The sequence below is a fragment of the Crocodylus siamensis genome, chromosome 4 (assembly GCF_052110815.1).
Source record: "Crocodylus siamensis isolate JL-2025a chromosome 4, ASM5211081v1, whole genome shotgun sequence".
NCBI classification, from domain to species: domain Eukaryota; kingdom Metazoa; phylum Chordata; order Crocodylia; family Crocodylidae; genus Crocodylus; species Crocodylus siamensis.
This window is the reverse complement of record NC_143398.1, coordinates 182,646,455-182,768,350: the sequence shown is the minus strand read 5'-3', so window position 1 is coordinate 182,768,350 and position 121,896 is coordinate 182,646,455. Positions and strand designations below refer to the sequence as shown.

The window sequence follows — 121,896 nt, the reverse complement described above, 5'->3', positions numbered from 1 at the left end:
TGGTTGGGGCTGCTCTGTTTATGGCCTTAGGATGGGGAGCATGAGGGCACGCGGGGCCTCTGCACATCTCTGAATAGACACGGCCACAAAATGCATTTTAAAAACTCTTATATGGAACGTGCATACATGAAGGAGATCCACACACAGATATTAAGAAAAAGGAGGGAGGAATTGCCAGCCATCAAAATAATTTAGTTTAAATTTTTTCTCCCATTCTGACAGATATTTAGTACAATTCATGTCATGATGGCAACTACCAGGAAGAAGGAAGTAAAAATCTTGATTACATCCTTCCTATAAAAGGCCAAGCAGAAACTGGGGAGATTTGCTCTACATAGCAGGTGATGAAGTAACCTGCTACTTACAAAAGCTTCTGCATATCTGGATTTAGTTAGTTTATAAGGGGCAAATCTACCCTGCCTTCTCCTTGACTTCAGACTAATGTGGCTAGTTAACTCTCTAAAGAGATCCCTGCTTTCCAGCCCAAAAAGAAGCGAGGCCTTGGGTTTGGGGTGGGGAAGTCCAAGGCTTGCTAGTAGGAGCTGGCAGAAAAACAGAGAAAGCTGGCTGGGTTTACACAAGTATGAGGGAGAGATGTCTAAAGTCTCCCTTTGCTTCTTGATAGGTTTCACCCTACTGCTAAGTGCTCTTAGTAGCTGCAAGATGAACAAACAAGCAAGTACAAGACAACATTAAGCAGGTGTCAAAGTACCTGTCTTTAATAGTATAATAAAATGTCTGGAATAAACCACACCATATAGCCAATGTAATGTAAAAAGGCATGTTATACATATTTATTATCAAATTTTACATTCCACTATAAAACAAATATTTAAGTGCAAAAAGCAGATGAACAAAAAACCCTTGTATCTGTAGATCCCAAAGTCTGCACAAATATCCTGTGCAACTAGACAGGATTCAGATCTCAAACCTTTGCTCAGCATACAGAAGTATGCCGTTTTCATTACAGTTGACTTTCTTCTAACATCCCATTTTACCATCTCTGTGTATTAATATCATACAGGTTTGTAAGAGGTTTACACCAAAGAAGTTCAGCTAGGAAGACTTAATAGCCCTCAGTTAAATGTGTACTTTACCAAAGTATGTGTAAAAACATGAATAAGGCCGACACTGCAGGAACCCCATTCACTTGCACCTTCTGAGGGTCTTCCATAATAAAAGCAATGGCTAACTTCCTTTTGCTACCTGTACCTCCAATTTTTGTTCCACCCTGCAGTTTGTGGCTATAGGGCCACTCTCAAATGTAATTATTACTTGCTGTCTAAGACACCCTGAATTTATCATCAATACCCTTTTACTGAAGCTTAGCTTTCTCAATCCTGCAAATGCATAGTCCCTGCTGGGATGCAGACAAATTGATCATTTTTTCTGAAACACCAGCAACTAAATATGCCATCATCATCAAGAAAGCCATTCTCTAAAAGCTGCCTTCCCAGATTTGGCACAAGCCTTTGCTACATCCTCCAAGTTTAATTTTCCCTGACACTGAAAATTAGACAAAACAGATACGAGTATCCATGATGTAAATTTGCAAGATAAAGCTTCAACAGTATTGCACCAAAGCTTTGACTCAATGGATAATAACAAATCCCACATTTCTGTACATGCTCTGCTTTCATTGTCTTCCTGCTTTAGGCAGGTATTTCATGACAAACTGTTCTACAAACACTTTATTAGACATCTCCATACCATGGATTAGACCAGACCAGATTATACTTTTTTTTTGGCTGAAATACCCTGACACTCAAATCAAAACAACTTTTAAAAAGGCTTCACTCCATTTGGACAAACATGTGTTTAAATTATTGTGCTTTTAAATTAACTCTGACAGAAATGTGGTCTGTGAAAGTCTAAGTTAGCTGACTTGCTTTTTCTGCTGATAATAAGCATATGTAGCAAACATCTGTAGCAATTCTAAGCAAATCTGCTTAGAAATACACATATTAATTCTAAATTATTGAATACATTTAAAAAGCTACTTGCAGTTTACAGTTATTTCTATAATAAATGTACATAAACTGGACATTAACTTGGGACACTACGGTCTTCTCTGAATATACAAGACTGTCTGACTTGTCTACTACTTCATCACTGTTTCCCTACATATCTGCAGTTCACTAGACACTTGGTTCCTCAGACAGCAAATAAAACACCCCCTTTCCATTTATCTTGCTTACCAAGGCAAAGCCTGGCACGAGTCTCGGGCACTACAAACCTTGGGGGTGGCAGGGTGGAACCAAGCGAAGACAACAAACCTGAACTGGGAACACTTGTCACTTATACCAGAATTAACCCGTATAAAGCATTTTAAATAAGTTCCTTCATGTAATATCTTTTTAAAGTAGTACAGGATTTTGCTTAGTGCAAAAAGGCAACTACCAACGCTACTGAATGCTCTTGGGCATGGCACCTTAGGATCCATGCATAAGCCTGAAGTATTTGAGATTTTTTATATATATGTTGATACTATATCCAGAAGCATCACTAACATACAGAAAGGGCTGGATAAGTAGGAAAGGATACTTCATGAAATAAGACAAAACAACTTCACAGTAATTTTCTGTCCTCTGCTATTTAAAGCTCCTATGTTCATCCTGGCAGTGGCCAGAACTCAGATTAGGATAGGTGTGCCCTTGACAGTTATACCTGCTTTCCCCAATATATTCCCCAAAGGTGTCAGCTTGGAGCCTGACCACCCTTACTAAGCAAAACTGTTACAACATGGTTATGGCCAAAACTAATCATGGTGTGGGCTGGCCAATGTGAATGAGACTAAAATGTATTAAAATCCATACCAGAAACTGTTCCAGTGCAGGTAAAGACCATCCAGCCGAAACAGTTTGAAACCCTGGTTTGATCTTTCAGTGTGGTGTGAACCTTCATAGTATGCATGCTGGTCTAATCCATCACAAACGACACTTGAGCAACTTGAGTCCATTTTGGTTGTTTGGATGAGTTGCAGAGAGATGGGGCTTAAAACCACAACAACAGCAGTTCTCTCCAGATACCATTAGGTTACAAATGAACTGTTCTATGACACAGAGACTAAAGCCTTGCTTGCACCAGGTTTACCAGCAACGGTCCATTCCCTTGATCAGCCTGGGGAGGATATCAGCATGTCACTACTTTATAAACCATAAAATAGTTCAGTGGCTGGCAACCTATGGGTATAGACTGGAGTTGGCCTGCCAAGTGATCTCATCTGGCTTGCAGCTAGCAGGGGGAATCTGGAGCTGGCAAGGGAAGCAGGTGCACAGACTGGGCGCATGGGAGCATAGGAGAAATGGTGGCTGGGTCGAGAACACAGGTACCTGGGTTGGGAACACAGCGAGGGTGGGTGGGGAGCTGGCAAAGGGAGTGGGCAGTAAAGGGGGAGCACGGAATAGGAACATGCAGCTAGCAAGGGCCAAGGGAGCTGGGCAGGCAGATGGCAGGGGAAGGTGGACTGCCCTAATATGGCTTGCTGCTCCTGCAAGGTTGCCAACTTCTGGAATAGATCATTCAAATATGCCTAGAACCTCAGCAAAGAATCAAATTCTTATGCTTAGTTACAGCTAGAATTTTCCCCAAACCTAACACAATAAGGGTTGAAGTGTCCCATCAACTGACATACAAAGGACAGAACTAAATTTTACAATGCACAAAGCGTCTCTTACTAGTTTCATTGAGAAACAGGTTTGGAAGTGTTCTCCAAAGGAGATACAGATCACCTTCTAATAAAAGTAGCAACCAAAAGCACTAGTTTCTAATCTTACTTTCTGCTTTAGTGCCAGTCTTGAATATCTGTTTTTGTACTACATCGTTAGAGAACAGTTTTCCTGGATTGTTTTTTCAATGAAATTTGTTTAAGAGAATCCTACCTAGACTCAGAGAAGTGGACTTAAATGTGAAATGCATTATGTATATATATGCCTTTTAGAAAATGTTCTCTCAAAATGTAGAGAATATCCATATTTCAAGAGAAGAATCAGTCATAGAACTGCTCTTATCTTCTGTTATGTTCCCTGTTTGATCGAAGTACAAGTAATACCTGAATCAAGCACCTAGGTTTTACTACCTTTTGTAATATAAAAGTGTGCCTGAGATTTTTTTGTGCAAATAAAAGTTCTCATTAAAAATATACATAGTATACTTTGGAAAATTTTCCTAGCTTGACATAAAAGTTTTTCCTGTAATATGCAGTCTCCTGATTCAGTCTTCCTGACTGCACTTCCTTCAGTGTGCTTTTAACAGCCTTAAGAAAGTTTGAAAAGAAACTATTCTCTTAATATGCCACTAGCACCATTGGACTTATCCAAAAATAAAAATCCTGACCCCAATTTCTGTTTTCAAATGGAAATAGTGTTTTCTATACAGAATTAAGTTTCTGAATTGGAAACGAGCCCTCCCCCAGAAAAAAAGAAGTTGTTCTGTACTTGTTACTCACTAGGAAGAGGGATTTGCACCTATTATTTTTGTCTAGCACAAGACAACTATAGCGCTAAAAGAAACAACAGCATCTAAATGGCCCATTATGACCACTACAAATTGCTAAAGTAATCCCATTAATATGGAAAAATGAAAAAAAACATTACAATACATTATGTCCTCAGACACCAGCTTAAAGGTACAAATAGCAATAAATGCCTGTTTCTGTTTTTTCCTTTTGTTCAAACTACTAAGATGCATGAAGGACCTCAAGGCTTGGCTTTGGTTTTCTTTCCTTTGCTCTCTTTCCAATACTTTCTTCTTCAAATCTTTGTGTGTGTGCACACCTCTTCCTCAGCTCCTCTACTTTCCCCTCTCTTGCACCTTTCAACATGCACGTGCCTTCTGCAGCTGCTACATATCAATCCGTGCCTATATCAGATATGTATCCTTTATGCATTGTCTTTCCTGATAAAAGTCTGTCACTTTTGGGTAAATCCGTCTTCCTTCAAGATGCCCATTTTTGATGAGGATGTGAAAGCTGGAGCTGCAAGGGCCCCAATCATGACTGGAAGACTCTGATTCCTTCTCAGTCCACCCATTAAGTTGCTACCTGCACTTAAGAAGACAGCAGAGTCTTGCTTTCTCAGGCCAACTTCAGGCCCTTCATTTTTTCCATTGCCCCCTGCTTCAGGGGGTTTAACTGCTCTGACAATACCCAACCTCTTCAACCTTTCCACCAGGTTCATCTTCAGTTGGCCTACGTCAGGAGAGTTATGGGATGGCTTCAGGGCATACATCTCCTGCAAGAATGTTTCAGCTGGTCGAGATGCTAGGAAATTTTCAGAGAGATGTGCTCGAGACTCAAATGGCAAGGGGGAAAGATGAGAAGAATGAGAAGGAGAATTTGGTGGAGTGGAAGGAATGGGAAGGGTTTGTGGGGGCTGTAGCAGAGACAGTTTTTCTGAGATGGGATTATCATGAGCCTTGGCAGAAATGCCTTGTTCTTGCAGGAGTTTAGCCAGACTGCTAGTGCTGCTGAAGGTGGTAGTAGAGTCTCTCCTCTTGGTGAGAAATTCTCCAATACTCAGTCTGTAAGACATGGCTGGGGAGCTGACCATTGTGTTGATAGTACTGCTGCCACTATTTCCAAGTGACAATGGTATGTACGTGGAACTGAAACAGACACACACACGGAGTATCGTTATTATTGCACTTTCCTCTGGCATCTTTCACATAACACAGAGAAAAACAATTAAAAAAAATAAACAAAGCATGTATTCAGTGCAACTATAATAATGGCATCACTTAAGACATTCAGAAATATAAATCAAACAAAATCCAAAACACTGGAGAACCAAAACTGAGAAAAAAATTATGCAATGGTTTAAAAAGGTAGCAAACTGACATATCAATAGGTAAGTTTTACATCAACATATCAAATCCTAAAGGACCCAATATAAACCAACTTTGGGAGTTCTTAGAGTCCAGCACTTTTTTTTTACGTGTATTTAAAAAAAAAAAAAATCTACCTCAATGCTTCAGAAAACATCACCAGATTGTAATTTGGAAGGTGGTGCAGTTTTCTGGAATACCAATTTATTGGGTGGAATAAGCAGAAAGTTTCAGACCAGACCCAGACTTTTTGTAGAAGAACTTGGTGAATTCACATAGGGTTTACTACATCAGATTAGAAAAGACACCAGCACCTTAAAATAGTATTTAATTTACAAGAATATCAGGCAACCAAATCTATGATCCAGCAGGCAGGCCATCTCTATCAAGTTGTAAATAATACTAAATGCCAAAGGTGGCCATCTTTCACAATATACCCAGAAGTATAAAGTGTGATCATCTCCCTGTATTAGACCAAATATTTACACAGGTAGCCAGAAGACCGTAACTAGGTTTTATTTAAAAAGTGAATCAAAATGTTTTACTAAGTTCACCACAACAGTGAATTCCATAATTTATATTTCCATTTAGCCATCCAAATTTGGTAATATCAAAACCACCTTTGTTCATTTTATGAGACAGTTATGGAAATCAAAAGGTCAACTGTCAGTGTCCTTCACTCTTACAATTACTGGGAAATTCTGGTACCCTTATTTTTCCCTAGACCTTTCCATATCTGAAGTTCATTTCCACATAGTAATGGTTTGATTCATACCTGGGGGTAACCTGAGTGATGTCAGAGGGGTGAAGGATCCTACATGTAGTGAAGGTGAAGGTGGAGTTAGTAGAGGAGAGACACTTCCCTGGGTTTGAGGCTGCAATGTAGAAAAAGTCATATCAAATGAAGGCAGAAAAAGAAAGGGAAAAAAAATTTAAGGCAAGATACCATTAGTATTGGATTTGTTTTTCAATTTAAAAGGGAAGTCCCCCAAGGACAAACACGTTCAATTTAAAAGTTACTCATGTTGGTTAATTTAAAGAAGGTTCTGATCCCTTCCTTTGGAGGTTTTCATTACAAGATGACTTGAAATTAGGACTACTCAGTATTTAGTGGCTCCTGCTTTAACTTGCTTCAATTTGCTCTCAGTAGGTCCTGGACATAGGCAGTATTACACAGCGTTGTGTGTACAAGACTGAGTGTGGAACCTGGGCACACTCCCAATTCTGACAAAGCCTCCTACAGCATCACAATACAAATGATTGAGTCTCAGTTTTAGGTGTCAAACTGAGATAGAAATATGAATACGCCTCAGGTGTGGCAAGAACTAATCATTGTTTGTAAGGTGCTTGGAAGATGGAAACAATAGAAATAATTACATTAGTCATTCTGAAGGGTGCTTGAGTTAACATTTTCTAACTGCTGTCCTCTGAGACTTCAAGGAAAAACAGATTTGAGAGGTAATCTCTATGAACAAAATACATTATAACATAAAATTGAGCCCTGCAAAGTAATTTATAGGATCAGAGAACCAGAATTTTTAAATTAAAAAAAATGTATTTCTCAATGCTCCAAAAGACATAGAAATTACTGACTTCTAGCAGAAAAAGGAGAGCTTCCATATAACAAGTTTTAAATTTTTGAATAAAACACTTCAATTAAAAATAATATATATGTATATGTGTGTACACACACACACACACACACACACACACACACACACACACACACACACACACACACACTTCTAAAAAATATAATACAGGGAGGGGTTGTCAACTGGGGGTACGTGTACTCCTGGGGGTAACTGGAAAGGCTCTAAGGGGTAGGTGTGGGTGGGCAAGGACAGAGTGCTGCTGCCTCCCAGAAGCAGGGGCAGAGAGAGGGCAGTGGCACCTTTCTGCAGGCTGCACAGGCACCACCCAGCTAGCCAGATGGCGGGGGGGGGAGGGAAGCTTGCATGGGGCAGCCACCACTACCTACCACCCTGTGCTGTTGCTGCTCCGCATGTAGCCACCGCTACCTCCTGCTCCACATCCAGCTGCCAGGAGTGCACTTATTGAAAAAGGTTGAAAACCCCTGATATAATATATAACACTTTATAATATGGATATTTTCTTTGGAAGAAGACAATTGGTCAAGAAATAGTTTTTTGGTCTCATCCAACAAAAGATTTCCAGCAGCACAGTGCTACCTAGCAGTACAGACTGGAAAGGCAAGTACCATCTCCTGATTTAACAGTATTATAAATGCAGTTCTTAGAGGATCCTTGGAAGCCGCCCTCTCCAAATACAACCTGGCTTACCTCTACTGAGCCAATAAAATCTGAAGAAATTACTAAAAAAAAGACCATAACAAGAAAGCAACAAAAGTGGTGTGATAACTCCAGCAAGAGATCAAAGGAAAGATATCATAATATTATCTATTATTCTTACCAGTGAGTGGTACTGTTGCTGAAGTAATAGATGGCAGAAAGATCCCTGGCACTGGCTTTGGCACTGGACATGTCCTTTCCTTCAAAAAGGATTGTTGCACTTGAAAAGTTATACCTCCTTCTTCTTCTTCCTGATCATCCTCTTCCAAGTCAGAGATGTGGTAGACAACATCCTCAGGCAGTAGAGTGAAGCCTTTTGTGACAACACCTGGCCGTGGGTCAAGGATGGTGCCCAAGTTGGGTTGAGCAAGTTGCTGCCAGTGAAACAAGGTCTGAGATCCTAATGAGTCAAAAAAACCCCAAACAAACCAGTCTGAAGCAGTCTCTTATCACTATGCCATAAAGAGTATTTGAAATATACTGCCAAAACTACCTGGCCAACTACTGCTGCTATCATGAAATACAAGGGGAATTAGGTGGATAAAAGAATTAAAACAGGAAATATCAAATACTAGAACAAACCTGCCATTGCACTTGGGTCGTCTGAGCTAGTTAGGTGGAAACCTTTTAGCAGGTGTCTGCCTTAAGGAAAAAAACTTATTCTCCAAGTGCTTCTGATTCTGCAGTGCAAAAAGTCAACACCCAGATGCAAAAACATCAATGTGCAGAGAAACTCTGATTTAATTGTTAAATGCAGCCATTTCTCTACAAGTCCAGCTCTGTGAACATCATCATTTGCTGGAGACCGAATGTAAATCATTCTCTTACCTTCAAGAGGTTTCACGATTTGTAGTTTCTCTGGCACAAACATACGGAAGCTGCTACAGCTCCCAGAAAAGTCCATGAGTTCTGAGTTTGTCCCCAGGGAAAGGGAACTCTCTGTTGGTGTGCTGCAACCGCTACTCTCTTCTTTCTGGTTAACCAGTGAACGCATCTTGCGCTGCCATTCCTCCTCAAAGAACTGCTTTTCACTCAGGTAGTTCTGCCGACGAAGGGAGAGTCTATGCAGAGCTGTAGTTAAATCATTATCTGCTGTGGTTCCAGGCTGGCCCAGTTTTGAGGTATCCCTGTGGGGAACATGAAATTAGGCAAGGGAATTAAGACAAATGTGCTCATTACTAAAGGACAGTATTCCCCTTCCGTATAACAGAGGTACTGGTTAGATTTAAATTTTGGAGTCAGAATGATAATTCCAATGTGTGTGTTAGCACAGATAATCTAAAATTATATCATCCTTTTCCTTACTAAAATTATATCATCCTTTTCCTTACTTCGCGATTTCCTCTGAACTGCTCCTTCTGGCCAGCTGTACCTTGCTCTCTGACTGACGTAAGCCAGATTGAAAGGGCTTTGCTGTCATAACAACGCTTGAACGATTAGATCCTGGGATCGGTAGTGGGGCAGGAAAGGAGAAAGAGCGACCACGTGTGACATTAGCAACTTTGACAGTATCAAATACCCGCTTTTGCTGAACCCTGAAAGATAGAAAATACACATGCGTAACAATTTTTACATCTACACAACACTGAACTGACCAATCACCAATACTATTACTTTCTAAAGCAATTTTGGGAAGGTTACAACACTCAGTTTTAGGCAACAGTTTATTAAAAGACTTATGTGAATGTGGTAGATGAGGGTCAGCAACCTTTCAGCAACAGCAGGCTGAATTAACAAAACTTGGTTCTAAGTTGGGCCACCACCTATTGCTGCCAAGTTCCCACACTAATACCATCTCAGCTTGGTGCACTGGATAAACTTTTCTGTAACCCGTATTTGTGGACCACAATTTACAAAAGCTGCTGACCCTTGTAGTAGGAGCCTCCCATAGAGATGCAAATACCAGAAAGGCAGTAGAACCTGCCTGTAGCTGAAGAGATTATTAGGAGGGATGTACTCCTGTCAAAGACTGCAATTTCCACCTTGTATGAACTTGAAGGAATGATAGATTGTGATATTTGTATCACCCTGGAACCTCCAAGATCAAGAACATTTTAAGAGCTTAAACCTATAGTCCCTACATATGGAAACAGGCCTCCAAGGTATTGAAAACTGGTATTCATCTTTCAGCTCTAGTTTCCCCTCTGTACAATATAGAGTAAGGATGAAACCAAGTACAATATAGAAGCTATTTTATAAGCCTTCAAAAGTTAAATATAAAAAAATATTCTTTCAGTGAACTTTTTAATGCTCCCATAAAACTCCATAGTAAAGCTACGTATTTTACCTCTATGAAAATATACAGAATTGTTTAAAAGTGTCCAATGCTTGAAGGTTATTTTCTATTAGTGATATTGACTTTTTGTTCAAGGAGGACTATCCAGGTTTATCCTCTCCTAACAAACTCTTGCACCCCATTTACAGACTTACAACACCTGGTATTGGCACATGTACATCCTGTTTTGTTCCATGTGAAGCAGAATGCTCAACTTACTTTTGTTTAGAAAGGGCAGATTCTTCATCCACATTCAGCTCCTTACGCATTGTCCCCTCAATCTCTGCTGCAAGAGATTCCTGAAGAGGAGAGGAAAGAAAGAAGGGGTTAAGGGGAGGGACAGCCAAAAGGGTTCTGAGCAATTTTGGAACTAAACATACTTTAAAAAAAGCTCTATTATCATCCATACATTACTAACTGATATTAGTACAAGATATACACTGTATAGCTGTAACAGCAAACCTGCATAGTAAAATTCAGGTTATCAGCTAAAAATGATTGTATTGGGGTAACCCACTGGTTCCATTAACAACAACACTGATGGTGTAACTGTTAAGTGTTGTGACTGTTTGTGGGAAGGGTTTACTGGTGTAGCAATATCCCTGCAAGAGAATAAACCCTTAAATCAACATTAGGCTCAGGGTTTTTTCACTGCTACTTCACTACAGAATAAATATTGCTGTTAAAAATGGCAGCATTTTCCCATACATCATCTTGTGTGGAATTACTGTGATCAGCCATTTCCTGAGAGCAACCATATAAAAGTACATTCCCCCAGGTTTCACTGGAACTTCTCAGTATAGCACGCTAGCAATTTTAATCACTGGAAAATAGCTAGATGCAGAGAAGTCCGGTTCATAAAATACTTGTTAAAAAATTAAAATCCTGTAAAGAATTATCATGGCATCATAATCAGTCTGGTATAAAACTTAGCTAAATTTATGCAGAGAGATGGTAAGGGAGTGAGGAAAGAAAAGGTTGTATCAATGCACGTGAAACCAAATCAGCAACGGGAACGTAGGAGACAAAGAAGGACATTTTAAAAGCCATTATACAGTGAATGAATGACTCGCGATGTGTATATGCTAAAGATAATTTCAGATTTTAGAAGAGCTGAAAAGTCATTAGATTGAATTAATCCTTTTGCCACCTAAAGGATAGTTTCTCTTGCAGTTCTAATAACAAAAATATGCAATTGTGGTTTGGTCCTTGTAGTTTCATATTACCAAGAACTGTTGTTACAGCCTTATGCCGCATCAGTATGACTACACAATGCAAGAAGAAACCCCTGGATTATTACCACAGGAAATGTTCCGCATGAGTGGGGTCGGCAAAGAGAAGCAGAGCTGGCTTTACTGCGCAGATACTTTACTTCTTCTTGCGATTCATGCAACATCCCCAGACACTCCGCATTCCGATCTTGTAACTCATGCAACTTTAACAGGAAACAAAAGTTATCAATATATCCAACAACACCTTACAGTCAAGAGAAGCAAGGCCATTATTACAATGACAACCCGCATTTACCCATCAGAAATCTATATAATTAAGAATTATTGCAACCCAGTATTTTTTCACACAAAGTAGAATACAGAAACAAGTGATCTGCAACCCTGTCAAGGTACTTTAGGAATACTGACATGTATGTGATAACTACATGAGTGTGACATCAGAACGATTGGACTGAGTTATTAAAAAATAATCTGTTCTCTTGCCTTCATTTGGCTCTGTCCACACTAGGATCTAACAACACAAACCCCCTTTTCTCTCTTCATTTCTTTTTTTCTCTCCCCCTATTTTAAAAAATAAATAAGTCTCCAATACCTCTGCTGTAAGCTGCCTCTGGGCATCTTTAGAAGCTTGCAGGTGAAGCTTCAGTTCTTCTTTTTCAATTACATGCTAAAGCAGAAGGGAAAAAAAAAGAAAAAACCCAAGGGTGTTCATATTTTCTCTTTTCCTTCTAGTGAGCGAGTTGAGTTTCATCTGAAATAACCATCCTCTTAAAGCTGTAACGTCTATCCTGTTACCCTGTCCATACTGTATGTACACACCTCTTTGAGTTTATGTTGAAGATCAACAATCTGAGACAAAAGGGATGAGATCTCTTCCTGGTAGCGAACCAACTCCTCACTCTTTTCCGATAACTCCTCTGTCATTCTAGCAATATGAACATTTGTTTCTCCTAAAACACAGAACAATAAGTCTTCAGAATGCCACATTCCTAGAAACACCAAAAACAGAAATTCCCCAGCAAAAAAAAGTGAACATATAAGCTTCAAAGGGAAAGTAATTCTGACAGAACCAACTCAGGCCTTAGATCAAGCACAGGATAGGACACTTGTGAAAACTTAAGAAACTTAAATATGCTGGATGACCCCTTACACCCAGTGCTGACATCCCACTGGTACATTGGTACCTAACAGTTCTGCAGGGATCACCATATCTACAATAAGTTGTTAGTTTTTTCTAAATGACATAACTACTCACGCAAGTCCACTTTGCTGTTTTAATAACTAGAATAAAGCATTAAACAACAATTAAGTAAAAACACTTTGAAAATACATGTTATTAAAATGAATTTTGGTAAATATTACTGGTCTCGACATGCTGAAGGGGAGAAACAGGTGTCCAAGACTCAGTGATACACAATCCCATGTAGCTCAACCACTTATCCAGATATGGATATAAGAGTAGAGGAATCATGAGCCATCTTAAGGCATATAAGACCAAGAAGGGGAAAGATGTACAAGTAGCCCCCATCATAGGGATGATTTTAGTGCATATAAAAGGTTCCTAGCATCAGATTTATGATTCTGTTTTTGGAAAGTTAAGGATGATGTATTAATAGATCTAAGCCATTGGAAATTAGCTTAACGTCTAGAGTTAGGATTCAAAATAATGTGGTAAGAAAGAGTAAAACTACTTCCCCTCCTGAAACACTTTTTCTGTGTCGTCTATATTGATTATAAATTCTTTGGGAATAAAATCATTTTATGAGTCTAAAGTTCCCAGCACGCCTTTGTGAACTATAAAACTAGACAAACAAACAAATACATTCCTCTTACTGGTCGTACAGTGGAAAGGTTATGCAAGACAACTTCCTCTCACTGAAAACTTCAAGGAGGATGCAATAAAGCAAGTAAGCACTCAAACAGGCACTGATCCAGAGTATTGTACTGTTATACAGAATAAAATGCAAATCAACAAGTTTTTATGGTGATTACATGGAATAAAATAAATCTCATAAGATAAGTACTTGTTTGTAGTGCATAGGCAAGGAGGCACGCACCACATCAGTACAAGTAAAAGTTAAAACCCACTAGATTACACAAAACAGCAAAGACATCAAATATGTTCTCTTGTATTCCATGCCCTATGTGCACATCTGTGTAAGGTAGTTATACTTGCAGATAGGTAACCTACAAAGAATAAAGGCATTACTGTTATAGACAGAGATTTTATTGCAGCTGCTGCTGCTTTTAAGTCTACTATGCATTTACGTAATGGGAGCTATGCTTATGGATCCAGGATGTTTAGAATGGGTACCCAAGAGACCATGTACTGATCAACTGAACACTATCAAAAACAGATGTAAAATCCACGATTCAGAATGACAAATGTGACAGTCTCAGACATCACCTTAACAGCTTCTATGAGCATTATTAGGCTTAGCTCTCTTTTTAAGATCACAGATGTCCGACAGGCATTCAGTCCATACTGAATACACACATTTTTATTTTTTGACACAATTCTGTCATGGTGAAGACTGTAGAAATAAATGTCCCCAACTCAAATACCATCCCGAATGGGCCAAAACAGCAAGACTCAAAACATTATTAAATAGCAACTTCTGAAAATAATTTCTAAACTTGAAGACCATAAATATACACATAGATTTATCTATGTGTGAGCATATAAATACATTTTTGTATACTGCTAGATCTCTAGAAGTACTGTAGAAACTGGGGAGAGGTGTTTGCTTCTATTAGGAGATACAACCTGGATACTCACGGAGCTCTTTAACACAGTCGCTGACTAGCTGCTGCTCCTTTTCTTCATATGTAATAGTTTCTGTCTTTAAATGGCAAGCCTTCAAGAAAATTATAGAGATTTAAACTTACAGATCATGCTTGCACCTGAAATAATTTACTATTACAAAGATTATTGCAATTAAAAGTTTTCTACCTTATTTTTCTTGTGCGACTAACATTAGCTGAGTTTGTTTTACTAAAGCCAGGTTTCCTTACCCGTGTGCATCTTGCACACAAAAGTAGAAGAGTGGCTATTTAAAAATAATGGGCAAGTTGTTGTCAAAAGGCACGAACCATGTTAGGGGAATTTAGGAATAAATGCAGCAGTTACAGCTAGGCTACTTGAGAATTAACTACCCATACAAATATTTTTCTAAGAAGGAACCCTTAGTCTGCCAACCGAATGGTAAGTTACCTATACCTACGAAAGCCACATAAGCCTTCAAATGCTCACAAAATAGGCAAGAATATTTCCCTCTGTCCCTCCAATCCTTCATCTGCCTCGTCATTTAGACTGCAAGCTCTCTCGGCCAACAATTTTCTCCTGCTACAGAATTTATACAGCATGGGATCTCCCTTTTCACTTGTGGTATCCTAGGTGCTTTCAGATAAATATAAAATCATCAACCATGACCTCTTTTTACCCAATAACCTTTCATTTGGTGCAATTTGCTGGTAATTGGTGATGACTTAATCAGAAAGGGAACAGCTGGCAAAATAATGCTAAGGGGCAACCAGCATGGGTTCATAGCTGGCAGATCCTGCCTGACTAACCTGGTTTCTTTTTATGACTGGGTCACAAAATGCTTGGATGAAGGAATATAGGTAGACCGTTATTTACTTTGATTTTAAAAGGCCTTTGACATAGTGTCGCACCCAATTCTTATAAATAAACTAAACAGTAGCAATGTGCACCCTGTCCAAGTTCGCAGATGACACCAAACTATGGGGGGAGGTAAACAAACTAGAGGGCAGGGAGCGAACCCCGGCAGACTTGGACAGGCTGGGGAAGTGGCCGGAACAGAATAGGATGCAGTTTCACAAAGCTAAGTGTCACGTGCTGCACCTGGGGAGGAAGAATCCTCAAGGTACCACTCTAAGCAGCACAACTGCAGAAAGGGATCCTGGAGTTGTAATAGACTCCAAAATGAACATGAGTCACCAGTGTGAGGAGGTAATAAGTAAAGCTAACTGCACCCTTTCTTGCATAAGCAGGTGCATCATAAACAGGTCTAGGGAGGTGATACTTCCCCTCTATGCAGCACTGATCAGGCCATAGCTGGACACAGTGAGCCTCAGTTAAAGGGCCCTTCTGTACTGACAGGGCAAGAATTCTTTTTTTTTTTCCTTCCTTTTTATTGTAGATGGGGGCTGGGAAAAAACCCCATTAAGGTTGTCTGACACTCGCTGTGAATTAGTTATTTCATCAAACTTTAGCTACTTAGGTTGCAATTTTCCATGTTGGATGTCTGCCTCTGGTTGAATTTTTTTGGAATAGTTTCTGCCAAAAAATGGTTTAGTGGCTTTAGAAAAAACAGGCTAGAGAAAAATATTATTTTGCTCACTGTGTCCAGCAAAATATTATTTTGCTCATTGTGTCCAGTTTTGGGTGCCACACTTCAGGAGGGATGTAGATAACCTAGAAAGGGTTCATAGGAGGGCTCCCGTCTACTTAAAGGCCTACAGAAAAAACCCTACAAAGACTGATTGAGGGACCTGAATCTCTTCAGCCAAGACAAAAGAAGGCTGAGGGGTTATCTTGTGGCCATCTGCAAACTCATCAGGGGGGCAGCAGGAAATAAGGGATATGATGTTTACCAGGGCACCCATTGGGGTAACTAGAAACAGCCACTATAAACTGAAGGACAGCAAATTTAGACTGGACATCTGGAAAAAATTATTTACAGTGAGGGTTGCCAAAATATGGAATATATTTCCAAGGGAGGTGGTGCTGTCCCCTTCCTTGGAGGTAATTAAGAGGAGATGGGACAAACACCTGGCTGGGGTCATCTGACCCCAGCACTCATTTCTGCCCAGGGCAGGGGCACAGACTATGATCTAACAGGTCTCTTCCAACCCTAAAATCTACGAAATCTATGAAAGTTCAGTGACTGGTTTTAAAAATTTATTCCAGTGAAAAGAACTGCAGATAAACGCACTTTAAATAGCTCTTGACAGTTTGTATGCAATTAAGCCAATCAACCCGTTTTATATGCCTGCTGCTATTTAATACAAACAACGGGAGTCACGTAACAAACCACAATAAAGCCATAACACAACCTCAGTTAAAGGGCCCTTCCATACTGGCAGGGCAAGAATTCTTTTTTTTTTTTTTCCTTCTTTTTATTGTAGATGGGGGCTGGGAAAAAACCCATTAAGGTTGTCTGACACTCACTGTGAGTTAGTTATTTCATCAAACTTTAGCCACTTAGGTTGCAATTTTCCATGTTGGATGTCTGCCTCTGGTTGAATTTTTTTGGAATAATTTCTGCCCAAAAAATGGTTTAGTGGCTTTAGAAAAAACAGGCTGGAGAAAAATATTATTTTGTTCACTAAAAAAATCCTGATCATGTTTTCTTGGAGAAGCTTTGGAGCAGAAAGATCACCACAGAGGCATATCCTATACAAAAGACTTCTAAGAAAATCTGCCCAAATCTGTCCAATTTATAAATCACTGAATAATCTCAGTTTGCATATGCTCTGTACAGATACATAGTGCTTATTTATAATTCCCAGTAGATTCTTGTCCAGGGTGGGAATGCTCCAGCTCAGTATTAAGAAAGACTTTCCTCCAGTTGCAGCTGTGGACTGCTGCAGAACATGCAGGATACTTAAGCGTAAGTGCAGGAAGTGGATCTCTCCAATGTTTTCACCCACAACCTGCTGGATCAGAGTACACAAAGAAAGAAAATACCTGCTACAAGTGGTGAGTGCAAATGGACCATCTTGAGAGGTAAGGGAAGCAGACTGGGATGAAGTTTGGAGGATGGGTGGAGAGGTATTGGGAATGGGAAGTTTGAAAAAGAGGAACTGGAACTAGCTGCTCTCAGATTTGTACCGATGACACTGGGGTCACTGCCTATGAACCTCAGGTCTTGCAGCAGTACACACCCATGAATTATGGGTGCCAGATAAGTTAGAGCAGGGAACAGTCACAATCAGAAAGAAAACACCTCTATAGCTTTGAAGCCTGATGAACCATTTTCCCCACAACCACAGGCTGTTGCTCTTTTCCCATCTAATTTTTATTCAAGAAAACCAGTTGAGGAGGAGGATTGAAAAAAAATGGGAAGGATGTGGCTAAAAAGCGGAAAAAGCTCTGTATTCCAATATACCCACTCTACCTCCAAATTCCAGCTTGCATCACAGCAATATTTTAGTGCCAAAACAGCTGCTGTAACATGCAACTTAAGCCTAACACTGACTGAGGCTTTTTATAGGATCTAAAGTGTTTTTAAATCCAGGGTTTGAGGCAATTTGGTATTTTAGAAGTCATGCTACATACTTCCAAACCTGAGATATGAAAGTTCCATTTCCCTGAGCTACTCAGAATCACTTGGCAAAAAACCAAATGTCTGACACAGACCTTTAAACTGTGAGGCATCTCACAGGAATGAGCAACCCACATAGCAGGTGGGAGAACTTTAAGGAAGTAGGAACGATTTAATTTTGATTCCTCTTTTCAACATTATCTGCATCTATAGATCTATAGATCTTATTTAGCCTATAAAGGTGCATCTCCACCCCGTCTTTCAACATTTTTAATGCCAAGCAATAAGAGCAGTAGAGCTGTACAGCACTAATTACTGTATATATACAAATGAATGGAGTCCCTTACAGTGAGGCACTGTTGATAGTTTTGTAGACAACTCTGGTTGCAGTGCTCTGCAGTCACATATGGCAGAAAAACGCTCAAGCCCATCAGAAGCTTTTGCACTACAGACAGTGATAACTCTCATGATGGAAGGCTATAATGGAGCACACAAAACTGTGTAACGCTTAAATAGGTTAATCATAAATAAAAGTATCTGTACATCTTATTTCCTGTAGCCCTTATATTTTGGTTCCACAAACACCATCATTCATTAAGAGTTTCGTTAAACTCTAGTTCCAGACCTCATAAAAACATACTATTTATATCTACAGATTAGATCTGTGCATTTGATTTGAAACACAAATGGTCTTATTTAAATTCATAGTGCTACTCTGTGCACATGGAGTTTAAAAGATTGGGCTCTTAGCTTATAAACTCCTCATCTAGAGGACAAGCTGATAAGCTGTAACTTTTTAATCATGTTGGCTCATTTGTATCATCAAAAAAGTATACCACAACTTGAATATGGGTTTAGATAATTATGCACCATGCAAATCATAAGGCCTAGGTAATTTTAGGTAGATGACTAACTTATTAAACTTATTTAATATCATATGCCATAAGGACACTGTGGTGCAGTTGGATGAAGCCACTCTACAAGCTGGGTATTATGAACTTTGAAGACAACTATGGACAAAGAGAGAAGTCTGAAGACAGCAGAGCTAGAGTCTACGTCTATAATTAGGTGCAGAGATCACTCATAATCCTATATTTTTACGACATGAAACGAACAGTTTGCTGTATACAGTAGAAGTTATGCATACCTTTGATCGGAGAGCTAGGTTCTCCTCCTCCAGTTCCCTGAGTTTATCCTGCAAAATATCCAGCTGCAAGAGACCATGTGACACACTGAAGGACTCATTGAACCGAAGTGGTGTTGAGCAACTGGAGTCCGTCTCACTTTCCTCAGAAGCAATTGAGACGATACGAAGCAATTCATCTTTCTTTGATAGTTCATGTTGCAACTGGTTAACCTATGTTCAGGAAATGCATTTGTTTACAAAAAGATTCAGGTTCCAAATGCTTCAGTTCAGTTTAAACTGTGGTAACCCCCTGCAAACTGTGCCCAGCATATTTATTTATTTAACACTGGAAGCTCAGATTCTGTTTAGTCTTGAAAACTGACTGCTATAGAACTAGTTAAACTATTTTTAAAGATGTCTGAAACAGACCATGCAAGAGGAGACAATGAAACCCATTTTACAGTAAAATTGAGTACGATTAGTTTTTCTCATTATTGATACTTTGAAAGGCAAACTGCACCTGAAAGGCATTATCTGTCTGTCAGGAAAAGAGGGGTGGAGGGTTCTGCCTTTGAAAAAATGTATTTGATGCAATGTATAAAAGTCAAGGAGAAAAGAAAACAAAAGATGCTCAGATGCTGAAAGTTAAGTGTGCTTTACTTTGCAAATCTAAGTGCTGATGCAAGTACACAAACCCACTTATGGTCTGGCCAGGTGTGAACTCACATTTTATATCAGCATGCTAGTTTACATGTGCAACTGCAAGCATTTAACTGAAAAAAATCTAGATTTGGAATGCACTTGTCATGGAAACAAGAGGGAAACTTTATAGTTGACAGGCTGCCAACATAATTTCATACTTTATTAGTTTCTCTAAAATGGCAACAAAGGTAAAATCAATTTGAACAAAGTAGGGGGAAAAAGGTAACAATGCTGAATAAGAAAAAGAGGTGGATTTGTGCTCAAAACCTAATAAAGTGAGACTCTAGAACAGAACCCAGGCCTCATGTCAGGCTTCTTGTGCAAGGTAAAGCAGATCAGTTCATCTCTGTGGCCATTTCCTCACTTGTAAAATGGTGATAGTGCCTCAAAAGAATCAGAAGCTGAATTCTTTGTTCAAAGTTCAATAAACTCCTTGGATTTATGCATAATAAGGCCAGGACGTTAGATCAGATTATCTGAAATCGTCCCCCTCCTGAAAGCACAATTTTATTCAGAACAACACCAAGCTACCCTCAGGTTCCCTTCACTGACTGCACTATTCAATTCTCATAGATATTCACTGGAATAATGCACCTAATAATTAGAATACATTCAAATGCAAATTTTAATCTATCTTTAGAATAGGTGCAGTTACCTGCCTCTATTGTAATAAAAACCCTTCTGCCTCATCTACTAAAACAGACGTCCCTCATCTTGCCATGTTAAAAAAAGGTCACTCACTTGGTCTAAGGTTTGTCCTAGCTGCTCTTCTAATGCTTCATTCTGTTCTGTCAGGAGATTGTTCCGCTTAAGAAGAGCTTGTCCAATCCGGGCTGCGAGCTCCAGGTCCCGATCCCTCTGCTCACAAAGAGAAGCGTTTTTGTTTTTAAAGACTACATTTAGAATGTAGCCAAATTAAACTTTCTTCAATATATTATCTAGCTCTTGATATCCTGCAATCCATTTTAAACAGTAAACTGTTAAAGCAAATGGTTCTCAACACTTTACTATTTGAGATGTAGATCACAATAGTGGCCCCGTTTCAGCCATTTGGACAGCCCTAAGTCACGGACACAAAGGAAAACTGATTATACGGCTAGACTTCTTATTTTGGGGTAAGTGGCTTGATTGGGGTGGTACAAGTTCTGTTGAAGGACCATTTTGAGAAACTGTATGCAACCTTTTGCAGTGCCGTTTCCACTAGAACAGACTGTTGTACTGCAAAGAAACAGTGGTGCTGGGAGGAGGGGGAAAGATAGGGCAGAGCAGAGGTAGCAGAAAGATGGGAGGCAAATCCTCTGCTTCCTCCCTTTCATCAACTCCCAACAAGGTGTGAAAGATTCTGCTAAAATGTTTTTTCTTCTCAGCTGGTACTGCCTACTAAGTACCCTCTTACAACCCACTTGTGTGTCAGACCCCATTGTCTGGGTAGTGTTATGCTATTTTAAGTGAGATCTAAGAGATACTAGGCATTTACTTTTCTCTCTCACATGCAGACAGCTGAATTAGTTTTTGGTAATTTTTGAAAGAGAAGTTGCATCCATATAGGCTACCACCAGAATACAAACAAACAGAAAAATAAGTGAGGATTACTGTACCTCAGCTAACAGATGTTTAAGCAGGTCAACATCACTGTATGTTTTTGTTATCTGCTCTTCATTGTCTGTGCCCAGAACTGAAAGGGAAAATAAAAATACTTAAAAGATTAATTGTCAGAAAACAAGGCGGCTAGCTTTAAATCTCAAATGGGAGATGGCCAATCCTCTCAAATATTCTTATACTGAATAAAAGCTAGGTCAAGAGGCTACAAATATCTTAGAAAGCACCAGAGGAAGTTATTTGGGGTCTGATTTAGGGAGGTGCCAAGCACCCACAACCTTCACTGAGGTTATCTGGTATTGAAGGTACCAAACCTAAATAAGGAAAGAGTTTCCTCCAGGGATCAAATTTCTGAATGAAACTAAATTATGGCAGATCTGGACTAGAGGGAGGAGAAAGCAGGAGTCTTGAATACCAACACATAGCTGAAATATCTGCAGATACTGCCTCTGAAATGCAATGGAGTTGTGATAGTTGCAAGCAAGAAAGAAAACCCATAAAGCATTAAGACTGAGTATGTTTGCAGGAATTTGCATTATGCCGACATGAAACGAGACAAAAATATCTATTTGCACTTCAAAGTGCCCTAGCACAAACTACTTGTGGTGGTAACTCAAAAGGCATTTGCCCCTTAACATGCTTTTAGTATTTATTATTTTCATAGTTCTTAACAGTACCCAAGAGTAAATACATTGTTAGAATATTTTAAAAAACCCAACAAAGGTTAAGTTGGGAAGAAATCCAACTGACCAGATAGGAATTAATTATGATTAAAGCTTAATAATCAAAACCATGAGGTACCAACCCCTACCATTTCCTGGCTTTTCAAGAAAAAGACAGGAGGGTTTCTCTTCCATCAAATTACCTTGTGAAAATGTGTGAGGTCCAGCTAAAGAGGAGGGGGGAAGTTCGGGAAGAGCTAGGACAAGAAGAAAAGGAAGACAGGAGAAAGTGCACAAGGGAGGAAAAAAATTAGAATATAAGACTGCCAACAGCGTATCTCCATTATCCAATTACTTTAGTGGATGCATGCATACAATGCTTATAATTTAAAGAAAGAAATTTCACAGTACTACAAATGGTCTAGCAACAGATCTTACAAAAAACGAATCAATCATTTTAATACGCTATACATAAACCCAGCTCTCCACACAGTTGACTTAAGTTATTAAGACAGTGCAAGAAGCGTATGATGGAAAACAAGTATTTCCTTGTGCAGTCCAATGCCATTCAGTCTCAATGTTCACTACATGGACATACATTCAGGTGGACTTGGGATTTTTACCCTACTCGCAAATATTAGTAGCCTGATAAAAGAAAAGTTATGGGGAAGACAACATCTCTGTTTTGCGCCAGCCCCATTATTTCCAGACTGTCACACAGTCTATAACACTTTATAGGTGCACACATGCTCCCTTCACTCACCTTGTAGAGTACAAGCTGCAAGCAACTCTTCAATTTGATTAATGTCATTGTTATCTACTGCTCTGTCTTGGTCCGTCATGTGCGGAGTAGTTGTAAAGATGTTTTGCAGTCAAGGATTGCTGACCTACCATTTACTACTGCAGCAGAGTATCCCTGCATCTCACCAAGAAGCACGACTGGGTGCTCCATTCTGTTACAAACATTCTTTCAAGCAACAGTTGCCAAAAGAGGAGGAGGAGCTGAACAGCAATAATCTAAGGACGCTCCCTAGATTAATGTATAACGTGAGACATTATAGCTCTGTTTTGATTCTGGGACACTATCTCAAATACCATCCAGGTCATAATCATTCCCTTATATTTACTTTGCTCTTGGTTAGTGTGCTCTTTGGGTGGAGGTCTAGAAACTACTAATAAATATCTTTAGTCCTGGCACATAAAAAGCAAAAAGATAGATATTTACTGTGAAATAGTACGTTGTACCCAAACACAAAAAGTCAGCCTCTGTTACGCCATTTTCTTTTAGCTACTTGTGAGAAGTAATTTGACTTTCTTGATGGAAATGCATTCCTTACTCTGCTCCTAACTCAAAGTTTTTAAACATTCTCCTACTTGCACATTCAAACCTTTTCAATCAATTACAATAGCAACTTCTCCAGAAAGCTCTTTAACTGGCCTATCATCTCTCAAAAGCAGTCAGTTTTACTACTAGGACTGACAGGAATATAAACAATTGATCGCTCCCATAGTTGCCTGCAATTTTCATGTGCTGGAGCAGACAGTAATAAATCAATGCTGATCCAGGCAGTCAGAGAGCAGTAGTGCTGGACGGGACCTCCACAAGTCATCTAGTCTAAACCCCTGCCTGAGGCAGGATCTTCTCTATCCAAACCATCCCATACAACCAAAATCTAAACTCTATATCAGATTATTTCTCAACCCTGACACAACATAGAACTAATCCCCCAACCTGCCCCAGGTAAACCATGGCAGCCAAAGTCCTGCTTTATAAAAATCCTGTCAATATACATGCAGGAGGTCCCAGGCAGGGGGCCATGCCCCCCACTGAAGGAGGAAGGGAAACCCCCCCCAAGTGTCCATGCCAATCTAAGGATAGGGTAAAATTCCTTTCTGACCTCAAATATGGCAATCAGTCTGACTGAGCAGATGAGCAAGACCCTCTAACCAGGAACCTCTGGCTTTGCTCCTACCAACAGAATCTGCACACCCCAGATTAAGTCCCCAGCCTTAGTTGCAGCCAACACCCAGTGCTTTTGGGGACCTTAAAAACACCCTGACATATTACTAAATTTTTGACCTTCAGCATAACTTCTCACCACAAAAAATCTTCACAAACTTCTGAACATGAATGAAAAAGAATAGATCATGCTCAACATCTTGCAGCATCAAGTCACAAAACCACTGAACAAAACATCAATGAAAAGACCTTGGGGCTGAAGACTAACAATGAAGCCCTCACAATATAACAGCCAAGGAAATTTTGGTGAAGAGACAGTAAGGCAAACCCTTTTCCCCAATAAAAGGGCTAAGGAGCAACACCTCTGACTTTGGAAGCCTTAATATCTGTGGTCAAAAATTTAGTAATATGTCAGGATGTTTTTAAGGTCCCCAAAAGCACTGGGTGTTGGCTGCAACTAAGGCTGGGGACTTAATCTGGGGTGTGCAGATTCTGTTGGTAGGAGCAAAGCCAGAGGTTCCTGGTTAGAGGGTCTTGCTCATCTGCTCAGTCAGACTGATTGCCATATTTGAGGTCAGAAAGGAATTTTACCCTATCCTTAGATTGGCATGGACACTTGGGGGGGTTTCCCTTCCTCCTTCAGTGGGGGGCATGGCCCCCTGCCTGGGACCTCCTGCATGTATATTGACAGGATTTTTAGATTTCCAATGCCAATAAGCGATTTTTTAATCTTAAATCTTTCTTTATAGTATTTGCAACCCAAAACTCTAAGCATTAGAGCCAAAGTGATAGTGGTCAGAGGCTGAGGTGAAACGAATGAATCAGTTTTCATGGTTTAAGCCAGAGGTGCTCAGACCCCAGCCCATGGGCCAAATGTGGCTGGCAGAGTCATAGCATCTGGCCTCCAAGGCTCCTCACAGGTTGGGAAATTTGATGGCAGTGGAGCAGTGGCACTCAATACTGCCACTCCTCCCCCTCTATCAAATTTCCAGGACCCCCTCAGCCAGATCAGGGCCAGACCATTCCCCCCGCGTGGCTAGACTGGAGCTGAGCCACACCCATTTCCCCTTAAATGGCTGGATCAGGGCCTGCCCTGGAAGCCAGACTGGGCCCACCAGCCAGATCCAGCCTGCAGACAGATCTGGCACCGCCATCTGGCCTGCGGGGCAAAAAGACTGAGCACCACTGGTCTATGATGAACAAAAGATGGACCCCTCCCACCAAAACAACAAATCAATCCCCCACCAAAACCCCCCCCACAAATAACCCAAAAACCCCAATTAGCATTATCGGTTAAATTGTTTCCATAAGCTATGAGGTTATCGATAAAACTTCAACAAAAAGTTTCCGTAAACCACTACAACTGTCATCTTGATAGCATCTCCTTATATTGTTTGAGCCAATTCCTTTACAAAGCACTTCGATTTTTATTTAAATAATTTTTTAAAGATAAAAGGCCAGTTATATGTTGCTTTCCTCATCTCTTCCCATTTTTGGAGAGACAGTCATTATTTTAAAGCAAATAGAATCAAACTGTGCAAGTACACTGCACTGCTATACTTTCATTTTGTTATTTGCACACCTATGGAATCATTGTTTCCTTATAGTTGAAGCTTAAATGGCTTCAACTACAATACAGGACATGACTCCACGACTCCTAGAGCATAACTGAAGGGCCTTTAACTAAACATACAGATTCCATGACTGTAAAAGTGAATGATGAATACTTCCACTAAACACAACTATAGTTTTGCTTGCATTGGCAATGTTTTGCAGCTTTCTAAAATCTTTCAATTACCTTATACGTATAAGTTCTTCATTTCAACTTGGGCAAAAACCTCTTCACTGCATGACCAGATACTCACACATGTAACGAAAGGTCTCCTCAGCATGAACTGGAGAGATGGTCTCAGGCACGTGGGTAGGACAGGCTGGGGACTGGATCCAATCTTGGTTCTCATACAGATACAGAGAGTCCACTCGTAGCTTATACTCTGGTAACTGTTCTTCTAGCATGCTCACTAACTCTATTTCACGAACATCCTCACTGGAGCAGGCATCTAAAAGGTAAGCAGATAAAAACCCACAACAGGTTTGTGGAAAATTATTCTATGGTGGAAAAGTTGCACAAGGATAACTTCAATTTGCACTAGCAGCTTGTTATAGTATTTTCACATGCAATCAAGGGGCAGGCTGTCAAAAAACTAATTCAGCAGCAGCATTGGTTATATGAAGGGAAATTTATCAAGTAGAATTCTTGTTTTCACTGGAGAACAAGGGGTGCACAAAGCCACTCTTGTAAAGGACTGTGGACTGCAAGGCAGAATATATGCATGAAAATTCTATATTTGCAACCTCCTTATTCCCAGGGAGGTGGGAGTTCAAGAAGAGTGGTTGCTTCTCAAGGAAGCGATCCTCAATGTACAAGCTAAATCTATTCCAACACGGAAGAAAGGCAGCAAGAAGGTGCAGCAGCCCTCCTGGCTCTCCAGGGACCTAGCGGACGTCCTGTGGCTAAAAAGGAAAGCCTACAAAGGATGGAGGACAGGATTCACCTCCAAGGAGAATTATTCTGCACTGGTCCGGTCCTGCAGGGAGCAAACCAGGAAAGCCAAGGCTACAACTGAACTCCAACTAGCTTCAGGCATCAAGGACAACAAAAAGTCCTTTTTCAGATATGTGGGGAGCCGGAGGAAAAGAAGGGCAACGTTGGACCCCTGCTAAACCAGATGGGGCAACTGACAACTGACGCCCAGGAAAAAGCCAACCTATTAAATAGGTACTTTGCGTCAGTCTTTCATCAGTCCCATGGGACGCCCATGCCTGCTATGGGACAGGGAGATCCAGGTGATGGGGATCCCCTACCCTCCATAAATGCTGACCTTGTGAAGGAACACCTTGAGAAGCTGGATACCTTCAAGTCAGCCGGCCCTGACAATCTGCACCCCAGGGTACTCAAGGAGCTGGCGAGCGTCATAGCCCAGCCCCTGGCACGGGTCTTTGAAAACTCCTGGCGCTCTGGTGTAGTGCCCGAAGACTGGAAGAAGGCCAATGTGGTGCTAATCTTCAAGAAAAGGAGGAGAGTGAATCCGGCTAACTACAGGCCCATTAGCCTGACTTCTATCCTGGGGAAGATCTTAGAAAAGTTTATTAAGGAGGCCATCCTTGAGGGACTGGCCCAGGCTAACATTCTAAGGGATAGCCAGCACAGGTTTGTTGCGGGTAGGTCTTGTTTGACCAATCTCATTTCCTTCTATGACCAGGTGACCTATCACCTGGACAAGGGAGAAGAGATTGATGTCATATATCTTGACTTCAAAAAAGCTTTTGAACTGGTATCCCATGATCACCTCTTGGCCAAACTGCCCAGTTGTGGCCTTGGCTCCACCACGATCCGCTGGCTGGGAAACTGGCTCCGTGGTCGGACCCAGAGGGTTGTAATTGACGGCAGTCACTCATCGTGGTGCCCTGTGACCAGTGGGGTCCCTCAAGGCTCTGTCCTTGGACCCATACTGTTCAACATCTTCATTAACGATGTGGACATTGGAGTCAGGAGTGGACTGGCCAAGTTCGCCGATGACACCAAACTTTGGGGCAAAGCATCCACCCCAGAAGATAGGCGGGTGATCCAGGCTGACCTGGACAAGCTCAGCAAATGGGCAGACGAGAACCTCATGGTGTTTAACACCGAAAAAAGCAAGGTTCTCCACCTTGGGAGGAAAAACCTGCAGCACCCTTATAGGCTCGGCAGTGCTACGTTGGTTAGCACTACAGAAGAAAGAGACTTGGGGGTCATCATTGACCACAAGATGAACATGAGCCTGCAATGCGATGCTGCGGCTAATAAAGCGACCAAAACGCTGGCTTGCATCCATAGATGCTTCTCAAGCAAATCCCGGGACGTCATTCTCCCCTTGTACTTGGCCTTGGTGAGGCCGCAGCTGGAGTACTGCGTCCAGTTTTGGGCTCCGCAATTCAAAAAGGATGTGGAGAAGCTTGAGAGAGTCCAGAGGAGAGCCACGCGCATGATCAGAGGTCAGGAAAACAGATCTTACGATGATAGGCTGAGAGACATGGGACTCTTCAGCCTGGAAAAGCGTAGGCTCAGGGTGATCTGATGGCCACCTATAAGTTTATGAGAGGTGACCACCAGGATCTGGGGGAACATTTGTTCACCAGAGCGCCCCAAGGGAGGACTAGGTTGAACGGTCACAAACTCCTGCAAGACCATTTCAGGCTGGACATAAGGAAGAATTTCTTTACTGTCCGAGCCCCCAAGGTCTGGAACAGTCTGCCAGCGGAGGTGGTTCAAGCGCCTACATTGAACACCTTCAAGAGTAAATTGGATGCTTATCTTGCTGGGATCCTATGACCCCAGCTGACTTCCTGCCCTTTGGGCAGGGGGCTGGACTCGATGATCTCCTGAGGTCCCTTCCAGCCCTGATGTCTATGAAATCTATGAAATCTTTAACTAATCGTACAAGTCTAACTGAATACCGATTCTCCCATAGGTTATGTCCTGAATCCAGCATTCTTAAGGACTCTGTCTTAACACCTTTGAGTATATCATAGACCTCCTAATTTCTGTCCTACATTTTTATCTGTTACAGGTTTTACAAACACAATAAAGCCACAGAGGAGCAGCCTTCTTGTAAGGAAAATCAAGATGAACAGTTTTATCCTGTAGCACCTTTCAACTTAACCACATTTCTTACCTTCCTATTTCTTTTTAATAACTTGCATATTGTGTGACCTTCATATTAAAAGCACCATGTTTGGCGTTCAAATTCTTAAAATACATTTTTATAAAAAGTTTCTATAAAGTTACTTTCCCCAAATGCAATTAATTTTCCAAAATAAAAATGAATATATTTTAGCACAGTAAAATTTGGTTAATTAGTCATTGGGATTATTCATCAAAATTATCTTACTAGTGGGTATATTGACTGCTGTCAATTCCTGCTAGTCTTGTTGATTTATACACAAGACATTTTAGCTAATTTGTCATCTCTTAATGTGTATTTAATCATTTCCAAGTGCAGACACATATTAAACAACTACATTTGATTCCGATTATTCACTGGCTTAAAAGGTACCAATCTATGCTCTCTATGACACCTATCAAAACAGTTGATGTGCCTAGAATAATGAATACTCGTCAGTTTTTCCTGACTCAACAATACAGACAATCATCTGTTCCATTTTGCAGAACTATCTTCTATTTTCACGATGAGTGCATGTAAGAGTGCAAAGCAAAAATTGTTGATTAGTTACTCACCCATAATCATGTAATTTTTCTGTAGCAAGCACTTAATTTTTGCAGTAAGAAACTGTATGCAAATATTTATACATATGATCTCACAAACAAGAGTCCATCATACCTGTATTTGGAATTTTGGTAATATATATATATTTTTTTTTAATCATCACAAGGGTAAAATGCCCTCCTTTATTTTAATATTGCTTGAAAAATGGCATGGGAAAAAAATCTCAAAGGGTTGAGAAGAGATACCTACTGATAATGAGTTACTCATGTAATTAATTAATCACCATCATAAATTCCAATGGAGGGACATATTAACTAGATTTTACTATACTTTATAAACCAACTGTTCCAGATAAATAGAGGTCAAAATTAAAGCCACCGTACTTAAGCCAAGGGATTTAATATAACTTAAAAAATTTAGAATTTATTCATTGGAGAAAACGGTTTTCTCCCCTGTACCGTGCTTCCTTCCCCCTATTGAAGGCTTTGAGGACAAGCTAGTTTGGCTTACTATGTAGAGGATCCAACACTTGTTTGTAGCACAGAACTAGTATTACAAATGAACAACCTTGAGTTAAGAACAGTCTTTAAACTAGCTGCTCTGCAAAGGACTCTGTAGGTTAAGTTCTAGTGAGTGCTACCTTTCCAACTTACCAGTGATGCTCTCTGAATCTCTGTGGTTGAAATTCATTAGGCTTCCAGTCACACTTTAGCTATTCGGAAATGATATTCCATAGTCAAGTCATGCAGTGTCCTCTTTTTTTTTTCCTCCTGCTTTGATTGAATAATAACTTTGGTTTGAAGTCCAAATTAATTTAGAGCCATCAGGTTATCAGAGCATCCACTAATTCAATTTTGTCAACTCACTTCTGCAGACCGGATAATACTTTGGGTCTACTGTTGTCTTGCTTGGCACTTGTACCTATCTACCTATCTATTTCCAAATCCAACTATATTTATCTAACTATCTATCTAATCCATCTATATCTTTCTATTACATTTATAATGCCATGAGATGAGATGAGAACTTGAAGTGGAGGTCTCTCTTCAATCATCTATTATCTAGAAGCCAAAGACACAGAATATGTTAGTTTCGTAGATGTCACTAAGTTTAAACCCTAAAAAGGAACATTCAGTCAATATATTTAGCTTGATCTGTATAACGAGGTATTTCATCCATAAATCATTAGGTTCAGCCCAGAAACTTTACTTAGACAAAAACAATTCAGGTCTCAAACAGTTATTTTGCAATATTACATAAAAAAAATTAGTAAAAGCTGAACCACTCCCTCCTCTACTAAGCAAGCAACTCATTCCCTTTCCACCCGGAAAATATTTAAGGCATCATGGATGTGTTCAATATCACAGGACATTCTCCTTTGCCCTAAAGTTTTATTCAGTGAAAGAGTCCCCGTAAGATCACATACGGAGATTTTAAATGACTTCATAGTATAGGATTTTGGGTCTGCTTTACAAAAAAAAAAAAAATAATAATAATAATAAATGATGACAAGACATGTTGATCTTTATTTCTTCCTGTTATAAAGTCCAATAAAGATCTTGCCCAAACAGAGAAGTTATTTTATCCAAGTCTCACATACTAGGTTACATCTCATTTGCTGCACACATCTGAAATAGAAACGAAGCTTCCATCTGAGATTGGAGTGAATAGCCAGGATGTTTCCAGGAGCACTTTTCCCATCTTTTGGGCAGAACTGAGAGTCTTTAATATAAACTACAAAAGATAGACAATAAATGGCAGATTTTGACTCGAAGAGCCAGGTACAGAGGCCTCCCCAGATAAGCTTTTTAGGCAACTAAACTTCAAGAAAACTTCAGATTGCTGAAGATTAGTTTAAAATATTATTTTAGTGGGAGACCCTGGGGAAAAATCTAACAGTCACAATGAGCACAAATTTCGACTTTCATCCTTTCAAACCTAGAAGAAAATATCAGCATCAAGATAAAGGAGGCCATGCTTCCAGTACTACCATGGAAGTATATCGTAGTGTTTTGCATTCTTGGTTTTTATTTAAAGAAAGAAATCCAGGAATTTTTCAAGGTTACTTTCAAAACAAAAACTGGGATGAAAATCGGCATAAAAGAAAGAGAAGGGAAAAAACTGGTTTAAATCAGGGGAAAACTGGCAGGGAGGAAGGGAGAGAGTAAGGCTGGGACTAGGGAAGGGGTGGGGGGAGCAGCGCGGCACACTCCATCCAGCAAGGAACAAAGCCGTGGAAGTTGTCAGTGGGTGGGGGGCGCAGTTCTTGTTGCTACATGCCCCTCTGGAGGACTCCAGGCTGGGGGACTGTGATGGGCTTTTCCTGGGGGAGGGCACATGCCCCTGGATCTGCGCTAGGGACGAGAGCAGGCTGCCACCTTCCCTGAGCACCAGGCTTTTCCCGGTGCTCGGGGCAGACAGCAGCCTGCTCTCACTGCAGTCTGCTGCCACTGCAGGCTGGGGCTGGCAGCGGGCTCTTCCTAGTGCTAGGGGTGGGTGGCAGCACCAGGAAAAAGGGGGACCTGACCCCAACCCTGGTGCCTCCTGCCATGCCTGGGGTCAGAGCTGGTAGCCCTGTGGCCCTGGGCAGCAGCTCCAACCTTGTGGGCCCGTGCCGAGCATCTGGGTGCAGCCCCCTGCTACTGGGAGTGGGGCCAGGCTCTTCTGCCTGCCCCACCTGGTGGGGCTCAGGGCACGGCTGAAACCAGAGCCACTGGGGTGCAGGTGGGACCCACCCACCCTAGGAGCAATTCCAGTGGCCCACCCTGCCTGGGGTCAGGGCTGGGCACTCCACGCCCCCAGGCAGCAGCTCCAGCCTCCCTCCTCCGGTCACCCCCCAACTTCTGGCCAGAAAACTGTCTCTCAGGTAATCAGCACTGCGGCACTTTTAGCTTACCAGCACCACTCATGCCGGTCAACAGGGATTTGAACTGAAAGGCAGGTATAAAAATCAGTAAGAAAAATGAACAACTTAAAATAAATAAATAAAAATCAGGGGATTTATCAGTGGGGGGGGAACCAAACTGGTAAAAAAAAAAAAAAAAAAAATTGAGAATGCGGAACACTATTCATCTGTATACAACTCCACTTTTTACATGTCCTCTCTCTACAGCATCATTTGCCAGCACAGGCACATACAACTCTTTTATTGTCTCATTACATGTGTGTGCGTGTATGTGTGGGCGTGTGTGCATATATATGTCGCGGGCACAATCGGATGAATGGCCAGGCCGCGTTATAAGTCGGCAGTGTGCTAGGCCTCAACACAAAGGCCTCTGGACGAGTGGTGTCTGCTACCCTCATGTAGCAGAAGACCACCTGCCTTGAAACTGCCTGACAAACAAAAGAACTGGGAGATGGACTCGGAGCTTGCTGCATCCACTCCACGCATCGGCTTGGTATCGCAAGGTAATAATAGCTGGCACGAGTCGAAACAAAACACTGCAGCCCAAAGTCTTAATATGACGCACAACTGGTCACCGGGAACGAATTGCTGAGGGAAAAGACGACTGATTTTCACGAGAAATAAAATGCTACAGCCTAACACTATAAAAGCAGTCGCGGGAAAACCCCTGACGAGGGAAGTTCGGATCGAAACTTCAAACGTCAAAGGGCCCACGGACTGATCACCCACCAGGGCTGCCCCATCCCAAGCGCCATCTCAGGTCAGTTTTTGAGGCCTCTGCAAAGTGACTAGCGTTCCCCAGCCATGAAGCCGCTCCTGTTTGCCTTTGTGGTAAGCATGCAAGCCTAACTGTTAAATAGCCTCTTGAAATCTATGAGCCGTTGACCAGGTCTGGGACTAGAACTAAACTCAGCCGCCCCAAGACTACTCACAGGGTAGTTTTGAACGCAAGGGAGTTTAGTTTGAACCTCGTGACCCAGCGGACCGACCGGAAGAAATCTACGAGCCGTTGACCAGGTCTGAGACTAGGGCCCTGGCCAGCCCACACCAAGACCAAGGGGCCTTGTCCTGAACCTCCTGACCCAACGGACACAATCCCCCGTTGTTAACTATTTGTAATGGTTTTATTTGTTTATATATGTAAGTCATTGAGATTAGTGTGGGAAGTAGTCGTAACAAAATGCACAAAATACTTTGCTTAGTAGAAATAAAAAGTTTGTATAACTCAAGCCACGTCCTTGTCAGTGCCTACCCCACTGGCCCAGCCACGCCTGGGCATCTCCAACCTAGTGCGACAATATATATTTTTATTTTTTTTCTCTTCCATCAAAATTCTGATGAAAAGAGACAAGCCTTCTAATAGCTTCACTGAGTGGGAAAGTTTATGAAGATGACTGGCTTCCAAAACTGTGACCCATCACATACTGACAATGACAAGCCATGAATAATAATTATAAGAACAAACGTGAGAGGCAAGGATTTTCGTGGGTGATATCTTTCATTGGACCATATGTATAGCTAGAAGGGACATAGACAGGCCAAGAACGAACTAATAAAAGAAGTAGCCACAGCTACTGATATACAGAGGCTGTTAACAAGTCTGATTGGAGTTACAAGTCAATGAGAATCATGGCAACACTTTTTTTATGAATGGATTTGTCAAAAGCTGACAAATTTGACAAATCTGAGTTTCCCTTTACAATGATCACACAGTGCATATCATTTGTAAATTGCAGTTATCAGAAGTGTTAGTAGGAGTATAAGCTTCATTGTTGGATTATGTCCCAGAAAAAACACCGCAAGAAGAAACGCACAGAATACTCACTTATATATGCTAGTATAAATCTCCATATGCTCTAGAAAAGCTAGAATACCTCAACAGATATTCTCACAAGCTGGTCTCATCATATTAAGCAGACTTAGTGCTTTGGTTTAAATGCCAAACACACAAGCAGTTGTCACTTCTAGAGCAAACAGGTAAGTGTGTGCGACAGTGACACCCAGAGGAGGTCACTAGGTCTCATTTATCTTAAATAAATGAGCTCTAGCCTTTAAAGCAGTGTTTAGCAACCTTTTTAGACTCAAAGCATCCATTGGAAAAAAACGTTGCTTAATTTTCACTAATTTTTTGACTACAGGGAGAGAAAAAGAGCATTTGTTTTGTTGTATGTGGGTGCTCGATCATGTGGCCTGAAGAAAGCCATTCCCCATTCCAGAAAGCCCTTGCAGCTTCCTGGCCTTCATACAAATGTTAAATTCTGCATTATCCAGAAGGACAGCAGGAAACCCATCAGCAGAGCCCTGAAAATTGTTAAAATAACAATGCCATTGCAGAATAAAGTGCAATTCAATGTACTAAAAACTTAACTTTTTATCATTAACCTCCTGTTTTACAAGTTTTAAAACTGCTCTTATGCTACTGTTTTCAACAGAATGTTTTAAAAGAAGTGTAAATGAGATGTGGGGATTGGATGTTCAAGGCAGATACTCAATACTCATTCTTCTAAAAGCATATATCATTAAGCAGAACTGCTACTTTAATGTATTTATGCAAAAGAGTTACATTTAATTTGTTATAATATTTAATCCAAATCTTGAAAGTAATTGAAAAGTTTAAATTTACCCTTATAAATCAACAAAAATGCAGGTGTGGTGCACCTGCAGGAAAATGCAGCTGTTGGTGCTTCCTATTAAATCAGTTCCTTTGCCTTCACCTTACTCTGTCTAGTAATTAGGGAGAAAAATCAGACAGGATGCTGTTTTTCAAGTACCACCTGGCTTTCTGGAAAACTTATCCTTAAAACAGCTGCTCCAGCAGATCTGGAATAACTATATCTCTTTGTCACACTGGTGAAGAGCTGTTGTAATGCCTGTTATGTACATAATTCTTAACAAAATATTAATCTTATGATTTTTTTTTTTGCACATTGCCCTTCCTGATTAATGTCAGTTTTGTGACATTAGAAGGACTGATTCCCTTTGCACAGATAGGGTTTCTGTCCGTAAGGAAGCCAGTTTCAGGGATGACTAAATCTCACACTTTTTCCTTACACACACACACGGAAAAAGGAAAAATAGTGTTTTATATATATAACACTATTTCCTATATATATAGGAAAACCTTGCTCCAGTAGTAGCATAATGTATTAACAAAAAAGTAAAAGTTGAGGCCTCCATGCTCTTCTTAGATTCCCCCACTTCCAAAATAGGAAAATAAGGAATGTAAAAAATAGGTGAAAACCCCCTAGAATTGCCCATGAAGCCTGAAAGGGGGAAGAGCAGGATACTGTTGCAGCTATCCTCAGGCAGAGAAGGTTTTAAAGCAGGGGTGGACAAAATATGGCCTGTGGGTTGGATCTGGCCTGCAAGGCCATTCTATCCAGCCTGCAGGGCCCCTAAAATTTTTTGAAAATTAATATTTCTCTCTCTTTGGCTCCTGTCAAAAGTGACAGGAACCAGGGGCAGTAGGACCCAGGGAAAGCCCGGTGGGCTCCCGCAACAGCAGGGCCCACACAACCCGGCCCCCCCAGTCGGAGGCCCCAGCAGGGGCTTCTGACATGGGACCATGCGACTGCCCTGGTATAGAAACCTCAGGTAAGCGGGGGAGGAAGGAGCTGGTGCAGAGCATGGGGAAAAGCAGCCCCTCACCAGCCCTGTGACTGGTGCTCCCTGCTGCAGCTGCTCGCAGCCTGCGTGAGGATGTCCCAAGTAGGCACAGGCAGCCTCATGCGGGATGCAAGCGGCTGCAGTGCGGGATGTTGGGCAGGGGGCAGGCAAGGGGCCGCTTTTCCCTGCACTCAGCACCAGCTTGTAACCCACCCCCACTGCCAGCCTGGGCCCCGCGTGGCTCCAGGCTCGCTTGTCAGGGCTGTGCACATTGACAGCAGCTGCGACCTTCCCACTTGCCACACCGGCCAGTGTTGGCTGCTGCTGCCCACCCAGAGCTCACATGCTGAGCAGTCCAGAGGTGGTAGTGGCAAATGCTGTCCAGTGTGGCAAGTGGAGGGGGCTTCAGCTGCTGCCGCCGTGCACAGCCCCAACAGGAGAGCCCAGAGCCGGCATGGGGCCCAGGCTGGCAGCCGGAGCGCATTACAAGCTCGTGCTGAGCACGGGGAAAAGCAGCCCCTCCCCCACCCCGTAGCCAGTGCTTCATGCTGCAGCTGCTTGCAGCCCACTTGGGGCTGCCTGTGTCTGCGCAAAACAAAATGAGGACAGGATGCCCTGCTTGTGCCCCTGTCCCCAAGCCCTGATGCCCCTTGCCCCACACTCAAAGCCCCTGCCCTCCAGCCCAGGATCCATAGCTGTCAGCAGCTAAACAAAACCAGGGCCAGCTGCAAACACTTGCTGCCTCTCTGCCCTGGCCCCCACCTGTGCCGGCTCAGGACAGACCTGTGCAGGCTGTGAGTGGCTGTAGCAAGGAACACTGGCCATGGGGTTGGGCAGGAGTCACTTTTCCCGAGCTCAGCACCAGCTCCTTTCCTGCAGGGGATCGGAGCAGGGTGTCAGGGCTGCATGCTGCCCCCCCACGTGTACCACAGGGCTAGGGGGACACTGGGAGTAAGCAGGTGCACGGGGCCAAACCAGTGTCTCGGGGCCAGTGCCGGTGGTGCCCAGAGCAGGGCAGCAAGAGTACAGGGTCCCAGCTGGCAGGGGCTCTACAGACCCAAGCTAGCTCCCCCTTGCCCTGCTGGTGCAGCCCAGCCCAGCTTCACAGACCCCCATCAGCCTGCACCGTGCTCTGGGCCCCCCTACGCTGGCCCCGAGACATTGGAGCTTGCCAAAACTGGGTAAGCAGCCCTCTGCCCAAAATAACTGCTCGCCCCTGTTCTAAAGAGTGCTAGAAGCTGCAGAAGTGATGGTGCAAAGGAAAGGGCTCATATGGTTGTGGAATAATATTTTTTTTTCTGGGGAGGGAGTTATGGAGATGAAAACATTTGGGGCAGGGACCAAAAATCACCTTAATTTGGGCACGATGACAAACTCTGACACACTGGGGAAATAAATCATAAACAGACCACCCATGGTCAAAAAGTTGGGTACCAACCAGAAGAATCTATCTGCCCAGGGTGCCCGGTATTTAAATAATGTGCATCACCCAAGTGACAAATCCCTGATGAAGTTTATCAGTGGGTCACATGACAAAGGAACCAACCTGTTATAAAAGAAAGATTTTTAGAAAGCCTTGAAGAGCTATTTTCAGGATCTGAAAACAAGCTAAGTGTGTGGGTGCACGGGGGGGTGCTGCGGACATAAGAGGGAAATCCTGGTTACCACAGAGGATTCTACCCAAAACCCCAAAATTGCTCAAAAGCAGCAAAGAACATGAGGCGGAGATAACATATAGATGTTTTATGGTGTTATTAGGACACTATTCATACCAAGGAAAACTTGAAAGTGTGCAGGTCCCATATAACAGCCTGGTACATGTCCAGCTAAACGATTTTACAAAACTGAGAATCAGAAGACACCAGAATCCACTGGAGGACGAACAGTTAGAAGTGAAAAGAGGAAGGGAAAAAGTGTTTGAAGAAATCCAAAGAGGAAATTGAAGGGTTAAGTAGTCCAGTAAGCAGTGGTAAAATGCCATAATTAAAGTAGAAAATAAAGAAATGAGTAGTCTGATAACTTCTGGCATTTGCCAGCCTGTGAGTTTATCATAGCAGCAAAAAACAAAGATACATTTCTCATGCCACATGACAAAAGCTTGATTAATTTCTTCTTCCAAGTCAGCTGAATTACTATTAATAGAAGCTATTTAGAAAAGGCAAAAATTAGTTAGATGCAAGGGATTATAGGAAAGGCTTCGTAAATCTCTACTCCCAGACTGTGTTGGGAGAATTTCATCTAAGCACAACAATGACAGTTGCATCATCTTATTCTGGAAATTTGAAACTCTTTTTCTAATGCATTTCCATTAGTCCATTTTTTAAATTAAACATAAGGAAGCTAAAATGAGCAGTGTCTACAGCTGGGATTCACAAGGGCAAGTCCTCAGCGGTATGCAGGAGAGAAATGAAGGCTGTTGTATGTTGTTTCCTGTTTACCGAGCCATTTTTTTCCCCCCCAAATACATTAATTCATTTGACAACAGCTTCCAATTTGCTGTTGGTCAGCATTAGCCTGTTGTTCACTCAGTTTGCCACATGAAGAGAAAAATCAAACTTCTAAGCACTTGGGAAACATCATCAGGCATAGTACCCTGGTGGCTGGTTACAGGATTCAAGACCAAAAATATAAAAACCTAGAAACAGCGTGAAACTGGGACAATGTGATATTGATTTTCCAAACAGAAGCCAGATAAGCAGAGTTAATAGATCCCAGGAACACCAAATATTTCTACAATGTTAGTAGGTGATCTAAAACAAATGCATTTCTGTGTCACCAAGTCTTTAAAAAGCTATTTATCAGTTATTATTATAGCTACAGTTGTGACTGTTAAACTGGATACCCATGACAGTAGTAATTACCTCTACATTTTTTTAAAATCTAAGTTAATGAAAGGTTTAAAATGCCTCATCTCAAACCAAATGCAGCCATGTGAGTCACTTCCAAAGTGTCCTTGTGAATGATGTTCAGACAGGGAAGGCAGACATTCAAATGCTATTTAACAGGACATAAAGGGGCAAGCAATCAACTGGACACAGCAGAATGGATATTTGGATACTGGACTCTGCTCATCACTGAACATTTAATTACACGCCTAATGTAAAAGCTATTTTCAAGCCTGGTGCTTGACTATGGACATTTAGCTTACTTACTGCTTATAGAAGTTCTTCTCTGAAACTACTTCTTCAAAAGAGAGACCAAGAGACACTGAGCCCACCAATCTGAGGTGTGCTACTTATTAATATTTAACAAGTACCTCCACATAAAATTAGTTACTGAGATAGGGATGGGCTTTTTTCCCCACTGCTGTTGGCCTGAAACAGTACTGGTAAGCTCCAAGCAAACTCTAGCTCCTGACACAAGAAGAACCAGGGACAAAAAAGGACCTCTTCCAAAAATGCTGGTGAACAAGCAACCCAGTGAAGCGAAAAACAGGACATTAGATGCCAAGTAGGTGAAGCTGACTGCTCTTGCATACAACTGATACTTTTTTGGGATTTGGTTAAAAATAATTAAAATTGGGATATTTTTTCACTTAGTACTACTGTTGCTCTCCTCCATCAGCAGTTTAGAATGAAGCTTTCTTTGCGAGTAGCCAAGCCATGTCTGTATTATACTGTTACCCTCCCTGGCATGTTTGTTTACATATACAGCATGCTATTTTTTATTTGCATTTTAATTTTATATATTGCATTCATATGCAAGAATGGAAAGCTCCACAACCTGGCAATCTTCACTAACAGCTTATATGCTGAAGTGCTGAGACCGACCTAACCCCATACTGCTTGATAATTAAGATTAAGCCTGTGAAGTCTTTATGTTTGTAAATGTTCTACAGTATGAGCATAATCACCAGAATACTTTTTACTATGAAAGATGCAAAAACTCAGTCATACAGAACACTTTAATTAAAGGCTAAACTTTTTACTTTTAGAAATAATAAAGCCTAACGCAGGAGTGTCAAACTTATCTAGCCCTGCAAGCCCCGAACAGCCCTGAGATGCTCAGCAGGCTGGATCAGGACTGAGCCCCCCACGGAACTGTTGCAGCGCTGGTCTAACCTGCACATGCAAGCAGCACACGCCACCCCCCTGGGCCAGCACAGAGTGCATTCTGCCGTGATATACGGGCTAGACTAGGTACTGGAGGCTCTGGGTCTGACAGGGCTTTGCATGGATTGTGCATCCCCTGCCAGCTCTGAGCCGAGTGCAACACACATGGTAGGCTCATGCCCACACAGAGCATGAGCCAACCCCACAGCCTATTGTGCATGCGGCCTCTGGAGCCAGTACTACAGGGCTGGAGCACAGATGGAGTCTGTTGGCACTGAAGCAAGGGTAACCAGTAAGGGACAAGGAAAAGGAGACAAGAGGCGAGGGCAGGGGGGAGCAGGCACAAGGGTGGTAAGAGGGTGGGGGTAGAGACAGGGGGAAAGCTGCCTGCTCCCTCCCCCCCCACAACTGCTTTTCCTGCTGAAGTGATGGGGATAAATTTAAGATGATCCTCCAATAATTAGATTGTACATATGGAAAATTATGACAAATGTATCATTTATCTAATTATTAAGTAATCTTAAATTCAGGATCATCTTGGATTTGGGTATATATGATATTAATATGCTTCAAAGTAGCTTATTTTACTCAATGTTTATTACTGCCATGCAGAAACGACTGCAAACAGAAACATAAATTGATGGGGGGCTGTTGTATTTTTGTCAACATCTCTATGGAAATGCTATTTTGTAACTTCTTGGAACAATGCTCATTAGTGAATCACACATCCCTTTCCATAGAGACAGCCATTCTGCTGTGTATTAGTCTCATTCACAAGCCCTCTCTTTATGATGGATGTAACTACTACCTCAGAAGAGGTGGTGTTACACAAGACCTCTAATCACATCAGGCCAAGGCTTTATAAATATACAACAGAAATTTAAAACTAGTTATATGGCATAGCCATGATGGTAAATGGGAAATCAGTACTTCATATACTGGGAGTTATATTTTGAGTTTACCTGAAAAATTTGTTATTACTAGAAAGAATACAGGAAAGAAGTAGCAATACAAGACGCTATAAATATGCCAATAAATGTGAGAACAAAATAAAATAGATTTATGGCCAACTGAATTTCATTACTGATGCATCACTACAGCATCATTTAAAAACAGGTCATAAAACAAAACATAGAAACTTAGGGGCTGAGCACTGAAAGATATTTAAAGGGGCAAGAAACAAGAGATGTGCTAATTATGAAGGACGTTAAATGATGTGGTAAATACAAAATCCTTATTCACTAATTGTTTAACTTAGCATTACCCATCCACCCCAGAACTGTCCCAAAATATAGAGTATTTTTCCAACAAAGAAGCTTCTTGTTTGTTCTGTAATTTTATTCAGATGCCTGAACACATTACAGTAATGCATTTGTAGCTAGATGACATCAGCAACTGGTAGCAACAAGAATGAATGAAACAGATACCACTGAGCACTGCTTCTTGATCCATTTATCATTTTCATTCTGTGCACAGCCCATAATATTAGTAGAGCCTTAATAAAAGGGTTACTAGATGAAATCCTCCCATTTAACCCAAAGCACAGAAAGTCGAAATCTTTATGCATGATTAAAAAAAGAGAGAGATTGCATTTACAATTGGAACTGTAGATGCTGAAAGCATTTATTTCCTTTTCTTCTGTAGAATTCAAAATTAACTCTACAAACAGGGATCAATCCTTACAACATCCCTGCAACAGATGCGTTTAAGAATTATAATCTATCAAATGAGTAGTTTTAACTCAAAAGAAAATTAAGTTCAGTTTAAAAAAGGAATGCCCAAAAGTGCCTTGACAATAGGTTTACAATAGTAAATATGCAAATGTACTGCTACCAAATACGAGCTTTTAACCAGAAAAGTCTTATAGAAGTGCAATGATAGAGATTTTTTGGGACCAATACCAATGGCCAATTTTTAATGAGCCATATCGGCCAATACTGATCCAATTGCTGATACGAGGCCCGGCAGCATAAAGAGTGGTAAGTCTGTTGTGGGGGAAGGGGCAGATTGAGGCCCCATAGAGAGAGAGAGAGAGAGCGCGCGAGCAGGGCAGGGACAGGCGCTGCCCAGCCGGGATGGGGGAGCATGGGACAGAGCTGCAACTCTTCGGGAGGCTCCCGCTGCTGCGCACACCCACGAGGGCATGGAGGCAGGGGTGTGCTGCCCGGATCTGTGTGTGAGGTGGGGGCAGGTTGTTGCTGTGGGTGGTGCCAGGCTGTTCCCAGCTGGGGGGGTCTGGACTGGGCTATGCTTGAGGCAGGCAGCAACAGCACTGCTACAAAGTGGGGAGGCAAATTTTGGGGTGGCTGCAGCCCACCTGTAGTCTCCCTCTTAGCAATACTTTTGACTACGCTGAGTGCAGCCCCGGCCCAGCCCCTCTATCACGAAGAGCCCGGCACCGGCACCGGTCCCAGCCCCAGCCCCAGCAGCATCCCACCCTTACCCCACTTCCCATGCCCTCCTGGGGCATGCACAGCAGCAAGTGCCACCCCTCCTCCCGCATCTCCTAGACGAGCAACTCACGGCACCATTTGGTGCTCCACCCTGGATGTGTAGCACCTGTCCCTGTCCTTGCCCCAGCCCCACTCCCTCCCTCACTGCAGGGGCCTCAATCTGCTCCCCCTCCACACCCCTTCCTTCCCCCACAACAGACTTACCAGCTGGATGCTGCTTTCCATGCCGCCTGTGCTCTGCTGCAGCTGCGTGCATGCAGGCAGCATTTATTAGTGACATTATTGACCACATCAGCCAAAAAAAGCTGATTGCCAATAAAAGTAAAATTGACATTATCAGTACAGATATGATATGGGACCAATGCATCAGTGCACCTCTATGCTCTCATGAAATCATGGTGCCTCTATGCCAGTGGTCTCCAAAGTGGGGTACATGCACCCCAGGGGTGTGCAAGACAATGCATTGGGGTGCAGGAAGAAAATATTAGAACTTCTATTTCTATATATATAAATATACATATATGGGGGGGTGCACGCTCAAAAATTTTTTATTGATAGGGGGTGCGTGCTCAAAAATTTCACTGATAGGGGTGCATGATCAAAAAAGTTTGGAGACCACTGCTCTGTGCAACTGACCAACACGTGTGTCAGGAGAAGCAAACTATGGATCATTTCCCAAGATGCCCTGTAGCACTGCAACGCACCCCACCAGATCCGGCAACACCAACACCAGAGGCAGTGGCCTGTGCAGAATACTGGGAACAGACCACATCGGAACGTTGGACTGGAGACATGACAAAGAAGAGCAGAAAAACAAAACAAAACAAAACAAAACATAAACGAAGATAACTATAGACCCCGTCTACATACAATTCTTTTCATCCTATGATAACGTAATTGTGTGCGCATTGTGCGTGGGGGAACAGGAGAAAGTCATTCACCAACCTGTACCCTGGAACAACTTCTTCCTACCCCATCATTTTATTCAACCCAAACTTCTGCAGAGTCTCAGAGGAACTTCAATTTCAGGCCATTTCTAAAGGGTCCCCTCTACTGCAGTACCTGCTCATCCACTAATGCACAGAGACTTTTGAACAACAAAACATTATGCTGAAGAACTTCTGAAACCAACACTTTTTTTTGGCTACTGTATGCTAAATCATTGAAAGCTTTCAAACACATACATACATTTAAGAAAGCAACTTTTATACCAAATTTCAACTCAAATAATCCAGGAGAAAGCACGCACACATTCAGATAGCCAATTCTACCAAGATATTGCTGAGGAGCTAATGCGACTTCGTAAGGAAAGAAGTGTTGCAAAACCTGGTGCAGCCGGAACCTCTTGGGCACCGGATGTGCAGGCGGCCGCAACAGAAAGGGGTCGGTAGCGTCGGCCCCGGTAGCCGACGCACAACATCCCGGCAGGACGCTCCGGGGAGGGGGCTTCTTCCCCGCGCGCAAGCGACCTTGATGAGGAGCTAAAGGACGCCCCGGGCAGAGGCGGAGGGCGCGAACAGCCCAGCTGCTGGGAGCAACGGCCTCATCTCCAAGCCACGGGTACCCCGGGGGGACCGGAGGGAACTCGCGCGGCCCCTCCCTCTACAGCCCCCGCCCCTGACAGGCACAGCCCCACCCCTCGCAGGCCTCGGCCCGCTCAGCACCACTGGGCTACCGCAGGGGGCGGCGCTGAGGCCGTGAGGGAGGCGGGAGGATGAGGGCCGCTTACCGCTCCGGTCCGGCTCGCTGCCCGCAGCTGGGCGGAAAGAGGCGCGGCGCCGGCTGTTTGCGTCATCAGGTGGCACCAGGAGGGGCGGGGCTCGGGCTCCCTTGCCCGCCCACCCGCCTAGCTATCGCTTCGCGGAGGCTGTCCCTGGCACTGTCCCCTTCACTTCGCTTTCGCCTCGATCCGCCCCGCAGCCTCTGGTGAGATGAGGGGAACTGCTCCTTAGCCCTTGGGACGGGGGCGGCCCCATTGCGACAGGAGGGGGGTGCTTGTAACGCGTCCCGCTCGCGCGTGGGGCGCACGACCCTTGTCGGGCGGAGCGGGGCGGGGTGGCCGTTAACTGCGCCTTCGGGCGTCCAGCATAGTCGGGGGTGTCTGAGCCGTGTCCGGGCCTCTTGCTGTTACCTGAAGGCGGCCCGGAGAGGAGAGGCTTGTGGCTGTCCCAGGCCTCCAGGAGCCGAGGAGCGGCTACAAGCCAGGGCAAGTGCCCACGGGTTCTTGCCCGGCCGCCAGGTGTTGGTGGGGCTCGTTCTGGCCTGAGCTGCGGGAGGGTGTTTTTGGTCCCCAGGGTGCGACAGGCTGGGCTGGGCTGTGTAGGTCAAAACCAGCACCTCTGGTTGCACCTGGGAGCCCTGCAGCTTAGATGGGCCCGGGCTCTTGCTGGGGAGGCGCTGCCGTGGGGGCGGCAAGCCAAGTGCCTGGGGTCTGCATCCAGTGCTGAGCCCTGGGGGAAGTGGGCACTAGTGACTGATCCCTAAGGAGACCAGGTCTCTCAGGGTCTCCTTGTAGCTCTGCCATTGACGAGGTTGTATGCCTTCTTTTAGTCTCTTTGCCCCATATAAAAGGACTCCACTGCTCCTGAAGGAAGAACTAACCTGCGAGGGCTTCAGTGTTCATTTCCTGGAAGAGAAAATAAGGAAAGAAGCCGATTGAGCCCCCAAGGAATTTCCTGTTTCTGCTGCCTCTCTTTACCTCACAGCGTGCCAGTTAAGTTGGTATGAGACACATGCCTGTCGTTCTCCATAGAGCTGCAAACCTTATCCCAGAGGTTTCCCCTGAGGCTGTGGATCTCCAGATTGGCTATGGAGAGAATCACAGCCCTCTGGAGAAATCCTAGCAGGATTGGCTGACTTTCTAATTATATGGGCAGTTACATGCTGGGACCAGGTATCCAGGAAAGTGGTAGACTCACTGTCCCTGGAAGCTTTGAAGCTCCAGTATTGGTCTGGGATGGCCCATACAGAAAGTGTTCTGCCTCGAGCAGAGGATAGGAATAGACAACTTCCTGAGGTGTCCTCCAGCCTTATTTTAATATGATTGCATGATATTCCTCAATTCCCCACCTCATAGACAGGTGCAGCCAATCAGCCCTTTGATCTGTCATGAAACACCCTGGTTCTCTGAAGCCCCCATCTCCATGGAGAAAGCAGCATCTTAAAAACCTCTAGAAGGCAAACTGCACTGGAGGAATGATAAATGCAGCATCAAACACAATAGAGGTCAGAGGAAAAGCTAGTGAGAAAGGGTCAGCAGGGACCCTAACAAGAGCCATTTCAGGCGGGTGGGTCTTTGGGAGCCGCAGCAGAGCAGTCTAGGGTGGATCAGGGGGGAGTTTAATCCATGTACTGTAGATGGCCCCTTGAGCAAACATTGAGGTGGAGGGAAGGAGAGAGATGGGGGGCAGTATCAGGACAGACCTGGCATCTGAGCATAGGTGAGACCAAAGAGGTTGGTATTGGACCAGTGGAGGTGGGTAGGTATATGGGAAAATATACCCCTGTGGGATCCACTCCATCTCTCCTCCCCCTTCTCTGTCCACTCCATCTCCTCCTTCCCCTGCTCTATCCACTTCCTCTCCTCCACTGCCATCTTGATTGTTTTCCTCCATCTCCCAGGCAGCATCCTGCTCTTCCATCTTCATGGCAACTGCCATCGTTATGACACAGCAAGCTTCCAAATGGTCAGGTCAGCTCCAACAGCCCCATTGACAGGTGGCAGGTTTGGTTTTGCCAAGCTTGTGGTACAATTGAGAAGATTCTCCCTTTTCCCACAAATTTTAAGAGACTGTTTGTCAGGGAGGGAATCTGCCTTCCTTGAGCCCCAGCTGGCTCTGGGATTTGGGAGATGACCAAAACATTAAATTTTAGACTGCTGCAAATTGTGACTTGGTCCATGGTAGCGTGTGTTAGCCCCAGCGTTAGGGGAGCAGAGAATTAGATTAGAACTCCCTGTTACTGCCTCCTGTTACAGGCACAGTGCAGTCTACATGGTCCTCATACAAATCAAATCTTTCACCCCCAGTTTGCCCACGTGATTTTCCTGCCATGGCCTGACATTATCAGTGAGTAGGTTCAGTGGTGACATGTAGGGTTACATGGGGGTGCACATGCACCCCCTGAGAGTGTTAGTGCACCCCTTGATGGGTAGCCCCTCATGCAAGTGCTGGCTGGGGAGTAGCTGCCCCAGGTGAAGAATTGCTGGCACTTTTGGTTGGTGTGATAGGCTGTGGGGGACCCCTCCCCCCCCTACTCGATGAGATTAGTCACAGGGACTCGGTTAGCCCTCCCCCTCGGTTGGCAAGATTGGCCATAGGAGGCACATGACCCCCTGAGTCAGGTGGCACCAGTTGCCCATGAGCAAGTCAATGGTAGTGGGGAGGGCAGGGTGAAGGAGCCTTGTTGACAAGGTATAGCACCCCTCAGAGCCCAGATCCTTGTGGTCTCTACAATGTTCTTTAGGGTTTGCTACCTATCCTTACAGGACTCATTCCCATCTATTGTATTCCTTCAGTCTCTGCCCAGGTCCTTCTCTGTACCAGCCATTATCCAAACCTCCCTTTACCCATAATTACAATATAAAAGGATGGCATAATCAAATTCAATGAATAGTTTGTGTCAAAAGAAGTGGAAAGCATTTTGGAAAAGTCCAAATGTTTCATCTTGACACAGTTATGTAAATATTTCCAATTTTGTTTAAAATTCACATTTAGGTAATATGTTATTAAACTGCCAGTCTCACCCCAAACAAAATGTTTCATTTGAACCAAATATGATGCTTTGGGATCCTGGTCACCATACTGAAAAATCAGTTATTTACCCAACTCTAATAGCAGGATCAGTGGTTCTCAACTGGGGAATTATAAGAACTCCGTGAGCCTTGGTGAAACTTTCCTGTACGTCTCACTTTTCAGGAAGCATGCTGAAGTCAAACCAAGAAGAGTTGAACGGGCAAGTTTCACCTGGCTGCAATGATACCAAAGCAGCTTGGAGATAGAGGCTACTGCTGTGGTATGGCAGCAGGGTGAAACTTCCTGTGTGTCTTGGGTTCCAGGAGGAACATCAGAGCTGAATTAAGGAGCAGGGACCAGCTTTGACAGAAACTGGTGATCCTGCTTCCATTGTGTTTATCTAATAACGGTAATGCAAGCAGGAGTGCTTTGTGGTCCAGCCCCTTACATACTTCCTAGGAGCAGGCATGCAGGATAGTTCTACCTGGTGATGCCACTGGCAGCAGCAGCATCTATCTCCAGGCTGCCGTGCCACCTCTTCTGCCAAGTGGAATTTTCCAGGAAGTGCATGTGGACCTGGACTAGCAAGGGCTGCAGCATGAGGGCACTTTTGCCTGCATTAGGGTTGTCACCAGGCTTGTCCCATGCTGTTTTCCTACACATGCCTGGGTCCCTGCCCCCTTTATAGAACAGATGATACTGACTCAGTCCTGAATGAAACCCCAGTTTGCTGACTTGCCCACTTCTGCCCATCTCTTAAGAACCCTGTGGGACTTCTGGAGTCAAATCAGGGAGATAGTTGGCAGGTTAGGTTGGTTTAAGGAGGTGCCCAATACTCATCTCTACTGGCAGTGTGCCAGGGCAAGGGCTGTCTCCCTCTCTGGCTGTAGCTGACTTAACAGACAAGTTTGTTATAAAGAAACAAAGATGATGACCCATTTAGTGAAAATATAAAGAAGAATGAATCTGTGCATTCAGAAACAGATAAATCTGAAACAAGTCAAGTAGGCAACTGTCTATCCTCTGGATCATAGTGTACGCATAAGAGGTCTAGTTAGGTGCCTGATGAGAATGTGCTTATATGGAGTCCTGCAACCATCATACCAAGTCCTTCAATGCGTACGCATAGGCAAGTGTATGGAGGAGTGGAGGCTGCCCAAAACCTACCATCCCCCCTGTAGACCACTGAAACAGAATCCAAAGGCCAGACATTCAGTGCCTTGATTGTAGGTTCTGCCAGAGAGCAACAGATAACTTCCTCTGACTGCCTGATACCTTAGTGAGGGTGTGTTTCTGTCAGGATGATGTCCATTAGCCTTTCTCCAGCCAAGACGTACCCACAAAACAGTGGGTTTTGATACTCCCTATACTTGCCTTACTCTGGAGGTTGCAACACATTGTGGTATTTTATAGGTATTATCCCACCACAAGTAGCCCCACCATGTTGCCACCAGGCCCTCCAGCTGGATGCAGTTTACAGTCATACCCCAGACAAAGTACAAGTTCAAGTAGTGCTTTTAAAAAGAGACTGAAAGTAGATAAGTTGTTTAGTCATAGGATTTACTTGGACCAGAGATGAGCATTATCCCCAACCTGAATGCATCGTGTGCAGTGACAAGTTATTTATGGTAAAAAATTATCTATGATCCCTAGTCAGTTGAAATGCCATTTCTCTATGAAGCATGGACATGTAGAAAATAAGAGCCTGAAGTATTTTAAAAGACTTGTAAAATCTCTAAAAGAACAGACTTCAGACTGTAAAAAGGTAAAACTTTCTGACAAAGCATAAGCGGCTACTTACAGAGGTGCAGAGTTGATTGCTAAACAAAAAAGATCCCACAGTAGGCAAGATACTGATACTTTCTCCTTGGAAAGAAATAGGAAAAAGCATGTTTTGGTAATGACGCTGAAAAAGAAATGGACTAAATTCCACTGTCTAATGATCCTATTGGGAGATGTGTACATGACATGTCAGAGGATATTGAAAAAAATATAGGATAAAGTTAAAATGGCTATTATCTTCAGTCTTTAGGTGGATAAATCAACAGATATAAGTGGAAAATGGCAGCTCTTAGCTTTCTGTTGTTTTGCTGACGATGGAAAAATTATAGAGCGATTCTCCTGCTGCAAAGAACTCAGTGAGTCTACAAGCAGTCAGGATGTTTTTGACACAATGGATTCCATTTTGAAACGTGTGGCTTTATTTTGGGAATTGTGTAGGTGTTTGCACAGATGGTAGTCCCAGTATGATTGGGTCAATACGAGGATTTGTTTTAGTTGTGAAGAAACAGAATCTTAATGTTATTACAACATCTGGTTTCATTTATCGAGCAGCTCTTGTTGCAAAGAACTATATGCGTGGCATTAATAGTTCTGCTTGACCAACTTGTAAAAAGGGTCGATTACATTAAAAGTTGGCCACTGAAGTCTCATCTTTTTGCAAGATTGTGCAAGACAATGGAATCTGAACATGCCGGTAAGATGTTTATTGAGGGACAAGGTTTTGTCCTGAGTTCACAAGTTGAAAGAAGAAATGTTAACATTTTTTTACACTCAAGAACTCAATCTGACTTTTGTGATTTGTTGAGCAATGATAGTTGGTGCTTTCAACTAGCATAACTTGCTGACATATATTTCAGCATTCAAATAAAGTGAATTCCAGCATGCAAGGTCCAAATGAGAATATTTAAACTTATCTGATAAACTTTGTGCCCTACTAGATAACATTAGGTTCTAGAAGGCTTGAGTTACTGTCTGATAGCCAGAAATGTTCCTCTGCACAACTACATTAAAAACAGAGATATCAGATCAAATTGTTAGAAAATTCAAAAATACTTCTCAGATTTAGGTGTTGCAAGTATGACTAGGTTATAAAACCCTTTACCTAAACCTCAAGAATCAGGGGATTCAGTCTTCAGGCAGAAGAACTTGCCAATATATGCAATGATTGGACCCAACACTAAAACATGATAGTGTGCTTTTGGATAAATTCTGGTATTAGTTTTCAACATTGTATTTATGCAAGTTGGACTTGTGTACTTTAATTAACTAAAAAATGAGAGAGAGCCTTCTTTCAGTGGAAGCGGAAATGTGTGTATGTTTCCGATTTGGCCATAAATTCAACATATTTACCAGAATTGCCAGTCTCAAATATCTCATTAATTATAATATGGTTATTAATGCATACTGTTTCCAGTTTGATTAAAAAGATGATCACTGTAATAAATACCTTCATTTTTTAAATGGGGTGCCACTAAATTTAGAAAAGTTATGGAGGGATGCTGAATCTAGAAAGGTTGAGAATTACTTGATTTGGGTGTACTTTCTTACAGATAAACTATAGGGAAGATTTTGATTATCAAATGGAAGTTAAAAGTCTTCTCTGGTGATGTATCTAGAATGCTGTATTAAATCTGTGGCATCAGCATAAGAATACAAAGCCAGATAACTGATACTTCTTTCTTCAGGTAATTCCTGTCACGCTAAACTGCTTTCAAAAGAGGGTTCCCAGCAAACAAGGAAATTCAGGAGTTAAAACTGACTGTACATAGTTTTAAATACCTGGATAGTCCCAACAAACCATGCAATATACAACCCTAGACAGCAAGTGTAAACAAAAGAGAAAAATGGGGCCAGCATCTTCAAATAAGGAGCATGAGATCTTTGGCCTCTCAAAGTGTTTTCTGCTTAGTAAATATTAAGACTTGTGAGCAAGTCTTTATCTTTCTAGTTTTTGCTGGAGATCTCCTGGGGGACCCAGAGCACAGGACAAGGGCAGAAGTAGCAGGGGTTTCCTCATCGAGCATCCTTCTTCCTAGCCTCAGTCACGGTGGCAGCAGAGCAGCGAAAGCATCTCACTACAGAAGTGTAAGTTTAAAGTCCTGTTCCAGAGATGCACCTTAGCAGGTCTAACAAACCTTCAGGTCCTCTTTTCTGTATTTGTGACCCATAATCTTACTAGGTCTCCAGTTATCTACAGTTTTCCAAGGCAAGTGGACAAGATTACATTTCTAACACTAAAAATTAGAGCAGCAAAAACAGACACCTGTCCCTTTGAGGCACACTTCATATGTATGGAGGAGTGACCAAAAATCAGAAAACCCCTTCTTCCCTGTCTGTAGATAACTTTAAGGATTCTGTCATGAAATGCTTTGTGACTTTTGTCTGTCTGAATTACTGTGACCAGAGAGGCAAAGTGGGCTGAAGTTCTTGTGAGGAGCACTTTAGGAGGCTCAGCCTGGCGCATTTTGCAGTAAACTGTCACTGTAAATCATTTCATAGGTAGAACATCTAGATGCCCTTTTCACCCTAGGGAAAATGGTAGTAGGCTACAGAGACTGCTCTCTGATAGGTTTCCCATAAGGTTTCATTTAATTGGATGAATTAGTTGCTGTGTTAATACTGTAATTTTGTAACAGTTTTGTTGCCAGCCTGGCTAGCTGCCTGAGGAGAAGAGAGGCCCTGAGGGAGCTGGAGAGGAAAACCTGAATCTGAGGGAGGGCAGAGGGAATGGTGCTGGCACAATAAAGACTTTGTTTGGAGCTGAGCAGTCTTCTGTGCTGTTTGCGATGTGGCATTCTGATTTCTCCCCCTGCCCCCGGTCTGAAGAGGAAACCCCCCCCCCTTCCCAGCAGGTGAGCAAAGAAGGAACTCTCTGAGGTGGGAGTGGTATGGATGGCTGTGAAAGCCAGGGACAGAGAAGAGTCAAGGTCTTGAAGCCACAGACTTGCCCCTTGAGAAGCCGTCAGAGCTAAATTCAAGGGGTCCTTCAGGAGAGGGAGAGGGAGCCTTATTAGGGAGTCCCAAAGCAGAGCTTTTCCTCAAAGATGGCATGATCCAAGGTTGCATGTGTCATCCCTCTTTTTTAAAAAGTTTTAAATATCCTTAAGAACATCTTCACATAAAAATTTAAAAATATAAACCCAATTTCTTCCGAGTCTGTGCATCTTGTTATCAAATGTTCCTTTCCTAGATCTGCAAGCAGTGCTATATATTAAAGCTATACAAACATTTCCATTAAAGTGAAAAAATAGAAAGGGAGACCTTGATCTTGAAAGGTGGAAAAAACTTAAGGTAGGAATGGAAATAGCAGGGTAGAGAAAATAGAAGATGCTATTGCCACAGCAACAGTCTTCAGTACATTTGTACACAAGGAAGGAGGAAGACACCATTAGAATATTTTACCTGCTTAATTTGGAAAGACAAGAGCCTGAAGTGGAAGACAAATTTACAACTCTTATTATATTGCAGGAAGAGCTGCAGTACTCAAAAAAAAAAAACCCAACAAAACCATGGCTTCATCTAGTTTGGGAGGCAACTTTTATTTAAATGTACTGAGGACATTATAGATGTAGGTAACTTGGAATTTGTCACAATAACTATGGAAAATTTGAGGCCAAAGGACAAGAAGTTGAGTAATAAAACTATAGAATTATTGCCAGGTTAAACTTCAATCTGTTATTTCTGGTATCCCAATATTTTAGGTATTTTCTTTTTAATATCACTATAATTAATTGAAAGGGAGGGTGCAGTTAGTGTGGAAGTCCTAAAAGCACTATGCTTATTAAGAGAATGGGAAGATCATGGGTCTGCTGAATACTTATTACCATTCAAGGCACTGTGCTCTGGGAAACCACAGCTAGGAGGATGCATCAGAGGCACTTCACATACAATTGAGGCTCTTGTATGATGGGATGGAGAGGAGGAAGTTTCCTGTCAACTAAGTCACTTCAGCTACTTTTACCACTACACACTATGTAACTTATGCATGACATAAACAGTTTGTTTTTAGGGGTGTTTTAACAATTTATTAATGGCACGAACAGGCCACATTTTTAGCATGTGTTATTAGATCCCAGGTTTGTATAATCCAGTAGTTGACCACTATTTGCTCATTACTATGTAAGCAACTGCATAAGTACTCATGTAAAGAGCCTTGTTGGCATCAGCATTTATCTCAGGTGGTTCATCACTAGTTGGTTATTTGGGGAGAAAGTCTGTAATTGGGGAGAAATACTGTAATTTCCTGTCGTGATCCTACCATGAGTAGGATTGGATAAGATGGACTTCCTAAGGGCAGGTTCCAACCTTGCTTTTCTATGATTCTACCTCTAGGTTTGTTTGAATACAAAAGGCTTCAGTGACAATTTGGAAATTTCAGTAGGTATAATCTTAGCCCAATGTGCTTTGAAAAGAGGCATTGATGGATCCTACCTCAGTATTAGTCAGTTGTCTTCTGTTAGAGACAACACTGGGGATGGTGGAGTACAGACAATAGTTGATGGTGCTGTAGCTGAGAAAACATTAAAAAGGATTTCATAAGAGTAACTGAGTGATGATCTAAGGAAAATTAGATCCAAGTTTCAGGTGCTAATGCTAGAATGCAAGATCCACTACAGCAGTCTTAAACTAGATATAGTCTAGCCAAAGCTGAAGGTAGTATAGTGCAACTGTCTTGGTGCAGGGCTATCCATGGACTAACCAGTTCTGAGAGGCATGCTAATTAGCCAGATGCAGTACAGCATATATTGTTACTGTTATACTGCTTTCAGTTTGGATGCTAGTTATGGGCTACCTCCTGAATCACATGACTTGAAGTCCAGAATACTCTGTTGAAGTACATAGTTTCAGGTCTGAATAAGTGCTATACTGTTATCCAAACTTATTATAAACAGTCAGTGCTCCTTAAGTACACAACATTATCAGTGCCATAATATTTACACCCCCAGCTCCCCACATTTTCAAGGCTTCTAATAGGAGCTCTGCAAGTGACTGTTAACTTGAGAATGACAGAGGCTAGTCCATTTCCAAGCTTCTAATAGCACAATGCTGACAGGTTGGTGTACTTAAAAAGCCTATACTGCTGTCAGTATTGTGGTATTAGCAACCAGGAAAAGCTGACTAGCTCCTGTCATTTTCAAGGCTTCTAAAACAACCGTTTGACAGCTCCATTTACTCTTTCTCATGCAGGCTGCACACCATACACACATGCAGGTGGGTGGCTGCACTCCCACCTCTGTACTTTAGGGTTGTTGGTTGTAGCAGTGTTGATTTAAGAACCATGTCTGCCTATGTCCTTTGGGTAAATGATATCACGTTTACCCAAAGAACCTCATCTACTTCTATGTACTGCATGTGGGTAGAAGGGTGCTCTACCACCCTGCTGGATGGGAGCAGACACTCCCAACAATCATCCCCTTGTGACTCTGTGCACTGCCTCACCTGGAGCTCCTGACTTTTTCTGTGGCCCCATGCTGCACAAATGCTTCAGGCTGCTGGCTCACCTGGTGCTGTGAGTTGTTTCTGTGCTATGCTGCTCCATCCCACCCTCTGGGAATGGATCAGACAGCAGAAGCTGAGGGAGGGTGCGGGAGCCCCAAGACCCTGGCTACTGCTACAGTCAGAGCAATGGGGGCAGAATCAGCTAGGTAGGAGCCTGGGGGTTGCATGTTTCATAGTTGTTAGGGGTTGGAAGGGACCTTACAGATCATCAGGTCCAGCCCCCTACACTTGGGCAGGAAAGACCTCTCACATGCCACCGTTTGAACAGCTGTGCTCCAAGGAAACAATGGAGATTTGTTGAAGCCATTCTAAGTGTCAATCAGTGAGCTGTAGCCGACTGTTAGGAACAATGGATTAGAGTGTATGTTGAAGAGATTTGGATCACAGAAGGACTTGTGTTTTTAGAGCCTTTACATGTATTGGATTTCCCAGGGACTTCTTATGACATGCAGATGTGATTTTCTTTTCACTTGATTGCTACATTTGTGTTTGAGACACCAGGACTCATTGAGCTTGACACTTGAATCTATTTGCTCAGCACTCCCACACAATCTACAGTTCAGAGGAAAGTTAAGACCAAAGCCCCTAGATCAGTGGTTCTCAACTGGGGTGCCATGAGGTCCCCTCAGGGATGCTGCAGCAGCTAGCCAGGGGTGGGCAAAATATGTCCCGCAGGCTGGATCCAGCGCTCCAGGCCATTCTACCTGGCCTGTAGGGCCCCTAAAAAATTCAAAAAATATTTATCTGCTCCTGGCTGCCTGTCAAAGATGACAAGAGCCAGAGGCAGTAGGACCCAGGGGGAGCCATCAGCAGGATACAGCAGCCCAGCCCAGCCCCGCCCTGCCCCAGCCATTTCCCTGTCTTGGCACTGCTCCAGCACCATGTAGATCCTGGCTGCATCACCGGACCACAGGAGCACAGGGCTGCGCCAGTATGGGGTGTGCGTGTTCATAGGGTTAGTCCCACAGGTGCATCCCACCATACACATGCACCCACACCCCCCCCTGCATTGCCATACATAGACCCCCACACCCCTTCACACACCCCAGATACCCTCTCCCTACGTACAACTCCCCACAAACCCCATATCCACCCCCACCCCACATATCCACATCCATATCCCCTCACACACCCCATCCACTCTCCCTCCACACACATTCCCCACACCTATCCACCCCACCCCCTCCCCCACAAAATTATACCCCCCCACAATATACAAGAGTAAGACTTCATTTTAAGCTAGTATATACTATCACTTCTATGTACATTATACATGTAAACCAGGACAAAAATATTTTTTGAAATCAAATTAATTAGTGTTTTAAATGATCACTTTTTAAAATATATTTTGGTATTTTTCTGTTTCTGAGATGACAAAACCCCTTGCTGAAAGGAGTACTTCTAGGGGTAAGGGAGGGACTCTGGTGGCAGAGGTCAGGGGTTGGGGGCGTGGGCCTTCTGGTCACAAGATGGTGACTGGGGTTGGGCACCTGTCAAGGGATGGGGCTACCCATGCAACCCTCAACAGCTTGCCAAAACTCAGTAAGTGGCCCTCCCCCCAAGATAATTGCCCACCCCTGAGCTAGGTAAAACTACCCCATGATTCCCCTGCATTAGAGCTCTAATCAGTCTAAAGCAGACAGCAAAGATGCTCCCTGCTGTACAGCCCTTTCTGAACCAGTGCTCCCTGTGCTCCTCTCAGGAACAAGGAGGGGTGAAACTCTCTCATCCACTTATGTTTCCAAGAAGAACGTAGGGGGTGCTGGATAAGGAAGGGCTACACAGCAGGAGCTAGCTGCTGCCTGTTTTAGGCTGATCAGAGAGCCCTAATGCAGGAGTACACATGTGTAACTGCCCTTCTCAGGCTGGCTGTGTAGCAGGTGCTGGGGGCAGTTTCATCTGGAGGCAGCAGAATCCAGCTGAGAAGCCCTGAGCTAAGATGAAGTAGCACCAACAGTGGTTCTCACTCAGGGCTGCTGCCACATTCAAAGAAGTTGATGCTGCAACTCTGCAAAGGTTGAGAACCACTGGCCTAAATGTAGAAACAGAAAAAAGAAAAATTGAAAATTAAGAATGAAGAATGGAATGGTGGTGTAATCCAAAACACAACAGAAAATAAACTTTAAAGTGATAGAAGAACACAAAGAGGATGTAAATTGAAAAATCTTACTAGTATTGAGTTACCTGCTCAGCAAACTTGGATTATGGCCAGCCATGTTAATAATATGCACCTTTGTCAGATGCAGATTGTCTCAGCAGTAAACTTCCTTTAGGACCTTATTTTGATTACTAATGACTTCATTTTTTAAAATATATCCTTTTTTATTTCACGTTGCAAACTCTAGGAGAGTTTGTCTGAGATCATCTTCCCACCGAATAGGAATGATCTTGTGGTTAGTTTGCAGAAATGAGACTTGGGAGATGGTTGCTCGCTACCTGCTCCGCTTCCTGTGTGGCCTTCGATAAATCACCCAGGCCCAAATCCTCAAAAGTATTAGATTCTTAAGAAGTAGGTAAGCATATAAGTGCCTTTTGGGGGTCTGTGCTTTAATTTCTTTCTTCCTCATGTAAAGACCATAAATAGCTCTTTCTTAACATACAGGTGTTAAGGATTAATTTATTAAGATTGTGAGGTGCTCAGATAGTGAGAAATGGGGTACCTTTAAACCCCTCCTATCTAGATCAAATGCTATATATGCAGTAAAAGCAAGGACCTTTATAAAGTGGCCAGTTGATATTCATGTATGACATGTGTTTCTTCAACACTTTTATGTTGGGTTTTGCTGCTATGGTTTATTTCTACGTGGGATCAGAATATATGCCAGGTAGGTAGGTAGTACAGTTTTACTACAAGCTTGGCAGCCAAGGTCAAGCAGAGGCTTTGTAAATTCCTGTCAGAGTAAATAGTTAATAAAAGAAAAGCCAGCGGTAAATGGTCCAGAATATGACAGGAGAAGGACCAGCTACGGATTAGAAAAATCAAAATATAATCCTAGGTGTTAAGTTGGAGATAAATTCAAGATGCCCTCTGTCTTTCATGACTGCAGATACTCGTTATAAAATATAACTTAGAATTGGATGTGTCTGTAGAAAATATAGGATCATTCCTTAAGCATTTTTGAGAAGGTTAAAGGATTTATCAAAAACTCCTCACCCAATACCAAAATACTCAAGATTACTTTGCTAGTACCTCTTTGACAGCATTTCATGGATCCAGCTTGATTACAAGTTGGAGATTGAGGCGCAAGATCAGTTTGTTTAGTTCGTGATAACTGTAGAAAACTGACTAGGTGTTTGCCTATAATCTTTCAAACAATCATTGTCCATTTATTAAATGTTAAAATGGAACTGGGTCCCCTGGCAGACTTTAAAATCATGAAGAATTTAATGCCTTGTCCCAAAAATCACACATCCTGCTATATCAGACATGCTGAGCATTGGGTGGGTTATCTTCTCTTGTATACTTCATTTCCCCCTCTGTACATCATTAATGTTGTGTAGGTACACAACTTCTTTATCATTGATGCTTTCTAGGTCCTCATCCTGGGTATGTGAGTGTGCTGTACATATGAGGAGGTGGTCAGCAGTCTGTGGTGCATCACCTCACTCGCATATTGGACTGTCCTTTAAGCCAATCTTATAGAGTGTGGCATTAAAGCATCCAGCTGCAGAGCAATTCCTGTTTAGTTTAATCCAGTGGTTCCCAAACTCTGACACATGGTGCATTGTCAATTTAAAACGATACAACCTTGAGTACCACTAGCAAATTTTTGTCATATAAAGTAATTATAATAAATCTGTTAATGTGTACCACTGACAGGTTGTCTGTTTACCACTGGTGGTACGCATACCACAGATTGGGAACTGCTGTAATCCATAAATTGTGGGGGAGCTCGTACCCAGGTGGATAGGGTGTTGCGTTGCTTATGAACCGCTTGAGATAAAAATCAGTCTCGTCCCGCTTTGTGGTGGTGTTCAAGTGCTCATAGGGTGCTGCTCCTACCTCATACTGTTACAACAGAAGAAAAGAAGACGACCCTCTATCCCTCCTTCTCCAATCCCTGAGATTGATCTGGGTGTGGTCACAGGTCTCAAACTGGTCCTTGCAAACTATGCCTCCTGAATCCCTCTCGTCTTCATCACCATCCCGGCTCTCAGATAGCTGATTTAATCTCTCTGCCTGATCAGAAAGTTGTTTCGAGAGCTCCAAGCTCAGAATGTGGAAAGCCTTACTTAAAAGGTAGTGGTCAAATAATAGTGATAAATTTTGCTATATACTGAAGTCACCTGAAGAAGGACATTTGATGCTCCAAAACCAGTCCAAGTGTTCTCCCAACTATACGGTTAATCCAATAAAAGATATCACTACAAATCTTTGCCTGTTATAGGTGTCCTGGAATACCACAGTGACAACACTTTAACCTTGCTATAGGCTGGTGCACAGAGACTTCAGTAAAATTGGGCAAAGTCACAGCAGTACTAGCAGTTATCACCATTACGTAGTTAGTAACAGCATTATTAGGAGGGGAGCTCCTCAAATTTCTGAGTTGGAGGAGAGGCTGATATTCTTAGTTGGGAGAGTGTTGAAATACTGGGTTGTGCTGATCTTATAACAATATTTCTGTTTTTTCAGATAAATGGGCATGATTTTTCTTCTGGTATAAAACGGTTCCATGTCTTGTTTGGTAAGTTTAAATTTAATATTGCTTATTTTCTGCCATATGTCTTTAACAGTTTCACTTTATTATCCAGTCAGGTATCTAAAAATTAAGTAAAGATTTTGGTGAAGTTCCTTGCTATTTGACATGGAAAAACTCAGCTTCTGGAACCCCAACAGTAAACCACTATTTAAATCTTTAATGGTGAAGGAGTGTACTGTTCCAGCATCCCAGAATAGTACAGAGAAAGGTCCGGCCTGTTTGTCATTAGTTACTGCTGTTAAAGTAGGGCATACTAAATTAGGAAGGAAGAAAATCCCTCAAATGGCTTAGGGCTTTTCTCTGTTCACCAGGAAAGGTATATCCTGGGAAAAGAGAACATGGTATGGAAGAGGGAAGCCACCTCTGGGCCTGAAAATGCTAGTGTTCCCTGCCAATGGCCTGATCAGGCAAATATTATGCTCATATTTGATTTTTATATTATAATAATATAATTAGCAATCATTTAATTATTAATATAATTATAGTGTTTATATTCTGATATTTGTACTATATTTCTATTAATTTTTGGAATGGGATACTGTTAAATTCTCAAAAGTTATAGAGAGGTGCCTTGAGTCTAAAAGGCCGTGAACCATCCATCTGGATGATGAAGTGATAAGTGAGGACTTAAATCATTATTTCTTGGGTTCATTTCAGGTTCAGATGCACTTAGTCGGTTCAGGTTCAGTTCTGATTCAAGCCACCAAAAAAAGAAACAGTATCTCAGTTACCATTTTGAACTGGTTTACATAAAATTTCTTTCATGCTTGTGTGTAACTCAGATTCCCTGGTTTGACCATAAGAAAAGACACTATGTTCTTAGAGATTGTTTGGTGAGGTTGCCAGATAGAATGTGGTTTTGGATAATATATTGTTAGTACTACGTATAGATCATTGACTCCATTTATTAATACGTATTTCAAGGATTGTTCCTGTATTCTGCGTACGAGAGTTGAATCAATCAGACCAGAGAAACAGTCTGAAAGCAACATCCATCAGTATTTGGTAAGAATAAATCCAAATCTGTTAAGATTTAACTAGTAAAATTAAGTGCAAAATGGTTGAGAGACAGTCCTGTGAAATAAGGGCTTGGCAAAGATTAAGGCTTCTACTGCAACATTAATTAGTGAAGTTGAGTGTAGCATGGGCTGGATTTTCTATTTGCATTTTTCTCAGAAAGTATAAACTCTTAAGGGTGCCTATACATATGCTCCAACATGTTAATTGAGCGTGTTGGAGCATTCTAATTAGAACACTCCAGTGTGTTGCAGCATCTCATGTATTCAGCATCCCATGTTTAAAAATGCAGGGGGAGGGAGGGCAAATGGTGGGCTTTAACTAAAGCTTGTTGAATGAGATTTAGTTGAGGCGCTCCTGGCATTTTGAAATGTGGGACTCTGAATACACAAGACACTGAGGTGTTTTAATTAGAGCTGCTTTAATTAAAAGCCCCCCCCCAACACACCCCAGAGCACATGTATAGATACCCTAATGTATTATCCTTAACTTTATACTAGAACAATTCTGGATGGATAATGAGGACAGGTTCAACTGTGATAGAAACTTTAATTTGACTTTTATGATTTTTTAGTTTGAACTTTATTAATATTGCATTAACATTAGTTTATTAATCCATTTTTAGAAATACACATGTAGGTACTAATATTTTTACTTCTAGGCAGATGAACCTGACCTACTCTGGATTCCTCCATCTCCAGGAGGGCATGAAATCACATTTTGCTCTTCCAATGTCTCTCATTATGAACTCCAAGTGGAAATAGGTAATATGCCTTGTCTGTTTAAATACCTTTCTGTAAACATGTTACTGTTGGAGAAAAAATGATACCCGTTAAATAGAAAACTAGAAACTGAGAAATATAAATGCTGTCCTTGATAGTCCCATCCAAGACTATGTTCCCAGATCACCCTGAATGTTTGCACCATAATATTATCTAATTTCTCATGTTGTGAATGTTACTTATTAAAAATAAATATAATAGAAATGAATAAAGCTATGCACAAGCCCAACTGATTTTGATGTCTCTATTCATACTCCCAGATGAAAAAATAAAAAACTCCTATTGCTGCACTTTGTATCTGACCACTCTAAAATTGGAAGCAAGACTGGTAAAATGTCAAATTAGCACTGCTACTTTTGAATACTTGGTAGGTCTGAACTGTTCACCAGTTTGCAAGGTGTGTATAGGTTCTTCTGAAGAGGTTTCTTTTGCCTTGATGTCACTTTCTCTGCTTAGGTAAAGACCAGTGGTGGCATTTTTTATACTGAACATGCACAAAATAATTAGTATTTGTAAGACATTTTATTGGCAGAGAGCAATACAAGTTGTTTAAATAATCTTCCTTGGATTTAAATAACCTTCCATGGTTGAACTGGCTTATCGGCCAACATTAATTTTAAGCAAGTTCTGTTATTTGCATTCTCAAAGCAGTAGATTTGCTACAGTTAATTTCAGTCTCAAGTATTTTAGATTTCCTTGATCACTATGTAAGGAAGAAATGTTGTGGACTTTTTAGGTGACTTTTTACAAAGTTAACAAAAGCAGTCAGATTAATTTTGGTTACAGGAAGAGGATTCAACAACTTAACTTCAGTCTACCTTGCACGACATATGCCTACAGGATCTCAAGTTGCTGTAAGGATCACAGACCTGGAACGCTGCTCTGAAGACCATTTAAAAGCTTTGCAGGTAAAAGAGTGAGACATCTGTAAAAGTCTGATGGGTGCATTGTACTGAGTGTGTATAACAGATGCACTGTACCAGAGACAGCCTCATTATATTAATTGGTACAAACTAAGTTACGCTGCTTCTTTATTACATGCCAGAGAATAAACTTGAGGATTTCTCTCAAAGTATTTTTTATCTAGTCATGCAGGAATCCTAACTGAAAACATGAGGCATTTATACATATAATTTTTTTCCAGTGACGCACCAGAGATCTGCTGCTTTGGAGCAGACTCGATTAATCAATTAATCAGGCAGACTCAATTAATCACACAACTTGATTAATCAATTAATTGCACAGACTCGTGCATGTGAGCTGAGGTAAACTGCACTGTGCCACGTGCAGTTATACAAGTGGTGAAATGTGTGCTAGCACACAGAAAATGGTAGCGGTGCACTTTTGACCTAGTTATGCAGGAATCCTAATTTTTGGTTTAAAAGGGGCGTTTATATACATGGGGCATTTATACACATAATTTTTTTCCAGCAATGCACCAGAGATCTGCTGCTTTGAAGCAGACTCAATTAATTGATTAATCGCGTGGATTCGATTAATTGTGCTGTTCAAGTAATTAATTGCGCAGACTCGATTTATCATGCAGACTTGATTAATCGATTAATCGCGTAAACTTTGAGGTGCTTTAGTTCAAAAGGGCACCACCGTCATTTTCTCAGTGCTGATGCCACTCAGTGCTGATTTCACCACTTGTACAACTGCACGCGTTACAGAGCTGGGCACTTTTCAAAGCACGCGGAGCTGCGATGTATACAAGTGTAAAAATGCCCACTAATTCTATATTCTGCACTAGCAGGTGAAGTCTGAGCTTCTGCTATGAACAGATTATGTTTGATAGATACTGATACCTAGAGCTAGCTGTATACATTTTCTTTGCAGGTTGTGTAAATTATGTGTAACATACAGTGGACATATGGTCATACAGTGGACTTCCAAATTTTTAGGTGGCCAGCTTGCATGTAAAGGACAAACTTTAAGGATACCAGGGACCTATATTGTTAAGACTTCTGTCTAGAGGGTTGTCTTCTAAATAACTTGTTTAATTTTCTAGAATGAGGTGGTGCTATCCCACTTTTTCCAGCACCCCAACGTAATGACACTTTGGACAGTGTTTACTGCTGGAAGCTTGCTTTGGGTCATCTCTCCTTTCATGGCCTATAGTAAGTATTGTAATAGCAAGTGTAAAATATGTATGCTACTTAAGTAATTTTGGACAGTGTCTATGCAAGGCCTTTGGCTCTGGAAGAGACAGAAGGGATGTGATGAAAGAAGACATGTCCTTATTGGACATGTACTACGTAGCTTAGATAGACCTGTGCATTTTGCTTTTTAAGAAAAGTAATGTGGATTGGCTATAAATGCAAGACAGCAGTTAATGGAAACGACATAAATTGAGGAGGCTTCATGATCTTTCTCTATTGATCTTCCAGACTAATGACTTTACTTTGCGGTGACTTTTTTCTTCACTGGAAGTTTTTCCACTGTATCATAGTCATTGTAAAGAATGTAGAGTTTTCTTCTTGGGATAATTACTCAATGCCTTGCGCACAGTGTTTAATTGCAGGTTTTGTAGTTATTGTGTCTCTAACCTACTTGCATGCTTTTTTAGCTATGTTTTTCTCTTTCAGGTTCTGCTAGTCACCTATTGAAGAATTATTTTCCTCAAGGAATGAGTGAAGCTTTGATAAGAAACATTCTGTTTGGTGCTGTTAGAGGGTTAAATTACATGCACCAAAATGGCTTCATTCACAGGTATGAAAGACAATGCCATGTGTAAGAATTAGATTATAGTAAACAGAAGCTTGTGGCTAATCATTGTTCTATTTAGTTTACCAGCAGCCTAGTAGCTTACATCAGATTCTTTGAAAAGAAGAGGAACCCCCCTCGCTTTTTTTTTATAAATGGAACCCCATTTCTAGCATTTCTTACCAACTGTTAAGTGCTGTAAAGAAGTAGAGTGCTTACTGTAGTCATTTTTTTCCAGCCCTAAGGAAACAGGTATGCTACTTCATGTTCTCTGGCCCAATTTGTGTGTGTCTACAGATGCTGTTGCTGTTGTTCTGTTGCTATAAAAAATACATTGTTAAATTTCCTAAACCACTTCCTTCAAGGGTGTTCTGCATTGTAAATTGTAGGGGTTGCCCTATAAAACATTCTTTACGTGTTGCTATTTGATTTAATTCAATGTTTTCTTATTCTTTTTTGGGCTTAGATGAATGGGAGCAGCTGCATGCTTTTCATTAGACTATATATTAATGTTGTCCATTACTTACAAGGTATGAAGCACTGAAAGCTAAAAGGGATTACATTTTCCTGGCTTCCAGAAGGAATTACCAGCCCTGAGTTAGTTGTTAAGCTTTCTATATATTACAAGAGGAATGTTGGAAAAGTTGCACAGGGGGGTTGGCTTAAATCCTGCCCTTTTTGGGGAAGATTAGGGGCATAGGTACCTACAACAGATTTGGTTTCACAGCTTCAGACTCTTCTCAAGTTGGGACTTATGTTGTCCCTTCAGCAATAGACCAGGGGTTGCTTTTTTCTTTTACAACTTTGCTGGAAGAGGTATATTACAGAAAAATAGGGCAGGGATGGATCTCAAGAGGCATTCTAGGCCTCTTGACTCAGGGGTTGGCAACCTTTTAGCACCACAAGCTGGTGCTTGTAACCCAGCTCCTTGCCATGGCCTGGAAATTGTCACCGTTCCTTTCCCCTCTGGTGATAGAAAGTATTTGATTTGGAGTGCCAAAGGAACAGAGGAGGAAGGGCTGGAAAGTTAGCAGATGCTGCAGCAGGTGAACATGGCAGATGATAGGACCTTAAGGACACTACCTCTGCTATCCAGGCTGCTGCAGGCAGATGAAATAGATCAGTAGCTCTCACCCTTTGGGGGCTTGCAGGACCCCTCCATAACTTTGGCATCTTAACCCTTGAGTAGATTTCACTGAAATGTCTCCATCCCACCTTTTGGATCCCATAAGCCAAATATTTCTCATTTACCCTTCTGAATACACGTTTGAAGCCCCAGTGTATTTTCCTCCTTTTCCCTTCCTCTATAGCTCTGAGAACATCTTTAATTCATTGATGCCAGTGTGTACAGAGTCCTTACATTCTGCACACATGGTAGTTCTAGTCTCAACATGGAAATATTTGACTCAAGTGGGTAAAAGTTATTCGAATGTAATACTTGTAACCTGATTTAAACAGATGCTGAATAGAATGTAATTCAACCCTCTAACAATAGGAATACAATTCTGGTGGCATATAGAACTATAGCTTTGATTCCTGACCTTTCAAATGCTGTGTTTCTCAAATTGTTTTGATGGGACACTTCTCATATATTGGGGAAGTGTGGAAGGTAAGGGTGCAACAGCAAGGTTGTAATAAAATCAGTAGGGTTAGCATAACCACTAACTTTGGATATAAGATTCAGTGTTTGACCTAACTATATGTATAAATATACCCCATCTCTCCAGCATGCTGATCTTCCAGGTGGTCTGTAAGTAAATGGCTTACTTGGTGAAGCCATTTCAGAAATATTTTATTGAATGGATGAAAGAAAGGATTTGAGTGATTCTTATAACTGAGTTTCATTACTTTGTGTTTCAGGAATATTAAAGCTAGCCACATTCTGATTTCAGGGGATGGTCTGGTTTCTCTTTCTGGTTTAAACAACCTCTACAGTTTAGTTAACAGTGGACAGAGGTCAAAGATTGTATATGATTTCCCTCAGTTTAATACATCAGTGCTTCCTTGGCTGAGTCCTGAACTGTTGAGACAGGTGAGTGTAAATTATGCTTCATTTTGCCTTTCCAGGGTCTCAGGATATAGTAGTCTCTTTTTTAAAAGTTATGTTTGTTAGGCTTACAAAAGAGCAGTAGAGACTGCATGTTTCAATCTTTAATATTATATTTCAAGGTATGCAACTTTGCCTCATATAAAAATATATATTTTAAAAGTGGAGCTGGCTATCTCTACCCCTCCTTGTTTGTTGCTTCTTGAGGAAATGATCCTAATGGAAATAGTTGTTTCATGGCAACCTGAAATTTACTACATTCATACTAAGATTTTCTTCAATACAGATGTCTGAACTCTGAAACCTATTAACAATGGATAGACACATTTAAAATGCTATTGGTCAGAGAGCCTGATTCAGTGTAACCTAGTCACAACTTGTTGGCTACTGGGTATTGGAACTGAGTCTTGAAACTGTATTGTATGCATAGATATTTACATTGCATGCTTTCTGCAGCGTGGTCTTTAGGTTCTAAAGAAATGATATAATGCTTGTTCTGTCCCATAGGATTTATATGGGTATAACGTGAAGTCTGACATTTACAGCGTGGGGATTACAGCATGTGAATTAGCCAATGGACATGTTCCATTTCAGGATATGCCTTGCACACAGGTAAAATGCTGAATACTCCTAAATCTTTCTCAAAACTTTGTGGAACCTTTTTGTTTCTTAAAGGAACTAGCAACATTACTACAGAATATGATAAAAAAAATGGTGGTTTTATTTTTGTGATTTCAAGCTTTCATGCTGCTTTGTAGAACAAAAGAATTTTCTACTCCTGACTTTTCTGAAGTTGAGACAACCATGGGAGTCTGTTATAGGGCCTTTCCTGGCTAGTAGATGCTGCAGTAGCTGAAAGGTTCCTTTTATTCCTCTTGGGCCATGGAAGTCTGTTATAGTGCCTTTCCTTTCTACTAGATGCTGCTGCAAAAGCTGAAAGGTTCCTCTTATTGCTCTTGGGATATAAATACCTTCCCCCATGGGGAATCCAGGATGAAGAATTCCCGATCATGCATTGATTCTGGAATTGGTGAAAGCATGACGCACACAATGACTAGTGAGAGACTGCATGTTCCATTCTCAAAAACATTTTCCCCTGCTTTCCACAATTTGGTAGAACTCTGTTTGCAACAGGACCCTGAAAAAAGGTAATTTGTCTGTGAACAATACCATATTCGCTGTCACTTCAACATAAAATGTGACAATACATTCACTGTTACAAATTAAATGTGTTCTCTATGTGTAGGGACCTAGCTAATTAATTATTTTGCAGTGTTTGTGGAAACTGAGAATTTGGTAGGTCCCCCATGAAAAATCCAGGTCCCCATTAGGGTTTCCAACCCTCCTGGATTGGCTGGGAGTCTACCAGAATCAGCATTGATCCCCCGGTGACTATTGAAAGCAATCCGGGAGATTGATATGGTGAACAGGTTGAACAGTACAATTAATGACATTATGCCATGCTGGGAAAAAAGTCTCCTGGAATAGCTTCAGTCAGACTTGGTTATTTCATGGGAACCCAGGGAGGGACAGGAGAGGCCCCCACACTACTGATTGGTTGAGGGGCCCCAGAAGCCCCACCCCTCCCTGGAGATTGACAGTTGGCATCTGTCAATCTCCAGGGAAGAACAGGACGCCCCTTAGCCAATCAGAGGCATGGTGTGGGGGGTGTTGTTCTCCACTGCAGAAATAGTGCCTGACACTTTATGGACTCCTATAAAGGCTGAGAATTACACGGCCATGAAATGTGAACATATTGCCTGTCTCAAATGAAAATTGAGATGTAGAAATAGGACAGAGAGCTCATCTTTCTCTTCTTATACTTCATTTTTCCTTTGGATAAATAACCCTAAGGCCTAGCATGCACTCTCCACAGACAATACTGCTTAATTTTCAAACCATAATGCAGATTTTTTTTCTTTGTTATGACCCAGGCCATCAGCAAGCAGTTTGCTGTCCCACACTTTCTTCAGACAGGTGAGCTAAATACATTTGTATTATTGTGAGAGGAGCTAACTGCAGCCTAAGTAAATGGCAAAATATTATAAAGTTTGGTTACAGATAAGTAAAAGAAAAAGCAGCTGAAACCTTAAAGACACCATATAGTAGTAGGGGGCCTCCAAGCAGTTCTTGGATGAAATATCATAGGATTTTATACCATCAGCATGTTGTGTGTTGCACCACACCATGATCCCATTCCTGTGTTAAACTGAGTCTGAAAACGATGATTATTTAATAATGACTACATTCAAGGTAAAGTGAGCTTAACTTCTGAGATATTTGGAAGTAAAAACTTCAATTGCAAATCAGGCTAATCGCTTCACTAGCATTAACTGTTACAGTCCCGTCTACTCTGGAATGAGGGAAGCTGGTCATAAACTCTGCCTTCTCTAGTCTGATAATGCAGAAAGGGGCTGCTTTACTGTTTTATGCAGCTTTAGGGGAGATGTGCACAATGTTTAAGTGAACTTGTATATACCGCGCTGTTCTGTTCATCCTGGTTTCTTCTCCTCCTCAGGTAAAAGAACAAACAAAGAGTTCATTACTTTCACTGTTGCCACCTCCTGCCCAATACAATAAATCACAGTTCCTGGCACTGCCCTCAGCAGAAGTTGGGACTGAGCCTGGATGCATTTCCCAAAATGAGAGAGTCACAGAGTGGGAATTCTAAAATGATGCCAAACTGTCATACCTCCTTCATACTTCAAAGAAAGAAAATGTGATTTCGACTTGCTGCTTTTCTCTGTATTGATTTAAATACAAACAGCAGACATATTTGAACACACAGCTGTGGTGAAGAGACAAACTGACCTGAAAAATTCTGTTCTTAATCTGGTCTTACAGCAGTGCAGTAGGCCTCACTTTCCTGACTGCAAGGAAACCATCATAGTAAGGGTGTGTTCATGCCCTGTCCTCATTCCTAGCCATCTTTACGTGATATCACAAAGCAAGGCTGCTGCTGTACTCTCCTCTGGTACTGCACTTCATCAAATTTCCAACTAATGCTATGGCGGTCAACTACATTCTTGAATGCAGATTCATGTTGAGCCTTCTCCAGTCACTTTATTATGGTCAAGGAACTGGTTCGTCTTGGTACAAAGTCTGACGATAATGCAGCATAGGAGCTCAGTCACTGGGTGGTAACTTTCTTTCATAGCATGCAATTGATTTGCTTGATTATACAAGTGAATGTTAGACATTTTATACATATGCAATGGCAGGGTTTTGTGCTTCTCCTCACCTGTAGTGTCTTATCCACTTGTTCCAGCTGAAGGATGTTTTTTCACCCTGGGCTGGTGTTGTCAAGCCATTTAGACAGTTGTATACTGTTGTACAGAGAAGTCTACCCACTTTGCATCTCTCATTCTTTCATTATATCAATGTTTTTGCCTTGGTGGTCTTATCCCAGACTTTATTTCATCACCCTAAAAATAAAGGACCTAACATGATGCCTGGTAAAACTCAGCTTGTAACCTTTAACTTAAGTTGTCTGTTTCTTCTGAAACACGCATTTTAAATACTTTAAATACTTTTAATAATACAAAGATCTTAGGTTGGACAGTAAAAGTAATTTACCTATCCAAAAGTCCAGAAACCACAACTGTGCATGTTTTCTTAAAGAAATGTTCCATTAAAAAAAATTACCGGCTCACAAGGTTGAAAGAACTGACCTGTGCCTTTGAAGTTCAATGCTACGTATCTGCAGGCTGGAGCCTTTTGCACAATGCTGAGTTTTCTAGTTTAAGTGTTGAATTAAGATTCAGCCCTGGCAAGAGAAATTTCACTTACCCAGGGTCTGTAGGAGCCTTTAAGCATGTTTTGTTTTTTTCACATGTTAGATCATAACATTGTTACGTGGAGGATAATTTAATAAATCAACATTACTTAATATTATTACAGATAATGATTCACAGTAGACTGGGAGAGGATTAAGCAAGACAACTGAGCAAGGCAAAGAGAGCCCAAATTTAACTTGAGCCATATGTTATCTCAGAAAATCAAGACTATAGCAAATATTACTAACACCATAATTTTAATTTAGGCATGAATATCTATGTAAGGTTTCAAGTATAAAACACTAAGTTTGTGTTTAATAACTTTATTTCAGTTACATGCATTATGTTCTGAAAAGAGATGAGGCTGTATGCAGAAAGTGTGTACTTCTGCTTTGCCAGTAGGGCCAGACCACTGCAAAGAAGACTGACTTAGGAAAAAATATGCAAGCCTGGCAGAAGTGGAAAATACAGGGGCAAATGTAAATCACTGCATAAGGAAAAATATTAACAGATGATGATGGTTATTCCTTCACTATTTATGTGCTTAAAGGATCTTTGTTTTCTCCTACCTCACTCTGAAATATAAATTGTAAAACCTGCCAATAAACTCAACTTCTTACCTTTTATTCTAAATCTGTTGCATTGTGTGTAGGGTAGAAATTGCACTGAATTGGTTCTTAACCAGGGTGCTGTGAAATCTTTTTTAAGGGTGCCTAGTGGCTGTATTAGCACTTGCACACAGTTGACAAGATAAACTCAGCGATTTCAACTAGGACTCCACAGAGTCAAAAACGTTTCAACCTGTTGTGGCCTTCCTGAGTTCTTTACAATGGAAGAATTGCTCTATCATTTTTCTATTAAGAAATGTATGAAAGCTAAGAGCTGCCACTTGCTGAGGGATGCCCTGAGTCTAGTAAGGTGCCTTGAATCTAAAATACTTGAGAATCATTGCACTGTACCTTAAGTATGCTACATGTTGTGTTCTAAGTACAGAGCAGCTACAGTGAGGAGTAGCAGTAGCCACCTCTTGCTATGCCTCATTACCCCTTTTGCTTAAACTGTCTTTGAAAAGTCTCCTCAAGCTCCCTGGGATTAGCTTTATTTTGTTAATATCAGCAATTCCACAGATGGTCCATCCACAGCATGTCCATAGCTCATGTGGAACTGGGGACCAGTGGCACAACCAATTCTTTGGCTAGGGACAGAAGTTACACATAAACCGGTTTAAGTGATCAGAAACTGGTTTAAACCTATAACAGAACAGAAGCTCAGTGCACATAAACCAGTTTCAAAATGGCTGAAACTGGTTTAAAATACACCTGGTTGAATGTAGTCAGATCAACACCTCACATCAAGGGAGAGGTTGGGACCAGGGCTACCCAGCTGGGGCGGGGGGGCATGGGACATAGGCACAGCTCGCTCTAGGCAGGCACAGCAGTGCTGGGAGCAGGAGCTGTGCCCTGCTGCTGCCCGCCTAGCTGCCCAGACAAGCAGTGCGCAGTGGTGGGAGCCACTCCAGCCTCCCCATGCCTCCTGGACAACCCACGGCTTTGCCCCACCCCACCCTGGCTGGGCAAGCAGTGGCAGGGCATGGTGGGGGCATGTGCCCTGGATCTGTGCGGGGTGGCCAGGGCCAGGGCTCCACTGGGCTGTGCTCTGGGCAGCGGGTGGGGGCTATGGGGAATTTTAGGGTGGCTGCAGCCCCCACCATTAAGCCATGCACCGCCGCCTGCCCCACACAGATCTGGGGCACACACTCCCGCTACGCCCTGCCACTGCCACCGCTCGCCCAGGAGGCTGGAGTGGCTTCCGCTGCTGCATGCCACTTCTCTGAGGCAGTGCAGCGCCCCTTTCCTGCGCCTATGAATGAGCATGCTATATTCTGCAAATGGACTATAATTTTCCTGTGTTAATATTGGCATTCAAAAGAGGAAATAAGACAAAAGTTGAAGTCCTCTCCCTCACATAAGTAAGCAAGCAGGGCCTCAGCCAGTGTTCGCTCTGTCCCAAGGCCAGAGCTGCCATCAGGCACTTGAAGCCACTCTTCTTCCCCCAGGGGTCACCCTCTGTTGCAATCTGTAATGAAAAGGGAAGGCACCCAGGGTAAAGGCAGATTAGGGGGCTGGAGGGAAACTTTTTCTGGGAGTGTTTTACTCTGTGGTAAGGATTTTCAGAGGCCTTTTAATACTACTGAGTGTTCCTGAAGAAAAAAAGTAAAAAAGACTGACAATGAAAATCTCCCTGTATACGTTTCCCTCAATTTATATGGGTTCTGTGTGAATTCGCTCTTATGTGATGAGCATATTTAGACCCATAATTCATTATATGTGAGGTAAATTCACCCTTTTTTGATCAATATGGATGCTCCCCTGCCCAAGCAGGTAAATCTGTGGGGGGAGGGGAAAGGACCTTGACCTCACTCACCCCAGTCCCAGCTGCAGCAGCTCCTGGAGCAGCTGGAGCCAGTGGCCTGCAGCCACTGAGCTGCACCATGCTTCGCCTGTCTCCCCACGCCTGGGCTCCACTTGTCCCTACTCATGGCTGCGCCATGCCCTGGTGCAGGCAGCTGGTGTTGGCTGCTCCTGGGGCCACTCCAGCACAGGCTGGGGTGAGTGCCATGCCCTGTGCTGCCCAGGGCTGCAGTTGTCCACAATCACCCCAGCCCATGCTGGAGCAGCCAACACCAGCTGCCTGCACTAGAGCATGGCACAGCCCAGGAGCAGAGGTGAATGGGGACAAGCAGATCATCTTGCCTGAAACTTAATTTTTTCTGAACAGGGATGACAAACTAAGAGTGATGTAAAGCAAAAGGAGGAGAGTAGTGCAAGCATCTTGACCAGCCGCTGGCAGATGTAGGAGAAGTGGGTCAAAGAATATTGCCAAAGGACCTTGGAGTACCTTCATCTACTGCTAATTTATTATGTTCCCCAAGTAATAGTTAACCATGTTTCCCCTTTTCCCTAGCAAATTTCTATCGAGTTTCATAGTTGGTAGAGTTGGAAAGGACCTGAGCAAGTCCGACCCCCGCCATGGCAGGAAAGAGTACTGGGGTCAAATGGCTCTGGCAAGGTGTTCATCCAGCCTCCTTTTAAAGACCCCCAGGGTAGGAGCCAGCACCACTTCTCTTGGAAATTGGTTCCAGATCCTAGCCGCCCCAACTGTGAAGTAGCGCCTCCTGATATCTAACCTAAATCTACCCTCTGACAGCTTGTGACTGTTATTTCTTGTCACTCCTGGTAGTGCACGGGGGAACAGGGACTCCCCCAATGCCTGCTGGTCCCCCCTGACCAGTTTGTAAACAGCCACTAGGTCTCCCCTCAGCCTTCTCTTGTGGAGGCTGAACAGGTTCAGGTCCCGTAGCCTCTCCTCGTAGGGCCTGCCCTGCTGACCCCTGATCATGTGGGTGGCCCTCCTCTGCACCCTCTCCATGTTGTCCACATCCCTTCTGAAGTGTGGCACCCAGAACTGGACGCAGTACTCCAGCTGTGGCCTGACCAGCGTCACATAGAGGGGGAGGATCACCTCCCTGGACCTGCTCGAGATGCATCTGTGGATGCACGACAAGGTGTGGTTGGCCTTCCTGACTGCCTCCCCCCACTGCCGGCCCATGTTCATTCTGGCATCGACGATGACTCCAAGATCCTTTTCTGCCCCTGCACTGACGAGAAGGGAGTTCCCCAGCCTGTAGGTATGGTGCTGGTTCTTCCTCCCCAGGTGCATCACCTTGCACTTGTCAGCATTGAAACCCATCTTGTTCTCATCTGCCCACCCCTGTAACCTGTCTAGGTCCGATTGCAACTTATTTCTCCCTTCTGGCATGCCTACTTCTCCCCACATCTTAGTGTCATCTGTGAATTTGAACAGGTGCTTTTTACACCCTCATCCAAGTCGCTGATGAAGATGTTGAACAGTGCAGGCCCGAGGACCGAGCCCTGTGACCCCACTGCCCGCATCCCTCCAGGTTGAAAATGACCCGTCCACCACCACTCTCTGGGTGCAGCCCTCCAGGCAACTAGTGACCCATTTGACCATGTAGGTATCGACACCACAGTCCCCTAGTTTTTTAATGGGAACGGGGTGAGAGACAATGTTGAAGGCCTTCCTAAAGTCCAGAAAGACTACGTCCACTGCTACCCCTGCATCTAAGGATTTTGTGACCTGGTCATAGAAAGCCACCAGGTTGGTCTGACAGGATCTGCCTCTAATGAACCCGTGTTGGTTGCCCCTAAGCATAATCTCCCCTGCTAGCCCCTCGCAGACATGCATCAGGATAACAGTCTCAAAAAGCTTACTTAAGACTGAGGTAAGACTGACTGGCCTATAGTCTCCTGGGTCCTCCTTGCTCCCTTTTTTGAAAATGGGAACCACAGTGGCCCTTTTCCAGTCCTCTGGCACCACACCAGAGCACCATGAGTGCTCATAAAGCTGTGCTAGGGGTCCCGCTATGACCTCTGCTAATTCCCTCAGCACTCTGGAGTGGAGATCATCAGGACCTGCTGATTTAAAAAGTGTCCAGTCCTTCCAGAAGTTCCCCGACTAGATCCTCACTGACCCTAGGCCTGGGTGTGCCTCCCCTGGGACCTACAGGGGTCCCAGTGTGGGGGGGTGATCAGGTCCCTGCTCAGAAAAATGGAGGCAAAGAAATCGTTAAATAAGTTAGCTTTTCTGTCTGGTGTGACAACCAGATTTGCTAGTGTGTCCTGCAGAGGCCCCACATTACCCGGTACCTTCTTTTTACCCCCTATGTATTTAAAAAAGAACTTCTTGTTGTCCTTGATCTGGTAAGCTAGTCCCAGTTCCATCTCCGCCTTGGCCTTCCTGACTGCCCCCCTGCAGCCCCGAGCAACCGTAGTATAGTTCTCCCTGGTGATGGCCTCTCCCTTCCATTGCGTGTATGCCTCCCTTTTAGCCAGGAGACGTTCCCATGTGCTTTTGGTGAGCCATGAGGGTTTTTGCGCCCTCTTGCCCCCTTTGATTCTCATTGGGATTACCTGCCTTTGGGCTTGGAGGATCGTCTCCTTAAGAAACGACCACTCTTCCTGGACACATGGCTCCCTTCCCCTCTGGGACCTCAGCGCCTCCCCGATTACTCTCCTTACCTTATTGAAATCTGCCCTCTTGAAGTCCAGGGCTGCTGCTTTGCTGTAGGCCTTTGCCACCTTGTGCTGGATGGTGAATTCCAGCAGGCAATGATTGCTATCGTCCAGGTGGTTGAGCACCCGCAGCCCCCTCACCAGATGGTTGCCTGTGGCCAGGACCAGATCCAACAAGGCGTCTCCCCTGGTGAGGCTGTGCACCTCCTGGGTTAGATGGAGGTCCTGTCTCTCAGCTAGGAACCTACGTGAGTAGTCAGACCTGGCTGACTGCTCTTCCCAGATGTCTGGAAAGTTCAGGTCACCTATGATGACCACGTCCTTTGGCCTAACTACCTGTGAGCTGACTTAAGAATTCCTGGTCCAGCTCTTCCCCTTGGTTGGGTGGTCTGTAGTAGACCCCCACTGTTAAGTCCCTTTCCCTTCAACTTCCTTGTATTCTAACCCAGAGCACTTCACTGTGCCCCTCCTCTGACCTAGTGCCATTCATTGAGGATGGTTATTTCTCCTTAACGTAGAATACCACACACCACCTCTCCTCCCTGTCCTATCCTTCCTGTACAGCCTATAACCCTTGATATTCACCGCCCAGTCGTGCGTTGGGCCCCACCACATTTCAGTGAGCCCCACTATGTCTGGGTTGGTGTTAGCTAGCAGGAAGGTGAGTTCTTCCTGCTTGTTCCCTATACTACGAGCATTAGTACAGAGGCATTTGAGGCCTCTGTAGATGCATGCACTGGCCCCCTAATTTCAGTGTTACCCAGGCCCCTGTTGCTTACCTGGGTATTTGTTCCGCTCGTCAGTCTAGTCAGGGATGTTCTTGTGGGTGACACTTAGTTTAGTTGTCCAAGGCTTCCTCCGCCCTCATTTTCCCCTTCCCCCAACGAGCCTAATCCTAGTTAAACACTGGGACTAATTGTTTGTGAGGGGGGAAATGCTGGTTATCATGGCTAAGTACAGACGGTCAAAAAGCCTAAGGTTGAATTGATTCAATCTTCACAGGTTAGTTTAAGATGTATAGATTGAACGATAAGCAAGTGAACAGGCATTCACTTTTGATTCCAGATATTCAGCCACATGCCTGCAGTGGCCCCTGCCAGAAGCCAGGGGGTGGGGGCACTAAAGCATGCCTCCCTGCTCAGCTGGAGCAGACAGCTTGGGCCAGGGCTAGCCCATCCACTCTAGGAGGGGGGCTTGTAAAGCATCCTGGGATACCGGGGGACTGTGAATTAACTTGAACCTGGAGGGAATTTGGAAAAGAAGTTCAACAAACTGATTTAACCTAAACCAGTTAAGTCTGATTACTACATCCATCCAGATTTGTCTTAAACAGGTTTCAGCCATTTTAAGAGGGGTTTATGTGCACTGAACTTCTGTTGTTACAGATTTGAACCAGTTCCTTATCACTGATACCAGTTTATGTATAAGTTCTGTCCCTAGCCTATGAGTAGCCAGAAGGTTTAAGTCAGTTTTCCCACATTTTGGGATGAGAAACTGAAGCCTATCTAATCTGAGGCTGTTAACTGGAACTCCTTGAAACTGAACCTGGCCCTTGTTACTGCCAAAAGATTCTTGACAGAAGGGTTGCAGAGAGATTACCCCAAATTTTTCCAGTGTTTGCTATAGAATCTTGGAGACCTGAAAATAAAATGTTTGTGCCTTCTCTCCTTTCATTTCAGCAACTGTTTATTTCCACATGGACATAAGTGTTTGAATGGAGCTCAAGTGAAAGCTGAGTTTTAATGGTAATAGGCTAAATGTGCATATGCCTTGGCATCAGAGGAGATTATCCCTTGTTTGAGATACCTTATTTGCTGATAACTGCTACTGCAAGGCTAGCTGGATAGGAAGGGGGCCTTAACAGTCCTAAGAAATACTTGTTCATGACCAATTTCAAGAATCTAAACAGAATTTTAAAATAAGAAATACACTTAAAGAGCAGGTCATCTGGTGACTGCCAAGTGCAGCTCTACTCTGAACTTCATAAATGTACCAGTGGACCTGCTCCTGCATACAGCACTGGCCATTAAAATAACCATTCCATTACTTGTCTAATGAGTCAGCTTAGCCTGGTGTCATGGAGAGAGAAGAAACATGCAACCTTTCTTACGGAGTTGACGTCTGAAGTGGAATTACATTTTAAGGTGGTGTAAGTTAAATCATAGGGTGTTTATCTACATAGTTTTCTGTCGCATGACACGCTGGAGATTCACTGCTTCAGAGCAGACTCAATCAAATCTGTTCCTCATGCGAGCTGAGACAAACTGCGCTGTGCCACATGTAGTTGTATAAGTGGTGAAATGTGCATCCATGCACAGAAAATGGCAGTGGTGCACTTTTGAACTAAAGCACCTTCTATATGTTTTAGTCCAAAAGCATGCTGCTGCCATTTTCTCAGTGCTGATGCATGTTTTGCTGTTTATACAACTGCAAGCATTGCAGCTCTGGGCGCTTTTTAAAGTGCCGGGCACTGCAGTACTTGCATATGTAAAAATGCCCTTAGGATTTAACCTTCATTTGCATAATGTCTGTCAATGAAGAAGGACAATGTCTGGGGCAACAGTTGGGGGAAAACTTAGGACAGCAGCCAGGGGAAGCAAAATCATCCTGTGGCAACTGCATGCAATTTGCAGAAGCTCTCTGGAGTAAAAACTATAAACCATAATGGCCAAGCAAACCTTATCACATTTCACTTCAAAATGTGCCTGGCTTAACATTCATGTGAACCATCAGAAGGGGATTCGGATGTAGCCTCATATCTTCCATAAGGAAATTTACCATATGATTCATGCATCTGAAAGAAAACAAGCTAAATACACCACGGTTTTGTTAAAAATATTATTAGAAATGGATAATGAATAGAGTGTTGTTAGAACTGCACAGTTTGCATCTCGTACCTGATAAGTAGAAATACTACGAAGGACCTTTTGTGCTAAAAATCACTCCCTTTTCTTCTCTCCCCCTGACTTTCACATGCAGATTACAGAAGCTGGAATTCAACTGACTGTGTCCTTGAAAGGGGGGGGGGGCAGATTTCAACTCTTGGTGACCTAGAGAGCTTTCTGAGCGTGCGTAATTAGCTGATGCATATATGCCTATCCGCCCCGCATACTTAAGTAGTTAATTATAATATACATGTGATGGATGAAGTGACGTAATCACATGTATGTTTGTATGAACCGGAAGTGAGTTGTAAGAGTTCCTGTTTCTGCACACATGCCCAGGAGGGAAGAGATAAAAGCCAGCTAAGAATTTCCTCAGAGGGCGGAGTAATCTGAGATTTTCTGTCTCTGCTCTGACCCTATTTGCAAATACACCTTTTGTGCTGCTAATAGTGTGTGCCTGAGAATTATTTGCGAGCCTCCAAAGGAAACAAACCGCTTTTTGCGTCAGTTTAGCAAGAACTCCCTGAACTCACTCCCATTTCTTGTCTCTCAAAAGCTTTTGTGGGCTTCTGAAGGTTTCAATGACACTTATAAAGCCACAGCAAGCAGCTGTTTTGGAAGGTTACTATGCAAAGAAATATACCTACAGCATGGTTCAAACAAGTGAAAACAAGCATTTGTTCCCGGTTCCTCATGAATCATGGAAAGACTTTATAATGATCTTCTAGAAGGCTGAAGATAATTTTTTCCACTATATTTCATAGACATTAGGGTTGGAAGGGACCTCGAAAGATCATTGAGTCCAGCCCCCTGCCCCAGGAGTGGGAAGTCAGCTGGGGTCATAGGATCCCAGCAAGATAAGCATCCAATTTGCTCTTGAAGGTGTTCAGTGTAGGAGCTTGAATCACCTCCGATGGCAGGCTGTTCCAGACCTTGGGGGGTCAGACAGTAAAGAAATTCTTCCTTATGTCCAGCCTGAAACGGTCTTGTAGTAGTACATGAAAGCCTTTTATATCATTAGGCCATGGTTTCGACCAGAGGTGCTCAACCTTCTGGTCCTGTAGCCTAAATGACTGGTGTGGGCCTGATCTACTGTGGGGTCAGTGTGTGTAGTCGGTCTGCAGGCGTGATCCAGCGCACTGGCCTGGCCCTGTGCTCTGGATCCTGGCATGGAGCAACTCTGCACTGTGGTGTGATCTGGCACACAGGGCCATGTCATTTAGCCTGTGGGACTTCACCCAGGTCCAGAAAGTTTCATAGATTCACAGACATTAGGGGCTGGAAGGGACCTCATGAGATCATTGAGTTCAGCCCCCCCACCACATAGGCAGGAAGTCAGCTGGGATCAAGTGATCTCAGCAAGAAAAATATCCAGATGTTTTCTGAAAGAGTCCAGAGTAGGTGCTTGCACCACCTCTGGGGCAGTCTGTTCCAGACCCTGAACACTCACACTCTAAAGAACTTTTTTCTTATGTCTAGTCTAAATCGGCCTTCTTGGAGTTTATGGCCATTAGACCTTGTTATCCCTTGGGGAGCTCTGGTGAACAGCTGTTCTCCCAGGTCCTGATGTACCCCTCTTAGGTAATTGTAGGCTGCTACCAAGTTCCCCCTGAGCCTTCTCTTTTCCAGACTTAAGAGTCCCAGATCCCTCAGCCTGTCCTCATACAGCCTGCCCTCCAGGCCTTGGATCATACAAGTGGCTCTCCTCTGGACTCACTCAAGCTTTTTCACATCCCTCCTGAAGTAGGGGGGCCCAAAACTGGATGCAGTACTGCAGCTGTGGCCTTATCAAGGCTGAGTAAAGTGGGAAGATGACATCCCTGGTTTTGCTTGAGATGCATGCCAGAGTTTGGTTTGCTTTGCCAGCCACAGTATCTTATTGTTGACTCATATTCATCTTGTGGTCAATCAGGACCCCCAAGTCTCCTTTGGTCATGGTGCTAGTGCGCATAGTACTGCTGAGCTTGTAAGTGTGTTGAGGGTTGTTCCTACTTAGGTGCAGCACCTGACACTTCTCAGCATTGAAGACCATGCGATTTTGATCAACCCACCTTGAGAGCATGTCCAAGTCAGCCTGTATCTCCAGCCTGTCCTGTGGTGTGACTGCCCCCCACCCTCCATAATTTGGAGTCATCTGCAAACTTTGCCAGTTCGTATCCGACTCCCAATTCCAGATTGTTAATGAAGATAAAAAGTACCGGCCCAGGTACTGAGTCCTGCAGGGACTCCACTGGTCACCCTGTGCCACGTTGATTTGGTCCTGTCAGCTAGTACTCCTTGGGTTTGACCCCATAGCCAGTTACCTAGCGATTGGACCATAAGATGATCAAGGCCACAGTTCCCCAGCTTAGCCATGAGGACATCATGGGGAACCAGGTCAAAGGCTTTCTTGAAATCCAGATATATGACTTGGCAGTGGAGAAGCAGTGGCTGGAATGGTGTCTCACTGCTCAGAGCTGGATTCAGTCCGTGGACTGGACGTTGACCCACTCATGTGGTTTTTGATAGTGGAGGACTTTTCCAGTCAGTCAGCAGAGGCAAAAGAAGCTTCAGTTCAAATCAAGTCAATTCAATTCCATTCCAATCCAAATCCAATTCAACTTAATTCAAATTCAACTCAAATCCAGTTTGATTCCAGTTCAAATTTCAAATTCAATTCCAAACTCAAATTAAATTTGAATTCAATTCCAAATATAGATTCAAATTATATCCCAAATTCTAATTTAATTCTAAATTCAATCCCAATTTCTAATTATATTATGTTCTGAATCCAAGTCAATTCCAATTCAAATTAAATTCTAAATTCAAATTCAAACAACTGCATATTGAGCTAGAACACTTCTTCCTTGAATGCATTGATCTAGTTTAATAGGAGTATGTGGCAGGACGACCTAGGGATGCTGTGACCTCCCCCAGCACCCCTACCTACCGTGCCAAAGATGGTGCATTCAAGGCGCAATATCTCACCCGCCACATCTTGTTGGTATATCATTAATGGGAGGCTGCCTTCCTTGGCACAGGGTCTTACTGTACCGGAGCTGCGCTCTCATGGGTATCCCTTCGCTTCTCCCACAGCCCCTGCTGCACCGGGGTCTATCTCCCGTGTCCTTGTAACCTGCGCCAGGGCCTTGCCCTTCTACCGCCGCCCCCACTGGGACCTGTCCTGATAGTCACCCACACTGGGGCTGGGACACCCCAAAACACAGTGCCCTCTCTGGCACTAGCAACTCCCCTTCTACTGGGGAGCTCCCTTGAGGCCTCTTCCACCCCTACAGCCTCGCCCGGTCCTCCGGTGTAACAATAACCATAACCAAACAAAACACAAAGCCCCACCGGCCATAACATAAACCTTAAGCCAAACTGGTTGTCCTTTGATCGTATCTATCAGGGTTCTCTCCACCTTGTACTGCCATACCAACACCGCTCAAGCCATCGGCTTCCTTACTGGGTTTGCCCTGCTTGCTCTGGCAGAGCTCCCGCTCCTCAAGCTGCCAGGGAGAGGATGGACTAACTCTAGCCTCAGCCTTCTCTGTTTATAAAGGCCAGGCCCTGCCCCCTTCTGGTCAGCTGACCCAATCTGGTTGCCCCAGCAACCTGCACCTGTGCTGCCCTGGTGACTGGCAGCTGAGCTCAAAGTACCCTATCAGTAGCAGGCACCTTGGTGCCCTGCTACAGAGTCTGTGGGTAAAATAAGCAAGGAAGCAAAACAACTGTAAGTTAGCAACATTTGGGAACAATTACAGGGATAATGCCAAACTGTCAGGCTAAACAGATTCAGCTGTTGTGCCAGGCTAAGTGCTGTCTTGTTCAGATGGTCATAAAGCCCTTTTTGGGAGAGAAGGTTGCAGGGTTAGTCATCAGTTGCTGTTCCTGGTGAAAGAAAAATGATCTGGAAGAGAGATGCAGGTTCTCTAGCATGGCTGAAAGCAACTGAGGACTTCCTCTGACCCAGGGAGTGGCTAACTCAGGGGCGGGTGATTATTTTGGCTGGAAGGCCACTTAATGAGTTTTGGTGAGCTGTTGAGGGCTAGCCCTGCCCCTTGACAGGTGCTCGACACCCTGGTTGCCATCTTGGGACTGGAACTCCCACCTCTGACCCCTGACCTTTGCCACCAGAAGTCTCTCCCTTGCTCTGGAAGTACACCATTTGGTAGGGAGGGTGCTACTATCTTGAAACTGGAAAAAAACCCAAACCATATACTAAAACATAAAATATCTGCTATAACGTATTTTAATTTTATTTTAAAATATTTTTGTTCTTATTTATATGCGTTTGCATAGTGTATCTAGAGGCAATTGCATAATAACTTAATATACAGTTCTACTCTTGTATATTGTGGAAACTTGGATAATATCAGATGGAGGCAGGCCTTGCTGCTCCACCGCCAGGTCCTGCTACTGCTGGGTGCCGCTGCCAGCTCCTCCTGGGTCCTGCTGCTGCTGACACCTCATTATCTTTGACAGGCAGATAATAATTAATTTTCTAAATTTTTAGGGGCCCCATGGGCCAGATAGAAAGGCCTGGTGGGCCAGACGTGGCCCACTGGCCATATTTTGCCCACCCCTGAGCTAGCCCAAGAGAAAGGTAGGCACGCATGTAAGTTGGTTTTATTGCGTTAAGATCTGTTTTATCTGGAATTCTTTTGTTATAAATAAATAATACTTTGCTCTAAGGACACTGTTTAGTCAGTGATTACCACTGTTAATAGATCTGCCTGGGTTTAAAGATAAGTCAACCCTACTGAGGCAATTCCAGTTAGTACCAGTGACCTGTTGCTCAAGACCCAGCCTGCAAGTGAGAGAACTAAGGAATTTCCAGCACACCAAGGAAGACTTCCAGTAACTGGCACCATTCCCTGCATGCACCACACTACTGTCCTCTCCCTTGCATGTGACACTGGAACATCACTACATGACTGTGCCCCTTACAGTGCTAATGCCCGGGTGTATTAGGTCTGCAGAGGCAGACAGGTTGTCACTGTCCAAAATGTCCACCAGGTGTCCCCTTCCATCCACCATCATCTAGCCATCACCACCTGCTTCTCAGGCTGCTTTGTGTACTAGGGCAGCAGGGGCAGGCATGCTGCAAATTAGTCTTTCCCCCTCCCCAACAGCCACTTGCACCCCTTTCCCCTGCCTCATCTGCTGTTCTACTTTCTGCGCCCAGTTCTTTTCTCCCTGCTTGATTTGCTCTGCTTTCAGCTTCTTGCCCTATTGGCTGCTGTGCTGCCTGTCCCTTCCCTGTGCCACTTGTGGCACTCATACCACAGGTTTGCCACCCCCATGCTAGGGGAAGGTACCAAAGGGTTACCTCCTCTCAAGAGATTTGCTACTAGTTAGTTATTACCTTGGTTTTGCACAGCAGCAGGGAGAGGAGCAGATGTGATTGGTGCACCCTGTTCATGGTTCTTGGCCCTGCTTGTGTTTGCAGCAAAGTGTGCACTGTATCTGAGCAGAGGTGCCCTGTGAGCCACATGCCACCTCCCCGGGTTAGAGATGCTTAATGACCTCAGTTTTCCTTACTTCAGTAAGTAATGTTCAAGCTCTCTTCATTGCAGAGGCAGTACTAACCAATCAATGAGCTTGGAAATGTGTTTGATAAAATGCACAGGTTACTTAATAGTGCCTCCAACTCTGCCCAGGGCTGTCATGAAACCCCTGACTTTGTCAGTGTTATTTCAAAGGAAATCCACACAAGGTGCTACTGATGTTTCTACAGCTTTCAGGCCTGCTGCTGGCCATATACCTCTAAGATTATAGCTGTACACGAAACTTTCTCCAGCTGCCATTCCGGCTATGCCAGCTAAGTGCTGCTAATGGAGTGCAGGAAGAGGCAATAGTGAGCTTTGCTGCCATGGGAGGTGAGAGTGTGGTTATCTCCATTTTACAAGTGGGGGCTCAGGCACATAGACATAATATATACTACAAGGTGTCCAATTTAAGATGTGTAGGACTTGCTCTTTCAAAGTACTTAGCATTACATGTCATTTTGACTGTTCAAAGCATTGTTCCCACTGGCTGCTTATGCAGCTGAGAATTTGGCACTTCTGCAAATCAGACTCCAGGATTTCAAGTCAGGTACCCAAACAATGAAGAACATACAAAGTAGTGACCATCTAGGGTAGAAAACGATGGACTTGCATGCCAACTTCCAGCTGCTTTTCAAGTCCCCCCTCTCAAGTGTGAAAACACTAGATTTTCTTAAGTAGGTCACCAGAAATTTAATAAGGAGAAGATTGATTGATAATAATAAGAAGAAGCAGAAGCAGACAACGAAGAAGCAGATGAAGTAGAAGAAGAAGCAGACAAAGCAGCAGATGAAGCAGCAAAGGCAGAAGAAGCAGCAGAAACAGAAGCAGCAGAAGCAGATGAAGCAGAAGATGAAGAAGCAGAAGCAGATGAAGCAGATGATTATTAGAAATGGAGTATTGTTAGAAATGCACAGCTTGCATCTTGCACCTGATAAGAAAGAAACACTGCCAAGGACTTTTTTTCCTTGGCCAGCCTTGCCACAGCTCTTCGTATACTAAATCACAGACTCTCCCCCAGTTTCTCCCTAGCCTTTCTCATGCAGATTACAGAAGCTGGAATTCAACTGACTGTGTCCTTGAAAGGGGGGGGGGAGTTTAAACTCTTGGTGACCTATAGTACTTTCTGAGCATGCTCAATTAGCTGATGCATATTTACCTCTCCGCCCTGCATACTTAAGTAGTTAATTATAATGTACATGCGATGGATGTAGTGATGTAACCACATGTATGTTTGTATGAAACGGAAATGAGCTGTAAGAGTTCCTGTTTCTGCACACGTGCCTAGGAGGAAAAAGATAAATACAGCCTGCAAAAATTCCCTGGTGGGTTCAGAGTAATCTGAGTTTTTGACTCTGCTCTGACCCTATTTGCAAATACACCTTTTGTGCTGCTAAATGACTGTGTGTCTGAGATTCTTTGCGAGCCTCCAAGAAACAAACCACAATCTTTTGCATCATGATGAAGAAGCAGAAGCAGATGGAAAAGCAGAAACAGCAGAAGCAGAAGCAGATGAAGAAGTAGACGACGGAAAAGCAGAAGCAGATGAAGCCGCAGAAGCAGATGATGGAGAAGCAGCAGAAGCAGAAGCAGATGATGAAGAACCAGAAGCAGATGAAGCCGCAGAAGCAGATGATGGAGAAGCAGCAGAAGCAGAAGCAGATGAAGCAGATGACGAAGAAGCAGATGAAGCAGAAGGAGCAGAAGCAGAAGCAGATGAAGCAGCAGAATCAGATGATGAAGAAGCAGATGAAGCAGAAGAAGCAGAAGCAGAAGCAGATGAAGCAGCAGAAGCAGACGACGGAGAAGCAGAAGCAGATGAAGCCGCAGAAGCAGATGATGGAGAAGCAGCAGAAGCAGAAGCAGACGATGAAGAAGCAGAAGCAGACGAAGAAGCAGAAGCAGATGAAGCAGATGACGAAGAAGCAGATGAAGCAGAAGAAGCAGCAGAAGCAGCAGAAGTGGAAGCAGAAGCAGCAGAAGTGGAAGCAGACGACGCAGAAGCAGAAGCAGATGAAGCCGCAGAAGCAGATGATGGAGAAGCAGCAGAAGCAGAAGCAGACGAAGCAGCAGAAGCAGAAGCAGATGAAGCAGCAGAAGCAGACGACGGAAAAGCAGAAGCAGCAGAAGTGGAAGCAGAAGCAGCAGAAGCAGACGACAGAGAAGTGGAAGCAGACAACGAAGCAGCAGAAGCAGCAGAAGTGGAAGCAGACGACGAAGAAGCAGAAGCAGCAGAAGTGGAAGCAGACGACGAAGAAGCAGAAGCAGCAGAAGTGGAAGCAGACAATGAAAAATAAGAAGCAGAAGAAGCAGAAGCAGAAGCAGCAGAAACAGAAGCAGACAATGAAGAGTAAGAAGCAGGAGAAGCAGACAAAGCAGCAGAGGAAGCAGAAGCAGACAATGAAGAAGCAGCAGCAGAAGCAGATGAAGCAGCAGAAGTGGAAGCAGACGACGAAGAAGCAGAAGCAGCAGAAGTGGAAGCAGACGACGAAGAAGCAGAAGCAGCAGAAGTGGAAGCAGACACGAAGAAGCAGAAGCAGCAGAAGTGAAAAATAAGAAGCAGAAGAAGCAGAAGCAGCAGAAACAGAAGCAGACAATGAAGAGTAAGAAGCAGGAGAAGCAGACAAAGCAGCAGAGGAAGCAGAAGCAGACAATGAAGAAGCAGCAGCAGAAGCAGATGAAGCAGCAGAAGTGGAAGCAGACGACGAAGCAGCAGAAGTGGAAGCAGACGACGAAGAAGCAGAAGCAGCAGAAGTGGAAGCAGACAATGAAGAGTAAGAAGCAGGAGAAGCAGACAAAGCAGCAGAGGAAGCAGAAGCCGACAATGAAGAAGCAGCAGCAGAAGCAGATGAAGCAGCAGAAGAAGACAACAAAGCAGAAGCTTTTTTCTTCCTGTAAAGAAATTCAGTTCTGACAGATATTCTATTTCTTGTAAATGAAATAATCCTTCCTCTTCCCTAATAAAGGCTGGAATCTAACAAAAAAAAAGAAGCAGCAGAAGAAACAGACAAAGCAGAGGCAGATGAAACAGCAGAAGAAGCAGCAGAAGCAGAAGCTGTACAAGGCACACGCTGTACAAGGTGCCCACCTCCAAGAAGACCAGCGACCTCCAGTGGAAATTGGTGCGTGGCTTCCTGGCCACTGGCACCTTTGTGTGCCACCTGAATCCGGTGGCCTTGGCGGCCTGCCCCTTCTGCCCAGTGGTGCCTTCCATGCCTTCCTTGACTGCCCCCGGCTCCAGCCACTCTTTGCTGCCCTCAGGACGCTGCTTCAGGCACTGGGCCGGGGATTCTCAGAGGAAACCTACATCTACTCCTTCCTGTACCGGGCGGCTGAGCAGGCTGCAGTCAGCCTGGCCAACTTTCTGGTGGGCCAGGCCAAGATGGCCACCCTGAAGAGCCGGCGAAACCGGCTCACCAGGACTGGGATGCATGACTCCCTGCAGCTCTTCCACATGCTGGTACGGGCCCACCTCTCTCTTGAATTCAAGCATGCAGTCCTCCAGCGGATGGTGTCCACGTCTGAGGAACGCTGGGCTGTCAAGGGGGCACTGTGCCGAGTCGAGGCAGTGTTAGAAATATTATTAAAAATGCATTATCAATAGCAGATTTAGGGGAAAAAAAAACAAACAAAACACAGCTGCTACCCCTCCTTGTCTCCTTAATGGGAGAGGGAAGGGGGGGTTGGAAATTGATGGGAAAAACCACCAAAAGCCCATTGTACTAAGGTATCACTCCCTCTCTGTCCTGCAAATTTACTATCTCTTTGTTACACTAAATCACACTTTCTTTCATGACCCCACATTCCTAAGGCTAAGATAAGAGCAAATGCCATTTTTGCCTTCAGGTTGAACCTTGAGTAACCTTGGGTTCCATCCACGCACGCGTGATAGCCTAATGCATATTAAGCCTACCCGCCCCGCATACTTAAGTAGTTAATTATAATGCACATGGGACGTATGAAGCGACATGTTTACTTATATGTTTGTATGAACCGGAAATGAGTTGTAAAAATTCCTCCTTCTACACACGTGGTCAGGAGAGGGGGGATAAAAGCCTGCTAATAATTGTGCTCGGGGGCAGAGTGATTGATCTTTTGTCTCTCTCTCTGACCCTATTTGCAAATATATACCTTTTGTGTTGCTAATAGAGTGTGTCTGTGAAGGTCTTTTTCCACCTCCCGAGAAACGAACCACGATTTTTATATCAGCAGGACGCCTGCTCCGTGCCCTGTGGCACCACCAGCTCCTCAAGGTGCAGAGGCGCACCCAGCGAACTGAGACCTTGGGCTTTGGCCAGGCGGGCTGACCCCTGATGTCCTGAGGCCCTCCCTGGGTGTCCCTACTGGCAAGAACTGTATATATGTAAATACTTATTTTGTTCTTTGTGTTTTTGTTTTTTTGTCTAAAGTGTGTAGGCAGGCCTTGCAGGCCATGAGTCTATGCCTTGTCCTCGAGGCCCAGATCCTTGGACCAACCTGTACATGATGTCTACTGCCCCACATTTGTCACTCTCCCTGGAATAAATGTCTTTAAAAGTCAAAAGCAGAAGAAGCAGCAGACAATGGCAACGGTGACCAGTATATTTTCCCCTATTTTTATTCTTGGAAACAGCCAAGCCATTTTTGGGTAAAATTTTCTAAGGAAGTCAGCCTGACTCTGTCACCTAGCATGGAAAAATTCAGCCCCAAAGCTGACAGTTCGGTGAAGCTATAAGCAACTGAAAAAAAATCAAGTCTTATTATGCAAGTGTAGCAAGTGACTGCCTGTGTCTGGCTTTACGCAGCAAAAAACAGTCCTTGAACTGAAGCAGAGTCCTATAGCCTGACTCCGCCCAGCTCAAGTCAGTCTTTGAACCTTTTATTCTTCTCCTTTAACCTGATCCATGCAACATAGTCTTTCCTTGGGCCCAGAAAAACAGGATGTACTGTAAATCCCTGGGTCCTTCTGCTTCCCAGGATTCAACTGACAGCAAAACAACTCAAATAAACACTCACAAGCAAGGGCTACTTATCACCCACAGTCTTCCTTCAGCACCGCCCCCCCATCCTTTTATATCTGGTTAACCAGTGAAGTTCCCCTCATTATTGCTGCCAGCTGAGGCCCCTTCCACAGGCAGCTTGTTGCCAGCTGGTTAATTGATCAAGGCTGCCACCTGCAGCCTGTTGCAGGGGCTAGGGACAGACATTCAAAAAGCCTGAGTCTGAATTGGTTCAATCTTTGCAGTTTAGTCTAACCTGCAGAAATTGAACCGATTTGCAAGTGGATAGACATTCTCTTTTCACTCCAGGAATACAGGCACATGCCTGCAATGGCTCAGGCTAGAAGCCCAGGAGTGCTGAACCAGCCCTCCCTTCCCTTCTGCAGGGAAGCTGAGCTGAGGTGGGGCCCGGCCAGGCCTCAGCAGGCTTGAGCATGACTGAGGAGGGGTGTAAATCCCCACCTTGGCTGCCAGGCATGGAGGAAGAGGGAGCATAGCCAGACCCTTGTGTTGGTGGGGGAGGAGGAGGGGGGGAGCTCTGCCCCCTGAGGAAGTTCCCTGACAGCAGGGAGCAATCCAGGCACACAGCTCTGCTGCTTGGCCCTGGAGGGGGACTCTTCCTCCTCCTCCCTTCCCACCCACCACCCTTGCCACAGGGTGGGGAGGGGGGATCTGGGAGACTCTTCCCCCTTTTCCTTCCCCTTCCCCTGCCACAGAGTGGGAAGGGGGGCTCTGTGTGGCACTTCTTGGCTTCAGAGGGGGACTCTCGTCCCTCCCCCCCACACCATGGGGCAGAGAAGGGGGCTCTTCTCCCTCCTCTCTCCCACACCACAGGGTGGGGAAGGGGGCTCTGTGCAGTGCTGGAGGGGCACTCTTTCCCCCTCCCCCTCCTCCTCCTCCCTCCCCATTGCCGCAGGGTGGGGATGGAGAGGCTCTGTGCAGTGCTTCTTGGCTTCAAAGGGGGACTTTTCCCCCTCCCACTCCTCCTCCTCTCCCTCTGCTGCTGCCAGAGGGTGCGGAGGGGTGGCGCTGTGTGGTGCTGGAGGGGGAATCTCCCCACACCCCCGACACTGTGGGGAGGGGAAGCTCTGTATGGTACTGCCCAGCCCAGCCTGGGTGCCTGGAGCAGCTGTCACTGAGCCGCAGCTGCTGGGGATGCCTTGCCTCTGCATCCCGGACCAGCCCTGGCCGAGGCAGCCACATGGTGGGGCCGAGCTGTGGGGGCAGTGCCCTCCCCAGTGGCTGCAGCTCAGTGACGGGGAGGCTGAGCCCTGTCAGTCTGCAAATCCAGCCTGGGCACCCTGATAAAGCCTGCTGTCCCTCCCCATCCCCTCACTGCTCCAGCGGTGGGGGTATGGCCAGATGCCCATTAAGGCAAAGGGGGTAGGGAGGAGCTTCACTCCTCTCTCTATCCCTTCTGCCTCCGGGGACTGAGCGGCCACCCCTCCACCTCCAAGGCTCACCCACAGATGGGCAGACCCTGGCTTCATTTGCGGGAAGGGAAGGAGGGAAGAATTAACCCCCTCCCTGCCCACTTTGCCTTAATGAGGCCATGCTGGGATGCCTCTGGTCACATCCTTGGGTCCACCGTGATCCGCTGCCTGAGAAATTGGCTCCACGGTCAGACTCAGAGGGTTGTAATTGATGGCAGTCACTCGTCATGGTATCCTGTGACCAGTGGGGTCCCTCAGGGCTCTGTCCTTGGACCCATATTGTTCAACATCTTCATTAATGATGTGGACATTGGAGTCTGGAGCGGACTGGCCAAGTTCGCCAATGACACCAAACTTTGGGGCAAAACATTCACGCCAGAAGACAGGCAGGTGATCCAGGCTGACCTGGGTAGGCTCAGCAAATGGGAGGATGAGAACCTGATGGTGTTTAACACTGAAAAATGCAAGGTTCTCCACCTTGGAAAGAAAAACCTTATAGGCTCAGCAGTGCTACTTGGCTAGCTCTATGGAAGAAAGAGACTTGAGGGTCATCATTGACCACAAGATGAACATGAGCCTCCAATGCGATGCGACCAAAATGCTGGCTTTCATCCATAGATGCTTCTCAAGCAAATCCCGGGACGTCATTCTCCCCTTGTACTTGGCTTTGGTGAGGCCGCAGCTGGAGTACTGCATCCAGTTTTGGGCCCCGCAATTCAAAAAGGATGTGGAGAAGCTTGAGAGAGTCCAGAGAAGAGCCATGTGCGTGATCAGAGGTCAGGAAAACAGAACTTACGACAACAGGCTGAGAGCCATGGGGCCCTTTAGACTGGAAAAGCGCAGGCTTAGGGGTGATCTGATGGCCCCCTATAAGTTTATCAGGGTGACCACCAGTATCTGGGGGAACATTTGTTCACCAGAGTGCCCCAAGGGGTGACGAGGTCGAATGGTTGTAAACTACTGCAAGACCATTTCAGGCTGGACATAAGGCAGAATTTCTTTACTGTCCGAGCTTCCAAGGTCTGGAACAGCCTGCCATCAGAGGTGGTTCAAGCACCTACAATGAACACCTTCAAGAGCAAATTGGATGCTTATCTTGCTGGGATCCTATGACCCCAGCTGACTTCCTGCCCTTCGGGCGGGGGGCTGGACTCGATGATCTTCCGAGGTCCCTTCCAGCCCTAATGTCTATGAAATCTATGAAATCTCTGCCCCTGCTCGGGCTAGGGAGTAGAGAGGCGGGGCCAGCCTTGCTCTCAGGAGCAGAAAGTGCAGCCCAGCCCAGGGCTACAGAGCATGTTAGGATGCTGGAGGACTCTGGTTTAATTTAAACAAGGAAAGGGTCTGGGACATACGTTGCATACAGCAGTTTGATGCAACTCAGTTAAGCCTGATACTACATTCCCCCAGGTTTATCTTAAATGGGTTTTGGCCATTTTGAAATTGGTTTATGTGCACTGAACTCTTACAGGTTTAAACCAGATTCTGATCACTTAAACCAGTTTATGCATAACTTCTGTCCCTAGCCAGGGAGACTAGGCAACTTATTATGAAGTGATGCACTCACAGAATGTCCAATCAGCTGCTCTGTAGACCAGACGTCCCAGGAAGAAAGTCTACAGGAGTGTTATCATTGCAAAACTTGGTGTTTGTTCACATGAAGTTAGCTATATTACAGACCAATCCTACTGGAGACAAGTTACTGGAAATTTTACCTGAATATGGGTAGATAAGGTGAACTCTAGCTGGGGGTACACGGCTGGCCCAACTATCTTCACCATAGAATAACTTGGGTGCCTTATCTCCACCAGAGTTTGACATGAAATTATCTAGCTCCTTGTAATAAAAAAAACCCCCAAAACACCTTTTTACAATGAGGACATAAGGATGCATCCACATGGGGAGAAAGGTATGTTCGTGTATGTACTCAGTAACCTGTTATCTACCAAGTGATTCACCCCTACTGAGGGGAAGGCAGTTTGTCATTTGTACCCCAGCTGCGAGTCAAGGTAAGTAAGTCCATGGGGGCTGAGCAGCAGCTCCTGGTGTGGGCTGATGTAGAAGCTGTCTGGGAATGCTTCTTCCCCATGCAAAACCCAGATGGGTTCAAGTGTAAGTCAGGAATTCCAGACTCTTTCCAGTTACACTATAGCTCAAATCTTATCCTGACAGTGACATTCACTGCCATTTCAAAAATATGGTCTCTGCTTTCAGGGAATGAGGAAATGGTCAGCAACATATTTATACAGATGCCTAATAAACAGAGCAACTTGGAGTCTAAGCTAGAGGATGATTTGATAACCTTATATGAGTAAAATCCCAAGGCCAGCTGAGTCACTGAGGCAGAAAATAGACTTTTGTGGACAACTCTTACTTAGTTTTAAATGCTTTTGCTTTAAAGGGACCTTGGCACGTCCCCAGTTAATACACAAGAGGAGTCTCAGACCCTGGAGATACTGTTTTGCCTTTATAACAACCAGTAGGAAAAAAGTGCCAACTTTACTAAAAATAAATGGATTTTCAATAAATAAAGCTGTGTATGTCTAACCTTGCCAAGCTGTAACTCCTTCCTGGGCATGAGTCTCAGACTCTCTTAGAGGAAACTTTGTGGGTCCACTCTATGCAGTTGTGTTTCAATGTCCAAGAAAACTGCAGAGGTAGAGGACCTGAGTTGATTATTAAAGGACCTTACAGAAGAGGTGCTGTTAGCTTTGCAGGGTTGGTAAAGTAGGGATAATGCCTTGCTCTGAGTTGGAGCAAGATGATGGAGTTGCACTGTGGTGGTTCTGTGTGTTCCAGTCCCACTGAGGTGAGAGAATGTCTTTGAATTGCTGATTCAGGAGGAGGAGAAAAGCCTAAACTGAGGTGACAGGCACCAGAGATGTCCTGATCCAGAGTGCTCAGACAGTGTCATTGGCTGTGAGATAAGCAAGAGGCAACTGGCAGAAGGTTGTGTGTAGCTTTTATTCTTTGCAGTCTATGAAATCTCCCAGTGGAGAAGTGAAATCCAATGGGAAGATGGAGACTGAAAAGGAAAGCAAGCAAGTTACCCCACTTCCTTTTAGCAGCTGTGCATAAGAGTTGTGAATAAGCAGAAGTCCACCAAGGCTAGGGACAGACATTACACAGAAACTGGTTTAAGTGATCAGAAACTGGGTTAAACCTGTAAAAGAACAGGCATTCAGTGCACATAAACTAGTTTGAAAATGGTTGAAACTGGTTTGACAGAAACCTGGTTGAATGTAATATCAGACTTAACTGATTTGGGTCAAATCAGTTTATGCAATGTCTGTCCCAGACCCCTTCCTGGTTTAAGGTATATCAGACTCCCTCAGCATCCCAGCATGCTCTCTTGGCTAGGTGGGGCTCTCTGCTCCAAAGAACTGGGTTGTCCCCTCCCCTCTGCTCCCTCGCTGCAGGTCTGGCAGAGAGTTGCAAGTACAGTAGCATCTGCCTGGCTTCTCCTGTCACCTTCCCCCTGCCACTGCTTGATGCTCAAGCAGGGATCCCCTCCTCTCTCCCTCCCACAGGATGGACCATAGCCGACATGTGGTATGCTAGCTAAAGCTGAGAGGTGTCTGTGTAAGACAGACAGGACAAAGGCAGACAGGGCAGTGTTAGCTTAGGGATTTTTGGAGCTAATCAACAGGTAGCTGGTAATGTTCTTCCTTGGAATGTTCCCTTCCTTGGAAAAAGTTGCTTAAGAAGAGCGTGAACTTATGAGAGAGGCTTTGTTTTCTGATGGGGTGCTAAATGCTGATAACAGAGCTGAAAAAATGCTCTGTTATCAAGGAGGGGGTGGAACCCCTCCCTAATCAGAGCATATTGCTGGGGCTTGGCCATGCCCTTCCCTCAGCTCAGCTCTGTGGAAAGGAAGGGACGGCTGCTTTAGTGCCCCCCCACTTCTAGCCTGAGCCACTACCGACATGTGCCTGCATTTTTTCAATCCAGAGGGGATGTCTGTATGGTTACAAATTGATTCAGCCTAGGCAGGTTAGACTAACCTGCAAAGATTGAATCAATTCAGGCTCAGGCTTTTTGAATGTCTGTCCCTAGCCCAAGGGGTTATTTAAAAGATTTTTCTGTACAAAGTATATAGAGTGAAGCCTGTTTGAAATTTAAAGCAGCAAGAGGCAGAACCCAACAATCTACTTGTTGAAACTGGACTAGAATCTATGTGGTTATTGTAAGGTGGTAGCTTGATAAAGAGGGCCTATATATACCACAGTGGTAGTATATCCCAGTTTGCATATTCTCAAACACATCATACTGCCTGCCTCTCAGACAGACTCCAGACTTGGAAGTACATTACTGAGGATGCTCCAGGACTCCTTTATAGCCTTTCACAACCTCAGTCTGTAGTGTTCTAGAAAGTAGTCACTTCAGAGAACCCCAGAGTGGCCTCAGTGGCTTCCTTCCACACTTGGAGAATGGTAGTGTTACACATACACTGGTTTAAGTGATCAGAAACTGGTTTAAACCTGTAACAGAATATAAGTTCAGTGCACATAAACCAGTTTCAAAATGGCTGAAACCAGTTTGAGATAAACCTGGTTGAATGTAGTATCAAACTTAACTGATTGAGCTCAAATCGGTTTATATAACTTCTGTCCCAGATCTGTTCCTAGTTTAATTTAAACCAGAGTCCCCCCAGTATCCCAGCATGCTCTCTGGGCTGGGCTGGGCTGGGCTGTCTGCTCCAGTGGAACAGGGCTGACCCTGCCACTCCGCTCCCCAGACAGAGCAGGAACAGGCAGGGGTACGGGCCTGGCCAGACACTGGCCCCAGAAGGGAGCAGGGAAGAGATTTCTTCCCCCATGCTCCCCCCTGTCCTACCAGCATGGACCTGCATTTCTCTGCCAGTTGCTCCAGTAGCAAGGGCATAGCCAGCCCCAGCAGTAGCCTGGAGTGAACAGGCCAGAGAGGGGGGTTAATTCCCTCCTCTCTGTGTCACTGGCATGGACCTGAGCTGGGGTCCACCTGGTGCTCCCTCCTCCCCCACTTGCTGCTGCAGTGATGGGGGAAGGGGTGGAACAAGAAGCCGGCTGGCATGGCCCCCTGAGGTATAGGGGACAGGGAGTGGGGGTTATTCTCCCCTCTGTCCCCAGGGGACCGTAGCCAGAGTCTGCCTTCCCCGACTACTGCCGCCAATCTCTCCCTACATGGGATGAGTGGTGGGATAAATCCCCTCCTGCCCCCTCCATCAGATGCCAGAGGGAGGGGGGATAACACCCCCCCTTTCCCCCCGCCTAAGGGGCTTTGCTGGCCAGCCTCTGGCTGCACCCTGACCCTGCTGCTGGAGTGGCAAGGGGGCAGGGACCGTGATGGGGGGCAGCACCCACTGTCACGGTGTCTGAGAAGTGTGAGCCTCTTCCTGGTGGGGGGGATTGTGAGTAGAGGGTCAGAGCTGCTGCAGACTCTGTGGGTTGAGCAGCAGCACCAGGGCTCAGAGGGGACCATTGCCCCCCAACACCCCTACTGCTGCTGCCACCCCTTGCCCCACACAATCTGCGGCAGCTTTCCCTGCCCCGCAGCGCAGCCTGACCCACCAGGAAGAGGCTTATGCTCCAGAACACCATGAATGGGACTGCAGCTCCCGTCATGGTCCCTGCCCTCTTGCTGCTCCAGTGGCAGCAGTGGGGACATGGGCAGAGGCTGGCTGGAATGGCCTCTTAGATGAGGGGGCAGGGAGGGGGGGTTATTTTCCCCTTCTCCGGCATTTGGTAGAGGGGGCAGGAGGGGGCTTATCCTGTTTCTCATCCCATGCAGGGAGTGAGTGGCAGCGTTAGCAGTTGGGGCGGGCAGACCCCAGCTGCAGTCCCCTGGGGCAGAGGGGGCAGGGAGGCAGGAATAACCCCCCCTCTCTGCTCCCTTTGCCTCAGGGGGCCATGCAGGCTGGCATCTGGCTGCACCCCCACCCCTATCACTGCAGCAGTGAGGGGGAAGTGCCAGGCAGACCCAAGCTCAGTTCCGTGCCAGTGGGACAGGGAGGGGAAATTAAACCCCCTCCCTGGCCAGTTCACTCCATGCCCCTCCCAGCACAACTTCCCTGCAGCTGAGGGCGCACTGTAGTGCACTGTAGTGCCCCCACCCAGCACCTGGCCTGCACCATTGCAGGCATGTCCTGCATTTTCTCAGTCCAGAGGGAATGTCTGTACATTTGCAAATTGGTTCAATCTAGGCAGGTTAGACTAACCGGCAAAGATTGAATCAATTCAGGCTTCAGCTTTTTTTATGTCTGTCTCTAGCCCCAGTGCCACTACGTGGTTTGGGAAATGTAGGCCAGCCTCCAAGTTTCCTTGCTTCCATCAGCTAATTGCTTCCTCATGTGACAATTGCCATTATCAGGCTTATTTGAAAGACTTAAACTGCTAGACCTGAATGTGTTTTGGGGAGAATTAAATCTGCTGAAAGCAGCATTAGTTGTACTGCTGTGAAAATGCAGCAGGAGGCAGGGGAGTGCAGGTGTTAGTACATGGACAGCACAAACCCTTCATTTTTGCCCTGCCACTGCGAGTCCTGCACCGCTGCTATCACCAGCACTAGGGCAGTAGTCTGATTGGGACCCCTCTTTATGTGGTGCCTTACCCCAGCAGCAGCAACAGGGGTATAGGCAGCTGGGTGGGAGCCCAAGGCCAGTGTGTCCAGCCCATAGGCCACCACTTCAACAGCCCTGCCTGAGAGAAATCTGGTTAGGTAGGTTTCCTTGGCCTCTTCATTAAGAAACCTTCTGCAAAGGGGAGAAGGGAGGCCCCCCCTTGTTTGTGTCAAGGCTGCATCTCAGAGCCCATCTGGGGAAGGGTTCAAAAAAAGCATCAAGTAAGTATCAGACTTCTGAAGCTCACTTACTCCAAGGGGCTGTCTACTAGTGTCTCATCTACAACTCGGACCTGGAGCAAGGTTGATGGGCAGTTTCCAAGAACACTGAACTGTAACTGCACCAGCCAGTAGTGCAGGTGCCCCGAGCCAAAGCATCCTCCACCCCTCCTGTAGTACTAGCTCCTCTGTCACAAAACCTCCTCTGCTGTCTGCAGGTGGTGGGAGGAACAGGAGGGAGCACTTACGGAGAACTTAGGAATGAAATATATGCATCTTTGCCATGATACCCTTTCAGATGGAAATAGCTTTGCTTTAACAAATATGCCATGAACCCAAGGAATACCACAGATAAGGAATAAAACCAAAGTCTGCTTCCAGCATGCTGCAATAAATGCTCATAAATAACAGTGATTTTGTAAGGGTACCAGAGAAAGCATTCATAAAATATATTGGCTTATTTTAAGCTGTGGGAGTTGTTCTCTTCTTGATGTTGGAGGGGGTGCATTCCATTTTAAGATAATGGTTTTTTTGGGGGGGGCAAGCAGGCACCGTGGGTTATTGGTTAGAGTGGGGGTGACATCATGGAACAGGCTCTGATGCCGGATGCAAACTGATCTGATTGGTTTGTTCCCCTATGTTATCTGGTTTGCTCAATTTGCTTTGCTTTCACTGAGTGGTATCTGGTTACCCATTTCTCTTGGAGTACGGCGTGCTGAGGACTTTGTTTTATCTCATTACTTATGTCATTTGCTGTTGGGAACACCCAACATTTTTAAAGTCTACTCTGAGCGTGGCTTTCAGATTCACCTTTACTCAGGGTGCATTGTTCCTCCTTTGTATATTGGCCTGCATTGGATTGTTATGTGGAGACCATGTGAAAGAATACAAGAAATGGTGAAAATCTCAGAGAATTGTCTTGGTTTGAGTGAGAAATATTTCCTAGAGTTTTCTGGTGGATGCTTTTTTTTCCTTAAGAAAATATCCTTTCATTTTTTTCACAATCGTTTCATTTTTTTCTGTCAGAAAAACAGAAATTATGGCTCTGGCCTGGAAGACTCTTGTTTTGGAAACAGCCAGGCTGGCAGGAAAGCATGGATGCAGAACAGTGTGGTCTCTACCTGCCTTGGAGCCTAGCTACTTTTGGCAGCTGGTTGTGGGAGAGGCAAGGAGGTGAGAAACCTGGATGTTCAGCTTCTGGAAGTCCACCGGGCACATCCTTGGCAGAAACTGTCTTGACAAGGGTCGTTGTGCAAAAGGTCACATGGCAAGGGAATAAAGAAGCACACTTCACATTCCCATTTACCCATCTCTCTGTAGGGCTTACATGTTCCCAGGCCATCCTCGCCATCTCATATCCATAACTGACATGAGTGAAGCTGGAGTGTGCTCACATCCTCAGAAATGTGACTGTGCTCTGTTGCCATGATGCTTGGCAGACGTACTTCAGTCCTTTTGGAACTGCCAGCGACTGTGTCTTGGCAGCATAGTCAGGACAGACCTGGACACACCACTGTTGGCTTCCAGTGTGTCATCTTCTAAGTGTCCAGAGGTTTCTGAAAAACTGAAGTGAGGACAAACTCCAGTATGGCAGAGCAGAAACCAGAACCAGCAGCAAGTAAGAATTTACTTCAAACAGTTCTACTCAAGTATGAGCCACATGCTTGGACAAAGAGACTTGCTATTTCTGCACTCTGTCCTGTTGGAACGGACACCAGGATTATTCATTTTGCTGTGAGCATCCTGAACAGTGCAGGAGGCAGGGATGGGTGAGGAAGGAACCGCTCCTTTTTGGAACTATATGGGGGCAGGTAGATGCTAATGCGGAAAAGCATTGTCTGCTCCCATTCTGCTTGTTTATACAGCACCTGGGTTGTCAGCTTCAGCACTGAGTGAAGCTGACATTATGCCCTGCAGGGCTTAAAAGGTGGCACATAGCTTATTCTCTGAAGGAGGGATTTGAAATAATTTAGACCCTTACAACTCCTTGCAGCCTTCCCACCTGCCCGTTAAAGAAACATTCCAGGCATATTTTTGCCATGAAGAAAGTTGACATTTCATGTGTTTGTTAAGCTTGGGAAAAAAGGGCCAAAGATTTCCATGCATCTGCTGGCTAGTAGATTTGTTGTTGTTGCTATAAACCCCTGATAAACATAGTGTCAAAGTTTTAACATTAGATGAATGGCAGGCACTCCTACCACCAGTTCTCCTCCACAGCTCCTTTGATATCTCTCTGCTGCATTCTTTAATTCAGTAGGGCCAAACTTTTTTGGCAGATGTGCAAATTAGCCCCACACTCTCCCCAACTGCCATTCTGATCCCCTTCCCCAACCTGATCTGCTGTTTTGTTTTCTGGTCCCAGCCCTATGCTCCCTCCTTGATCTGCTACTCTGCTGTCTGCTTCCTTCCCCTTTCTCCCTGCCCTATCTGCTGCACGCCACACACAAAGGCTGCCCATGCCACTTGTGGCACCTGTGCCACATGTTGGCCACCCCTGGATAAACTTTGGTTCTTTCAGTTTTCATATCAATATGGAAATATGACAGGGAGAGGGAAGCAAGGGATATAATCAGTGTATAGTCACCTGGCTCAGACTATTACAAAATATATCCTATTTAATCAAAGAGAGAGCTGCAATGCCAGTGCTTACCTGAAATGAACCTCTACTTTGTGTTAGCTAAATGGTGTGATGGTAAATACTATTGTTAGATTGCTCCTTTGTTGGTTACTATCAGTTAATATCTAAATGCCCCAAAATATACTTGGCCTTTCACAGACACCAGACAAGGACTTTGTCCTAAGACCATATAAATCAGTTTTGACCTGATGCCATCAGGGAAGTTATTAGCAAAGGATCAGAAGGAAGGAGCCCAGGGTTTTGTCATAAGACATATTCACCTCTGCACAGCTAGTGTCCTTGATTGAACGTGGAAGCCAAAGGAAGAGCAAAATGTAGCTGTGCATTTGTGTGACTAGATAGGTATCTGTATGTGTAGGTTTATACTACAGGAAGAGTTCGTATTGCCACCTATTATTAAGCTTGGTGGTTACATCCCACTGAAAGCAACTCTTCAGTTGCTTTTAAGTTTTTACAGTTTAACCATTTGAACTGAACTTTTCTGTACAGGCTGCCTGCTTCAGAGGCCCCCTTTTAAAGGGAAAATTTAAACAAAAATGGCTCTAACATTTCCAAAAATGGGGTTGGAAGAAAATAATCTGTTTGCCTGTGTTAAAAGAATTATTACAGTTTGTTTCACTGAGAAGCTGTAGCACTTCCAGATTCTGATCTGGGAATAGAAATTTGATAGGAGATTGCTCTAGTGTGAGGAGGCACATTTTACCAACTCAGTGAAAAAAAACAACAATCGAGTTTGGCCAAATTACAAACCTTTGGAAAAACAATTAGTTTGTTCATGCTCAGTGAAGGCTTTTTAAGGATTTGTCAACTTAACTGGCCAAAGATTCTGACAGCACAGAGAGAGGGAGAGGGTTGTGACAGTCAGTGAACAAGTGAGTACAGCCAAGTTATGGCTCTGACGCCATCTTCCCCTGCCCTTTGGTGACCGTGCACCAGACAAAGAGCTACTGTCTGTGGTCTGTGAACTTCAAACACCAACTTCCCAGCCTGTCATCCCACTTCACCCTATGCATCAGTTCTGTCAGAGACAGAGCAGTTTGGCCCTCTCTGGCTATGAGCTGCATATACTTTGCATGAGCATGGGGTAGAAAGGCGACTTTTCCCTTTAACAGCCTGCTGTGCTTGGACTTAGCTCTACTTTATCTTCTTTTCCAGACAGAACCTACCCTTACCTTTCCAGCAGGTGTTGATCACCACTGCTGTCGATACTGGCTTGTGCAAAGAGCTTAGGTTCCTCAGATCCCAAGACAGTAACTTCTGTGGCTAACTCCATAAAGAATAGCAGCCACGAGAAGCAAAAGTGTTATTGTTTGGAGCTAAATACTGCATCAGACTCTGTCTATCCTGGTCTTTTCTCTAGAGTGTTCCTGGGCTGGAAGAGGCAAGAAAACAACACAATTGGGGCTGATACCAGTTAGCAAAACTCTCTCCATCATCCATTGGGACCTGGCTGGGGGGGGGAAGCAAAGATACTTTCCAGCCCCTGACCATGGTTGCGGTACCTGGCACACACTGCTGCAGACTCTCTGTTAGGAAGAAATTATGTTTGTAGAAAGAAATCACAGCCATGGAGATCAAAGAATGCAGGGGATAGAGAAAAGCCACTTTTTGTCATTTCCAGAGGTTCCTGCGGTTCTTTGAGCTCCGTCCAGTTGCATTCAGAAGTAAGGGCAGCCAGCCATACAAAAAGAGTCCAACTGGGAAAACAACTTTAGTCCCTCTCGCATTTCTGCAGTGGGATCTCCTAGACATGGGGCACATGCAGAAAGCATACCAAGCTGATCAGGGCTTGTGATCCCCTGCCTTGTCTGTACATTTCTAATACTTCCGTTACAGAAACATCCAGTTTTGCTTCTCAGTTGGCCTTTGATGATGATGCCCTTTGATAACAGGTAGCTGCTAGACCAACAAACTCCTTCATGATGCCACAAGACGTATATGGCAGAAAACTCTGGGCATGACTTGTAAGCAAGCCCACAACAAAAGCTAATTTCTACAGCTGAGCCAGGCACCAAGGGCAAAGTCATGTAGCTGGTATCTAGCATGTGCCTTTCCCTAACGGCTGGGCAGCAGCCATTCCACTGGGTTTTTCATGCACAGTTTCACCGCAACAAGGATAGGAAGTAACCTAAGATGGAAGGAAATGCAATTAGAAAATGGAGCAACAACAGGCTGAGCTCTGCCTGAGTAGGGTTACCATATGTCCAGATTTTCCCAGAAATGTCCTCTTTTTTGGCTCCCTGTGCTGTATCTGGGCGGGTTTTTAAAATAAGAGCAAATGTCCAGGTTTTTGCTGTTCCCTCTGCTCTCCCAGGCTGGCTGTTTGGGACTGGGAGCAGTGCACAAGGTGATTGGCTGTTGGGGGTCATGTGCTCCCTGCACAGGCCCCACAAGCCGAGTGAAGAGACACTGTGTGTGTGCGTGCGTGCGTGCATGTGTGTGTACATTGCTTGGGCAGCAGGGCTGGGAGGGCAGGGGTCTGTGGGTAGGCAGTGAGGGCAGGGCCTCCTCCCTTCCCCCCTCCCAGGTGTCCTCTTTTTTTCTGCTGGAAATATGGTAACCCTGTGGTCTCTTCTCCATGGTTCCCACCTGGCTTCCTTTTGTGAACTGTGCCCCACACTGTTGCACCATGTGTATCTTGTCCTGAGCAACTTGGTCACTCTTTCTTGTCTGTTTTATAAAAAATATCATACTGTGAAATTATGGCCTGTGGAGAAAGGTTAGTACATGGTGCTTCTCATAGTAATCTGGATCTACCAAAAGCCTTCAGAGCTCTGTTTGGCTTGTGCCAGCTGCAGTGAGTCTTCTGAAGGTTATTTTAACAGCAGAAGAATAGTTTGCTTTGTATGACGTGTGGACTTCCCAGTCAGAGCCAATTCACTATCTCCTATTTATCTCAAAGCTGACCCCTACACAGAGCCTTGCACTTGCTGACTCAGAGCTGCTTCTGCTCTGATTGGAGGTGGTACTTGGCATAGCCTTTTGTGGTTTGTATTTAGTGGAGTCCTGCCACAAGTACTGCCTGGCTATTTCTCCTCCTCCTCTTTCCCAGGGTTACCTAGTATGCAAGTGTTTGAAATTCTGTCAGACTTGGGACACCTGGACTAGGTGTATTAGAACAAAGGGAGTCTCTCCTGTACTGTGTAGGCATCACTCAGTGTTACCACTAACACTGGAAACAGTTCTTTCCAAGTAAGTTTGCCATGAATGCGGCAGTTATCCACTGCTTAAATTCCTGTTTCTCTCTCCAGGCTTCATAGGAAAGGAGGGCTTTTTGAAAGGTTTCCATGAAAATATCTTTACAACAGAAAATTGTCAACTGAGACTTTTATCAGGAAGGGTCATTTCCTTTGTGTAGAAGAATAAAGGGAACCCAGGAGGGGGATTCCTGGCTTGCCCCTTTCCTGCGGCCCCCAAAAGCCAAGCCACCATGCTGTTATCGGGATGAGTGACAGGGGTGACTGGAAGTGGACAATGAACAAGCTGGCCCTGACATTGTCCTCTGGGGATAGCCTGGGGTAGGGCAGAAGGCCTGAGAGGTAAGGACAATCTATTTCCCATCTCCTCTTGGGATAGGGGCCAAATGAACATGGTAGCCTAGAAGAGGGTTGCAGAGCCGTTCCTGGTCCCATGATGGACCATCCTAGCCTAGTCTAACACACAAAGGGGCTTCCAGGAAGCATGGCCCTTGGGAGAAAGAGGCCCTATCTGGCACTGTGGCAACTGGGGAGTGGTGCCAGGTCCCAGGACTAGACCCACATGATCCCAGCCTAACCCAGGTGATTTCTCTTGACCCAGGATGCATGAATTATGGTCAGAGAGTGGAAGTATGCCCTGATAGGCTGGGAGTCTCAGGAGGAAACCCTAAAGGGACATCAGAAGTGGTAAAGGTGGAGAGCACTCAATGGCGAGCGAAGATCACAGAGGCTTAGGGGCAGGTGGACTTTTAGGAATTCCTGGTAGTCATCCGGGGGGTACTGCACCTAGCTCCTGGCTGTGAACCCTTAACAGTTGAGGCTAGCAACTACATCCACTTCTGGAGGCCTGTGGTTGAAGGTGGAGGGGTGGAAGAGCCCCCATTGTAGGTCTAGTGGGGCTGTACCAGAGGCCTTATTGGACTACTTGCAACTGAGGGAGCACCCCCGTTGGTAGAGCCTTCTTCTGCCTTTGGGGTGGTATTTTAGCTGAACTTTCCATCAGGTCATGGTGGGAGAGTGCCCCAGGAGGGTAGGAGACTTTTCCAGCAGGCCCACAATGAGGGTCAAGCCTCAAGGGAGAGGTGCTGGTATACCTTCCAACACTTTTTATTCAGTTTTATCAGAAAACTGATTACCTGAAACTGATTTTTTTTCAGAATTCTGTAGTTTTCAGCTATCTTTTCAGTTTTCAGCTAACTTTTTTTAATTTTTCAGTGAAAAGTGTGAAAATTTGCCACAGCAATTTCTTCAAAATGTTTGCTTTTATCTATTTTCCTATTCTTCAACTAGCTCTACAACCTCCCCCGCACAAAAAAAGGGAAAAAGTCCAGTTCAGCTTCAAAATTGACAGATTACATCTGTGCACACAGTCTAAATTTAATCCCATGTGTAATGAGAACTGAATATGTTCGGGACTTCTGAATACACATCAAGATAGCAATCGTCTGTCACATCAGACAGACTGAGAGATTAAACCCATTTTATTGGACTTCCCAGCCTTATAGCCCGGGCCTTTGACCATGATTTCACCTGAAGGAGTTATCAAACATTGTCTTTGGAGCCATGTCAGAAGCTGGCTCTCTAAAGCAGCATAAGGCTTGTCAAAGGGCTGCTGGAGCAAAGAAGTTTGCTTTGTTTGTTTTTAATAAATAAATAAATAAGTAGCAGTTTGTGTCAGATCCTGACATCCAGTAAGGCCACTCTGTACTGCTGGGTGGAGCTGCATGAAGCATCGTTAAAATTGGTCTAACCAGGCACCTAGAAATTACCTTCAACTGGATGGCTACGTGACCAGCATAGAGTCAAAGGAGCCATAAAGTCAGCATAGGCTATAGAAACCTTCTCTAAATTGTACCAGTGACCGTGCCAAACCTTGGCAGCTCCATTTATTGAAGTACTAGTACAGTGATGTTTCACCCTTCGAGTGCAGCTCATCTGGACCAGTGTCAAGCTTCTGCACTCAGCACAGGAACAACAGCTTTGGAAGCTGATAGACTGGCAACAACTAATCTTCCTGTAAAAGCATAGCGCAGATGGGGGATTACTTTGTTGCCAACACTGTGGTTCAAAGCCCTCCCCAGCACCAGGACTCATTATCCAGCAGTGCAGCTGCTTTCCTGTGGGCCAAGCTTTTTTTTATCCTGGTTCCAAGTGTCTGCTGCAGAAATTAGGCCACCAGAAGGGAATGGATGGTCACCCGGAGAAGGACTCTCTCTCTGAAGTGAATGTCCAGCTGAGAGATTAAGTGCTATAAGCAATGGGCCTGGAGTTTCTGCCCTCAGGAGGTGACCATGGTCTCTAATGGACTCTTTTGTGTGAATGCTTTTCTGGGCACCTGTAACTGCGTTGCTTCTCCTTAGTGCTATGCCCTTGCTCCTCAGGGAAGTGGGCATCCCCCTCTCACATGGTGGGCACCTGTTGGTCACAGTGTTTTAAACCTTAATTGGAAACCAATAAGTTGTTTGGTGAGAAACTAGCAATGGGAATGGGAACAGGAATGGGAGCTTCCCATCCCAACTAGGTTTGTTCTGCCATGAACAGTACTGATGCCTTCCTCTCTCCGGCAGTAAGGAGTAGTCCTAAGCTGCTGAAGGTGGAATGCAGAGACACAGGCAGTCCTGTCAGGAGCCAGAGGCCCAGGTGGTTGCTGTGGCTGTGCTCAGGTGGTATGCAGACTTTACTGTGGCCTTACGCTTTTAATGATGTCTAAGAGTAACTGAAATGTGTCTACCTAAGCACCCAACTGCAGAGGCACTGGCTGCCCAGCAGTATCTCTTAAAATGTTACAGCTAATGCTTCTGGTATTGTAGAGAAAATAACATGGGAATGGCCTGATCCCAGTCCCAGTGGTCAAGGCACACATGGCAAATTCCATCTTCCTGCAGCCAAGGTCTCCAACTCATGGTGGGACATGCTGCCTGGGCAGCAGAGGGGAGGTGGTGCTGGTGCTTCTACGTCATCTGTAGCTATGCCAAGGAGATCCACTTTGGGCCAGTCAGTGCAACTATTTCCTGTGCCCTTGGCTCCTTCTGAAACTTCCCATTTCATGGCAGTTGATGCCAGCAATGGACTTTGCTTCAAAACTTGAACAGGAAAAGTAAAGTCATGGCATTTAAATAGAAGGAAACCTGAATAGCACTTATGCATTAGGAATCAAGTCAGCTTCAATCAGCTGTTAAACTTCTGTAGGCCAACTTCAATCCATCTGAAACATGTCTCCACAGGGGCTGTCCCAGTTTAGCTATATGTGCTTAAACAATCTGCTTTAATTAATCCAGGTGCAGTTCTGGTATGTAGCCAAGGCTGGATCTAAAGATGACTGGCATTGCTTGCTTGTTGGAAAAGCTACAAGCAGGAAGGTGTGTGAAGGTATAAGAAAGCATGGGGTATCCTAATTTAACATTCAGCCAGACTTAGTCCTCTGGCACATAAATTATACCCACATACTCTCCCAGTGAACGGGCATAATTTGCATATTAGCCTCCCCTTCTCTCCCTGGCCCCCAACCTCTGGAATTGACTCATGTCTCCATAAAGAAACATCTCTATGCCAATCCTGTTTTAACTGAGGCATCACCTAGTGCCAAATGTGCCTTTTGTAACACAGACCTTTCCCCTAGAGACTGGGCTAAAACCAGCAGTTCATCTTACATGCTTTAGTTGGTAGTTATGTTGACAAAGAGCTAAAGACCCATCTCTCCATTAACAAGTGAGCCAGCCAGGCTTCTTGCTCTCACAGCTGTAACCTTGGCTACTGTTACTTATTCTCCTCTGTACATGTAGAATACATTTGTGCAGTGAAGCTTTCAGTCTGGTCTAATTTCCTGTAGTCTGTAACATGAACTTCTCATCAGGCAGTGGAAGATCTGAGTCACCTGATACTCCAGCTCCATCAGATGGAAGAGTATTGAGAGTAATAATCAGAAGCAAAAGGTGTGGTCCTTTCTTGTCTTTACTAGCCATTCCTAAGACAACAGGCAGCTGCCTTCACCCAGTCAATAGGTCCTTATGTAGTGTGGTGAATCGTCCACCACAGTTCATGTGGAGACAAGAATACTAGGTGTTCTGTGGTTGCACACCTGGAGAACAGAGCCTCCAGGTACTAAGAGTTATCATTGCTAAAATCCTTGGCAGGCAAGTATGTCCAAAAAACCCATAGCCTGGCACAATACATTCTTGCAGAATGAATTGGTGGCATATCAAGCATATGGGAAAGAATCTAGAGTTCCTGCTCTTCCTACATGGAAGAAAAGATGAAAAAATCCTGCCCCTAATGACTTAGCCATAGCAGTGGAGCTCCTTGCATGCCCAATCTTGTATTGAGTTCTTGTTAATCCACTCCCTGTTTGGTACAGCACAGTTGCAAAACAGCAGGGTGCAGAGGAAACAACCATCTGGAATCACTTGTGTGCTACTGACCAGTTTGAATCCTGGGATCCAGCAAGACCTGGTGTGAATGCCCCTGTCTCTAGACCATCTGGCAGCACCAGCATGGTAGTTTAAGGATGGCAATTGTAGGCGTTTTTCACTGAAACTAACCCAGTACCACCCTAAAGAAAATGAGGATGGATTTTCATTTCTTACTATGCCTTGCATGGCCTAGGGACATCTCCCATCCATATACCAGGAATGAGGCTGCTTTGCTGGTTAGGTCTGGTGAAAGGGAGTGCTTAGCACTTTTACAACTCTTTGCATCTTTTATTTAGTCAGAAAAAGAGGACAATAAGCTGAAGAATGTGGGCTAAATAGAAGTACCATTAGGTGGATAAATGCTTGGTTGAATACTCCAAGGAAAGTTTAAATAGCAGCGAATTGATGCCAAACTAGCAACAGGCAGTTCTGAGGCCCCATGGTGTTTACATTATTTAGCAGTGACTTGGAGGGAAGAAGTTTACTGATCATCAGTGTAGAGATGCCACAAAACTGAGAGGAGTTGAAAGTCTACTGGAACATAGGATTAAAATTCAGAGGACTCTTGATAATTTGGATACCTGGGAAACAAAATTCAAAAAGAAAAAGTAGAAAGTGCTATTTTGATCCTGGGGTGTAGGCTGTAGCCATGTTGGTCTAAGGACATAGGCAGACAAGGGTCTTTGGGTAAATCTGATATGGAAGAGCACACACCAACTGCAGATACTTCCTCAGCCTGACAAAGGGTGTTTAAACCGGAAAGCTTGCGAAGAAGAATTTTTCCAACTATTTGAGTTGGTCTAATGAAAGATATCAGATTTACTCAAGAAACCCTGTCTGCCTATTTTGATCCCTACACCCAGGGTCAAAAACCAAATGCACATAGACAGAAAGGGGAAAACTGAGTTGGCAATAATACTACCAAGAAGGATCTGGAAGTTACTATGAATCACAAACTGAAGATGAGTCAGCAATCTGATGTGGTCACAAGAAATGTAAATGACATTTTGGACTGCATTAACAGAAGCATTGTATGAAAGATGTGGAAGATATAATAGTACCACTCTAGTAAGGCCTCAGGTAGAGTATTGTGTTTAATTTTGGGCACTGCATTTTAAAAGGGTGAAGAGAAACTGGAGAGAATCCAGACAAAAAATGAAGACAATAAAGTGGTGGGAAACCAAGCCGTGCAAGGAAAGTCTCAAGGAACTAGGGAAGTTTTGTTTGAAAAAATGTACATTAAGGAGAGGATATAATAGTAGTTTTCAAATATTAGAAAGGCCACCACAAAGAAGAGAGTGGAAAATTGTTCTTCCTTGCCACAGAGGGCAGACCATGTGGCAATGGGTTTAGACTGCAGCAAAGCAGATTTAGATTAAATCTCAGGAAAAACTTCCTACTATAAGGACAGTAAGTTAATGGTAAAAGCTACAAAAGGAAGTTGTGGAATCTCCTTTACTGGATGTTTTGAAGAGGTTGGATTAGCATGTTTATAATGGTTTAGGAATAGCACATGCTGCAGATAGGTGGTTGGACCAAGTGACCCTTGAGGTCCCTTTCTATTCTGAGAAGAGGTGGTTTTTTTGTCTGTGGAAGATGGAAGATTCAAAAACCCCCTGGTGGGAAATTTATGGAATAACCTGTTCCCAGGGAAAGTTTCTTAACTCAGACTAGATAGAGACCGGTATATACTAGGGGAACAAAAGGGTCATGGGAAGGAGAATCTCCACTCCAGGCAGAAGCTTCAGAAGCAACAGTTGAAGTGAGGAAGGGCATTTTATCAGGTCCAGTGGTTTTTCCTCACCTGGTGCTGCTTCTAAATGGGAAATCCCCATGGGCCGAGTTTTGTGAGGAGAGGTTAGGTGTGCCTGCTGCAGGGTTCAGTGTGCCATTTGGGTGAGGAAGGGCTGTGCAGACTCAGAGGAGGACCACCCTTTTTTAGCACTAACTTCTCCTCCAGCAGGTGAACACTTTGAGTAGCCTCTTCCATTAGTTTTTCGTTCTCTCATTTTGCATAGTCTCTGCTGATTCCTCTACAAGGTAGAAAGATGTATTAAGAGACAATGCTGCCCTGTATTCATGCTGGTACTGGCAGCAATGGACACAGCAAATCATGCCATCTGTGTCAAAAATATAATTAATAGCCTCTCTTTCTTTGTGCTACAGGATGTCTGTTGGTGTGGAGAAGAGGAGGAAGGCAAGTTATTCAAATCTTTCCTGCTGTCTGCTTTCACAGCCAAAGGTTGCCTTCATTTCTGTCCCCATGGTACACTAGAATTCAGTACACAGCCCACCAGATGAATTCTGAAGTAGTGGGGTGGAAGAGGAAATGGTGTAGGGGGATTAGTAGCTTTACACCATGTATTCTTCAGTTCCAGTGCCAGATCCCTCGAGTGCCAGGTGTCCAAAACCATGTACGTGAGTCCCAAGACTCAGTTCCCAAGATAGAGTTTGAGCTGTAAGTTGCTTGAGCTGTAAATTGGAAGTTTTTCTGACACTCAGAAAGGCTGTAAATAAGTGAGAGTCTGAACCTTAATCAAAGGAACAGCAAAGTTACTGGCAAAAGCCAGCAATTTAACCCACATGTCCAAACACTTTTCTAAAACTGAATTGCACTTAAGGTTTAGACATCTCAGACATGTATTTTCTCCTTGTTAGGGTGATTGTTATCTATGTGCAGGCTCTTGTGCATATGCAGACGAGCTAACACTTCATTGTCATTGACATTATGCCCTTCCAGGACACCTACTGCTTTGGTGAGGGTTCTAACCTAATCGTATGGTCACCAGAGGTCTTGAGTGGGGGTTATGAGAAGAATCTGAGCTTCTGAGGCCTCTTTAAACTGAAATAAACCTTGACCCCTCTTGAGATTTACTTATTGCTAATCTAAGGATGCCTGGGAAGAGGCTAATCTAAGGATCCCCCCCTTCCATGTCCCCTCACCTCTGCCCTTCTGTTCACCAGCACCTCCATCCAGTGATCAAGGGTTTTGGTGCTGCCGGTGCACATGCTCCCCATTCCCCTTGGGTCGCACATTCCCACCAGCATGTGGACCATACTGGACCGCAACAGATCCAGCTGTTTTTTGATGCCCTCCTTCAGCTGCTTCACCAGTGCCTGCACCTCAGGTGAAAGCAGTTTGCTTCAGCCAGGAACATTGATTCTCTGGAACTTCTCCATTTGGTTCTGAAGTTCCCTCGCTAGGGGGATCACCTGTCTAAGGAGGGCATTGGCAGTGCTGAGGGTCTCAGTGGCCTCAAGGAACAGCTTGAGGACCACCAAGATCTGGGAGATGGTATCGCACTCCGCTTTGTTAATGGGGCCATTGATCCCAATCTCCCCGAGCAAGCTTATCTCATGGATGGCCTTCTGTTGCTCCACCACCCTTTCCAGCATCATGTATGTGGAGTTCCACTGAGTCTCCACATCCTGCATGATTTTGTGCTGCGGGGTGCTCAGCTCCTTTTTTTTTCATAGTTGGTAGGGTCGGAAGAGACCTGAGCAGATTATCAAGTCTGTTTGTCCCCTCAGCATCTTGCCCACCTTGATGCTGCGGTGAAAGTAGCCCATCATCTTCTTGCATTTTGAAATCAGCTGGGTGGTAGTGATGGTGTCATCTCCAGCAGCCCTGTCCCCCTCCAAGGCATCCCTGACTATGAGGTGCAGTTTGTGTACCAACAGCGGATGCCAACAAAGTTGGCATCATGGACCACCTTGACCATATTGGCCTCATTGTTGGTGACTATGAACCCGCTGGTGAGCTTGCCCTGCCCAACAAGCCACCCCTACACCATGTGGTTCATGGCCACTATGATCTCCCTTGCCATGTGGGACTCATCCATCACCTCGGCTTAAAGGAGAGCCCACCAATGGCCTGAATGATTGCACCAGTGCCCTGTGAGGAAGAGGTAGGCATGATTTCCACCCTGGCTGATCCAGATGTCCAAGGTGAAGTGCAAAGCTATCTGCAGCCCTGCCTTGCACAGCTCCTCCCTCAAGTACTCCCTGCATGCTTCATACAGGGAGGGCACCACCGTCCTGCTAAAGGTGAACCCTGGATGCTTAACTAAGGAAAAGGGCTGGCCATCTAGAGCAAGCATCTCCCCAGTGCTCTGGGTGACTTCGCTTGCCTTTGCAATGTACCCCGCTTTGTCTGCAGCTTTCCTCCACCAGTCCAGGGTGGCCTGCATCTGCTTCATGGGGGCAGGGGCTTTGGATCGAGAGGGGAATTTCCCTTTAGGCATGCTCCCACTGGTACCAGGCTGAGGAAGAACAAAAGCAAGGGGGTGCTGTCTCCTGAGATGCAGCAGCATCACCGTGGTGGTGAAGTATTTCACATCATTGCCCCAGCTGATCTGCCTTTGGCAGTGCTGGGAGGTAGCATACTTGGAATCATCTGCCACCTCAAAATGATCCCACACTACACTACCCCCTCCCACCGTTTCTAGGTTGAGGGTGGAGATCCTGCCTTATCCTTCACCTCAGCAGGCTGACGCACAACAACAGGAGGAGCTGACTCACTTGCCTCCACAACCTCAACCTTAACCTCAACCTCCTCTGAGGTGCTTTCTGGATAAGGAGACCTGGCTCTTGGGGAACTTTGAGGGGTGTGTGTCACAGGATGGAGTCCTGAAGGATGGCCATGATCTCCCCAAGGCCCCTTTACCATGCCAAGTTGGCCCGATGGACACCTTCTATTCTCACCCGCCACATCTTTGATAGAATGATTAATAGGGAGACTGCCTTTAAGTCCTCTTGGACACAGTCTTGATTAATTCTCTGGACCCCATGGGTTTCCAGACCTCCGGTGTGTCCCGCTTCAAAAATAAATGTCACAATGGGTGCTTTGGGGCACCCTAGCCTTATGGGCTATGCGTGGCTCCAACAACCCCTTTACCACACACTAAGCCTCGCAAATGGTACTGACATTGTCTGGTCTAGGCCTTGTTATAATTTGGCCCTCTTGTCCTCCCTGGGCTCTCCGCAGCCCTGTCTCACTCTGCGCCTCACTGGCCCCTGCAGTCTCCGCAGCCCTGCAAAGAGCTGCATCTTCTCTGGTGCCAGGGCCTGTGCACCCCAAATGCTGTGCCATCTCTGGTGCCAGGGTCTGTGCATTCAAATGCTGTGCCCTCTCTGGCACCGGGGTCTGTGCATCCCAAATGCTGCACTCTCTCTGGTGCTGGGGTCTCCACGCTGCCATGGGCCCCCAGTGAGGCCTCCTCCTTCCCCAAATAGCCTCATCTAAACCACTGGGTCTTATAAACAGAAATCAACCTGCAAGCCCCAAAGCTATAACACAAATTCAAGCTGCCCAGCTATAAGACCATCTGAGTCACACCGGGGGGCCTCTGTCCTTCAACAGTATTAGAAGCTGCACCTACAGTCAGGCCTCTCCCCTTTGCTTGCTCTGGGAGAGGTCGTTCCCCCTGAACTGCTCTCCTGGCCTCTGGCCTGGGGTTTATATATGAGCCAGGCCCTGCCCCTTCTGGTCAGCTGACTGCTGGCAGGTGTGGTCCCACCAGCTAGTTCTGGCTGCCCTGGTAACCAGCAGCTGGGGCTCCCAACTCACTGCTAGGGCTCTTCCCCTAGCAGCTCCAGCCATTAAAAAGAAGCAGGACACCTTAGTGCCCTGTGGCAGTGTGGAGCACAAACTCAGATTCCCTCTCATTCCCCAGAATTTCTTGTGCTAGGGCACTCAGGTCCCCTGCTTCCAGATCCAGCTCCACCTCTGGCACTAGGAAGCTTACACTGGGAGATAAAATTGGGGTGGAGGAAACTGTCATTCTGTTGCTGGTGGCTATTTCTGGTGTTAGGGGAGGTGCAGGGACAGGTGCAGGGACAGGTACTGCTCCCACCTCCTTGCTCCCACTGGCAGCAGAAAACCCATCGCTTCCAGGAAAGAGGATGCGTCTATGCTGGGGCGGGGAGGGGAATTTGCAGCTCTATCTCTCCCCCTACCCCCTCTAGCCCCTCTCCCTCCACTGCCAAAAGACCTGGCACCTGCCTTTCCAGCATGCTTCATATTAATCTTTCGTGTGCTGGAAAATGTGTCTGTGTGTGTACAGCTGTAATAGCTCTTCTTCTCTGTGTGTATGTAACTATCTAGTAATATATCTTCTTCTTCTCTGATTACTGTATGTGTCTGACTTCTCTGTTGTGTTTACTGTATGTGTGTATAATTAATAACAATTAATATCTTTTCTCTGATTATTGTATATGTCTAATATCTCTTCTCTGTTTACTGTATGTGTGTGTAATTAATAATATTAATATATCTTCTTCTTTGTGTATGTATGTGTGTAATGTATGTGCTTTCCTGCATAGCAATTGATCACACTGCCAGGGAAAACACAGCTTTCTTTTAAAGTGTGGGGGGAAAAAAATAACAAGAACAAATAAGAGGTTTTTAGGGGAAGAATAAGTTGAAAGAAATGGATTGGATAGGAATAAGTACAGGTATTCTAGGCAAGGGTAATTAGTAAACTGTATCCAATCCTTTCCAAAAACAGAAACTAGCAGGAGACTAACTAGGAAGCCAAGCCAGTCCAGTAGTACCTTCCAGACACAGTTGCTCAGTCAGAAACAGGTCACAAAAGGGACAGAAAGGCTGCAGACAGAGGCTTATATGCTGTTTCTAAGTACTGCCCCCAGAGCACTGTGATTGGAAGGGGACTTGTGAACTCTGGGGCCTTATGTGTTGCACAGCCTGTTGGGTGTGTAGCCCTGCCCCTCAACTCACCTGCCATGACTTTGATGTTAAGCTATCAAGAGACGGGGTTCAGTGGAGATCTTCCTGGGAGGGTCTCCCGACAAAGGGCAGTACTCACGATTGTTTGGTGCAATGTTCCACGGGGCTCCACCTCCCCTCCACTCTTGAGCTCTTTGACACTCCGGGCACATGGCCCCCCACCTCTCCACATCCTCTTGCAGATGTGGCCAAAAGAATTCTTGGACCAGCCTAGCCTGGGTCTTGGTACGTCGCAAATGACCTCCCACTGGGGAGTCATAAAGCAATCTCCACACAGCATGGTGGAGTGAGGATGGGACCACTAACTATCTCCCTTTCGAGGTGCCCTCCTCACCCCATTGGGCCCAATACAATAACCCCTCGATTACTTGAAACTGGGATGGCTCTGTGACATTCCTTCCCTGGAGTCTTCGGCCTGTAGTCACTGGAGTTCAGGGTCTTCTTCTTGGGCCCAATGGAACGGGCTGCACTCGCTAGCTGCTCTAGGTCAACACTGCCCGATGCTACTTTGCTTGGATGCAATGGGCTTTCACCAGCCCAGCCTTCTCCCCTCCAGAGCTGCTTCCTTTCTTCTTCCATAGCTCATACCTGTTTGAGCACTATGTAGAATGGCCCCCGTTCTCTCCCGAGGATCATCTCACAGGCTAAGGCTGGTGCAAGTCCAACCCGCAGCTCACTGCAAAACTCCATCACCCTGAACTGCAAATAACGACTCTGGAACCGCATCTCCCCACCAGTATACAGGTCATTGTTATGGGTCCAGCGTCTTTCCCCACCGTCTGCGGGGGGAGGTCTTTGCAGAGTAGGGATTGAGAACACCCTGTGTCCAGTGTCGCCCTGACTGCCTTGCCCCCAATCCAGGCGGTTACTATGGGGCGGTTCCACCCCACTTCTTGAGTGGCTAACCCAAAACTGCAATCCATGGGCTCTCCCTTCTCCGTCTCCGTGCCTTTCTCATGGGGTGGAGTAAATCCCGCTGGCCCATGACTCAACTCGCTCAGCCCCATACCGCATTCGCAGGAGATGTGTCCCATTTGCTCACAGCAATAACACACCACCCCTCTCGATGATTTTCTTCTTGAGCCCACCCGCCTCTCCCCTTAGATCGTCAGGTTCTCCTTTGAGGCCCATGAGTCTCACTCATATCCTCTTTCACCTTCCAAGTTAGCGAAGGCCTCAGTCAAGCAGAGGGCCTCCACACTGGTCTGCGGTTGGTGTCTCCGTACCCATCTCTGGGTGTCTTCTTCCAAATCCTAGAGAAACTACTCTAATAGGAATTGGTCCATCACCCCCTCATGGTCAAACTTGCCAGCCGGTAACCACTTATTAAGTGAGTCCTGTAAAGATTGCAACAAGCCAGGGGGTCGCTTAGCTTCTCTCGGTTTTTGGGCCCTAAAGGCTTGCCTGTGACTTTCTGGGGAGATTTCAAGCCTATAGAGGATCGCCGCCTTGACGGCCTCATAATCACGGGCTTCCTTCCTCGATAGGGCCCGGTAGGTGGCTTGGGCCTGGTCTATCACCAGCGCACCTAGCTTGTGGCCCCACTGACTACGGTCTAGCCGCGTCTGGATGGCAGTCCTCTCGAAGGGCTTCTATGTAAGCCTCAGAATCATCTTCCCTTGTCATTCGGGGCATCTTGAATAGAGCAGCATTACGCTGCATTCACTCTTGCTGGTGTGTGCCTTGTAACTGTTGCACCTCCAGCACTTGCCCTATGGCCTGAATCATCTGTGTAAGTAACTCGGCGTGAGCTGTCGCTGGCAGTTGCATCTCTGCTTTTCCCCAGGTCAGGATCTTTGTCCCGTTGATAACGTAAAAAAATCCTGGCCAATGCACCACTGTGCTCTCTGGGGCCTTACGTGCTACACAGCCTGTTGGATGCGTAGCCCTGCCCCTCAACTCGTCTGCCACAACTTTGATGTTAGGCTTTCAAGAGAGGGGGTTCAGTGGAGATCTTCCTGGGAGGGTCTCCCGACAAACGGCAGTATTCATTATTGTTTGGCGCAATGTTCCGCAGGGCTCCACCTCCCCTACACCCCATCCATTCACCAACTGGATGGGTGTTCATAGAATGGGGATTTTGACCCTGAGGGGTTGCCCACAGCTTGCTTCGGGTGGGGTCCCATGTCGGCGTGGACGCAGATGGCTCTCCTCCCTCCAACCTTGAAGTACAGCCTGCCTTCTCTGGGCTCTTTGATTTCCCCTTTTCTTTTTTGTTTTTTTTTTTTTTTCAGAAGAAATACTCCCCTGAGGAGGAGAGGGCTGTGGAGCTGCCTCCTTGACCCCAGCCTCCTCTAGGGGGCTCAGATGCCTCCTCTGCCCTGCTCCTTACAGGGAGCTTAAATGCTTCTCTCAGCTTGCCTTCCGTGGGAAGCTGGAGGGCTTCCCCTGCTCTGCCTCCTGCAGGGGGCTCAGAAATTTCCCCTACATGGCCTGTGGGAGCCACACAGGCTGTGTCGCTCCTCTTCCACACTGGAGCTTCAGCATATTTAGCGTGCTGCCCACCAGTGCTCTCTCTTCCCAGCTCACCCCCGCCCTGGTTCCGGCGGGGCTTTTAAACTTTCCTGCGGAGGCCAGTATGGCCACCACAATTGGTCTAGCTGTTCCCCGTGCAGGAAACAGCTGGTTAAACAGCCAGCGTTACGGCTCGCACGGCTGCGGCCGTGATCCCGGCTCCTGCTCTGGTTGCCTGGCAGGGGGTAAGTCACCCCCGCCGGGGGTCTGTTTCTGGGGTTTGGGGCCTGCGGGGATTACCCTTTCCCCTTTGGGAGTCTGTAGTGGCACCTCACCACCACAGGACTCAGGGAAAGATCACAGTCACTGGCCAGCTACAGATGTCAGTCTTTCCCCCAACCTGCTCCCCTTCCCTCTTCTCAATTGCTATTCCCCTGAAAGAGTGCTCTCCAAATCTTTTTCCAAATCTTTTCTGAATCAATTCAGAGTTTTTTTTCTCCTTCCGATTCAGTTTGTATTCAGTGATGCAGCCTCCAAATCAGGCCGAATCTTCTCCAATCAAACTGGCAACCAAAGCTTCACACACCCATAGTAAATAGGGATAGTTGTGTCTAGTTTCCTGGAGGCTCCAGAACAGTTTTCCCCTGTGTTCCCTCACCTTCCAGTAAAGCATAGAAAGCTGAGCATCTCCCATTATTTTTTCTTGTGAACTGCTCTAGGTAACCTCCTGCCTCAAGTAGTGCTTTATGGTACATGTCCTTATTTTAGTCAGTAAACATGGTTTTAAGAGGAGCTAGATAAAATAGGAACATAGAAGTGCTATCTTCAGCTATTGGCTGCATATTATGTGTGCTGCCTGTTCTGTTCCACAACCCTGACATCACATACCCAGAGTTCTTCAGATCTAAAAACTTCCTATCCTTTTTGTGTCCTTGAAATAAGGCAGAATTCAAAGATTCATTGGAATCTGATATGGCCAGGCCATGAGCACTTCTGCTATGACTTAGAACTTAAAATCTCCAGGCTGTCAAGGTGTTTTGCATCATGAATTTTAATTCAGGCAGCAAAAAAAAGCAGAATAAATGTTTGTCTTTTCTTACCTCCTTCAACTCTTTGTTCTGTATAGTTCATTAAAGAGCCTGAGAAGGAAGTGTGTCTGACAACTGAATGCTGGAAGAGGTTTTCCTGCCTGCAACTTAATTATCTAGGTGAAAAGTAATTAGGTGCACTATGCGCACTTCAAACACACGTGTCCTGCATTATCATTAAGATGGATTTCATCTTACTCAGAATGCCTTCAAATTATCACCACTACAGACTTGCATTATAGGTGAACAGGAAAATAACAGCCCTTGACTAAAAAGCAAATAGGGGTGAAATATTCTCATGCCTTCACTTAAGGGCATTGAGTGTGTGCCAGCTTCAGTGCAGCAGAGAGGAAAAAGACACTTCCTTCTAGTGGCATCCTCCCTCAATCACTTCAAATGGATAACTACCCACTTCAACATGTGGATAAATAGCATAGCATCTAGAACAGATGGACCATCCTGCTTCTCTCTCTCTTTCTCTGTCTCTTTCTCTTCTTCCTTTTCCTTCCTTTTTTCTGTAGCACTTTCTTCAGTATGACATGGGATAAAAGCATATGTTTGTATGCACACTTACCATAGGCAGAGCTGACAGCAATACCTGTAGCTAAGGTTGTATTTTCCCAGAAGGGCCTGCTACTTTTAAAATGGCCACATTTTAACCTTTTGGGTATCAGGCACCAGACCCAAGAGCAGGTAGACTGCCACACCTGTGCTCTCACTGGCGACAGCAACTTGGCTGAAATGGAATCTCTTTTCCTAGAAGCCCCAAGTCATGAAGGCACTTAAGTCTGTGCAGAACGTAAAGCACATCAGAGCTCCACTAGCTTTGCTGCATACTCACTAGAGTGCCCCTGACTGGTGTCCAGCTGTGGCTCAGAGGCAGCCATAGCAGCCTTCAGAAGTGACATGAAGTGGCTGTCTGTGCTTAAAAAAAGGCAGTGTTCAAGCTCCACACGCGTGGACATGGTTCTTCAGGACTAGAGGTGAGTGAGTAGGGACTCTAACTGGGAAGCTAGTTATTCCAAAAGGATACTATTTCTATTCTAAGCTTTTCTAGGGCATGGGAAATTGGATTCAAATGCTGTCACTCATCTGGGACCGTAGATAGGTGCAATTTAGGAGCTCTCTCACAGCAAGGACATAAAGGAGGCCATAGTCCTGCAGCAAACTGATTGTTTAGATCTCATGGTTGTTTGCAGATGCAGTGCAGTTCAGGCACCCACAGAGCTGGCTCCATTGGCCAGGCAGCTATGACAAGCAAATTGGCATCATCCATGAATTTTACAGTAAGGCTTCAAAAATTCATCTCCACACACATACCATACTGCAGATATTGCACCTGGCTGAAAAGAGGCCCCTAAACCCAAGGTATGCCCAGGGGAGTATTAAAAGATTTTCAGAAAAGGCTTTAAACACATATGGCTGTCCTTTAGAATTAGTGAGTTGCTCAGTAATGGGCCAGGTCTGGCTGTGTTGCTCGTCCAGACCTTAATTACTGGACATGCCAGAATTCAGGAAGTTGTTTGTGGTTACATTTTTGTGTGGATGTTTTGCTCCTGAAAGCAAAGGATTAACTCAACCTAGGGAAAATATAGACCTACTTCTGCAAGAATTTACATACATGCTGAACTTAAAGCACCTGGAGAGGAGCAGTGGCTCCAAGAGGGACACTTTAAATGAGGAAAGTGAAGCAAGGACGGTAGAACCAATCAGTCCCTGCAGCACAAACCTGACAGTGCCTGTTGTCAGGCTGAGTTGGCTTCTGTGTTACCAGCCTTTCCTGCCAAGGGCTGACAGGAGGCCCTGGGATGAGGAGACAAGAGACAGCAGAGGAGGCTAACTATGCTGACAGCAGCAGGTCAAAGGAAGACTAAGTACAAGGCTTTCAGTACATTACTCTGCAGAGAGATTTTTCCCCTGTTCTTTTTTTTTATTGTTTTGCCTGTCTTCAGAAGGATCCAGTTTGCTGAGATTGCCTGCAGACATCTAGCAGGTAACTTCCTTGCTTGCCAGGGTCCAAAGTGTGTACTTACTCTCCCTCATGCAAATGGGAGCAAAATCTAACCCTAGGACCTCTACCCAGGTTTCACCTTGTGCCTCTGCAGGTGACCAGCGGTAACTGCTTGTTGTGTGACATACCAGTTGTGCTGTGGTGCCCAGTTGACCACCATGGCCTGGTCTTACAATGTGCCCATTTCTGCTAACATCAGTGGAGTCGGATAGGTGTGAACCTCTAGCAGCAGTGAGAAAAATCTGGATCTGGAGCTGTTCATTGCTAAGTGCAAATCATGTGACATTCAGCTGCTTACACCAGACCACCGAGAAGAAGTCCCGGGAGCATAGGTCATCCCACCCACAGCACTGTGCTGCTGAGGAGAGGATGGGCAACAAGCCAACTCAGGCTTCACAACATCCTATGTTTTCCCTATACATCCAACCAGCCCGCTCCTCTGTATATAATAAACACACGGAATTAATTTCCTTCTTCCTAAACATACAGCCTGGCTGTGCCTAATCTGTGGCAAACTTTTCTAATCTTAATGACCTGTCATTGTTCTGCCTGAATAAAGACATCAGGGTCTATGGTATGTGAAGCCATATGCTGCCTCAGTGAGTCACCAGTGAACTCCACCAGGACCAAGCTCCAATACTTCATGAGGGAACCCCTGAACCTTAGCTCAGCCTTCCTTCACCCATTCTCCATCCTGGTTCTGCCAGCTGGTTGCAGCTTTGCTGCTTTCTGTATCAAGAGCTATATCAACCTGGCTGGGTGCCTGGGCAAGGTTGGTGCACTGCACTGAATTGTAGTACCACCCCCCACAAAGTCAGCTCTGTGCTTTGAAAACCACAGTGGAAAATAATCCCATGAAAACTTTATAGAAAGTAAAGCAGGTCCTGAAAATGCATTCATGAAAGGGGCTGGACTTGACAACTCTTGAGGTTTCCTCTAACCCTATGGTTCTGTGATGAGGGCACTCCTCTTAATCCTTATCACCAACCACTGTGGCTAAGAGTCTTGTTAGAAAAAGCATGTGTCAATTCAGAGTGTGTCCCCACGTGCCTCTAAAGTGAATACCTGTAACAGGAATTATGGCCTGATAATTTCTGGTATAACAACTCTTATCAGAAAAGCTTCTGCATCTTTGGTTTTGTTGGTCTGTAAGATGCATCTCTACCTTGCTTTCTTCCAGACTTCAGACTAACAGGGCTAATTGCCTCTCTCAACTCCTGGTATAATTAAGTCACATAACCATATCCATTCCACCCTCTTGAATTCAGTTGCTCTTCTCACTTGGTGTTTTCATCTACTGTGCTGAGAATTTCCATTTTTGTTCCCTGCTCAGAACTTATGCCGTGCTTGTGCAAAAGCTATTCAATCAACCCTGAATGTGAGAAGATTGAATAATAGGTATGTTTCTCAGTTAACCTCTTTAGCCTTTTATGTGATCCTTACAGCTGAAAGGATGAGAGGACAGAAAGCTGAAATATAGCACAAAATACACCCCACCCCCCTTGTAGATGACAGCCATGGCTTATTCTAGGCAAAATTAATCTTGATTTGAATTATGAACCTTTGAAAAACATGATGAAACTTTGAAAAGGAGCACATGCACATAACATACATATTCTTTGTTCAAAGGCTATAAACGGCAAGGATTTCTAAGGATGACATCTTTTATTGGACCAGCTATGTAGCTGGGGTAAAGTTGGCCCAATAAAAGACGTCACCCTAAGCCAGGGGTTGTCAACCGGAGGTACACATATCCCTGGGGGTACTTGGGAAAGCCTTAAGGGGTATGCACTGGCAGGTGGGGACAGAGCACCGCCATCTACCACCCCATGCTGCCGCCTCCCAGGAGCAAGGCTGGAGCAGGGCAAGGGTAGTGGTGCTCCTCTGTGGGCTGCACAGGTGCTGCCTCACCATTTGGACATGGCAGGGGGAGGGGGGGAAAACTTGCATGTGGCGGCAGTTGATGCCACCATCCACAGCGCCGCTGCTCTGTGTCCAGCCACATACCACCTGCCCCCCACCATGCTTCATGTCTGGCCACGGGGGGTACACTTATTTAAAATGGTTGAAAACCCCTGCCCTAAGCAGTCTTTGCCTGTCACATGATTTCTGGACCATCATGGCTACAACATGACACAAACCTATAAAAGGCACAGCTAAAATAGAGCACTCTGAACAATGCAAATTGCAGTGGACTATTGCACTGTGTATTGCTTCAGACACTAAGGCTGGGAGAAGAGCTTCTGTGGATCTTGTGTAAACACTATGGCCTGATCCCTTACAGGGTGGGTGCTCACAGTTGATATCCCTTGGTACATGTAGGCTAGGGGCAGACATTAAAAAAACCTGTGCCTGAATTGATTCAATTTTTGCAGGTTAGTCTAACCTGGCTAGGCTAAACCAGTTTGTAACTGCCAAGACATCCCCTCTGGACTGAAGAAATGCCGGTACATACCTACAGTGGCTCAGACTAGAAGCCGGGGGATGCTAGAGCAGCCATCCCTTCCCTTCCACAGGGCTGAGCTGAGGGGTGTGTGGCCACGCCCCAGCAGGATGCTCTGAGTAGGGAGGTCCCCTCCTGCCCCCCGCTGCCAACCAGCCCAGCAGGGAGTTGATAACACAGTATTATCACCCCTAACTCAGTGTTTATCATCCCATTAAGAAAACAACAGCCTCTCTCATTAATTCAAACTCTTCTTAAACAGCTTTTCCAAGGAAGGAACAGAGGGACATTACCAGTTACTTGCTGATTAGCTCCAAAAAGCCCTAAGCCAACACTGTTCTGTTTGCCTTTGTCCTGTCGCCAACAGCATGAACTAGAGCCAGCATGTGGTGTGCTAGCTAATGCTGAGAGGTGTCTGTATAAGGCGGAGGGGAGAGGGGAGTCCCTGCTTCTGCAGGGGGTGGTAGGGAGGAGGGGAGAAAGTGGAAGCCAGGCAGACCCAGCCATGCCTGCCCTCTCTGCCAAAGCTGCAGCCAGGGAGCAGAGGGGAGGGGCTAGCCCTGCTGGGCTGGAGCAGACAGCAGAGCCACACCCAGCAAAGCATTTAGGATTCTGGGGGACTCTGATTTAACTTAAACCAGGAAGGGGTCTGGGACAGATCTTGCATAAACCAGTTTGAGCCAAATCAGTTAAGTCTGATACTACATTCAACCAGGTTTATCTTAAACCTTTTTTCAGCCATTTTCTAACTTGCTTATGTGCATTGAACATCTGTTCTGTTACTGGTTTAAACCAGTTTCTGATCACTTAAATCAGTTTATGTGTAATGTCTGTCCCTAGCCATAGAGAAGAGCAACCCAAAGGTGCT

The 121,896-nt window shown here is 44.7% G+C and overlaps 2 protein-coding genes across 11 annotated transcripts; one reads left to right on the top strand and one right to left on the bottom strand.

Moving 5' to 3' along the window:
- Positions 1-708: 708 nt before the first annotated feature.
- TRAK2 (trafficking kinesin protein 2) lies at positions 709-44,050 on the bottom strand. 6 transcript variants are annotated; one of them, XM_090045111.1, is made up of 17 exons: positions 43,994-44,050; positions 29,902-30,309; positions 25,847-26,041; positions 22,225-22,278; positions 21,359-21,435; positions 20,502-20,618; positions 19,080-19,289; positions 14,410-14,500; positions 12,462-12,592; positions 12,235-12,309; positions 11,711-11,845; positions 10,630-10,709; positions 9,467-9,670; positions 8,964-9,262; positions 8,257-8,535; positions 6,599-6,698; positions 709-5,604 (listed from the first exon to the last, which is right to left on the bottom strand). In XM_090045111.1, exons 2-17 carry the CDS (start codon positions 29,936-29,938, stop codon positions 4,911-4,913), a joined length of 2,778 nt encoding a protein of 925 aa, XP_089901237.1. In that variant the 5' UTR covers positions 29,939-30,309; positions 43,994-44,050; the 3' UTR covers positions 709-4,910. The 6 variants fall into 6 exon arrangements, with proteins under 6 accessions (XP_089901237.1, XP_089901238.1, XP_089901235.1 ...); XM_090045112.1 differs by lacking the exon at positions 43,994-44,050 and adding an exon at positions 43,514-43,824; XM_090045109.1 differs by lacking the exon at positions 43,994-44,050 and adding an exon at positions 43,591-43,824.
- An 8-nt stretch (positions 44,051-44,058) lies between these two features.
- STRADB (STE20 related adaptor beta) lies at positions 44,059-69,926 on the top strand. Of its 5 annotated transcripts, XM_090045118.1 has the most exons (15): positions 44,059-44,190; positions 44,815-44,985; positions 50,728-50,864; positions 51,416-56,791; positions 58,912-58,963; positions 59,903-59,983; positions 60,657-60,759; positions 61,564-61,685; positions 62,789-62,897; positions 63,366-63,489; positions 65,344-65,515; positions 66,038-66,142; positions 66,449-66,678; positions 67,465-67,507; positions 68,049-69,926. In XM_090045118.1, exons 5-15 carry the CDS (start codon positions 58,952-58,954, stop codon positions 68,199-68,201), a joined length of 1,254 nt encoding a protein of 417 aa, XP_089901244.1. In that variant the 5' UTR covers positions 44,059-44,190; positions 44,815-44,985; positions 50,728-50,864; positions 51,416-56,791; positions 58,912-58,951; the 3' UTR covers positions 68,202-69,926. The 5 variants fall into 5 exon arrangements, with proteins under 5 accessions (XP_089901244.1, XP_089901243.1, XP_089901245.1 ...); XM_090045117.1 differs by lacking the exon at positions 51,416-56,791; XM_090045119.1 differs by lacking the exons at positions 50,728-50,864; positions 51,416-56,791 and having other exon boundaries at positions 61,618-61,685.
- Positions 69,927-121,896: the final 51,970 nt, after the last annotated feature.

Bases quoted from the DNA above. Each gene is read 5' to 3' on its own strand.
- TRAK2 (XM_090045111.1), bottom strand. From the start codon at position 29,938: ATGAATTTCAACCACAGAGATTCAGAGAGCATCACTG. The intron at 19,290-20,501 runs GTGAGTGACCTT...TCCTGAACATAG, and splicing joins TAGGACAAACCTTAGACCAA to GTTAACCAGTTGCAACATGA. The intron at 12,310-12,461 runs GTGTGTACATAC...CTTCTGCTTTAG, and splicing joins TTCAACATAAACTCAAAGAG to CATGTAATTGAAAAAGAAGA.
- STRADB (XM_090045116.1), top strand. The intron at 59,984-60,656 runs GTAAGAATAAAT...TTTTACTTCTAG, and splicing joins GCAACATCCATCAGTATTTG to GCAGATGAACCTGACCTACT. The intron at 61,686-62,788 runs GTAAAAGAGTGA...TTAATTTTCTAG, and splicing joins ACCATTTAAAAGCTTTGCAG to AATGAGGTGGTGCTATCCCA.